Here is a 144179-nt window from a genome sequence, read left to right as displayed (position 1 = left end):
CCTGGGATTGAGCCCCGTGTCAGGCTCCCCGCTCGGTGGAACCTGCTTCTCCCTCTGCCTCTGCCATTCCCCCACTTGTGCTCTCTGGCTCTCTCTGTCAAATAAATAAATAAAATCTTTAAAATAAATAAATGAGTGCCTAATTCAGTGGTTTTTGGTATAGTCCCAGTGTTATGCAACTATCACTATCTAATTCCAGAACCTTTTCATTGGCCTCAAAAGAAACCCTGCATAATTAGCAGTCGCTCCCCATTCCCCTTTTTCTTCAGCCTCTGGCAACCACTAATCTACTTTCTGTCCCTATGGGTTTATCTATGCTGGGCATTTCCTGTAAGCGGAATCCTATAAAATGTGCTCAGAGTCTCTGACATCAGGGAAGGTCTGGGCCTTTTTTAAAGGGCTCCCCTGACTAGGCCAAGGCCAGGTAGGAAATGATCCTTTTTGACTAACTCAAAGTCAACCGATTAGGGACCTTAATTAAATCTGCAAGCTCCTGTCACCTTGGCCACATAACACAAAGTAATTAAGGAGGGCTACCCTTTATCAGCTTTACCATATTCTCTAGGCTGGAAGCAGGTCCTACCCATACTCAAGAAGTGGGGATTCTATAGAGCAGGGCTCCAGAGGGAGAAGATCATGATCTTCTAGAATTCTAGCCACTCTCTTCCTGCCAATGGTAATTCTGGCTGTGGTCAGAATCTCTATTCTTGCAAATTTACAATGTAACATGCCAGTGAGGATCGATAGGCTATTCGGAATCCCCAATTTTTATATCCTCAAGAACAGGTACTTAGTGCCTTGGACCTGAGCCAGGGAAACGTGGTTCTGATCCCGGGTTGACCACTTCGTTGCAGCAGTTTAGATGGATTCTCTCCTCCTCTGAGCTGACTTTCTCATCTGACTCGCGGGGTGGGGAATAGTCACGCGTGCCTCCCAGAGCTGCCGTGAGAATTTCAGCCGAGAGCTCTCGTAAACATGCACTACCCACCGACCTCCCACCACACTGGCACCCACACCCCACCCCCTAAGCCACGTGGTGGTCTCAGGCCACATGCCCCTCCGCCAGAGCCACACGACAGGCCTCTGCAGTCCCACTCCTTCCCTCCAAACCACCCCAGGGCCTCGGCTCTCCTGTCCCGGCCGCCCCGCTGGCCTCCCCCATCCCCAGGCAGCGGGCATGCCAACCACATGCAACTCCACCTCTGCCTTCACCCAGGCACCTGGATTTAACATATGGCTGTCTCCTAGGAAGGAGGGATTTTTTTAAAAGCAAAAAAAAAAAAAAAAAAAAAGAAAGAAAGAAAGAAAAGCATGACCTTCTGCGCAGCATACACCTGTCAAGTTGAACGTGAATCCCTACCCTCCTGACAGCCACCAGAGCAAGAACAAAGAGCTGCACTCGGTGCAACTGCAGGAATCGTTCGCCCTTATTCCCTCTGGATTTATGGTGACAGTTGGCCCAGAGTGGCGCGGAACCGGCTTTAAGGCCTGCTGGAAAAGTGTTCACGTGAGCCCATCCATCAAAACGTGGCTGGAGCAGCAGAGGAAAGCCCAGGGCCTTTGGGGGTGCTGCTGGCTTCTTCCATCACACACTGTACCACCACAGCGGCCTTCCCTGCCCCGAGTAACGACCCTCTCCCTTTCTTCTTCTTCTTTTTTAAAATTATAGTAAAATACATATAACAAAATTTACCATTTTAACCATTTTAAGTGTACAGTCCAGGGGCATTAAGTACATTCACATTGTTGTGCAACTATCATAAATATCCATCTCCGGAACCTTTTTATCTTCCCAAACTGAAACTTTATACCCATTTAAACAATAAGTCCCCCTCACTCCCTCTCTCCAATCTCCGGTACTCACTGTTCAACTTTCTGTCTATGAATCTGACTATTTGAGGTACCTCGTACAAGGGGAATTGTACAATATTTGTCCTTCTGTGTCTGCTGTGTTTCACTTAGCATAACGTCTTCCAGGTTCATTCATGTTGCAGTAGGTTCCAAATTTTTCCCTTCTTTTTTAAAGATTTATTTATTTATGATGAGAGAGAGGGAGATAGAGAGAGAGAGAGAGAGAGAGAAGCAGAGATACAGGAGGAGGAAGAGGCAGGCTCCATGCCGGGAGCCCTGTGCAGGACTCGATCCCAGGTCTCCAGGATCACACCCTGGGCCAAAGGCAGGCGCGAAACCGCTGAGCCACCCAGGGATTCCCCTTCACTTCTTTTTAAGGCTGTGTTATATTCCGTTGCATGTAGAGACCACATTTTATTGATCTATTATTATCTGTTGATTGACATCTGTGTTCCTTCTACCTTTTGGCTACTGCTGTGAACATGGTATATACCAAACCCTGGGGTGCAAATATCTGCTCAAATCTCTGCTTTCAATTCATCTGGAAATATGTGCAGAGGTGGAATTTCTGGGTTATATGGTAATTGTACGTTTAATTTTTTGAGGACCAGCCTCTGGTTTTCCATAGAGCCTGTACCGTTTTACATTCCCACCAACAATGCACAGGGGTTCCAATTTCCCCACATCTTCGCCAACACTTACTATTTCCTGGTTTTGTTTGTTCATTTTGTTTGTTGTTTTTTATCACAGCTATCCTAATGGGTATGAAGCCCTATCTCATTGTAGTTTGGATATGGGTTTGTATCACCCCTCTTGACCCAATCAAAAGCCGGTCCCTCTGCTTTCACTGAGCCACTTGTCTAGGGGCAGCATGGCCCCTGGGCTTGTCCTGGCCTGCTAGGGACCCGGACCATCCTTGAGACACCGGGTCACCGCTAGCCCAGAGAGCCTGAGCCTTTATGAGCAGCACTTCTCTCCTCTGCCAATTCACCGCAGAGACCGAGTCCCAATCTGGTCTTGGACAGCGTGGATCGGAGGCTCCTGCCAGATGTGGAAATACTGCAGCCAGCACCTCGCTGAGCCTGCCTCACTTGGAGCCAGGCATCTGTCTAGGGGTGGAGGGGTGGGCAGCAGCCAAGGTTTCAGGGCTCAGCCGCTGAGGAAACGTGAGGGCCGGCAGGCAGCTCAGTCCTGCAGAGTGATGCCCTGGGAGTGCTATTTTCATCAGGGCTGTCATTACACCATTTGGAGCTGGGACGGAGCGCTTGGATGAATTTCCCTCATGCTCTGAGCCCACAAGAATTTTTGCTGGTCAGAAGTGATACATTTATGGATCCCTGTTTGGGGACATGGAGGTTTCCAGGGTATATTTTTGGTAAATTTGATGCATCCTTGATACACAGTTACTTCGAAACAGTGATTTGTATAAGGTATACAGTGGCTATATTTTCCGAACCTGAAATCAGAAGACTAAGTCTGGCAAAAATGAGTGTATTTATAGGAATACAGCACATTTAAACTTGGAACTCTACCACAAAAATCCAGAGGTATGGACTCCTTGGAAATGCATGACGTACTAAGCTTGCAAACAGGATATGATTCAGGGTGATTGATTTCTCCATATTCACAGTCTTGATCTCAGGAAGATGCTGCTGCACAGAGCTGGAGTTGTATTTTTCAATTTGATTTCAAGGAACCAAACAATATATAAGTGTGCTCTCACTAGAAAACAATTAAAATAATGCTAATAAAGCCAGGGTCTTCTTTGGCTACTATTCCCAATGCCTGTCTCATTTCAGCAGCAGTCACTGCTGTAAGTTTGATGCATTGCCTTCTTGAGCCTTTTCTACCAATTTACAGATATATGTCTCTTTGTAAATATGGTATTTTGTATTTTAAACAAAAATTGCATCACATTTTTATATTATCTTGCAACTCAACTATTTTCACTTAATGTGTGTTAGAGATTTCTCAAAGTCTGAGCATAAAGTGCTATCTTATTATTATTATTATTATTGATTTTATGGCTGCATAGTACTCTATGACATGGAGGTGCTGTGGCTGACTTAGTCACTCCCAGTAAGTAGGCATTTATTTTATTCCCAGCTGTTCATTAGTATAAGAGATGCTGTAATGAAATATTGAATGATGTTACTTAGGACACGTGTGAAAGTGTTTCTTTAGGATGAATGTCCAACAGGGGTATTCAAAAATGTTGAAGGATTTTTCTTTTTTTTAATAAAAGGATGAAAAAATTTTTAAAGATTTTTATTTATTCATGAGAGACAGAGAGAGAGAGAGAGAGAGAGAGAGACAGAGAGAGAGAGAGAGAGAGAGAGGCAGAGACACAGGCAGAGGGAGAAGCAGGCTCCATGCAGGGAGCCCAACGTGGGACTCGATCCCAGGTCTCCAGGATCACGCCCTGGGCCAAAGGCAGATGCTCAATCACTGAGCCACCCAGGTGTCCCGATGAAGGATTTTTCTAGAAAGTCAACTTGTCTATTGGGAGTGTGTTTTACCTTGGTCCTGTCTGAAGATGAACTGTTGACACACAAGAGAGGCCCCACTGAATGGAGTACAGGTGGCAAGCCCTAATGCCCATAGGGACCAGGTATTAACTATAAATGAGGTAAGCCAGATGAGTGTGAGGCGGTCCACAGAGGTGAGGGATACGGTGAACAGCAGACCACTCTGCCCCCGTGTCTAGGGTAGCCTCTATGCAGCTCCAGCCGCTCTTGGCATATGGGAATGAAGGCTTGGTATTGACAGATATTCCATAAGAACATGGATTTTTAAAGTGTGAAATCTCTAGATTTTTAAATGTTGTTTCTGATTCCATTTATTAAAAACACTGTGAGGTCACAAAATCCCCTCAAAACCCACACCTGCCGATGAGATTCAGTGGTGTGTGGGCTGGCTGCCAGCATCTGACCTCCAGGGGAGTGAGCACCATGAGGAATGGCTACCCTGGACCCAATTTAGACCAGTGGGGTTGGAGCGCCTGGTGCAAGGGAAAAAGCAGGAGCTTTGGCACAGAGTGGCTCTCATCCAGGGATCCGGGACAGAGTGTGACAATCAGAGACTGCAAATGGGTCAGAATTTAGAAACAGCACTCAGGCGCTTCAGGAAGTTCTACTGTCTGGTCTTGGGAGGAAGCTTCCCTCTTTGAAGAGTGTGCAAAGAGAGGCTGGCTCCCCATCCCGAAGGGATATTGCCGCTGACATTTTGGTCTTAGATGGAGCTGATCAGAGGACGATTGAAGTTCTGTTCAGTCTTGAGATGACAATTTAGATATAATTTGAATCGTTACTTAATGAATACTGATCTTTGTTTAAAATGCTTCCTATTGTGTTTCTTTATACCCATGAGGTCTCTATTTTATTTGTACCATACAAGAAAGAGTTTAAGATGGTGATAACCAGCCCACCCATGTACAGTGCCCAATCACCTACAAAGCTCTTCTACATTCACTTTAAAAAAAATTTTTTTTATTTATTTATTCATGAGAGACAGAGACAGAGAGGGAGAGAGAGAGAGAGAGAGAGGCAGAGACCCAGGCAGAGGGAGAAGCAGGCTGCCTGCAGGGGGCCCGATATGGGACTCGATCCCAGGACCCTGGGATCACGCCCTAAGCCACAGGCAGTCACTCAGCCGCCGAGCCACCCAGGCGCCCCTACATTCACTTTTCCAGTGTTCCCAATGAACTCTTTTGAAAGCCTCAGAATCACCCGCCTGCATCTCTGTTGCCCTGAAACATGTGCTCCTTACGATCAGTCCACAAAACTGGGGAGCCCTCTCCGCCTACACCGGTGCCATTTCTTCCTCTGGGCCAGAGCAAAGATTCTCTCAAAACTGGTTCTCAGGTACCCTCACAGTAGAGATGGGACCATTGTGAGTTTAGTTTTTGGTTTTCAGGGAAATCCCTGCTCTGATTTTGGGAAACCGCCCCCCCTCAGGGGCCGCAGGTAGAAGCCCTCAGTTCTTCAGGAGGCTATTGGCTGCAGGTAATAGAAATCCAATCACAGAGGTTTAACCACCAAGGGGTTTCATTTTCTTAACACATCAAAAAGTCTAGAAACAACAGCCAGGGATGAGCCTGGATCCCGGGGGGCCACAGGGGCTAGATTCCTCCGTCATGGGCTCTGGCGGCCTTAGCACACAGGCCTCTTTCGCAGGCTCAGGGACAGCCGTGGTCCCTCCGGGCCTCTCTCCTGGGTTCAGGGGAGGGGGACGTGGAGGAAGGACAAAGCTAAAAACTGTCCAGTTATTAAGCCAATTATTTTTATCAGGAAAACAAACCATTGAATCCCCAGCAGCCCCACCCACTGGCCTCATGGGCCATTGCTCATAGGTGAGAACCTGGGGAGTCGAGTTTATTTTAGCCGGCACATCGCTACCCCGAATAGGGGTATGTTAGGAAGGAAATAGGGGAGCCACATGGATACTGGGTAGGCTCCTGGCAGCATCTGCCGTATTAGACTCATTATTTGATCAGATTAGGACGCATTTGTTCACAAAATATATTTTGAACTCTACCTAGAGTCCATGTCCATGTGTGTCAGCCTGAACCCCACCTCTGGGTGCACCCTGACCACAGAATCCAGAGACTAGAAAGGGCAACGGGTTAGCCCCCCCTGCCCCCCGGGGCCTCACTGCGGAGGGGGGGACGCGGGCACAGCGCAGCCGCAGGGCTTTTTCAGAGACAGTGGCAGGCGGTGACTTCAACCCTTGACTCTCATTCTGGTGCAGTGTCCTGCCCCCCACAGGGGTCCCCCCTCTGGAACAAGGTCCCTTTCCGCATTTGGGCTTTTCATTTTTCAAAAATATTTGTATTGTAACAAGGAACACAAACACAGGAAACCACACAAATCAAATTATGGTCTAATGAATTGTAATAAGGCAAACTCGGCCTGGGTCAAGGAAAGAGCTTTGTCCGGACGCCTGGGTGGCTCAGCGGTTGAGCGTCTGGCTGCCTTTGGCTCAGGGCTCAGGGCGTGATCCTGGGGTCCCGGGATCGAGTCCCACATCAGAGTCCCTGCAGGGAGCCTGCTTCTTCCTCGGCCTGTGTGTCTGCCTCTCTCTCTGTGTCTCTCATGAATAAATAAATAAAAATCTAAAAGAAAAGGAAAGAGCTTTGTCAGGACACTTCCTACCTACCCTCCTAAAAAATGTCATGCTCTGTTTATACGCCTTCCAGGTATTTATTCATTTATTTTTTTTTTAGTGTTAACAAGTGCATCCCAAGATTGCGTTTAGTCTAGATGATTTTAAAAATTTGATGTGTCTTTTCAACATGTTCTCATCTAGATGTTTCTCCTCCAGCTCCTTCATTTCATTGCAACTCATGAGTGATGAACCAGATTTTTTGACCCCTAGAGTCTCCACGGTCAGTTTTGCTGATTGCACATTCTTGGTGTAGTTCTTCATCTGTATTTCCTGGAAATTTGCAGCTGGATCCAGACACAAGATCAAGCTTAATCCTATTGGCAAGATTATCAGTGGTATTTGTTAAGACTATAGGAGGCACGCCATATCTGGTTTCTCTTTCTGTGATCTTAGCAGCCAATGATACCCGTGTTTTCTTTTCAGTTTTAAAGGAGAAGTGCAGAATCTGTGTGCCTGAAACTCTTTGATAGTTGTATATCTTCCTGTCTCCTTTCTCCAAGGAGATGCTGGGCTCCTAAACCCAGAAGTCTGAGAATATCTTTGTGCAAAAGGATGGGCTCCCATGCTTCTTCTGGAGATTATTTTTTAAAGATTTTATTTATTTATTCATGAGAGACAGAGAGACAGAGAGAGAGAGAGAGAAGCAGAGACACAGGCAGAGGCAGAAGCAGGCTCCACGCAGGGAGCCCGACCTGGGACTCGATCCTGGATCCCCAGGATCATGCCCTGGGCTGAAGGTGGCTCTAACCCACTAAGCCACCCGGGCTGCCCCTTCTGGAGATTTCTGAGGCCCCTGTGTGGGTGAAGTGGGCTTCGGATGGATGTCCACCTCTCAGTTCTAGTGAGGTCTTAGTGGGTGAATGGGGCAATCCACTGGCTTTGGTCACTGCACGTGAGGTGTCAGGAGTCATCAATGCTGGATGATGGAACACACACAGGGAAAGGGGGGGGCTGTAAACTGTGGGTGGTATCAAAGATGGATGCACCTGCTTATATGGCTGTGCCCTGACATGCCTAAGTCTTTTGACAGTGAGCACTGGTTAAAAAGGCCACTCTCACCACTGACGCCAAGGCCATTTTACCAGCAAAGCCCTCTGATAATGGGTTAAACCAGATGAAGACCAAGGGCTCGCTCCTCCCCTTGCCCTGACAGCACCCAGACATGACAGTGGTGAAACAGCACCACGCAGGTCAGGACACCGGAGTGATGACAATGGAAATGGCAGCCAGACAAGCCAGCCATATCGTCTTCCTTTCCACCGGACATACTCTTCCCTGCTGTCCCTGTGGCTGGGAAAGGAGGAGAATAAGGCCCTCCAGGGCACTGAATCAGATGGGAGGAGCAGGGAAGTAACCTGGAGAGAGAACATGCAAAGGGTCAGCTACACTGGAACTGTGAACAGTGCATAAGATGGGGTTCTTGAAGCTGGATGAATGTTGACCACCCTTCCTGCTTGTGAGAGAAGTAGCAGCTCCCCTGGAAGCCCAGTTCTGTTCTGTGGTGTTCTAGGAACCATTGCCAAAGACTCAGACCAGACCCTGTCCCTCCCTCAACCCTACCAATTATGTTTTTTTCAGCACTCAATTCCCTGTATCATATTGCTTGTTAAAAACATTTATTTAGGGATCCCTGGGTGGCACAGCAGTTTAGCGCCTGCCTTTGGCCCAGGGCGCGATCCTGGAGACCCGGGATCGAATCCCACATCGGGCTCCTGGTGCATGGAGCCTGCTTCTCCCTCAGCCTGTGTCTCTGCCTCTTTCTCTCTCTCTCTCTGTGTGTGACTATCATAAATAAATAAAATAAAATAAACCCATTTATTTATTTATTTTTGAGAGAGAGAGAGAGCACAAATGGGAGGGGCAGAAGGAGAGGAAGAGAGAATCTCAAGCAGACTCTGCACTGAGTGCATTGCCCCACGTGGAGCTAGATCTCATGACCCTAAGATCACAACCTGAGCCAAAATCAAGAGTTGGGAGCTTAACTGACTGAGCCACCCAGGTGCCCCTCATATTATTTTTTTACTTAAAATAGCTAGAGTATTTCCTTCTACAACTGAATTTGTACTGATACAACCAGATTAGATAAGATCTTATGGGTAGAACTGAGTTTATAAGCTGGGGCTACATATAATTGTTCCATCACCAATTAAGGAGTGTGAACTTTTCAAAGGATTCATAGAAAAATAAGGAAGCTCTATTTCCATTAGGAAAAAAAAAATTATCTTTCCTGGTCCTGAAACTTCACTTTGAATTGTGCGTATATTCCAAAGGAATCATAATCTCTTCAGCCAGGCACATAGGACAGAAATGTCAAATTCATTTTGTGCCTGTTGCCATTGCCCATCCTGTACTCATGACAGACATTACTAATCAATCATGTACTCTTTTTCCCCAAGGCTTGATGTGGCTTTTTCTATCTCCACACAGCACTTCAAGCAACCACTTCTAATTGATTAGACAGAGAAGCAAGGCTAATGCTGTCTGGCCATGTCTGCCCTAGAACAAAAAAACAAAAAGAGTACAAAAGTGCATATAGTTTTTGAACTAACTTCCTTCCTTCCTTCCTTCCTTCCTTCCTTCCTTCCTTCCTTCCTTCCTCTCTCTTTAAACAATTTTTAACTGAATGCCTGTTACATGCAAGGCACTGTCTTAGATGCTTTAAAGGAATATAAAACTTATTTTATCTTATTTTCAGGCTCCCCACGGAGTAGGGAGCTTGATGCAGGGATCAATCCCAGGACCCCGGGACCATGACCTGACCTGAAGGAAGACACTTAACCAATTGAGACACCCAGGCAACCTTTGTCTTATTTTTCTTAAGAAATTATCTTTAAAAAAAAAAGAAAAAAAGAAATTATCTTTAAGTAACCTCGATACCCAACATGGGGCTCAAGATTACAGTCTTGAGATCAGGAGTTGCATGCTTCACCAACTCAGCCAGCAGGAACCCCATAGAATAATACAAATATTATTTTAATATTTGGATTTAATATGGATTTTTTTTCTTTTTCTTTTTTTTTATTATTTATTTATGATAGTCACAGAGAGAGAGAGAGGCAGAGACACAGGCAGAGGGAGAAGCAGGCTCCATGCACCGGGAGCCCGACGTGGGACTCGATCCCGGGTCTCCAGGATCGCGCCCTGGGCCAAAGGCAGGCGCCAAACCGCTGCGCCACCCAGGGATCCCCTTAATATGGATTTAATATGGATTCAGTCTCAAGAAACCTCTAGACCACTGCAAGGAAGTTATGTACAGCATCGCATCACAAGGTATGTAAGGATAACGTGGTGATGCACCCAATATATTGTGAGGGATGAATGTTTCCTGCCAGGAGCTGGAGGACGGTCTTGCAGCATATTTAAGCTTTACACATGTGGCAGTACAAGGATAGAAGGAGGGGTGGAAGGGATTCTAGAGGGAAGGAACTACATGAGCAAATGCAGAGAAGTCAAAGAGAGTGTGAGCAGAACAGAGAGCAGGGTACCACCTGGCTGAGTGAACAAGAGAACGTGACGGAGAGTACCAGGAGCAGAGGTCTGCAAGGCGAGATGGCATCTGATCGCCAAGGCCTCGATGCTTCTCTCAGAAGTTAGGGCCTCACTCCCTCAGCAAGGAGAAGCCTAGGAGTGGGATTCAGGGTGTGGGAGAAGCCCCAGGTGGGACCAGGGCTTCATCAGGAATGTGGATCTTGCTGCTGGGGGACAGAGACATCAAGGTCGGAGGCCAGAAGGAGGAGAAGCCACTGGGGAGGCTGCTGCTGTGCCCCCAAGTATCAGCCAAGGTCCAACCAGGAGACAGAATCACACCTATAATTTGGAAATGGAATATAAAGAACATGTTTTTTATTGTGGTAAAATATACACAACATAAAATTTGCCAATTTAACCATGTTTAAGTGCACAGTTCCACGGCACTAAGTACATCTACACTGTTGTGCAACCATCACCACCGGCCCTCTCCAGAACTAAGTCATCCTTCCAACCCGTAACTGTCCCCATTAAATAGTCTCTGCTCTCTACTCCCCCTCTCAGCTCCTGGCAACCACTTTTTCACCTTCTGTCTCTATGGAGTTGACTACTCGAGGTATCTATATAATTATAAAGGACTTTTTAAAAAATATTTTATTTATTTATTCATGAGAGACACACAAGGAGAGGCAGAGACACAGAGGCAGAGGGAGAAGTAGGCTCCTTGTGGGGAGCCTGATGTGGGACTTGATCCCAGGACTCCGGAATCATGACCTGAGCTGAAGGCAGATGCTCAACCACTGAGCCACCCAGGTGCCCCATAAAGAACTTTTAACTTGTGAACTATGGTTAATTAGTAAAAGGAATAAAAGATGCAGAAGTAGCAAGTGCAGAGAGCCGCTACTGCCTCCGAAGCACAGTGGACAAGGAATTTCAAGACTTAGAAGGAGACCCCCCTCACTCTCCTCTCCTCCTTCCAAGGCTGAGATTCAAACCCTTTTGGAGAGCATGTGGCTCCCACAGGATTATGCAACCAACTGATGACGGAGAAACATGCCACAAGCTAGTGCAGAGGACTAGCCTTCCAGGTGGCAAAAAAAAGTTACCAGAAGGTGTAGGTAGGCTCAGATCAGACAGTAGGAGCAGCCTCTCCATGGAAGACATCGTGTATTTTCTCATACTGTTACCACCCCCACATGCACCCCAAGATTTAATTTAGTCTAGCTCATTTTCAAAACTTGATGTGATGATTTGATATACATCTATACCATGAAGGGATTACCACGTAACATTGGTTAACACATCCGGGACCTCACATAGTTACTTTTTTTTTTTTTTTTTTTAGATTCCATATATAAATGAGATCATACATTTATCTTTCTTTGTTTAATTTCACTTAGCATAACGCCCTCCAGGTCCATCCATGTTGCAAATGGTAAGATTTTCCTTCTTTTTATGACCGAATAATTTTCGTGAGTGTGTGTGTGTGTGTGTGTGTGTACACTTGTCAATGCATCCATTGACAGACACTTAGGTTGTTTCCATGTCTGGGCTATTGCAAATGCTGCCATGAACATGGGAGGGCGGTGCAGATAGCTCTTTGAGGTTCTGATTTCATTTCTTTCAGCTCTATCCATAGAAGTGGGATTACTGGATAACACAGTAGCTCTATTTTTAATTTTTTGAGGAAGCTCCATACTGTTTTCCAATTTACACTAATTTACATTCCCACCAACAGTGCACGAGAGTTCCCATCCTCCACATCCTTGCCAGCATTTATTATCTCTTGTCTTTCTGATAATAGCTACCTTAACAGGTGTAAGGCGACAACTCATTTTGGTCTTATTTGCATTTCCTGGATGGTTAGTGATGTTGAGCACCTTTTTGTGTACATGTTAATCATCTGTATATATTTTTGAAAAAAAATGTTTATTCAGGTCTTCTGCCTATTTTAATCAAGTTGTGTGTGAGTGGTTATTGTTTGCTTTGCTGTGGAGTTTGTACATTCCTTATATATTTAGGATACTCACTCCATACTAGATACATAATTTGCAAATATGTTCTTCTATTCCATAGGTTACTCTTTCATCTTGTTGATTTTTTTTTATAGTTTTTTAGTTTGATGTACTCCCACTCGTCTATTTTTGTTGCTTCTGCTTTTGGTGTGATGTCCAGAAAATCATTGGCAAGACCCATCCATGTCAAGGAACTTTTTCTGTATGTTTTCTTTCAGGACTTTCATGGTCTCAGGTCTTATCGTTAAGCCCTTAACCCATCTTGAGCTAATCTGTGTGAGTGGTATAAGAGAGAGGTCCAGTTTCATTCTTTTGCATGTGGATATCCAGTTTTCTAAATATTATTTATTAAAGACAGCATCCTTCCCCTCATTGAGTATTCTTGGCTCTCTTGTTGAATATTAGGTGCCTGTGTATGTGTGGGGATTTTTCTTGGTTCCTATTCCCTTGGTCTATGTGTCTATTTTTTATGCCACTCCATAGTATTACTGACTATAGTTTTATAGTATAGTTTGAAATCAGGAAGTGTGATGCGTCCAGCTTTGTTCTTCTTTCTCAAGATGGCTTTGGCTATTCAGGGTCTTTTGTGGTTCCATTCAAATTTTAGAATCGTTTGTTCTATTTCTGTGGAAGTGTCATTAGATTTTTTTTTTTTTTAGATTTTATTTATTTATTCATGAGAGAGAGAGAGAGAGAAAGGCAGAGACACAGTCAGAGGAAGAAGCAGGCTCCATGCAGGGGGCCCGATGTGGGACTTGATCCTGGGTCTCCAGGATCACACCCCGGGCTGAAGGTAGGCGCTAAACTGCTGAGCCACCCAGGCATCCTTGTCATTAGATTTTTGATAATGATTGAATCTATAAACTTGGGTAATATGGACTTTTTAACAACTAATTATTCCGATCCATGACTATGAAATATCTTTACATTTATATGTGTCTTCTTCAGCTTCTTTCATCAATATCAGTTCCCAGGGTGAAGACTAGATTTTAAGTAGCAAGGCTCTTAAGCACTGGTTCTCAAACTTGGCTGGAAACTAGAATCACTTGGTCAGCTATAACTTACATACATATTTAAGTCTTATCCTCAGAAATTCTGACTTCATTGGCTCAGGATAAGTCCTGAGCAGTGAGATTTCTAAAGCCTCCATGATGTAGTTCTAATGGGTGGCCAGTTGGCCCAGAGCAGAAGTTAAGTTATAGGTGGGTGGCCCCTGGGCCAACTCCAATCAGCTCATCTGTTTGGTTTGGCCCGGCCCACCTAGTATTTTAAATTTGTTCCACTGGCAACATTCAAAAATGGAAATTTCATATACATGCACAAACAAAAGCCTACAATTCCAGCTTTTCCTGAAAAATCAGAAAATCTGGTGTACTCAGTCGGATCCCTACATGGCCACGATGGACAGATGTGAGGGAGCTGCTGGCCCTGGAATGGTCCTTCAGAAGCTCAGTCTGTTCTCTCCTCACATGTCCTTACTCTGTGGACATGTAGCTGTGCTAACCCAGATTAGATTCTAGAAGTACCATGGGGCCTTCTCCCTTGGATTCTGTCTCTGGCTATGCTGCTTGGCGGGGACAGAAGCATTTCTTCCCAAAATTTGGTTTTCGATTTTCAAATTGCAAAACAGCCAGTGTGTTCTAAATCTGCGTACCATGCCCATACATCTTAATCTTCAATATGTTACATCTTGCACAGTATTGTTTTATAAGAGTTTTTTTTTAATATCCCAGGACAAATTATGATCCCTTGTTAGAAAACCATATAACCACTTGATGAATTCGATGCCTGGTTGGTTTTGCCATTTCAAATTAATGCATCTATTCCATGATTCACTTCCACGCATCAATTGTTTGTATTTGCATGCAGAATAACAATCCCTCGTGTATTCAGAGTTCTGTACAGCTTTAAAAGCACTTCCTCAGATATTCTTTCATAAGATCGTCACAGTAAGCCAAACAAAAGCAAATACATTATTCTCAGTTACTGACAAGAAAAATGAGGGTAAGTGACTTTCTCAAGTTCATCTAACCTGTTATTCAAGACTCCTGCAGTTTTACTGATTCCTACCCCTACACTTTCTACTTCCCTATGCCACCTCCAAATGCTCCTCTAGGAAGTCCCATGAGAACTGTGACCCTTCATTGCAGAACGTTAATCTGGAAAACACAAGACTTTGGAAATGCTCACTCCTGAGGTCACATCTGCTTTCTGACCTCATTCTGTTCAGATTAGATTGCTCTTGGAAAAGACTTGATTTATCAAGAAACAAAAGTTATTAAAGGATGTTTGGTACAGTGGAAAGAACATGGACTGTGGAGTCCTACAGAACTGGATTCCAGCGGTTCCTAAACTTCACTTCCATCAGCTCCGTCAAGGGGAAACTAGATGCACTCAATTGGCTGAGCATGAATTAGAATGAAGAAAAGGAGAAGCAGAACCTGAGGTGGGGGTGGGTTTGGGGGAGGCAAAGACATTAACAGACAAACAAAAAATGAAGAGGACTGTTTCATGTAAAGAAAAGGGCAGAGAGGAAAGCTTTGAAGTCTAGCTTAAGTGGATTTAGAGCGGGGAGGGCGGGTGGTGACTATTCCAAAGGAAAGCAAAGAACTGTTTTATACCATCTTTGGGACTTAGCATGTATGCACAATAGTTTGCTAGGGGCCTCTCTGGTATCAGGCTGTCCCTTCCCACCCTCCCTTTCACCAGGATAATAGTTACCTTGTTTTACTTGCTTAGCCAAATTCAGTCTCATGCTAGAAGGTTGTACAATGAAGAGGAACTGGGGGAAGGTGTATCAGATTTTGTATCCAAGAATATGTTTACTAATTATGCTTCTGGGCTTGAGAGAGGACAAAGGGATCAGTGGAACTCACCATCTCCATCCTGCTCTCTATTTTTGCTCATCATTTTTTACCTGGACCACTGCATCCATGCTAAGAGAAGTGGTCTCATCCTTGCTCACGGACTAGAATCACCTGGACAGATAAGGCAATAGATGAGGGAGGCTGGGGTCTGCCTGGGAATGTTAGGTAATGACAGTTATAGGATTTACACTTCACCGTGTAAGTAGTTTCAGGAAATTATTTTAGCACAGTAGCGCTCAACCCTTGACTTTAGAATCAACTGAGGAACGTTTTAGACTCTCCATACTGAGTCACACCCCAGACCAATTACATTAGAGTTTCTGGGGGTGAAACCCAGGCATCCCAAGTGATCCCAGTTACATCAAGGATGAAAGCTACTGCTCGTGGCTACAACATGGAGGATAGATTGGAAGAAGAGGTGCTAATGAAGAAGCAAGAGGGCAGGTTAAGAGGCTGACACAGTGATCCAGGTGAGAGATAATAAGGTGAGAGATAATATTGCCTTATCTGTCCAGGTGATTCTAGTCCGTGAGCAAGGATGAGACCACTTCTCTTAGCATGGATACAGTGGTCCAGGTAAAAAATGATGAGCAAAAATAGAGAGCAGGATGGAGATGGTGAGTTCCACTGATCCCTTTGTCTTCTCTCAAGTCCAGAAGCATAATTAGTAAACATATTCTTGGATACAAAATCAGGGCAAAAGAACTGGAAATAGGAAAAGAAGGTCATGAACTAGATTAAGGAAGGAGTTGGCTGGGATAGGCAGGACAAGGGAGGCATCAGGATGATTTACAGAGCTCTGGTTGGTTAACTGGTTGATACAGCATCATCACCAAGAAGGGGAAGGGAGAGAAGTAACAGGGAGGGGAGGAGACGTTGAATGTGGTGGGGCTGTAAGGCACTCAGGAGGAGATATTGAATGCAGAGTCTAAAGTTTATGGGCGATGCCTAAAGGAAAGAGCATATGGTCCTGCCCTGGATCGGAAGAATAGTTTGAGGACCCTCAGCATCTAAGTGGTAGTTGAAATTATAGGTGTTGATGTGATGGCCAGGGGACAAGGGGGGAACAAAGTCAAGAACATCAAAGGGGAAATAAATAATAACAAAGTAATAGTAAACAAAAGATTTAAGACTGTGGCTAAGGCTAAGGGTTCTTATCCCTCAGTATCCTAGAGAGCAAAACAGAGAAGAGAGAACAACTGGCCAGACTTGGCTCCCAGCTGAAGCTGAAATTTTGCCTAACATATCACTGAAATATTTTGAAGACCGTCATCTCTGGCCCCACCTCCCATGTGCCCCTAGCCTGAATTAGGGATGACATCTGAGTTTAAAAAAAAAAAAAAAAACCTGAACACAATATCCTGTTCACCAGGGGGGCATCAAGAATCCCTGTTCATCTCATAGATCCAAAATCAGGGAGGAAATTCAGCCTTATTCCATGGATTTGAAAATGGAGGTTCAGAGGATGGAAATGCCTTGTCAAGGTGCCACAGCAAGTTGGTGGTCGAGTCAGGGAGTGGGAACCCAGGTTGCCATGGAACCAGTCCACAGCACCCTTCATTGCAGTTTGAACCCTATGTCTCACTGGCACAAAGTCCAGCACAGCGCTCAGCATCTGCTCAGGCACTCCACACAGTAAAGGCATATCGAAGGGAAAAATGTATCAAAACTATGTGGGACCTAACAAAATGGAGATTATTAGGGAGAAGGCAAGAGGGCATCGAGGGTCATCAACTTGAAAGCATTCGTTTGGGCCCAATATTTGCCGTGAGGAAAATGAAGTCTACTGTGAAGAGTGTTTCCTCGGATCATTAATGTTGTCCGCAGGCTGGTCTAACAACCATCAATGGACTCTAAGAGATGTCATCCTGATCTGGGGTCAGCAGAATTGGCTACGTAGGAGAAAAAGCAGTGGAGGCCATGCCCGGTTCTGCCAATTTCCCGTGTCTTACCCTAATCGTGTCCCCTCTCTGGGTTGCCTGTGAAGCGATGAGGTCAGGCTAAATAATCTTCGAGATCCTTCAAAACCAATGACTTGGTTTATCCATCGCCTTTCCCCAGATCCCCATGAGATAGCTACTGTAAATTCTTTCCCAAACATGGAATAAGGACTCTTCCTTGCCCAACGCCTGGCGCTCTCCTCCAGGTGGAATTAATTAGCTATCAAGGCTTGATGTGGGGAAAAAAGAATTCCATTCTCATGTTATATTTGTTAAAAACACATTTCCATATAAGCACATCCATCTGTCTTTGTGTTTGCACTGAAAGATACTTCTGCTGACAGTTTCTTGGAGAATTCAGAGACTCAAGGCCTCTTTTTCCAGCACTCACCTCGCTAGGAAGTGAGGACTTTGAAGCTCAATTAATGGAGTAGATTTTATGGTGTTGGAGTGCTGGTATCTCCCCTCTACCTTGTAAGGTGCTTCCCCATTCTTTATGTCATTGGGCCCTCACTGCAGCCCTACGAGGTAGGTGGTGTAGACGTGTATTCTTACTATCTGATTGGTGAGGCATCTGAGGTTGAGGGACTTGGCCAAGGCCAAGATCACACAGTGGTCGCTGGCAGAGCTAGGACACCAATCAAGCTGTCCTGACCCCCACAGCCAACGCTCTTGCCATTACTCATTCATTCATTCATCCATCCTTTTGACATACACTTACTAGGCTCCTCATGTGAGCCAAAGATGGTGACAGGCCCTGGAAATGCAACGCTGAGTGAGACAAGGTCCCTCGCTTGAGAAGCTAACAGTCGAACAAGTTGGGAGGCAGGTCTCTGCAGCATGGATGGGAATACAAGCGCTGTGCTTCAGGAGGAGAGGGAAGAAGGAAACCAATTCTGCTTGGGGAAACCTTCTCAGGGAAGCAGGTGCTGGGATAGGAGTTTTCAGAGCTATGAAGAGGGGAGAGAGCACTGCCAGGAGAAGGCACAGCATGGGTAGATAAAGGCCCAGAGGCATGAATCGTAGACATGTTCAGGGGACACCACAAAGTCCAGTGTGACTCAAGACTAGGGTGCGTGTGTAGGCACTTGGGGAGATGAGCCTGAAGGCTAGAGACCTGGTGGTGAAGGCTTTCTGAGTGGAGCGGTCCTTGACCCAGTAAGTGAGGGGTCGTTGGATAGTCAGCACATGGATGTTCCAGATTTTCCTGTTTGGCTAATGCTGTATCTGCCTAATCCACAGTCACCTACACAGTCGTCTCCTCCTCCTCCTCACATATGGCTGACTTGACCCAATTATTCCAGAGCATTGTCCAATTTCAGTATAGCTCCCATAAAAGGCCAGAGAGAGAGAGGAAGAAGAAGAAGAGGAAGAAGAAGAAGAAGAAGAAGAAGAAGAAGAAGAAGAAGAAGAAGAAGAAGAAGAAGAAGAAGAAGAAGGAGAAGAAAGAGGAGGGAGAGGAGGAAGAGGAGGAGATTAGGAAGGAGGAGGAGGAGAGAAGAAAGAAGAGCGATGTTTGAGCAATGCAGACGGCCCAGCTGAGCTCTGGCCTCCCCAGAGCCCATGTGGGTTTCACATTCTCAGGAAAATATTTGCCACCCTCACTGGCAGAGGGCGAGTGGAGATTCTTCACAAACTGTTTGGGCACAGGTCTAGGCCTGAATGGGAGTGAGTCACTGGCCTTGGGTGGGGCTGGAAGGGAGCCTGGAGGCTGACGGTGGGCATGGGTGGAAGGGGAGCTAGGAGGGTACTCTCCTGGCCAGGGAGACTTTCTTGCTCCTGTGGCTCTCGCAAATCATCAGAACTCCTCGGGTTTCCTTTTGTCCCTCCCCCTCCACCCCAAAGACAAGGTTAGGAATAAGGGGGGCTGGTCAAATAAAGAGTGGAAAGAACGATTTCGGCTCTGTGTCTCCAATCCTAATGTACAGGTAGCAGCAGTGGCCTCCGCCTACAGACACAAGGTACAGTGTCTAGTATTCGCAGAGCCCCTTAGAGTTTATACTTTATCACTCAAACTGGGACCCTTGAGAGCCTTATGTTGCCAAAGAGGACAGGACGTCAGGTATAAACTGGAACTCTTCTGGATTCACTGTGATGTATGGTCAGCCTCGATATTTCCGAATCCAGTGGTTCATTAAACCCTCATGTTTTTCTTTTATGATTGAAGAGAAGCATGTGTTTCCTGGTGGCGTGCTGCCAAAGGGGTGGAAGAGGAAGCTGGGCCAGCAGAGACCAGGTGGGGTCAGCAGCATCCCTGCCCAGCTCCTCATGGGCAGAAGAGGCTGTGTTGTTAGGAGTGCAGCTGGGAAGGGAAGTCCCCTGCGTGAGTGCTTGGGACAAGGCGGGTCTTGCCTTTAGCACGTATCTATTCATTGCCTCATTTAATCCTGACATTCTGTGAGGAGATCATATTTTGCCAATGAGGAAAACAAGATTCAGAGAAATCAGGTAATTTGTCCAACATCCAGAGGTGTTAAGAGATTCGAATTCAAAGCAACACGTTTTCCATCACACTAGGGCTGCCTGGTGTGGCACATCGGTACACTTAGCATGGAGTTTCTCAAGAAGACCTGTGTCTGGTGGTGGTGGCCATCCCCCAGCATTCCTCTGTGGCTCCTTTCTTTCTTTCTTTCTTTCTTTCTTTCTTTCTTTCTTTCTTTCTTTCTTTCTTTCTTTCTTTCTTTCTTTCTTTCTTTCTTTCTTTCTTTCTTTCTTTCTCTTTCTTTCTTTCTTTCTTTCTTTCTTTCTTTTCTTTCTTTCTTTCTTTCTTTCTTTCTTTCTTTCTTTCTTTCTTTCTTTCTTTCTTTCTTTCTTTCTTTCTTCTTTCTTTCTTCCAAAAAAATATTTTATTTATTTATTCATGAGAGACACAGAGAGAGGCAGAGACATAGGCAGAGGCAGACATAGGCAGGATCTCTTTGGGGAGCCTGATGGGGACTTGATCTCAGGACCCCGGGATCATGACCTGAGCCAAGGGCAGATGCTCAACCACTGAGCCCCCCAGGCACCCCCGTGCCCTGTTTCATAGCCAATTGCAACTTCAGCAGCCACTTATCTGGATGCGCCTTGAGTCTAGCCAGCGTTGTACCCAATATGAGACACATTCGAAAGAGCCAGCAAACAAACCATCTTCACTGGACCCAGCTGCTCGGACGAGCATTTCCTGCAGACACTGAGGGAGAAGGCGAAGAAATGAGCTACAGAGATGATCTCTGGTTGGTTGCTTACGCTCCAAGACTCCCTCTGGCCCTGACAAAAGGTGCAGCTACCAATGTCAAGGGCAGAGCCCCTGGCCACTTCCTCTGCTCTTGGGATACCGTGCTTTCTCCTCATCCCATCCTGATCCCCAGTAACTCCAAGAAACCCCCTGGCAGCCCGCTCACCTCGTCTCTGCCCAAGTGACAAGGCAAGGTGCCCAGCTGCCATCACTCGCCTCTGCTCACGAGCGGCCCCTGCACACAAGGCAATGGAAGCCTGGAGAGCGAATCCTCCTTAAGCTCCTCATACATTTCCTAAGATGAGTGCGCGTGGCCGACTTACCTCATCCCGGATTGCTTGTCCAGGTGGCCGCACGATCTTGCCAAGTTTTCTCTAGAACACTGTGAGCCCTGTGCGGTTCCTGTTTGTCTGAAATCTTCCTCTCCTCTCTGGTGAGTCATTGCCTAACGTGGTCAATTCCCTCGCTACTCAAAGTGTAGACCGTAGATCATTCCGTTGTGTCGATGCCACCTGGGAGCTTGTTCGCGATGCACAATCTCAGCTCCCACTCTAGACCCACTGAGTCAGAGTCTGCATTTGCCAAGATGAAAACATCTGAAAAGAACGGCTCTTCGATGCCCGTGAGGGTTCAGTTCCAAAATTCCATCATCTCCTGAAGTCAGTTGCGTACAATGAAGGATTGAAGGTGATGGTCAAGTGCTACAGGTACTACCCAAACCCTGCAGAGCACTCCTCTCCTCAGGTTATCAAAAAGCTACTTGGGCACTGGTTCAATTAGCAAAACTGTCCTGGTTCGAGAACATTTATGGTCTGATTATAGGCCAAGGCCAAAGTACTGCTTGTGGTGGCCATGGAGCTCTACGCTGAGAACATGTCTAGGTTTGGGTTAGAGTAGAGGCTAAGTTAGGTTTCGTAGGAGCGAGCTGTGACGGAGGAGCAGTGTGTGCCGAGGACCAAGGGCTGTAGAGTGGCTGCATGTATGGCCCGTATTACCCTTCCTATCCTAGGCACTCACTCATTATAACTCTGCTCAGATCCTGGCATTTCCCAGTAATTCCTGGGAATAAGAACTGGGTGCCTCCAGACCTGACCATTTAGGATGAGCACTGACCCCAACTCCTGCTCCCTGGCGGGTGGAAACTGAGCACTCATCCTGGCCATTTTCTACCCTATAGTCAGGAAGAAAGCGCAAATGCGGTCCTGAAATGGGCTCCCCTGTTGAATCTGATCCACTTGTCTCTGTGCAGGGGCTGGTGGGACTATGGGTCTGAAACCCTCTTACCACAGGGTCTGAAACTTCATATACGTCCTGGAAACTTGTCCGAGTGACAGGAGCATTACCCCCAATACTGGTTTTGCCCCGACTCTACCATTCAAAGTTTTAGGCAACAAGTCAGCCACCCTTTTGCCTCAATCCATCCTGCTCAGTCCAGGACAGGGACCGAGTGGTATGAAAACATGTGGCTTGGAATTTCATTAGGGAAGATGACTGAGGCCATGCCAAGAGGCTAAGGGCTCAGCCTGGGATGCAAGAGAAAGCTGCCCTCGTTTCCCTCTTGGAAAGAGCCAGCCGCCCAAACTTTCTGGCCTCTGGATCAATAACTCTTTGCTTGTATTTGAAAACAAGCACCGTGGAGGTTTCAAAACCAGAAACTGAGGACACCAAGGCCTCTTCCCTGGGGCTGTCCCAAGTTCCCTGTCTTTCTACAGCTGCCTAAAAACTGGGATCCAGGGCTCCTGGGCGGCTCAGTCGGTTAAACATCTGCCTTCGGGTCAGGTCATGATCCCAGGGTCCTGGGATCGAGGCCTGCATTGGGCTCCCTGCTCACGGGGGCGTCTGCTTCTCCCTCTCCCTCTGCCTGTCACTCCCCCTGCTTATGCTCTCTCACGCTCTCTCTCAAATAAGTAAAATCTTTAAAATTAAAAAAAAAATGGGAACCAATATGTATTGCATGCTATGCAATGTCATAGACTTGGTCTCACTGACACTTTACAACAATCCCATCAGGTCAATGTCATTATCCAAATTTACAGACAAGTGAAGTGACATGTCTGAAGTCACACAGTTAGTAGGTGGCGGAACTAAAATTCAAACCCAATCCTACTGGCTCCCAAGTTGGCCTGCCTTCCATGATCATCATGTCTGCAGTGAAATCCAATGACCTCCCTGTTGCCAGAACCTCCTGTTTCCTTAGTCCTCATCTCACTCGATGTCTTAGTGACATTTAACCCAGCTGACCTGTGCCTTCCTTCTTGGAACACTTTCTTCTCTTGGCTTTTGCACACTCTTACTTGCTGACAGTCCTCCTACTTCACTGGCTGCTCCTCCTCAAGTGTCCTTTTCAGATTATCCATTTTCTATTAAATTTCTCAACTTCAAAAAACTCAAGGCTTGCTCTTTCTTTCTTTCTTTCTTTTCTTTCTTTCTTTCTTTCTTTCTTTCTTTCTTTCTTTCTTTCTTTCTTCTTTCTTCTTTCTTTCTTCTTTCTTTCTTTAAAGATTTTATCTTTGGGATCCCTGGGTGGCGCAGCGGTTTGGCGCCTGCCTTTGGCCCAGGGCGCGATCCTGGAGACCCAGGATCGAATCCCACGTCAGGCTCCCGGTGCATGGAGCCTGCTTCTCCCTCTGCCTGTGTCTCTGCCTCTCTCTCTCTCTCTCTGTGACTATCCTAAATAAATAAATAAAATATTTAAAAAAAAAAAGATTTTATCTTTAAGTAGTCTCTACACCCAATGTGGGGCTCAAACTCACACCCCTGAGATCAAGAGTCACGTGTTCCACCGACTGAGCCAGCCAGGCGCACCTCCTGGCTTTTTCTCTTTTCCATCTACACTCTGTCTTGGGTGATCCCACTTATCTCCTGAGTTAAATACCATTGGTGTATGGAGGTTTCCAAACCTGTGATGCTCACCCTGACTTCTCTCTGGAGATCCAGACTCACATAACCAACTTTGATATTTCCACTTAGATGGTTAATGAGATTATTATTTTTTTTCCTGAAAAAACAAATTCTCCCTCCGTTATCCCCATCAAAGTAAACAGTATCCAATCACCCAAGCCAAAAATCCAATTGTCTTTGACTCTTCTGTTTCTCTTGCTGTCAGCAAGTCCTGGAACCTCTACCTCCAAAAGATACCCCAACATCCATCTCTCTCCTCCACTGCCAACACCCTAATCCCTGAGAACCCCTTGCCTAGATCACTGCAGTGCCCTTCAAACTAGCCTCTCTGCTCCCAATCTCCCTGCAATCCGTGTGCCACGAAGCAGCCAGAGGATCTTTCTAAAGACATAAATCAGACCAAATCAATTTCTTATTTAAAAAACCTTTGATGGGATGAGCACTGGGTGTTATTCTATATGTTGGCAAATTGAACACCAATAAAAAATAAATTTATAAAAAAAAAAACCTTTCAGTGACTTCCCATCTTCCTTTGAATAAAATTCAAAATCCTTGCCCTCCCTCACTGATCTTACCTATCTCACCTTGCTTATACCCTCACCCACCATGCTCCAGCCACACTAGCTTTCCTTCATCCTCCACACTCACCAGTACTTTCTGTCTGAGAGCCTTTGAACATGTTGTCCACTTTCCAGAATATTCTTCTGATCTTCCCATGTTGGTGCCTTTTTGCCATCAGCTGAAAGTGTCACCTCTTCAGAGAAGCCTTCCTTGACCACCAATCCAAAGTAGCTATACCATCAGCCATTTTCACAATCCTGCATTTTAATTCTCTGAATAACATTATCTGATCTTTTTTATTCAGATATTTGTTGCTTTACTGTCTTAAATTCATTATTTTTTTGTTCAAATTTTTATTTAAATTCTAGTTAGTCACCATATAGTGTAATGGTGGAAGAAGTGGAGTAGAATTTAGTGGCTTATCACTTACATATAACACCCAGTGACATCAAAACAAGTGTCCCCCTTAGTGTCCAGCACTCAGCATATCACCCCCTCCCTCAACTCTCAGTTTGTTCTCTATTGATATGAGTCTCTTAATGGTTTGTTTCCTCCTCCTTCCCATATGCTCATCTGTTTTGTTTCTTAAATTACACAAATGAGTGAATCATATGGTATTTGTCTTTCTCTGACTGACTTATTTCGCTTAGCATAATACACCCTAGCTCCATCCACGTTGCTGCAAGTGGCAAGATTTCATTCTTTTTTGATGGTTGAATAATATTCCACTCAGTGTATGTATGTATGTAATTATATATCCATTATCCATTCATCTGTCGATGGACACTTGGGTTCTTGCCATAGTTTGGCTACTATTGATAATGCTGCTATAAATATCAGGGTGCATGCGTCCCTTCAAATCAATATTTTTGCATCCTCTGGGTAAATACCTAGTAGTGCAATTACTGGATCCTAAGATAGTTCCATTTTTAACTTCTTGAGGAACCTCTATACTATTTTCCAGAGTGCTAAGTTCCTTATTATAAATGAGGATCCAAGGCCATCCTTGCCTTGTTCACCATTGTGTATATATATATATATATATATATATATATATATATTGCCTACAATGGTGTCTAGCACATAGGAGGATGTCTGTAAATATTAAACGAATGGGGGTAGATGAATGACCAAGCAGACAAAGCACTGGTGTTTGTAATTCAGAGGGACAAAGCCACCAGACAGCTTTCGAGGAGAAGAGAGTGTGGCAAGCCTGCTCAGCGTGGCTTAGGCACATCAAAGTCGTGTTCTTTAGAGGCAAGGCCCTCGTCTGGGGGGCGTGTTTGAGAACCTCCTTCACATCTTCAAGGATAAAGTCCATAGTTGGAATTTATTTCCTTCCTTTCTTCTCTCCCTTTCTTATTAATTAGAGAATGAATTTTAAAAGCTATACATAACCCCCTCGCCTTAACAAAGAAATTCTTTTTACATATGTGTATTTCTGTCAAGTCTTTTTCCATGAAAAAACAGATAGGGTTTTCACAAAATTGCAATCATGGAAGATGAAGTATTTAGTGGATTATTTGCATTGGTTATTGTGTCATAAACATTTTCTAAGCTACTCCAGAACTGCATGGCTTTTTAAATAATATTAATAATAGTTGGCATGTACCGAGCATCCATGATGTGTCAGCTGCTACTCAAACATTATCAGGGCTTGTCTAATTTTATCTTCATAATAACCTTCTAAGATAGGTACCATAAGATAGGTACTACTAGTATTTGTTCTGCACAAGAGAAGACTGAAACACAGAGAGGATACTTTGTCAGAGGTAACACAGCCAAGAAGGGACATTCTGTTTCTGGAGACCAAACTCTTATCACTATGTTTTATTGTGTCAAGTGGGAATTACTTTATCATTCTCTGGCTATTGGATATTCTTCTGTATTTCTGGATATTTTTCTGAAAAATGGGGATAATAATTGTGCCTCCCTCTCACGGTTGTTGTTTTTAGGATGAAGTGAGTAAAATGTATAAAGTATAGGAACAGACAGTTCACAGAATTCAGGCAGTCAACAAAAGAATTAAAAGATGCTCCACTTTACCAGTAATCAGCAAAATGAATATTAGAACAGCAATGGAAAGCCAATGCCAGACATTGGCAACAATTTGGGGAAGGATGCAAATTCACACACTGCTGGCAGAAGAAATGATGACGATTTTTTGAATTGCAACTTGACGGTTGTAAGAATAAGCATAACCTTGCATCAGCATCTGGGATTTCTCTTCCAAGCATCTGACAAAATGCACGTGTGTGGGCACGATATGTATGCTCCGGGACACTCAGAATAGGATTGTTGAAAACATTTACTGTATACCCCCTAAATATCTAGCAAAAATAGGATGGTTAAGTAAACCATGGTACATCTATACAGTGTAATAGACTACCATTAAAAAAGAATTGCAAAGGGACGCCTTGGTGGCTCAGTGGTTGAGCGTCTGCCTTCAGCTCATGTCATAATCCCGGGGTCCTGGGATTGAGTCCCGCATCAGGCTCCCTGTAGGGAGCCTGCTTCTCCTTCTACCTGTATCTCTGCCTCTCTCTGTGTGTCTCTCATGAATAAACGAAATCTTAAAAAAAAAATTGCAAAGATCTACATAAACTATCATGGAAAAGACATCATTAAGTAAAAAAAAAATAATAAGACACGGAACATTATGTGCAATGTGGTCCCACTGCATTTTTTTTAATTTAAAAGTTTTATGTGAATGGATAAGCAAAGTGTAGTATAGAAATATAATGAGCTATTAAGCAATCTTTTTTTTTTTTTTTTTTTTTTTTTTTTTAAGCAATCTTAAGAAGGAGAGAAATTCTGACATATGCTAGGAAAACCTCCAGGACATTACACTAAGTGAAATAAGCCAGTCACAAAAAGACAAATACTATAGGATTCCACTTACATGATGCTATAGACCAATGTTTGTGTCTCTCCTAAATTCACATGTCAAAACCTAATCCCCGGTGTGAGGGTGTTTGGAAGTGGGTCCTTGGGGAGATGATTCGGTCATGATGGTGGAGTCCTTATGGATGGGATTAGTTCCCTTATAAAAAAAAAAGACCCCAGAGAGTTGCCTTGACCCTTCCACTGTGTGAGGGCACAGGGAGAACACAGCCATCTATGAACCAGGAAGCAGGCCCTCTCTAGATACCTAATGTGCCACCATCTTGATCTTAGGCTACCCACCACCAGAACTATGAGGAATAAATTTCTGTTGCTTATAAGCTCCCCAGTCTAAGGTGTTCCATTATATTAGCTCAAATGAATGGAGACATATGAGATATTGAAGCAGTGGAAATGGTTGAGAGTTGAGCAATGCTCACCAGGGGCTGGTGGAGAGGGGAATGGGGAGGTATGGTTTAATGGATATAAAGTTTCAATTTGCAGGATGGGAAGAGCTCTGGAGATAGATGGTGGTGCTGGTTGCACAACAACATGAATGTACCTAATGTCACTGAATTGTGCACTTAAACAGGGTTAGGATAGAAAATTTTATGTTATACATAATGAAAATTAGATATAAGATGCGTGTGTGTGTGTGTGTGTGTGTGTGTAGCCTTACACGTAAAGAGAGAAGGCTAAGAGAACGTACACAAAACTGTTGCCAGTGGTTGAGGAGAGAAGTCATGGAAGCGCAGTGTAAAGGGGGAAATTCATTTCCATTCTACTTGCTTACATTGAGAATGTACTGGAAATGGATGTTCATACAAGGATTCCTACTTGACTATGTCAAGTGATTAACTGGATTGCTTTTGTATGGCCCTCCTGCACCCTGCTTAGGAGAGGGCACAGTTCTCTCTGGAGGCCAATGTGGAGATTTACCATAAGGTTTTCCATTCCTACTGCAAGATAAATTGCTACTTTTCAAATTGTGAGCTTGCAACATGAGAAGAGGGAATTTTGAATTTGACTTGAAAAGTAGGTGGGGGGATCCCTGGGTGGCGCAGCGGTTTGGCGCCTGCCTTTGGCCCAGGGCGCGATCCTGGAGACCCGGGATCGAATCCCACATCGGGCTCCCGGTGCATGGAGCCTGCTTCTCCTTCTGCCTATGTCTCTGCCTCTCTCTCTCTCTCTCTGTGACTATCATAAATAAAAAAAAAAAATAAATAAATAAAAAATAAAAAAAAAAGAAAAGTAGGTGGGGAGGGGAGTGTGAAACATTCTTGAGGGCCACTCCTTTCTTCCTGTTCATTCCAGACCTTTCTCTGTGGGCTCCTTTATTTTGAAGGGTAGCTAGGGTGTGCTAAACTCTTGGTGGGTGGGCTGGTGATGGAACACTCCACCTGTCACATAATAACTAACGATAGATGGTTGTTGAGTGAAGGACAGAGAACAATAGGAGAAACTGAAGGAATTACTTCAAGGAAGCAGGAGCTACATGGGTGTCCTGTAATGGCAACCACACAATGCCATCCCGTGGGGATTAAAGATGGGGGCGCTATCTTGGTTGCCAGGGTGTAGCTGGGCCATTCCGTTCTGTGTCACGATGGCAGTAGACAGTGTGGATAAAGTGTCATCCCCTGTTATTCTGAGGAGGGATGTCAAGCAAGTCAGGCTGAGGGGCTCTACTCTTGGTGATGTTGGCTTCTTTGTGGTGTTTCCTGCCTGGAGGCACACAAGTGACATTAATACCAACACACAAACATCCATCCAAAGTAGTAGCGATGATTCCAATCAACTTGTTTGGGTTCTTAGAAACCTTCCCACAAGATCGGCCACATCGCCTGCAGGTCCCAGGGCAAAATGAAAATGCGAGGTCCCTTGTTCAAAAAATACGAAGCATTTCGGGGTGTCTGGGTGGCTCAGTTAGTGAAGTGGCCAACTCTTGATTTCAGCTCAGGTGGTGATCTCAGGGTCCTGGGATGGAGCCCTGCGCCAGGCTTCGTGCTCAGGGGGGAGTCAGCTTGAGAAGTCTCTTTCTCCCTCTGCCCCTCCCTCTGCTTGCACTCTGTCTCTCTCTCTCAAATAAATAAATAAATCTTTAAAAACATGGAAAAACAAACAAACAAAAAAACCAAAGCAAAACATGAAGCATTTTAAGAAGGTGACACAGAGGAATAAGCCAAGCACAGGGCCCCACTAAGCAGGAGCCCCTGTGTGACCCTTTGGCCCAGGCTGCCCTGCCGCCCACCTCAACCCGTCCACCTCAACAACACCCACCATCTTTCTCTGACTCCTCAATCTCTCATTGTCCAATTCTTCCCACATACTCCCCTTAAGCCACTCCCTCAACCCAGTGTCCCCACCTCCCCAACTTGGGTAATTCCACCGTCCTCATGTCCTCACGTGGGAGAGCTCTGACTCAGTTTTTGCATCTTGCAAACTCTGGAACCCTGTTTCACCAGTTGTTATGGGAAATGCTGCCCTACCTGTTTTCTGAATCAGTCCCGTGGATTGGGATGAGGAGGGGGTGTGGAGGTTTGGGGCCTCTCACTGCAGTTTGACCTCCGCAGCAGAGGAAGATCTCACCCATCCCTTCTGAGCTACCTGAGGCCAGCGCCCCTCACCACTGAAACCATCCGCCTTCTTCCAAAGGGAACCGTCTCGTCTCATAGAAGGAGTACATATTTTTCCTTTGAGAAAAAAAAAAAATCAACCCTTTTCCTAGAAACACCACGGCCCTGGCTTTTTTGTGCTCAAAGAAGCTTCTTTGTCCTGTGTTTACTACAGAGAGCCCCACATCAGCTGAATTCCTTTCTGACTGAACTGTCTGCAACTATTCTAAATAGTTCCCCTCTGATTCTCCATTTTTTTTTCATTTTGACAGAAAGAGGAGATTGAGTTTCTGTCATCCCAGCACATCACAACAGGCCAGAGAGAGCAAGGACGGTAAGCCTGATTCTTAGAGGTGATGGCTGCAGGGGTAGGAATGCACCTATAATACTTCTCAGAATCCTTACGTACAAGGTTGACTGATCCTGACCTGGGGATGCCATGTTACTGCCCCTTGGACTTGGTTCACATTTACTTGCCTCCTCTCTGGGGGAGCAGGGAACATCACGAGGTTCTAAACCCATGCTGGTGGAGTCGGTGGGCCCATGACGTTGCTCCAAAATCCTTTCACCCAGCTCTTCTCTCGTTGCTGATCCAGCCTCTCAAAAAGGTCTTGTCTCATCTTGCATTTCCCCAAGTCCCTCATCCTAGAGAACTCTGTCTCCTTCTGTGCCAACTTGGATACCAACGGAACACCCAACTTCTTCTCAACTCATCTCTCTATTTTCACTTATCTTCCTTATTCCCCTTTACCTGGCCTTGGAATCCCTTCCATCTTCTTCGAAACCCTGTTCCATGGACTTCATTCCTTTTCTTTCTCTGACCTCCAGCCCTTCTTCTCATGGGGGCCCCTCCCTCCAAAACCCTCTGAATATCTCGCAGCCTGAAATAACTTTCCCTTCACCCTGGCTTGCCCTCAGATGATCATCGGATCTCTTCGCAGCACATAAATTGAGCAAATATCCCTCACCCTCGGTCTCCACTTCTTCACCTCCACACATCCTCAACCCACAGCAATCTGGTTTCTTCCAGGCCTCTCCACTGAAACCACTCTGACAAAGGTCAATAACTTCCTTTTGCCAAAGCCCGTGGGTGCATTCCAGTCCTTATCTCTCGACCTCTCTGTGAGTCTCATGTTAATCACCTCCGTTCTTCACGAAGCTCACTTCTCTGGGGCTCCACACCTTTCCCTCAAGTTTCTCCTCCTACCTTCTTGGCATCTTGCTCCTTTTCCTGGTTATATCATCCTCAGTCTCAATGACAGCAGAGAGAGAATAGTAATTAGAAGTAGGACATGAAAGTTGGGGTCCCAGTGATGTTGCTTATGGGGAGCTAGATGGGATCCCACTGATTGTTAAATGAGAGCTTGGAAAACCCAAGACGGAGGTGCCTGAGGAGCTAAAGATTGTGTATCCAGGTGCTCAAGCAAGTCCTCCGGAAAATTGGCATCGTCTTTCACCTCTTCAAACTGTCCGCCAAGTTCCCAGAATCCTTCCTATCAGGGTGGAGACATCCACCAAAGAGATACATGGCTCCATGGCACACAATAAATCAAAACAGAACAACCACACCACGCTGATGAGGATCAAGGGTGAGGATTGGTTGACGTGCAGTCTGTCCCTTCATGCACTGTAGGAACATCACTCTAGAAATTCTTCTGCTCTCTGCTCGACATGATCATTCCCATCGGCATACAAAGATGTTGCTATTCCTCCTGCCTTTGAAAAAGTAGCATCATGTCATACTTGTCTTTCTATGTCTGACTTCTCTCTGACTTAACATAATGCCCTCAAGATCCATTCATGTTGTAAAAAATGACACAATATCCTTCTTTCTCATGGCTGAATAATATTCTGTTGCATGCATGTGTGTATGTGTGTGTGTGTGTGTGTGTGTGTGTGTGTGTGAGACATCCTCTTTATCCATTTATCCATTAATAGACCCTTAGGTTCTTGTAAATAATGCTGCAATGACCATGAGGGTTCAGGTAAGTTTTTGATACCCTGTTTTCATTTCCTTTTGATTCTACACCCAGCAGCGACATTGCCGGATCATATGGTGGTTCTGTTTTTAATTTCTTGAGGAACCTCCATACTGTTTTCCACAGTGGCTTCACCAGTTCATATCCCCACTGACCATAGGAGGGTTCCCTTTTTCCCCCACATCCTTGTCAATACTTATTATCTTTTACATTTTTAAAAATATTTTATTTATTTATTCATGAGAGACACACAGAGAGAGAGAGAGAGAGGCAGAGACACTGGCAGAGGGAGAAGCAGGCTCCATGCAGGGAGCTTGACGCGGAACTTGATCCCGGGTCTCCAGCATCACGCCCTGGGCTGAAGGCAAGTGCTCAACCGCTGAGCCACCCAGGTGTCCCTCTTGCATTTTTGATGACAGTCATTCTAACATGTGTGAGGTGATATGGTGGCTTTGATTTGGTACAATTTCTAGAGGAAACAAGGAACAAAGGAAAGATGCTGTAATTATTAAAGCTTAAACACTTGGAAGAGGAACCCCATTCCTTAGAAAAGGAATCTGAGCTGAAACCCAGACCTCTGAGTCATTTCTTGAGTGGGCTAGGGCCTCTATGTCTGGGGTGGCTCAGAGAGCCTTGGGCTAAGACTCTGCCGGTTACCAAAGGTAAGTTGCTTCTCAGGCTCTGCTCCGTCACTTGTAACCGAGAACTAATGATGCTGACTCCTTAGGGCTGCTGAAAGGAGAAGTCGGGCAGCATAAGCAAAGCAAGCCCTTCCCTAAAAGTGGAGGGCAACCAGCTGACCAAAGACGAATTTAGTTGTCCAAGCTATAGGAACATGACTAAATAAACAAAGAGCTTGGGGAACTTCCTCTGGGGAACCTGATCTGATGGCAAGGCATGGGGCAATCAATCTCGTGTGATGTTATGGTGGCACAGGGTGGGTTCTGGGTAACTCATCACCTGGCTCCTTTCCCTGAGAGCCAAGCCATTTGAGAAGAGTCAGCTGGGCATCAAAATGCCAGTTTTGGGCTATAAAGCTGGACTGGAGGATGTTATTTGGACCTGCTTACTCCTTCTCACCTGGGCCACCACCCAGGTGTGCCCTAACCGTGCCCTTAACTGCAACTGTAGCCACAACCCTAACCGTAACCTGTACCCACCCAGCTCGAGACAACTGTTGGCCTCAGGGCAGGGCTGGCTACGGAGCCCACGAAGGAGGGGGGAGCACATGTGTCCTGGTGGCCTCTGGAGGGACAGAGGAGCCAAGGAGGGCAGGGTGACTCCATCCCTGCCTAAGTGGGGAGGAAGGGAGGAGGAGGAGGAGAGTGAGTGGCTCTCTAGGTCAGGGGAGGGAAGGTGGCATCCTCCCTGACGACGCTCTCCCCCTCCCTCCCCTCATCACCGGGACTTTGCCAGAGCCAGTGGGGCTCCAGACCCCCAGGGGTGCAGGCCTGCAGGTGGATTCCAGGCTCGGGGCTGGTCCTGTGGGCTGAGAGAGGGTGCTCCTCCCAGGACATAGGACCAGCCGGTCTGGGAGCACGGACCCTGAGGTACCGCAGGGTGGCCGGGGGAAGTAGCCCTATGTGTGGGTGTGTGTTTGCACATGTGTGTGCAAGTGTATGTGTGTGTATGAACTAGAAGAGTCCCGTCACTAGAGCACTGTCCCGTGGCACTCATTTCTTCTTTTGTTAAAAATGTTTTCTTTTTTTTCTTTATTTTTTAAAGATCTTATCTATTTATTCATGAGAGACACAGAAAGAGAGAGAGGGGGGCAGAGACACAGGCAGAGGGAGAGGCAGGCCCCAGGCAGGGAGCCCAACAGGGGACTCGATCCTAGGTCTCCAGGATCAGGCCCTGGACCCAAGGCAGGCTGAGCCACCCGGGGATCCCCCTTTTATTTAAATTCAGTTAATTAACATATAATATATTATTGGTTTCAGGGGCACCTGGGTGGCTCAGCGGTTGAGCGTCTGCCTTGGGCTTGGGTTGTGATCCTGGAGTCCCAGGTTCGAGTCCCCTATTGGGCTTCCCACTGGGAGCCTGCTTCTCCCTCTGCCTATGTCTCTGCCTCTCTCTGTGTCTCTCATGAATAAATAAGTGAAATTTTTTAAAAAAGGAACTATTATTGGTTTCAGAGGTAGAGGTCAGTGATTCATCTGTCTTATGTAACACCCAGTGCCCCTTACATGACACTGGCGCTCATTTCTGCAGTGGGTCCTGGCTCCCCAAGGGTGACATTGAAGGGACAGCAGTCCCGCATCCTGAGGAACAGCCTGGGGATGACTATCAGCAGTGGCAATCAGAGGACACCACACCTCAACTTACGCTGAGAACTTCGAGGCAGTGCTGGGATCCAGAGAGGGGGGGCAGTGGGAGGTGGTGGTGACTGGAGTGGCACAGAGGCCACCATCAGCAGCCAGCCTTCCCCCGCCGCCAACAAGACAGATGCAGGCACAGGTGGTGGCTTTGCTCCCCGCAAGTGGCAGCAACAACACCCCAGGACTGACTGTCTCTGAGGTCAAAACCCACCCCTCTGGGCTTTCTGGGTTTACCAGAGTCGGGGCAAGTACACAAGTGGAAAAAGGCTTCTTTGTAAACAGTCTTGGGATCATTCCATTTGAACTTTAAAAGAAATCTGACCTTATTGGGAATTCCAGCTGTCTAAGTGGTACATATAAAGTTACCTAGTTTGTCTTGGTTATTTTTCACACTGAAATTTGATTCTTTCCCTGATTACATCAGTAATACATAGTGATCTTTATTTTTTTATTTATTATTGTATTTTTTAAAGATTTTATTTATTTATTCATGAGAGACAGAGAGAGAGGCAGAGACACAGGCAGAGGGAGAAGCAGGCTCCGTGCAAGGAACCTGATGTGGGACTCGATCCCAGGACTCCAGGATCACGCCCTGGACCGAAGGCAGCGCCAAACCGCTGAGCCACCCAGGGATCCCCCATAGTGATTATTTTTTAAGATTTATTTATTTATTTATGACAGGCAGAGAGAGAGAGAGAGAGAGAAAGGCAGAGACAGAAGCAGGCTCCATGCTGGGAGCCCGACGCGGGACTGGATCCCGGGACTTCAGGATCACGCCCTGGGCCAAAGGCAGGCGCTAAACCACTGCGCCACCCAGGGATCCCGTCCCCCCCCCCATGGTGATTTTTAATAATGAGAACTACAGTTGACCCTTGAACAACGCGGGTTTGAACCGCACAGGTCCACTGACACGTGGGGTTTTGGGATAAATACAATATAGTACTGTGAGTGCGTTTTCTCTTCCTTGTGAGTTTCTTAATGAGATTTTCCTCCCTCTAGCTTACTTTATTGTAATAATACAGTATATAAGACATATAATACACAAAACATGTGTTAATCAACTGTTTATATTACCGGTAAGGCTTCTGGTCAATACTAGGCTCTTAGTAGTTAGTTTTGGGGGAGTCCAAAATCCTTTTTTCTTTCCCCCATGGGAGTTATTTATTTATTTTTATTGGTGTTCAATTTGCCAACATACAGAATAACACCCAGTGCTCATCCCATCAAGTGCCCCCCTCAGTGCCCGTCACCCAGTCACCCCCACCCCCCGCCCACCTCCCTTTCCACCACCCCTTGTTCCTTTCCTAGAGTTAGGAGTCTCTCATGTTCTGTCTCCCTTTCTGATATTTCCCACTTATTTTTTCTCCTTTCCCCCTTATTCCCTGTCACTATTTTTTATATTCCCCGAATGAATGAGACCATATAATGTTTGTTCTTCTCCGATGGAGTCCAAAATCCTACGTGGATTTTGACTGTGCGGGGCTTGGTGCCTCTAACCCCTGTGTTGTTCAAAGGTCAGCTGCATTCATATAAACATCTGAACAGAAAGTGTCACCTAAAACGGTAGCGCCTAAGCTAATTTTTGCGCCTTTATGCATACGCACTTTTTTGCGCCTCTTTATGCGTTTATGGACACGCACATATGCACACCCTCCTAAGTGGGAAGGCATTATTAAGTTTCGACATCATCTACCCCTTCCCCTCCCATGCCCCCACCCCACCCGCAGCCCGCGGGCAGGCCTTGCTCACAGTCTGGTGGGCGTCCTTCCTTTTCTCTGGACCCGGACCCGCACAAGCCTGTCCTCTGTTGTGTGTAGGTGGCTGCTGTTGGTCTATGTTTTATCAAACGAGGTCCCCTGTTTGCTGGCATCTGGCTTTTCTCTGTCAGCAGCACACCTGGAAAACCCTCCGAGGTCACTGCATATTCTGCGGCCCTCACAGGAGGGTGAAACTTCTCCTCCACCCACGTTTCCCAAGGAGTCTGATCCTTGCAGGTGCAGATGCGATGGGAGTCCCCTGGGAAGGCAGTGAGGCGCCGGGGGACACGAGACCCTACTTGCCTCGGTACCTGCTAAGCATAAACTAGGAAGGCGAGGGGAAGCAAGCCTCTTTTTTTTTTTTTTTAAATTTTTATTTATTTATGATAGTCACAGAGAGAGAGAGAGGCACAGAGACACAGGCAGAGGGAGAAGCAGGCTCCATGCACCGGGAGCCCGACGTGGGATTCGATCCCGGGTCTCCAGGATCGCGCCCTGGGCCAAAGGCAGGCGCCAAACCGCTGCGCCACCCAGGGATCCCGGAAGCAAGCCTCTTAAATAATGATGATGGGGATGCTCGGCTGCTGCCGGCGATGACTGACATTTGCGTGTATTGGTTTTGACTTTCTTGCAGACTTTTTTTTTTTTTTCTAACTTACCTTTTCAATAAATAATGCCTTGCCATGGTTCAAACTCCCCAAACTTATAACAGTTACACAGGGAAAAGATTCCTTCCCACTCCCGTCAACCAGCCACCCAGCTCCCCATCCCATAGATGTACCACTCGTGGGTACTTTCTTTCTTCCTTTTTTTTTTTAAAGATTTAATTTTTATTTATTCATGAGAGACAGAGAAAGAAGAGAGACAGAGACACAGGCAGAGGGAGAAGCAGGCTCCCTGCGGGGGGGCCTGATGAGGGACTCGATCCCGGGATCATGCCCTAAGCTGAAGGCAGCTGCTCAACCCCTGAGCCACCCAGGCATCCCTAGGGGGTACTTCCTAAATTATAAATGATTTGATTTTCTTTATCCCATTTACTCATCCTACTAAAGGAAAGTAGGTAGTAGAACAGTTATCACTCTGCCACGAACGAGGAATCTGAGACTCCAAGCTTCAGACACTAAGCCCAGCGTGGATGGGGGCCCCCAGTCTCAGACCCCTGGCCCACTCGGCCGGGTTTCCTACTCACTGAAGGGGCTCACCGGGTGGCTCGATGAAAGGAAGCCAATCATAAATCCTTGTCTAGAGTGACTGCTCTCTCTCTCCCACTGATTTATCACTTTAGCAAGCCTGGATTTTTCTCCCCAGAGGCTTTTTATTTTTATTTTTTTTTCCTACCGCACAGCAGGCTGCTTCCCTGAGCAGTGGGATGTGACCTAAGCCCAGGACTGTCCCACCTACGTTCTCGCAGCATCTGGAGCTTCTAGAGAAAGCTGGTGCTTGTGCAGCTGGGCCCCTCGCACCTTGTCTCTATCTGCCTGGTGTCTGCCCTGAGGGCCTCAGGACAGAGGCCGTCTGTTCCTGCGTCTGTTTTGCTGTCTCTGCCAAGCAGCCTTTCCCAATAGCCCTTGATAATCCCCGGATCCTCAGTTGAGAAAGATCACCTGGGCTTTCCTGGGCTCCATCCACTTGATCCTCGCAACAAGCTTATGAGACAGACATGAGGAATCTGAGGCCCGGAGAGACCAAGCGACCCACCCAGGACTCCACAGCATGCAGGTGGCCCCACCAGGACTGACCCCAGAGTTTGCTCAGGCCCGTTCTCGTGCTGGGTCGACTGAGCCAGGCCACCTGCATGGACTGCCCGTGCCCTTTGCTTCTGCCTCGGGTGCTATACAGAGGTTAAGGTCGTGGGTTTGGGGATTAGCAGAGGGCTGGCTTTGACCCTTGCCAGCTCTATAATTCAGGACATGTTCCCAATTTCTTTAAACTTTAGCCAGCCTGGAAGTGGAGGCAACAAGATTCATCTCCTAAGATCCCGGAGAGAACATGAGACCGTGTACGTAGCCTACTCGTTGCAGGGCGTAGTTGGATGTGAGCAGTGGAGGTTTTCTATGATGATTTTAAAAACTGACTCATTAGCTCCAGTTCTCCTCCCTTGTGCTCGGCGGACAGAGGCCTGGACCCCACCAATCGTTGAGCACAGGGCAGTGTTTTGCCCAGAATGGTTGACTTTTGGGGGCTCAAAGAGGGACATGTTGAACAAACAAAGGAGAGGCTGCCAAGGGCAGCGAGTGTGGGGGTGCTGGCATTTTCTCACAATTATGGCTCTTGCCATGTGCTTGGACCTCACAGGTGGCTGGAGGGGGGTGCGGAGAGGGAGAGGCTTGGAGAAGTAAAGAGGAACCAGGTCCATACCACGGGGCACACATGGAGAATAAAACTAGCTCCTGGCCCAGCAGGTCCATGTTGGGGATCAAACCAGACCTCTACGTCTAAGACTATTTTAGGCAAGATGGAAAAGAACTAGAACTTGCTGGGTGCCTCCAGCCACCCCACAGCTGATTGGCAGCAAGAACAGACTTCTTGTTGGAAGAACTCATGTTTCTCTCCCCAGTTGCAAGGTTTCCTAATGGATCCCTCTGATTCCCCTAGATTTACCAGTCTACCCTTCCCCCATGCTAGGATAATTCCAGATAAAGAAGATCCATTACAAATTCGAAAGTAGGAACACTTAAGAACATTGAGTTGTAAAATCAGAAAGGTTTGCGTTTTTGAGGTGAAAGGTCACACTGAAACAACCAAAAACAAGGAAAACAAACAAAAAGCTGCCTTCGGCTTCATGTGTCTGCAACACAGCAACACAAATGCTTAAGTTTCTTCCTCAAGCCACAGGAGGGAAATTCTCTAACGTTTATACACAACAAAAGGTGACACTTAGGGGCACCTGGGTGGCTCTTGGTGGTTAAACTTCTGCACTGGGCTCAGGTCATGACCCCAGGGTGCTGGGATCAAGTCCCGCATTGGGCTCCCCGCAGGGAGGCTGCTTCTCCCTCTACCTGTGTCTCTGCCTCCCTCTTTGTGTGTCTCATGAATAAATAAGTGAAATCTTTTTTTTTTTAAAGGTGATACTTTAAAAATGACAACACAGTGCCCATCATTTCTCATCTCACGTATAGACCACATCGCCAGCACTTGCTTTGCTTAAAGTGCCACGTTCATTAGGTTATTCTCATGCAGGTCAAAATGTTCCTAAGCATAACCTAGTTTCCCCCAGGCCTTGCCGACCTGCGGGGCATCTTGGGGTTATCCTGAATGCTAATAACTCAGTTTCTTCGGTCTGTGCCTATGACAGAATAATGGTCCGGCCACAAAGGGCCACGTCCTAAACCCCAGAACCCGTGACTACGTCAGGTTACATGGCAGATGGGAATTAAGGTTGAAGATGGAATTGAGACTGCTGATCGGCTGCCCTGAACATAAGGGGGCAATCCAGGTAGGCCCGACGTGATCACCAGGGTCTTGCTAGGAGGGAGACAGGAGTGTGTTGAAGCTGAATGACACACGACAATGGAATCAGAAGCCTGAATAACGTGGCCACAAGCCAAGGGATGTGGGTGGCTTCTAGAAGATGGGAAAAAGCAAGGAAAAACAGATTCTCCTCTGTGCTCTCTAGAAAGGAACCCAGCACTGCTGACACCTTGATCTTGGCCCCATGAGACCCTCTGACCTCCAGATCTGTAGGACAACATATCTGAGTTATTTCAAGCTGTTCATTTTTTGGTGATTTGTTGCCACAGAAATGGGGAACTGAGATAATGCCCCTCCTTGCTTATGGAGGAGCCGAGCCCTTTCCACCCACTGGTGAGTCTCATGCTTATTCTGGACGGACGTCCCTGGGCTGACTCATGGAACTCACAAACACGTCTTCGGCATTCTTCCATTCCAGCTCCTGCAGTGATGTGCGATGCCCACGTTGCCTTTGGCCATGCTTTGTCCCTGTGGCAGGGGTCCCCTGGGAGCCCCCAGGACCACCCCCAGCGGATCATCACCTGCTGGGGGTCCCAAAGTGGCATTGTCCCTGCTGTCGTCCCTGCAAACCCCACCCTGCTCTACGAAGGCACTAAAAGATTGCTTCTCCCACTTCATGCTTTGCTTAGGCATCTGGTCCCAAGGGGACTGCTGCTTGGGCGCCCGTACAACACAGGCACCCTGTGTCCCATCTCCTCCAGGGGAAAGAGTGGGATCTGTCCCGTCCCTTCTCTCCCCGAGGCCCCTGCTGTGACCTGCCCGCTCCTTCAGCCACACAGCGTCATGGACGTAACCTCCCTTCCCCGCCACGTCAGTTCTCAGCAGACGTGCCAGATGCATTTTCCTCCCTGCTAGGCCACAGGGGTGCCCTTTCACGGCCATAGAAGAGCTTTAGTGTTTTACTTGCCCCACACTGCTCCCTAACCCATGTTTGTAGAATCCTGGTTTCCTCCACACTGAACTCAGCCGACCGTGGGGGTTTTAAGACCTTGGCCGGCCAGTAGGGAAGAGCCACTGTAATGCTTCACTGTGTCTGGAGAGGCAGGGATCCCATCGCCCCACTTCCCATCTGCAGCTGGGCTCGCTGAGCAGTGAGGCGTCAGCACCTTGTTCCCATGCGCCCTCTAAGGCTTTTATTTGCCAAGTAGCATTTTTAGAAGTGAGGCTGTGGCAGGAAATAAATGCCATTCCCTGCCCGACTCCCCACTCCTCACCCCATTACACCACTCCCCCCTAAGCTCCCCTGCGAAACTGTTCAACACCCACCCCCATGCCCCTCAGGAGGGGTTGGGGGTGACCCAGGCCCCATCCCAGTCCCAGGTGGCTGCTAGAGCAATCCTGGGTGCAGGGGGAGGAGGCGGAGGGGTCCCCTGCAAGCTGGGCCCGCCAATCAGACCCCCGACTCTGCAGCTGAGTCTCTTGCAGAGCTCATTTGCATAATTTGGTTCAATATTTACTGAGCCAACCTCATTTTCTGGGCCGTCTCCACGGCCGACAGCTGGGAAGGCTGCAATTACGGCATTACTGGCGCGCAGGGAAGCCGCGGCGAGTGCACACTGAGAGGCGGCTTCCAAGCACACGCAGCCCTGGGGGGCCCACCACGGTCTCCCCCATGCCCGCAGCTGGAAGTCTGCCGGGGCCCAGCTGCCAGCCAGGCTGCACCCCGACGCAGCTGACAACAGCAGCAAGGGCAGCGGTAACAGTAATCCTCATAGGCGGCTGCAGCTGGGTGCAAGGGTGCGGCCCGGGTGGGGTATCTCAGTCATCTTCAGGGCCCGGGGAGGAGAGTCAGTAAGGCCTGTTGCAGGGACGCCCAAAGGAGACTCTGATGGGCCAGAAAGAGCCTCCGCTTCAGGCCCAGCTGGATTCAGCGTGTGAGTGACGCCCCATCAAGACTCCTTTTTCTTCTGTGCTGGAGCCCTGCGCCGGGAGCTGCGGGCCAGCCGCCGAGCAGCAAGCACAGTCTGGGGCGTCTGCCACAGGCCTGGGGTCCCCGGGTTGGGCAGGCCGGGAAAGTGGCTTCTCCAGGGCCCCCCCTCCGGGAGCAGGGAAGGTGGGCGAGGACCCGAGGGCGGACAGGCACACGCCAGTCCCCATAGTCACTGACTGCCACCGGAATGCAGGGGCATTTAGAGCAGGGCCCGTTGTGGTCACTCCCCGGCACTAGGTTTGGGAGGGGAGGTTTTCAAATAAATAGGCTGATTCCTGCTTCTTGAGGAATGAAACATATTTGAGGCTTAGTTTAGACAGCCATTAAATGTGGATAAAAATAGCTATCCCAGGGGCGCCTGGGTGGCTCAGTCATTAAGCCTGCGACTCTTGATTTCAGCGCAGGTCATGGTCTCAGGGCCGTGGGATCGAGCCCCACTGGGCGTGGAGCCTGCTTACGATTCTCTCTCCCTCTGCCCCTTCCCCCACCGCCCCCTATTAAAAAAAAAAAAAAAAAAGAAAATAGCCATCCCAGTGTGGTGATGATTAAATGAGAAAATAGAAGTACACATGCCTAAAATTCCAGGTAACACCTAATAGGAGCTCCGTAAAGGACTGCAGACTCCGTGAACTCATCCTTTTTCTAGCTGTACTTGACCTTGGTAGTCGACCCAGACAGACAGTAGTTTCCTGTGGATTACTTGTGTCCCCTGATAAAGTGGTTTTTAAAAAATAATCGCAGTAACCACGTCTTTGCATGCTTGGCCATTTACATGCATCTCATTTGATCATTACAATAATGATCTCATTTGATTCTAAACATCCATATAAATTACACGATAATTAATGTTAGTTGAGGGCTTGTCCATGCCAGGCACGGCTCTAGATGCTTTGTCTTTACTGATTCCCTTCATCTTCACAAGAGCCCTAAAAAGTAGGTGTCAGTCTCCCCATGTTCCTGAAGCCCTGGGTACTGGGTGGTTAAGTCACACGACGGTGTTACTACTACTTACAGCCGATGAACAGCAGAGACTCAGTTCACCGGGCTTCGGTGCGCCCTCTTTAACCACTAAATGAGCTGCTGTTCTGGTTGGTTCCATGAGAAAGCTGGACAAGCATGGAATAATGCAGAAGTCTCACAAGTAAGTGCTAAGTGGCAGAGGTGGGACTGGAGGGCAACAGTCCGGATCTTTGTGGATTCCTTTCATTCCACAGTGGGAAGGTCATGTGCTTGGAGCACCGCAGACTTCAGTGGGCAGCTGCCCCGTGGGGCTCAGGACCCAGAGCAGACACCCGGCGGGGAGCTAGGCGCTCTGTGAGTTGGCCGAGTGGTGTGGGAGCAAGAGCAGGGGTCCCCCACTTAACTCTTGTCTTCACACCAACCCCGCAGGGCGTGAGCCTGGGTGGCAGGCACGTGAGACAGAAGGAGTGAGCGAGCTGGAGGCTGCTGGAGAGCAGAACCGCGGCCTGCAGAAGCTCGGGGTGCCCGCGACAGGCACCTGCCCCCAGGCACGGGGAGCGCACCAGGAAACGTCTGATGGCTCAAAGCAAGACAAGGACGTAACTGAGCTGGGCCCGGTGGGAGTTTCCTCCACACGCCAGCAGACAGGAGACCCAGAGAAAACAGAGCCGGGTCGCGGGCCGCAGTCTGGGGCTGCCCACACACACCTGGGGCGGTGAGCGGCACCTGCGGGCCCTACAGCCGCGGAGCCCGCGTGGGAACGGCAGGCAGTGGGGCGGGCAGGTCAAAAGTTTACACGGAAGCGTGCAAGCCTGTGGGACGCTGAATGCAAGGTGCTATCTTGGTTTGATCTCAGAACAGTAAAAGGATATCGCTGGAAAGCCACATAAAGTCTGTGGTTTAGTGAATGGCAAGATGTATACCAGTTAATTTCTCAGTTGTGACAAACGTCGTGTGAGATGTTAACATCGGGGGATACGGGGCGAAGGGTACGCAGGAGGTCTCTGCATTACCTAGTCCTGCAATTTTTAAATTCCAAAAGAATTTTATTAAACTTTTTTTTTTTTACATCTCCAGAAGGAATCTCAATGCTGTTGCATGCTATGCCACCTTGACCGAGTCATTTACACACTCCGTGCCTCAGTTTCTTCATCTGTGCTCACAAGCATGGGGGTGATAACGGCCCCAGCCTGTGACCCTGAGCCTCATCCAGCACCGTAAATACTCCATGGATGTTTTCTGTTATTATTATCAGTACGGTCTGCTCTCAAGTGTAAACTGCATTCCCGGGTTGGGGTAGATGGGGGGACGGCTCCCAGCACCCCCTTCCTAGAAGGAAGGTCATGTCCCTTGCTGATGCATGGGTCCCTTGCTGAGGTCATGTCCTCCCCGGGGAAGAGGGAGGCGGGGGGTGGTGGGGTGTAAAGATTCAGCTGCTCCAGCCAGATGGGGCACAGCTCTGCCGGGCGAGGCTGGCTCCCTGGGAAGGCCGGAGCTTTGTCAGGCCCAGGTGACTTCCCTTGCCCGGTTCCTCACAGGCATGGATCCCCATCCACGTCTTGCCCCCACCCCTCGTCCAAACCCCGTTTCATTGTTTCCTTGCCGAGAACCTAACCTGTAGCACCTGGTGCTGGGAGGGATCCGAGAAAGCAGGGGTGAGATGGGGGCTTGGGAGCTGTGCTAGCCCCTCTCAGCTGGCACGGAGGACCCCATCACTGGTGGGGTGGGGAGCACAGGCAGGCCCTAGCCCAAGGTGGCTCCCAACTGTTAAAACTTGTAGCAGCGTTGGGGTGCCTGGGCGGTGCAGTCAGTTAAAGGTCCGACTTGGTTTCAGCTCAGGTCATGATCTCAGAGTTGGCTCTGTGCTCAGTGAGGAACCTGCTCAAGGCTCTCTCCCGCTCCCTCTGCCCCTCCCCACTGCACCCTGCCCCTCTTTCTCTCTCGAATAAATAACTATATCTTAAAAAACAAAAAAACTATAGCAGTGCGGGTGGAGTGCGCTAGCAGGCAGTGAATGCATCGGGCATTTGAGGCTTGGGGGTCGGGTAGGGGGTAATAGTGGCTCCAAAGATCACAGTATTAGATGCCATGGTTAGCACTGTGGATGCCCCCCCAGAAAGACAACGAACAGCGGAGGCCTAGAAGCGGACAGTGGAAAGCCAGGAATGGGAGCCACGGGGCCTCATTAATTGTATCCAAGGAAACTTTCATCTTTCAAACAGGGAAGGGGGAATGAATTCAGGACAAGCCTGAAAGTGGCTAAACTTCAAGGACAGTTGATGTCCCAACCAGGCCAAGTCTGTTAGGCCAAGGTAAAGGCCTGGGATCCTGGCTAATAGGATCGGGCCATCTCGGGTGATGCCTCTGAACACTTCAATTCCCCAGACTCCTCTGAACCTTCTGAACCAGGAGCGTGGTCGGTCCAGCCTTCCCCTCCCCTTGAGACGATACTGAGGCCTCCACCTGCAAGGCAACACGTGCCCTCCCCACCTCTCAGGGCCCACCTCAATCTCCTTTTCCCCATTTGGTATCTCCTTTAAGAAATCCTTACCTTCCCTGAGATTAAAAGAATGTTCACATTCCTTCCCCTCCCCTCCAGTCAATACAGCTTTTATTGCCTCTTTAAGATACCACAAATAAGTCTGGAAAATCATCCGGCTGTTTCTGTAGCTAGATGACTTAGATCTTATTCATCAGTCTGCGGAACTATTCCTTCTTCGGAAACACAGATAACATCCAAAACTTTCCCGACATCCTTGTCTTTAACTGTTGTGGCTTGCTGAATCGAAGCAGCTGGGTTTGATACAAGTTCAGTGTCATTTCCTTCAAGAATTAATTCATCTTTCTGGGCTTGAGATACCGAACAAGGAACGCCTGATCTCACCTGAGCCCTGTGGATGTATTTTTCACTCAAGGAGTTTTGGATTTCAACAGGAGAGCCATTCTCCAGAATAACAGCGTTGATGGGGAAGTGAGTATACACAGGCCTCATCTTGTAATGGAAGCCCAGTGTAACCCCCCTGATCGTGTTCTGCACACAACTACTGGTAGTGCCAACGGTAGCCAGTTCTTTTCTTTTTCCCACCATTTGTCAGCTCAGAGCCTCTTCTTTTTCTTTCCAAGGAGACTGAGTTCTACATTGATGTGACTGAAGCCCCTGTGCAGGGTTCCTCTGGGGCCCTTCCCAATAACAGTGCATCCCTTCAGAATGATGTTGACATTTTCTGGAATGTCGACAGTCTGATTGCTGAGACTGGTCTTCATTCTTGCAGTAGATTTGGCAAGGCGAGCTGTTTATATTCCTTTTATTAGTTTATTTTTTTCCAGCATCCCAAATCTTTTTAATAACAAGACAGGATCTGAGGTTAGTTTTTGTAGCCACGGTGGGCCAATTGGCCTCTGGTGCACTCGGACTTCTGGCCCTTGGAGCATTCACAGGGATTGGTAGGGCTGTGTGGGGTTCACAGGGCCTGTTGAAATGCCTATACACCTCGGGGCCCTTTCAAGGATCAGAGAACAGGATGGTGCCACAGCCCTTGCAGGAGTCCAGAGCCAACTGGTTGAAGGCAAAAATCTTGCTCCTGGTCTTAGGGATGTGGCTCATGTGTAGTGCGGACACCTTTAGTTTGGGGACCTCTTGGACACACACATCATCCATTACAGTTCCTACAAGCATAGTTGTTTTATTTTCCTGGTAACAAAGCTCTATCTTCCCAATCATCTAGGAAAGGAACAGAGGCCACCAGGTAGTGCGACTCATGTACAATCCCGTCAGTACAACTCGGTTGAAGGTGGAGCTGGTTTGTCCAGCCAGAAGTCTGTACAGATTTACCAACAGCATCAGAAAGGGAGACAGAACATGAGAGACTCCTAACTCTGGGGAACGAACTAGGGGTGGTGGAAGGGGAGGAGGGCGGGGGTGGGGGTGACTGAGTGACGGGCACTGAGGGGGGCACTTGACGGGATGAGCACTGGGTGTTATTCTGTATGTTGGCAAATTGAACACCAATAAAAACTAAATTTATTATTTAAAAAAAAAAAGATTTACCAACAGCCTTAGGTAGATGTCCAGGCTCCTAAGCTTACGCCAAATCTTTCAGTCCTTGTGGGTGGTGGGTGTCCCCTCCCAAGATGGTGCCTCCTGCTCAACCAGGTCCATAAAGCCCTTTTATTAGTTTCTATAGTTTTACATTTCACATTTAGGTCTTTAGTCAACCAAAGATAACTGAGGACACACATAATAAGGTGCCTATATTTTTGTCTGGATAGAAGCCAGTTTCCCCAACATCATTTATTAAAGATTCCACCTTTGTCCATTTGTTTTTTTTTTTTAAGGATTTTATTTATTTATGAGAGACACAGAGAGAGAGGCAGAGACACAGGCAGAGGGAGAAGCAGGCTCCACGCAGGAAGCCTGATGTGGGACTCGATCCCAGGATTCCGGATCACTGTCTATGTGTTCTTTTTTTTTTTTTTTTAAAGATTTTATTTATTTATTCATGAGAGACACAGAGAGAGAGGCTGAGACACAGGCAGAAGGAGAAGCAGGCCCCATGCAAGGAGCCCGATGTGGGACCCGATCCTGGGTCCCCAGGATCACACCCTGGGCTGTAGGCGGTGCTAAACCGCTGCGCCACCGGGGCTGCCCTATCTGTTCTTGATGTCACTTCTTTCATACATCAAGCTCTCATGTGTTGTTAGAGCTGTTGCATGATGTTATGTTTTCTTCCATTTTATGCTTTGTCCCATGCCTACTTCTTTGGCTATGACTTTGTAATATGTCTTAATAGCTGGCGAGTGAGGTAAGTGTGAATGGTAATTATTATCATTACAGATGAGGACACTCAAGTTCAGACAACCTAAGTGATGTGTCCAAGATCACATGACTAATAAGTGGCCAGACCAGGATTTGAACTCATGTCTGAGTTATTTAAAAGACTGGGCTCTTCCCATTGTGCCAGGCTGTTCTCAGGGTTGTCTCTTTCCCCAGGAAGGAGAAGAGGTGGGGAGGGTACTTTGATTACATTGGCTTCATGCTTCTGGCATCCAAGGAGGTCACATTTCTTCCCAGAAGGAACTGACATTTCTTTTTGGCTCCTGCAACCAAAGGGAGAAGCCACATTCTCTGCCACTATTGCCTTTTCCTTGGGAGCACCCATTAGGGTAGAGAGAAGCAGGCTTGAACTGGGGGCCCAGAGAAACGCCCTCTAGTCAGTGGGCTTCATGCTTCCTGTACTGTGGCTGCGAGTGAGGGCTGAGAGACCACATAATTATCTTTATCTTTTTGAAAATAGATCTGACCATATCTGTCTCTCCTGCTAAAAACAAAATAAAGAAATGACACTATACACCCGCCTACAACCACCCACCAAGAAAAAACAAAACCCAAGTCTGCAATGAAGCAATCGGCTGCAGATTTTTGGTGTTTGTATTTCCTTTTAGTTGATAAATCTCTTTTTTCCTATAATAGAATCATATGCAGGAGCCCCAAATGAAAAACAATAAAGTGTGGCTTTATTAACGTGTAGCTTTTCAAGTCCAAAGTGGATATCTGCTCAGCTTCTTCCTGTGCCTGACACCTAGTAGGTGCTCAGTAAATATGTATGGATTTAATGAAATAGGCTTGGGGGCCTGTCCATGGGACCCATTTGGCATCCACAGACCTTGAGGTCAAGCATGAGCCTCCATGATGGCACTTAAAAGCCTAACTTTGGCCTTGTTCTGTCTCCTAGACCAACACCAGCTGTACTAACCAGCTCATCATTCCCAAATTTGCCCGGTCCTTTCTTTACCTGTGCCTTTGCTAAAGCTCTTCTCTCAGCCTGGAGTGCCTTTCCCTCCCACGTGTCCTGCTGTGTGGACCACCAGATCTTTGTAACTCAGCTCACATAACCCCTGCTCCGTGAAGCCTTCCTTGATTTCTTGCCAGCTACCCTGGAAGCCCCATCTTTGTGCTGGCTGTGCATCGGCTATCGTACTTGTCCTGGCCTGGTAAAGCTCTGCCCCGGAACTCCTCAGGGCAGGGCTCAGGCCCTTCGTCCCCATCCTCAGTTTAGTATTTGGTCTCTTAGGGCTCAACAACTATTATCTGAATAAATGAATGAAGAAGTGAATTGATACATGAATATGGAAACAGTAGTCAACCCGCTGGAGGCCTGTCATTGGAGGATCCAGCCCAGGACAGCCCTCCCAGAAGGACCCGCAGTGGTAAACACCCAGCAATGTGTGGCGAGCCCCAAGAAGGTGGCTCCATCACTGTTGCAGGCTGGGAGGTGTAGGAATCTATGAGGCTGGGTTCCTGACATCTGTAGCTGTGAAGTGGCAGCCAATCAAGGGTTGGTTCTTGCAGGGGTCGGGGCCTCTTCCTGCCTGAGGACTGCTGTTTTCCAGCTCCCACACTTCCCTCTCTGTTCATCCCAGATCTGGGCCTTGGAGAAATCACTCCTACCTCCATAACCTCTGAACAGTCCTGAGGGAGAGCCCCTTCCACATTCTAAGTCCTGAGTTTCCTTTGGACTCTTGTAGTTGGCTGTTCACGGGCAGCTTCTTTCATCCCAGAGAACTTGCCTGAGGCTCCTTTCCAGACAGTGATCTTTCTGGAGGTCTTGGTCCCGCCTTAGTAATCATTCTCTCTGCTGGCCCATGGTGGTGCCCAATGCTGGGCTTTGTCTGAGAGGCTCAGTGAATATTAAATACCCAGCAGATCTGTGGGAACACAGAAAGGTCACCAAAACCATCAACAAGGTCTAGCCAGCCCTGGAGCAGGACAGAGCCATGAGCTCCTCTCCAATGGGAGACATGGTAAACAGACAGTGACAGTGTGGTCAGCTATATACATGGGTGTGCTTTCAGCAAGCACCAACTTTATGCCAGACACTAAGTTATACATGGTAATGTCTTGCTCATCAGATCGTTGAGGAGCAAGTATAAAAATCCCCATTTTTTAGATGCGGAGACCAAGGCTTACAGAAGTAAAATGACTTGGTCAAAGTTTCACAGTTAGATGAGTGGCAGAGCTGCAGTCAGAAGCCACATCCCTCTGCTGTAGGAACTTTGAAAATAAAAGCCATTCCCTGGATGGTGGTTGGTTGGTTTTCGTGGGGGGAGGGAAGCACAAAGGAAGCCTTCATGGATAGGATTCTAAACCTGAGCCTTGAAATTCCTTAATAACATTGGTTCATTTATTCAACCAAAATGTATTGAGCACCTACTGACCTTCCCTGAAGGAGCATAGTTTAGTGATAGAAAAAAAAAAATCAGAAAAGGCAAAGCTTATGTCAGTGGCAAGTGTGACTGGCAAGTCTGTGGGAGGGTCTCCATTCAGCATGGGGGGAGCAGGTCATAGAGGGCTGTCTATCCAGTAGGAGGGACCACGGGAAGCTCCTACTACCGTGTCGGGGATTGTGGGAAACTCTTGGTCCAGTGTGGAGGATCATGGGAAGCTCTCCAGCCGGTGTGGGCATCCTGAGAAATTTCCTGGCACAGTGCAGTGCGTCTTGTGAGGCTTGGGGAGGAGGGGATAACTGCGCTGAGTCTAGAAGGCTGAGTGGGACAGGAAGGGGAAGAAGTGTCCAGAAAGACCCTGGAGCAGTACGTGCAAAGGTCCGGAGGCCCGGTCTTTTCCGTGGGCCCCGAGAACAGGCTGACAGCCAGCCGTCGGCGCATGTGTGTTTGTTCCAAGCCCACAGTGGGGAATTTATGAGACCTGAGTCAATTCCTGGGGTTAGTGCAAGTCCAACGTGGCTCAGAGTTGCATGATGTAGTTTGAGATTATTAGTTTCATGAAGTCATAAAGCAAGGCACACGGAAGGTTGTAAAAGCATTCCAGGCCCCAGGAAAGGAAGAACGGCCCTTTGGAAGTGTTGGCTCATTTCTTCCAGGCACCCTCCTCCGCCTGGACGCTGTGGGGGCCTCTGGTTGAAGAATCCACAGTCTCGTGAGGGCCGCTGCTGCCGTCGGAAGGCGGCTCCGGGACTGGGTCGGGGCAGACAGCGAGGAGCAGGAGCTTGGGTGATCCCTAGCCCTTGGGGGGCCGGAAGGCCCAGCTGTCTCTGTTTGCATGGGTTCTGGAGGAGAACAGGCCGATTCTTCTAGAGAGGGGCCTCTCCACCCCCACCCACTCCATGCACAGCAATACAAATCCGAAGGAGAAGAAAAGCCCAGGGCTTCAAATCCTGTGAGCTCCCCCGGGCCTCCCCCTCCAGCCTTGTCACAGGAGGGCAGAGGCCCAAGGCCGCCTCAGAAGAAAAGTGCAGTCTCCCCACCCAGCACGGGGATCGACAGAAAACTGGCACGAAGGGGGCCCTGAGCCAGGTGTGGGCCTCCGTTCTCCCTCGGCTGTGTTCTAATGAGAACTTGGCAGAGGGCTCAGGCTCTCTGAGCCGCGGCCTCCTCTCGATGAGGCTTCAGTGAGTCAAGGCAGATAAAGGCCGCTGCCCACGGGCCCGCACGTAGGTTTGGTTCCCCCCTCCGCTCCCCTGCCCAGCGTGGGCAATGCAAGTCCAGAAGGGCTGGGTTTTCTGGGTTGGCGTCGTCCTTCCGCCCTCTGGATGGCTCCCCTACAGCCTGCTTCCCCCTCCCGTAACCCTCGCTTGCGTGGCGCTCCCCACCCGGTTCCCCCACCTGAAACCCTGCATGGCTCTTCCTCACTGCAGGGGGCATGTCAGGGCAAGTGTTGGAGCGGGGGCAATTCACCTTTCCAGACTATTCTATCCGGTCCTGGCATTTGCCCCTCACTTGGGCTTTTCCTTTTCCTTTACGGTGGCAGACCAGCCCTCTCCTCCCCACCCGGCCCCACAGCCAAGCCTTCCAAGCACAATTCCTAACACTTCCCTTGTTAGCCATGGGGGCCGAGCTCCTACTGCCACTGATTAGTATGGCAAGGTGTGCTTTTGGCTTCGAGGCAATGTCCAAAAAAACCCAAATGTGCAAATAAATAATTATGCTCAGACATGCACATGCTGTGCGCTACATGATGTCCCTTGTAAGAACAAGGGACAGGCCTCTGCTGGCTCCTGAGCTTTCAGGAGAGCCTTCACAAAGCATGTAACATTGAAGTGGGTTTTAAAGGTCGAATAGGAGTTCACACGAGGAGGGAGGAATATGAGAGAACTTCTAAGCGGAGAGACTAGTGTATGTAAAGGTGGAGAGGTGTGGAAAGGCCTGGGTCACGAGGTCCTGCTGTATGTCGGGAGAGAGGGAAGGAGACAAGTTGAAGCACTGGGACAGGCAGGTCTGCACATGGTGTTGAAAGCCAAGCAGAAGAGTCTAGTGTTCGTTATCCTGAAAAGGAGGAACGGAGGGCAGTGTGCAGAGGGGCCTCAAAGAGTTTCAGGTGTCTGCTGTTCTGACCACGTACTCAGCAGTCAAGAGGCAACACTTCAGTGCCCCCGTGACCTGCCCAAGTGTTTTCTGGGTCACCTAAAGGGTCAAAAAATGGAAAAACCATCACCGGAGCAGTTCTCAAACTTTCTGGTCCTTGGAGCTCATTTCCCTCTTAATAACTGTTGAGAAGCTCAGGACTTTTTTGTTCCTGTGGGTTATGTCTATCAGTATGGACTCGATTAGAAGTTGAAGTCGAAAAATCTAAAAAAGAAAAAAGTCAAAAAATCTAAAATATATTAAGATTAAACCCACATGTCCAAATGTTTAAAAAGTCTTCATGAGAAATAATTATTTAAAAAAAATCAGTGAGAAGCGTGGTGGTGTGTTCGGTTTTTGCAAATCTCTGTTGCCCGGCTGGCTCCATAGAGGGAGGACAGCTGGATTGCCACATGTGCTCCTTCCATCTGTTGTACTATCAGGGGTCACGCAGCCTCTAGGAAACGCCACTCTGTGCCTCTGAGAGTGGGAGTGGACACAGCAGAGTCTAGGGTTACTACAAAAGTCCTTCTGACCTCCTAGACGCCCCCCTAAGTAGCCCACACGCTGCCTTTCAAGAACTGCTGGTCTAGCAGCAGCCAGGCAAATCCTCAGAGGAGCGAACAGCTGTCTGAACAGCTGGGAGAAACAAAAATGAAAACGAACCCAAAAAAACATCAGAGGAAGAACAGACTTAACTCTGTGATGCAAAGAGGAAGGGACGCAAGTGAGGCAGTGTCACCTTGGGGTGATCTGGGAGCCAGGGACATCGGCCTGCCTCCCGGCTCTGCCACTTATGGCCTGCTTGACCAGTTAGCCCATCTGTAAAATGGCAACAAGGCTAGTACAAGTAAAGCACGTGGCACAGGGCGAGATGCAGGGACTTTGTAAAAATAGCATTTGTGCAGTAGCCAGGAAACGCGTGCGAGTGTGGTGGTAGGATCAGATGTGGGCTCCAAGTGAATGGCAACCTTGAAAACTCTGGTATATTAGCACAGCTGCTCAAGGTGTGATGTGGCTGTTAAACCAGCAATCTCAACTTTAGGCTGCATTAATGGAGGCATCATGCACAGAACAAGGGAGGAGAGAGGGAGCGCTCCTCCCGCCGCCGTTCATAGTGCTCGGACCCTCCCTGAAGTACTTGGTTCATCAGGATGGGGAACAGACTTGACGTAATTCATTCCAAGCGAAGGGTTTTGTTCAGCATCTGCAAGACTTGGCCGGAGGGTGAGAGGCGATCAGGAAGAGACACAGTCACTCCTAAGGACCTGGAGGGTTGACACGTTGCCTCAGAGTGAGTCTGGCCTCTGCTGGGAAGCACAGGAGTTTGACAACCACTGGAGTGTCTGAAATCTAGGAAGTCCGGGCGGGCGGCAAGGGCCCCATCCCCAGAAGCATCAGGCACGGATGAGGCCCGGCGCAGCTCCCCGGGGGCGCCCACAGAACCCTTCCAAATCCCAGTTCCTGTGCCTCTGCCGGCTTGGAAAGAAATGTCAGAAGAAATGGAAAGAGAAGGTGGAGAAGGGTCCCCAGGGACGGCTGCGAGGAGCAGGCGCCATTCGGTCAGGCCGGAGGCTGGCTTCGCCGCCAAATTGGATCTGGAGATGTACCTGCCAATCGCTTGGCCTAGAAACCCACAGGGGAAAATTCAGCGTCGCCCGCAGACAGTCCATGGAAATTAGAGCTTTCCGCGCCCGAGATGCCCAGCGAGGGGAGGCCCAGCGGCCTGGTGTCAATACTGCGAGGACAGAACGGTCTGCGAGGACAGACGCACCCGGATGGCTCAGCCACGCGGAGTCCTGGGGGGGGGGGCACCCTTCACCCTTCTCACCGCTGCAGAAGGTACGGAGCTCCTTCCAGACGCAGGATGGGCCGTGGGCACCCACGTCAGAACGTCAGAACGCGGGCCTGGCCTGGGGAAGGACGCCCTCCCACCCTGCCTCTCCCTCGAGGCGGGCTCGGCTGGAAGGCCGAGGAAGCGGGACCGGAGGCCGAGGGGCAGGGCGGGTGTCCCACCGCTGCCGCTGCGTGGGGCGGGAAGGCGGAATCCAGGCCTCATCGGTCAGGTCCCGACCCCCAAGGCCCTCTGACCTGGCCTGGCCTGGGCCCCCGGGGGCGCAGCTGGCGTGATCTGCCCTCCCCGAAGTCTCAGATGCAGACCCACCTGGAATGAGTCGCCAGCTGCTGCCGCTCTACAACCAGTCCGCTCCCTGGATGACGTCGGGTCTTCCAGGATCTGGTGCAGAGGTCCCAGGAGGGAGGACACAAAACCAGGGCAGCCTTCAAGGTATTGTTCATTGTCCCTCAACTTCGTGGTCAGCTTCTAGAACCAAAGGGGTGGCAGAAAGGAGAGGAGAGCCTACAGCCCCTGGAGCGATGCCGGACGTCCCAACCACACATTCACGGCTCATGTGCATCTGACCTGGGCCGGGCGCGTCCTCTGGTCTCGCCCTTCACCAGATTCTGGGGATACAGAGAGGAGATGCACAGGTTTCCAGGAAGAGGGGCCTTGTAGAGTCCTCAACATAGACTGGCTGCATGGACGAGTCGGGGAAGCAGCCACGGGCCAAGTCAGAGCCACGACAGAGCAGTCCTCGGGGGCGGGGGCCGGAGGCCACGAAGAGCCCGCGTGTGGGCCGCCCCCCTCTCCACCAGCCGGCCCCTCCTGCAGGCTCCCTCAGCGCTACTAGCACCTAAACCACATTGGTCCCAAGTACAAGAACCTGGGAAAACTCACCCAGCATTTAGACCGCTGGGCTAAGAGATGGCGGGGCACCCGGACACTGGTCTGGTGGCCCAACAATGGGAACAAATAGGGCTTTTTTCTCCAGCGTGTAGAGGTGCTATTCGTGGAGCACTGAATTCAGAAGAACTTGTCTAAACACACTATCGCCTCTGTTTAAGGCTGGTGAAAAATAACACTTAAAATATTAATGTTCCAGCTGTGCAGAGACGTGACTGCACAGGCTAAGCGCTTGGCACTCACACAAGAAAGGTAGTTTGAGAGCCTAGGAGAGGAGTTACACACACGGGAGGGGACGAGTCAACGCTGAGCATAATGAGCCAAGTTTCTCACTGTCCTAGAAAGGAGAACGTGGAAAGTGAGAAGCTGGACTGCACCTAGTGTTGCACCCGAGTGAAAAGTACCAGTGTGAACTCATCGACTTTATATACAGATACAGAAATACAGAGGTCACTGTGTGCACACGGGTACTTTCTATGTGGCTGCCCAGATGACTTGGGAACAGTGAGCAATAGCAAGGAGCACACCTAGCACCAAGTTTTGCTTTCTTTCTTTTTTTAAAAGATTTATTTATTCATGAGAGAGAGAGAGAGAGAGAGGCAGACATAGGCAGAGGGAGAAGCAGGCTCCCTGTGGGGAGCCCAATATGAGACTCGATCCCAGTACCCCAGGATCATGACCTGGGCCAAAGGCAGATGCTCAACCACTGAGTCACCCAGGGGTCCCTCAAGTTTTGGTTTCTAAATACAATGTCCATGGAAGGGAACCAGAGCTCCTTGAAGAAATGGCTAAGTCCAGGTCTGGCGCATAGAAGTACAAGAGCCTGGGACACGGTACTGCACCACAAAGTGAGGAAGTACTCAAAAGAGTGGGAAGAAAACGCCAAACACAGAAAATGGCCTTCAGAATGCACAAAACAATGGCAAAACCTGGGTCAATGAGCACATCAAAACCGCAATAGTAATGGATTATATACCACTGAATAAAACTGCAATTTGAGCCCACAGCGATGCAGGTTATGAGTGGGGAAAGAGAATGCCAGAAGACAGGCTTGCTAACTAATACATGTAGAAATTATGCAATCTGAAAATCACTTGGCAACCATCTTAGTAGTCCATCAGGCAAGAAGCATCAATGGATATTAAAATTCACGGGGCAAATTTTCAAGAGAAATAGGATATTCTGTCTCAGAATTCCTTATCGCAAAACACTTACTAAATACAAAGGGGCATCGAGTAACTGTTCAGTGGAGAAGCTGGGCAGACACCACCTTCCTTGAACAGAATGAACCAGAAGTGGGACGAGCCGACACCCTGTGCCCCCTCATGAGATGCAGTGAAAAAAAGCACAGTAGCACTTCTGTAGTTCTTCCAAAATCACATTAACTGGAGTTTAGTCATGAGGAAACCACCACACATACATTAAACCGAGGGCCATTCTAGAAGACAACGGTCCCGTGGTGTAAAATGTTATGGTCATGATGACCAAGTATGGGCCGAGGAAGATATAAACGTGGATCAGGTCCCCTTTGCTATGAAGACACTTACGGACACTGAAATGGGTCCGGGAGCGGAGGTGTCCATGGGAGCACTTTGTATTGTCCCCAGGACTTTTCTGTGAGAAGTTGTTTAGGGGTGAAAAGTTATTATTGGTTTTTGCAAAAATGCAAACATAGTCTAAACATTTTAACACTAAAGATATGAAAATAATTAGTGAAAATATTGTACTTTAATTTCCTCAGAACTGGACACAAAGTAAAAATTAGTGAAGCTATTATCAAACCAACACAGGGAGGCCTAATTGACCAAAAAAGAAATTTGAACCCTGCCCCCCTGCCGCCACCACCAAAAAACCTAAAAGTTGCAAAAATCACTCCAAGGTTCCTAACGTTGTCCAAAAATATCTTCACCTCAGCTGTTCCAAGGCCACCGCCACCAGCCCCAACCATTCTCATCCGGTTTGTAGCCACTTTTGAGTAATGTTCCAAGTATTCTTCTAACTTGCTGTTGCAAATTAGAACCCAGACTGGCTTCTCTTACTGCCGAATCATCGGTTTTGAGACGACTCTGGACTTTGTCCGAGACGGAAGCCAGTTCCACAGGCAGTCACCAGGCCCGCGAGCCACTGGCTTCCATGCGGTCGGCGCATCTGGAGAGCCAGCAGGAGCCCCCCAACCTTCAGTCAGTGACAGCTGTCCCGAACGCGGGGGTGGGGGTGGGCCACGAGGCTGCTTGCTGGACGGCCGGGGTTCAGAGGAGCTTCCTCACTGCCTGAGGAGGATTATGCGCTCTCAACAGGAGTAACTCCCACCAAACCAGCTGGGAAAGGATGAGGTGCTAGGTCAAGAAAATTGGAAAATGAAGTGACACAGGAACCAGAAGTCCGTGATGGCTATTTTTCTAATCTGTGCTCCTGTAAGACAAGTGGGTGAAGAATCCAGTACTACTCAGAATGTTCTGTCAGAATTTCCAACTCAATGGCAGGGACCTCCTCATCAATCATTGCGGAATTGGCAGCACCACGCACACGAAGCCGATCTGTCACCACTGAGGTTTCTTCGGGGGTCCCAGCCTCCTCTCCACGGAGACCCTGAGGGACCACTGCTCTCCCGACCCACCCACCCCCAGGAGAGGCGGCCTTTTATAGCCAACTTGTCACCACCACTGCTGCGGTGCTTAATCCTTTTCCTAGCAAGTCCAGGCCTTCTCTCCCTGTCTTGTCACTGCCCCTCCCATCCTCCCATTCCCGAACTACCCACACTGTTCTGGAAACTAGTCCGCTACCCAAACAGGTCCAACAGTTATACTCCCCCTCTGGGGTTCCCCCCACTCTCTTCTTCCAGCTGTGGTTAAGATGCTTCTTCCAATGGTCTCAACTCTGATTCTAGAGCCCAAAGGTTCCCAGGTGCATTCATCTGACTTTGTTCTGGCCAATTCATCACTATGCCAGGTGTTCTGAAGTGTGCCTACTGCTGAATTTCATTATCCAACTGTTAAGAGCAAGGAATGGCGCAGCAACAGCAAATAATAATGTCAAAGCGGTACCTAAGACACCACATACATTAGGCTAGCACATATGCTTAATACCATTACTCTGGAAAGAGCTTGTGATGGTCTCAAGCAAACCAAATTGAAGCTAAGACCCAAAGTCAAGAGGCCAAGATGACACAAGAACAGGAAGCATCATACACTTTAATATATGACGGGTGAATCACAGTCTAAACAGCGGTGGTTTTTTCTGTAAAGGGCCAGACAGTAATTATTTGGGCTTTGTAGGCCCGTCTCATCTCCAACTATGTAACAGTGAACCTCTGTGGCACAAAAGTAGCTACAGGCAATATGTAAACAAACGAGCATGGTTTCAATAAAACTATAAACACTAAAATTTGAATAATCATCTTCAACATCATAAAATCCTTTTTTTGAAAACAACGTAAAGACCATTCCCAGCTCATGGGACTGAAGTTAGCCAGTCCCTGGCTTTGATCTTCGAAATGGATGTGGGAGGTCAACTAACATGACAGGTTGTACCCAAGCCTCATGCCTAGGGAGCTCACCAGAACCGACTTGGTCAGGAAGGATTTACACCATGAAATTGCTTAATTTTGGTCGAATATTTTGTAGTTTTATTAGGCTGGTTGCTGTACGACAAGAGCATGAGAAAAAAGGGAATTTAAAATTTCAAAAAGCCCTCATGAACACTGATCTACGGTCCAGCAAGTATTCCATCTCTGTGTTGATGTTTTGATTGAGGACACAGGAGACCCAATAAAACTGACCCAGCACCTGGCCCCCTAACATGCCCATCACTGAAGAAAACATAACTATGGGTGACACAGGCACTGTCAGCTCTCAATCTAAGATTCTATATGGCAAAGGGATCATTTTAAAAAATGAGAAGTGCAATGGTGGATGTATTGAAAATATTTTATAATTAATTCTCTAGACTCCTAGCCATGTAGTACAGGAAAAAATTATATGCTGGAAAATAATATTTTTAAACAATGTGAAGACATATTTGACTAAAGGATGGCAGTAAGAATTTAATATAAACTTAAGCTTCCTCACATTTTCCAGAGCAACTGAACAATAAAAATATTTCAAGAAACAGAATACCTCAAACGCAAAATTCCAAAGTCAAAGAGCCACTTACATTAAGAGATTTACCAAAACTGTTTGTAAATTAAAAGACAACAGCAAAAGGTCACAAAAAGCCTGTCTTTCACAGCATCTTGGCTAATTGTTTCGGCAGATAAAACAAAGTAAAGAATGGCCAAAACTTGGCCTCAACTGTCTTCTTATAATAATGATTAATCCCACTATTTGTGGTTTTATTGTCCAAGGACAAAAACTCCATGCCACCAATTTCTGCTGTCACTTTCCAGAGAAGAGGCTGCTGCTGGGGTTTGTGTGTGTGTGTGTGTGTGTGTGTGGTTATTTCTTTTTTCTTCGCTTTTTGCTTTTTTCCAGTTTTCGCTATGCTGAACAATTAGGCAGCAGAGAATGACATAAAAAAAATGAAAATATTCCATTATTCGACCAGAAATGCCCTCTTCCCAACTCATTTGCTTTGCCTTGAAAGATGAACATATTTACAAATCCTTATTTTATTCTCCTGAGACATTTTGCATGATCCATTATAAAACATACAGGTAATACAAAGTCCAAAGGTCTGCCGTGTTTAAGGAATACACACATGAAGATTAAACTCATGATAACACTGTGGGGAGAAATCATGGTCTCATTTATTTTCATGAGAGACAGGTACGAATGCATGACGTAAAAGCTTAAAAGTCATCCCCAAACTTTGCTAAGGATTATTGCCAAGAGATTACGCAGGGAGAAATCTGTGCAAATTCATTTTCTTTACTCGGTATCAGATGGTAGGAGAAAAAACTATTCCTTTAAACAGTCTTATTTATATTCAGGAAAAAAGATTTGAAAAACTCAACAAGTAGACATATTCCCCCTCTTTATGATCAAATAATAATGCCAATGAAGATTCTAATAAAAACAGTTGAAAAAAATTCAAATAAAAGCCAACACTGCTATTAAGATTTTTCTTTTAATATGCCATGAGATATTCTTGATTGTATATTTTCCAAAGTACTTTTCCAGCTGCATCTCCCAACCTTTCCAGAAGATTCCACCAGTCTTTCCAATGCAATAAAAGATGCTGGATTATACTTTTGTCCACCTTCTCTTTTTGAAAGTAATATAATCCTAATGACTTTAATGGTCATACATTCTTATCTAATAAGGAAAAACACTTACAAATATCAGAAACCCAGTTTTGAAACATTTGCATTAATTTTGAACTGAATCAGCATTTTTGTGGGTTTAAAAAAAAGGCAGCAATTTGAACTCACGACTTATTGACAAACACATTTCTGCAGAGGGAAGGGGAAGAGAGGGATAGTGAATGCTGCATTTCTCCATTGGCCCCAAAGTGCTAATTTCACAAAGGGATACATCAAAAGCAAACATGCAATGGTGGTTTTAAAACTTTTACTGCAATATAACAATGAAGTAAACAGTAATTAGACACCTACCAATTTTTTCCCAAAACAAACCAAAAAAAAAAAAATGTAAACAGGAAAATAACTCTGCCTATACTTGTACAGCTTCTTAAATCATGTTAGAAGGGTCTCACATTCGATGATCAAGAAATTTTAAAATAGCAGTAATTATTTTCATTTTAAGAAAAGGACCCCCTCCCCCCCAAGTATTTAACATGAAAGAATGGGCTTTCTTACACATTAATTCAATACGTATTTGAAGCAGCAACAATAACCATCAATAATTTGGCATTTCTGTTTACAGTTGCTCCAAAATTTTTTCAATTTCACAAAGCCATTATCCAGTGTTGCCATGAAATAGAGACTGTAAATTCTAGGTAGCAAAGATTCTTTCTGAAACCAATGTTAAGTCAAAGAAATATAAAGCAGGGCATTACACTAAATTTCTGGATCTAGTACACTAAAAAGAGTGAAACCTAGGAAAAGTTACCTACTGTTTTATAGAAGAAATAAAGACCTGCAAAAGCTGATTTTTGGTTGTATAATATTTTACACACTGTGTGGATTTGCGGCATCTGCTAATTGAAGCAGACATGCACTGTATTTATCCCTGCCCTATATCCTAGATCCCTCCCTCCCCACCCCCAACAATCTACTACCTTATACCAAGTATTGTGGATATGAGCCCAAGTCATCCCAGACAATCCAGTGAACAAAGTTAGTGTAATGCACTGGTGTGAAGTGTGAGATTAAAAAAAAAAGTCCCTTTCAATCTTCATCAAAGTTTTGCTGTAGAAGAAAATTGGCAGCCAAGTTCTCATTCTTCTCACAAGCAAAATACGCTTGTATCACAAGTCCTTCAGGAAATCCTAGTGCCTTTAACTGGAAGAAAAGAGAGAAAACACACATGGGTTCCAGCAGAACCAGTATAGGCAGATCAGCATTTGAAAACATGAAGACATGAAAAAGCTTTTGAAAACAACACATGGAACACATGCTTATTTCAGTGTGGATTCATGTCCAACCCCAAGCAACTAGATGGGACCTATTGCCTTTCCTTTATCAATGACCAACAAAACTCTGCTGCTAGTTAAAGCCATTAGACAAACAGATACTCTGCTAACACTCTGTTACAATAAAAATTAGTTGCTGACTTCAGTGGTTTAAAAATAAATGACCCTATAGAAATGTATAAATCAAACAGCTTTTAGTATGTAAGGGGGAAAGATACAGATAAGAGCAATGAAAGAGGATTGTTTAACTACTTCATCCAATCATTTGTAAAGAATGTCAGTAGGCTCAACTATCAGTCTCCATCTCCTCACCTAGAAAAATGGGTGGTCAATTATTAATAATATTACATGATGTATTTTGAGATTAAGATTAGGGTACTCTATATCTGCTTAATTTTTATAGAATTTTAAATGGTGATAACAGCTACTTAGTGGTTTTCCTAGTCTATTAAAAAAATCACTTTGATTCAAAAATGACTGCTTATTTTGAAAGTCTTTAAGCACTCAGCTATCTAATTCGTTAGGTACTATATATCTGTCAGCCAAGTATTTATGAACCCTCTGTTCAACTGTCTAAATCACCTTGTATTAGACTGTATCAAGAAATGACCTTAAAAAAAGGTCTCAATTCAGCATGATTAATATTCATCCATGAAAGGAAAAGAAAAGCTCAAAAATGATTTTGTTACCTAGGTCTGGTCCAGATTAAAGCTGGGCTAGCTGAAGTAAAAGGTAGATAGGGCACGATCCAACTACATGCTTCTACAAGATACACACTTTAGATTCAAAGACACAAATATGCTGAAAGTAAAAGGATGAAAAAAGATATATATACCACACAAACAATTACAAAAAGGAAGCTTGGAGTGGCTATATTAATATCAGACAATACACATTGTGATTAAAAACTGTTACTAAAAACAAGGACATATTCTGATGATAAACCATCAGGAAGACTTTGTTATAAAGAAATGTAACAACAGAACCCCAAAACACATGAAACAAAAACTGACGGAATTGAAGGGAGAAATAAATGGTGATTTAACAGTAGCTGGAGACTTTGATATCCCCACCTTCAATGCTGGACACAACAATCAGGCAGGAGACTGACAAGGAAATAGATTTGAACAACATTAAAACCAACTAGACCTAATAGACATTTATGGGACACTTGACAACAGATCACTCATCCTTTTCAAGTATGTATCAAATATTCTCCATAAAGACATGTTAGGTGACAGAACTAGTCTCGATACATTTAAGAGGATTAAAATTGTGCAAAATACATTTTCTGACCACAGTAAAATGAACTCTGAAATCAGTAACAGAATAAAATTTGGGAAATTCAAAATCTGTGGAAATTAACATAATCCTTAACCAATGGATGAAAGAAGCAATCACAAAGGAAATTAGAAAACATTTGAGATGAATGAAAACATCCCATGCACTAAAACTTAAAGGATGCTGCTGTACCAGTGCCTCGAGGGAAGTTTACAGCTGTAATTATCTATAGTAAGACAGATCTTAAATAGATAATCTAAGGTTCTATTTCATGAAAGTAGAAAAAAGAGAAAATGAAATCCAAAGCAAGCAGGAGAAAAAGAATAAATATTAGAGAGAAAATATGTAAAATAGAGACTAGAAAAATAGAATCAATAAAACCAGAGGTTGTTTTTTTTCTTCAGAGTAACAACATTGACAAACATTTTAGCTGAACAGGGAAAAAAAAAAAAAGAAATCCGAGGATTCAAATTACTAACATCAGAAACGTGGTGGAAACACTACTTTTTATAGAAATAACTATTTTAGGAAAATACTGTGAACAGTTGTATGCTAACAAATTAGATAATGCTGATGAAATACACAAATTCCTAGAAAGACAAAACCACCAAAACTGACTCAAGAAACAGAAAATCTGAATAGCCCTTCATAACAAATGGAGAGATTGAATTAGTAATTACAAAATTTCCCAAAAAGAAAATCCAGGCCCAGATAATTTTACTGGTGAATTCTACCGACTGTTGAATAAATTAAAACTATTCTTTATAAACTCTTCCAACCAACAGAAAAGGGGGAATGCTTCCTCATTCTTCAATGAGGCCAGTATTACTGATACCCAACCAGACAAAATCATCAAACACACAAAAAGCCACAAGCCAATATTCCTTATGAATACAGCTGCAGAAATCTTCAACAAAACACTGGCAAACCAAATCCAGCAATATATAAAAAGGACTATCCACCATAATCAAGTGGGATTTATCCTAGGAATGCAACACTGGTCCAACATACAAAAATCAATGTAATAAAGTGTTAACAAAAAAGAGAACAAAACCATACTATCATCTCACACATAAAAAGCGTCTGACAAAATCTAATACCCTTTTGTGATAAAAACACTCAATAAACTAGAACAGAAAGGAACTCCCTCAGCCTGATAAAGGGCATCTAGTAAAACTCACAGCTAACATCATACTTAAGGATGAAAGGTCTCTCAAGATTGGGGACAAGACAAAAGATGTTGACTCTCATCATTTCTACTCACCAATACCATGTATACAGAAAGCTGTAGGCAAGACAACTAGGCACGAAAGAAAGAAAAAGAGGAAGGAAAGAAAAGAAAAAAGGAAAAGAGGGAAAAATGGAATAGAAAAGAAAAGAAGAAAGAAAGAAAGGGCATCCATATTGGAAAAGAAATTAAAACTAATTGCAAATGATATTCTACAAATAGGAAATCTTAAGAAACAAATTATCAGAATTAATAAAGGAGTTCAGGAAGGTTGTAAGATAGAAGTTGTATTTCTATACAGCTAAGCAATGAACAATCCAAAACTAAAATTAAGAAAAACATTTCCATTTATAGCAGCATCAAAAAGAATGAAAATGCTGAGGAATAAATTTAACAAAAGAAGTACAAAGACTATAGAACATGTCTGAAATTACAGAAAATCTAATAAATGGAAAGGCAACTCTTGTTTATGGCTTGGTGAGAATGTTGCTAACATGGCACTACTCTCCAAACTGATCTGCAGAAAAAATACAGAGTATTAAAATCCCAATCAGTTTTTGGTTTCGCATTTCTTCTAGAAATCAGACAAGAGGATCTTAAAATTGATAGAGAAATGCAAGGAATCCAGAACAGCCAAAACAATCTTGAGAAAAGAAAACTGGAGATTTCAAAACTTACCACAAAAAAGCCACAGTAATCAAGACTGTGAGGTATTGATTGGCATAAGATAAGCATATAGATCACTGGAACAGAACTGAAAGCCCAGTGAACCCTCACAATTATGGCTATTTGATTTTCAACAAGGATGCAGGACAATTTAATGGAGAAAGAGCAGAATTTTCAGTAAACGGTGCTGGATATCCACATACAAAAAACAAGAAGCTAAACTTCTACACCTCACACTACAAACAAAAATTCACACAAGATCACATAGACCTAAATACAGGAGCTATGTAAGTCTTCAGAGAAAAAACAGGAGTCAGTCTTCTGTTCTGACCTTCCATTAGGCAACTTCTCTTAGTATGACACCAAAGGCACAAGCAACAAAGAAAAAAATCTTCTTCAAAACAGAAATCAAAAACTGATACCCCTAACCATTAAAAGAAAGTAATAATAAAAAATTTAAAAACGCTATAGAACAATTGAGGCAAGTATCATTCACTCACTTCAGTTACTTGAGGGGGGAAATATTAGCATGATATATAAAGTATCTTTGAAGAAACATGTAATTATAAACCTTGAACACTTGAAATGTTTTATCATATATATGGACAAAATATCTTTCAAATGATTTTCTAAGTATTAAAATGCTCTTTATAAGACTTCCATCTCAACACACTTGCTAAAATAAGACAGGGCAGTAACTGATTCCCTATTTACAAATATTAACAATAAAGGCCAGAGAAAAATGAACGACTTGTCTTTGTATCATGCAAACTAAGTTACTGCAGTGCCTCATGTAAACTGGTTAACCTAGTAAGGATGAAAACAGAATCATGGTATCAGGTTCTGATGTTTAACATACATATTTTTTATATATAATTCACATACATATCTATTTTACACTCTAGTGACAGCAGTAAAGTAAAATTTAAAAAAATGAATAATCTTGAGTTAGGCATTCACTTTAATATAATTTTCTTCATAAATTTTAAGACCTAGATGAAATTTTTAATTTTTAAAAATATTTATAACTATTTTATAAAGCTAGATTGGCATTCATTGCTAGTCCCTTGGCTTCACAAAGACCAAGATGTGAGAGCAGGGATGAAAAATACACGGTCTTTGCCTACTGTTAATCCTTAGAACAATGCTATATTTGGCTCTGTCCAATATAATATCACCAGTGGCAGAAATATTCTGTATCTGTGCTCCCAAGGCAGCAGCCACTAGCCCCATGTGACTAATGAGCATCTAAAATGTGGCTAGTGTGACTGAAGAACTGAATTTTCAGCTTTACTTCTACTCACCCTTTCTATAGCTTCTTTTTCCTGAGGTGTTACTTGAATGTAGTTCATATGACCACTTCCGGCTTCTGCAATTCCTCCACTGCCACCTCCACCCCCTCCTCCTTGACCACCAGCTTCTTGAACTGGTTCATTTAACATCTGAATAAAATGCTCCTGGTGCTGGCTAATTTGCTGTGGTAATTTGAAGAACAGAAAAAACAAAAAACCAATGCAATGACAAAGTATCTTCAGGAAACTAAGAATTCTAAGTACAAATATGAGAGAAAGCTAGAACTTTGCAACTGCCTTATTTTTAGAATGATTCTGCATTATTTAATCTTTGGAACAATGTGATCTCTCTTATAATATTAACGAAACTTGGTACTTCTGAGTGAGGTAAACAGCGAAGAATTAAAAGAATTCAAATTCTCTTTCAGGGTTGCCTGGGTGGTTCAGTTGGTTAAGCAGCTGCCTCTGGCTCAGGTCATAATCCCAGGGTCCTGGGATGGAGCCCCACATCAGGCTTCCCTACTCAGCAGAGGGTCTGCTTCTCCCTCTCCCTCCTCTCTCTTTTCATGCTCTCTTGCTCTCAAATAAACAAAATTTAAAAAACAAAAAATAAATTCTCTCTCATAAATGCATCCATTTCCCCAAATTAACGTTAAAAAAATTACTTGGGGCCTATAAAAAGAAACAGAACTTCTGTATCTTCCACACTAGTAGGCAGTACAAAGCTGTATAAAACTTACTTTGTAACTTGAGCATTAAATAAGCCCATGGGTATGTCTTTAAGAGGCAGTGCTGCACTGATAATAAGTTTGGGAAAAAAAGATTTTACAAACAGTTTCTATGGTAAAGAGTTTCTCAGATTCTTTAATAAAGTATTTCCCCAAGGATGTAAAGTGTTAGTAGCTGATCAATTTAAATTAACCTAACCTCCACCCCCAACACACTCTTTTTTTAAAGTACATCTAACCTATAGTATGTTCTATTGAGTGCAGCTCAGAAAAAGTTTACGGAGCTTGTGGGGGGGGAAAGGGAGTACTCATAGACTTTAAAAAATATGATATGCTTCAGAAATTCACTTTTGAAATTAACTCTAATTAAATAGTTACCTGCAGTAATTGAGGATTTTCTCGACCTATCTGTTGTAGCAATGCTGGGAGCAGGGAAGGATTCTGTTGAATAATTTGTCTCATCTGTTGAAATTGAGGCTGATTCCGTAAAAATTCAAGGGGATGTCCTAAAAAATACATAAATATTTTTAAGCAAAAGCAGCCATTACACATACAAAAGGCTGGTTCAATCAGAATTTTAGACAGCAAATGCTGTCAAGTGAAAAAGTTGTTCTCAGATGTACATAAAATAAATAATGTCAAAAATTTTTCAATTGTACCAACAAGCAAGTCTTATGGTACAGAAATTACTATTAGCATAGGCAGAGAGTATAGAATGACGTTTTCCTCAACTGTCCTGGGCACTCAATATTATCAAATAATGAGAATTTATGACCTGCATGTACTCTATCAAATAAAAAGTACTAAAATTGTTCCTAAGATAAATATATACCCAGGACTAACAAAATGAAAAAACCTGCTTATTTTATAAACAACCCAAACGCTTAAGAAAACAAAAAACAAACAAAACAACCTGAGCTTGAATTCCCAGGAAATTCTAAACCAAGTAAGTGAAAAATAATACTTAAAAATTAAAACGTTCAGGGATCCCTGGGTGGCGCAGTGGTTTAGCGCCTGCCTTTGGCCCAGGGCACGATCCTGGAGACCCGGGATCGAATCCCACATCGGGCTCCTGGTGCATGGAGCCTGCTTCTTCCTCTGCCTATGTCTCTGCCTCTCTCTCTCTCTGTGTGTGTGTGACTATCATAAATAAATAAAAATTAAAAAAAAAAAATTAAAACGTTCAGATATGTAGATAAGAAGTTTTGTTAACACAAACTTGAACAATTAGAAAAACAACTTTGAAAAAAAAAAAAAAAAGAAAAACAACTTTGGTTTTGATAATTAAACTTCAAACATTTATAACACATAAATGCTTGAGATAAATAAGATACAAGTCAAGTTGGTACTAATGTATTTACAGCTTGTTAGTCCAAAATCCCATAACAATAATAAATATTAAGGATGCCAAATAAGATACAGAACTTGCAACTTTTTGGAGGTAATGTGGTTGTCTGATTATTCTTAGGAAGTCAAAAATTGCATGTAATTATGCTTTTGAGGTTACTAATTCTAATGAGAATTCTTTATTTATTTATTTTTCCATGAGAATTCTTTAGATGTTATTTCTTAAATTACTCAAGAAAATCATTCAAATTAAAATGGCCATAGGAGTATGAGAAGTATCCTTTCTGTGACACCAGTTTTATAGATGAAGAAATTCAGACTCAGAAACTAAGTTAACACACTAAGTACAGCTAAATGGGATAGGAGCCCATATCTGAATCAAATTTGAGGCCTCGTCTTTCTGAAGAAATGAAAAGCCTGTCCTCTGGTAAACTGTACACAAAATGCTCAGGGCTTTTTGTCAACCAGAGCTGACTGTCTGAAGTAGAGCTAAGAAAAGCATCAAAGAAGGGCTTCTTCAAAATTAACAGTTTAAATTACTTTATCAATACGGCATACGGAAGGAGACTGAAGGAGAATGCAGTTAATTCCTGGGCCTACCAGGCCTACCTCTGTAGTCACCTTTAGCAATGGAAGGGTAGGTGCTGGCCAGTACAGGGAGGTAAATTCAAGCTTGGCTTTTACCTCTAGATACAAGTCTTCAAGCTTCTCAGTGTTTTATTTCTTTGGTGGTATAATAATCACTAGGATCCTATTGGCTTTGAACTTATACATATTTTATGACATTCATAGGGAAAGAGAAGAGACAAGGTGAGCAAACATTCTGGCTTCAGAATGTAACACAAAATGTGAACTGGAAAGCATTTCTTCCTTGAAATAGGCTAAACATATGCCTTTTGCCAAAATTACAATGCTAAGGCCTCAGCAAGAAGATATGTAACAGCTACTTGGGAGAATTCATTTTGGGCTCTTCTCTAACATTAATGGATAGAGACCTTGTGTGAAAAGTCCTCCAGATGCTCCAGGGACAAGCCTTACCTCAGATTAACCATATGTTAGAAACTCAGGACCGTGCCCCCTCCAACTCCCAGTAGCCCAGACTAACCTCCAGGACTCGCTGTGGTTGTTGACGCTGTTGTAGTTGCTGCAGCAGCTGCCACCGAAGATGGAGGAGCCCCAGTGCTGACTGCGGGAGGGGTGTCCACCACAGCCTGACTCTCTCTATCTCCAGGGATCCCCTACAATACAATTTCCCAGCTTTAAAATAGCTTGTCATTCAAAGTTAATTCAATACAATACAAAGTAAAAGATTTATTGATCTATTTAACGTGCTTGTCTAATTTCCAAAAGCATCAAACATGTCTGTTTCAATTAAAAGGATTAAGACTTATCTGAAAGCTGCATATATTCAAATGAGATTAGAAATGATCTGAGCATGGTATAGAAGAATATATATTGCTATAATGTAAGGCAGCACTGTCCAGAAGTTTCCATGATGAAAAAAATGTTCTCTGTGCTAAAAAAAATTTTTTTTTAAAGATTTTATCTATTCATTCATGAGAGACACAGAAAGAGAGGCCGAGGGGGAAGCAGGCTCCATGCAGGGAGCCAGATGTGGGACTCAATCCCGGGTCTCCAGGATCACACCCTGGGCTGAAGGCCGCAATAAACCACTGAGCCACCCGGGCTGCCCTAATTTTTTAATATACTTTTAATTTTATTAAATTCAAACAGCTACCTGTACTAATAGTATTTAACAGCTATTTTACTAGGCAGTGTAGATCTAAGGTATAAAGAGATTTGTAATTTAAAACATAAGTCATAAAAATGATTACATATAACAAACACATTACATCTAACATCAAAGATCATAAACTTGGCATATAATAATGTACATTTTTAAAAGGCTATTAGAATTTTACAATGTCAATACAAATCTTACTAAAATTGGGCATGTTTGTTTTTTATGCTATACATTACTTTAGTTAATTCTAAACTTTATAGAAACTTTCAGCAGCTCTGTGATAGAAAGGTTTGCATTTGTAACCCTAGCCTTAAAATTACCCAAAGAGGGGTTCCCTGGGTGGCTTAGCAGTTTAGCACCTGCCTTCGGCCCAGGGCGTGATCCTGGAGTCCTGGGATTGAGTCCTACATCAGGCTCCCTGCATGGAGGCTGCTTCTCCCTCTGCCTGTGTCTCTGCCTCTCTCTTTCCTCTGTGTCTTTCATGAATAAATAAATAAAATCTTAAAAAAAAATTACCCAAAGAAACAGGTTTTGATGCATGTGCAGTTCTGAAATGATCTCTAGGGAAAAAAGGTCTAATGGAGACAGAGACAGTGGCAACAGTGGCCAAGTGAGGAAGGAGATCTCCTCTACAGATACATGGTTCTGAGAAAGTGTCATCCAGAAAGTATCACATGTAAAAATTAAAGTTGATTATTCAAAACTTAAAAAGTACATATAAGAATTTTAAATATTTAAAAAAAAGAATCTTAAATATTTCAATATTTAGGTGATGCTTTTTCTAAGTTGGTATCATTTGTCTTCTGAAGTTATTTTTAACTTAAAACTGCACTGAAACTTTTGGAACACTATTTTGATGGATGATTTACAAGACTTTTCATATACAACATATTAAAATAAGTCTTTATGAAAGCCGCATAGATTGTGGAAGAAGAATGAAAAGGAAATATTACATGTGGGTAAGGGATGATAATGGCAAATGCTTCCATTTCTCAATAAATCAGAAGTCAGAATCATAAACAAATAAAGAATTAAGCATAACGAATCACATCCAGGGTAATGGCTGCTGGCATTAGATGTCACTCCAGGCATTAGAAACCAATGTTTGTGAAAATCTCTTGACTACTACTGACCATAAAGAAGCTAACAATTCAAATGCCAATGGAACTAGGCAAGTAACAGTGAATTAAATACACAATGTTATGTCAGGTAACAGGGAATGGATGGAAAGATAGTGAATTAAAGAGTCTATAATCTAAAACTTTTCCTTTTTTTTTTTCTTCTAAAACTTTTCTTAAACCCTTGCAAAAATCCAGAATCCAAATTGTTCAGACAAACCAGCCAACTGAATTAATTAATATCCTCAATAGTACACATCCAGGAGAGGTGCCTGGGTGGCTCAGGCAGGTTAAGCGTCTGGCCTTTGGTTCAGGTCATGATCCTGCGGTCCTGGGATCGAGCCCCACATCGGGCTCCCCATTCAAGAGGGAAGCCTGCTTCTCCTTCTCCCTCCCCCAGCTTGTGCTCTCACTCTCTCTGTCAAATAAAATAAAAATAATGTCTTTAAAAAAAGAAACTGTATATCCAGAAGTATGCTGGCCATCCATAAAGCTACTAAAAGGGTAGATTAGATTTTTCTGTCCCCACCCTCCAAACACACAAACTGTCATCCTTTGAGGATGACACGAATGGGGCAGAAGGTAGTACTCTGAGTGGACAGCCAATTTTACAACCCATTTAGCCATGTCCTTTCCTATCTAAAAAAATCACATCAAAACTATTTATTTATTTATTTATTTATTTATTTATTTATTTATTTATTTAATTTTTTTTACATCAAAATCTTTTAGGTTACATTTTACCAACACAAAATGTTAACATACTAAGAAAAATGAAAGCATTATGTAAATTACTAGCACATACTCTCATTCTCCCATGAACTGTTATTATTCCTTTAAAATCTTTGATATTTTGGTCTTAAACTAGAATAAAGTGAAATATTTCTCACCATTAAAAGATACTCCACTGCTCTGTCAGGGTTGTTGAAACTGGCTCTCAGGGCTGCAATCACTTGTTCTCGTTCATATCCCATTGACATGATCTCAGTTACCATATTCTCATAAGACTGACCTGTCACTAAAAAAAAAAAAAAAAGTGTGTGGGGAGGGAAAGAAAGGCAACATTTAATATATATTTCTCCCGTATTTCTTGAGTGTGTATGTATATACAATGCTTCTGGCACTACAGGGCAAAGGGACACAAAGACTATTAACAGTACAAACTACAACATATATAATATGGTAGGTAGAATAATACCCCCCCACCCCCAACAACCTATAAATATGTTAGGTTACAAGGCAAAGTGGAATTAAGGTTGTTAATCAGCTGACTTTAAGAGAGGGAAATTATCCTGGATTATCTGGGTGGGCCCAATGTAATCACAAGGGTCCTTAAAAAAAGAAGGAAAAAAAAGAAAGAAAAAAAAATTAAAAAAAAAAAAAAAAAAAAGAAGGAAAATAAATGGGAGGGTCCAAGAAGCAGATGTGAAAGATGCAAGGTCACAGATGCTATGCTGCTGCCTTTGATGATAGAGGAAGGGGCTATAAGGAATGTGCATAGCCTCCAGAAGAGTTGAAAGGACATAGAACAAATTCCCTCCAGAGTGTACAAAAAGGACTGCAGTCCTGGTGGTAGCCCAGTGATTTAGCTCCTTGATTTTAGTACGGTGAGTACTATGTTAGACCTCTAACCTACTGTGCCTTAAATCTGTGTTGTTTCAGACAAAGAAGTCTGTGGTAACTTACCATAGTAGCAACAGAAAACTAACGTATAAGTACAATAAAAATATCAGATACAAATGTATGACAAATACAGGACAGAATTAGCAGATCAGAGAAGACAACCTAGAGGAGACAGATGAACTACTTTTTGAAAACAAGTAGGAGGGACATTTCAAGCAATCTATTTAACTGTTAACAACTTTAGTTTTCCCTTGACACCTTTTATCATCAAAGCAGAGGTTAGAAGGAGGAAAGTCAGACTTTCACATACCATACAGAGTTGGTGTAAAGCCCCAAGCACTGTTATCCCAGGGAGTCACTTCCCACAGGCTGCCTCCAACCCAAACTCGCTCTTTGTGGAAATGTCAGACGACAGACAACAGTCTGAAAGAAAGCCAATTCTCTAAACTAAACTTATCTCACTTAAGCCATCTTTTCTTCCACTTCTGTTCTGGGTACTATTCCCTTTCTTGTCTCCTCAAAGAACCGGACCCTTTGGTTATCCTCCCTTTTATCCACCTCCCACCCTTCACTCTCCACTTCATTATCCTCATCAGCAATTAACTATATCCTAGAATGTCATCTTAAAAAACAGAAGCATAATCCTTTGGCCACGTCCCAATTCTTCTTCTAGGAATTGGTCCATTTGTCTGCTCCCTTCCCTTTCCAGCTATAGCTACCTGCACAGGCTGTGTCCATGTCTCACATTCCACCCACTCCTCAACCAATACTGATACATGACTTTGAATCTCTAAAGATTTCCCCCTCAGACGTGCCCCACCATTATGTGCCTTCTCCATTTCCATAAATGGCACCTCTATCCACCTATGCACAAGAACGAGAAACCCTGGTGACCGAAAGTTCCCTTTCCCTTCCCTTCCACACCTCATGCACCAGCATATGTGCTAGGTCCTATTCTGAATTATAGTGCAAAACTACCCAGTTCCCTCTTTCTCTACTGCCTTCACTCAAGACCAGGCCACAACAATCTCTGGTCTGGATTACACCCTGCTTCCTTTCCTGCCTCCAAGCCTATAAGCCATTCTTTAGCTGGCTGGAACAGTGAGCTTTTAAAAAGAAAACCTCATCTCATTTAGAGTTCTCAACACTCAACAATCTCCATACAGCACACTCCAACCACACTGATGTTTTTCAGGTCACTTCAGAAGTCATACCTTCTAGAAATGTCCCAGAACCTTTATACACACACATACACACACACACACACACACACACACACACACACGATTCTCTGAGGGTCAGTTCCTTTGCAGGCTCCAGTTCTCAATTTAAAATGTACTACTTTACCATCCTAAGTATGTTCTGTTTTTCTTTATGAAAGCTATTATTTCCTTAAAATCATTAATCATGATTTGCAATTTACTTGGTTTCACCCCTTTTCCTTCCTCCATCTGAACAAAAAGTTCAACTGTGCAAGGGACCCTGACATTTTCCAACACCATCTCCCTGGCACAGACGACACTCATTATCGCTGAATGTTTTTTTTCTCTGCAGAATTTTCAATAAAGGCATTTAATAGCTAAAAAGTATAATTTTAAAAAACTAAATATCACTGACCAAATGTGGTATTTGTATCTTTAGGCTATTGACTTTTCCTTTCCCCTTTCATAAAGAACTTATTTTAATTTTCTTAACTACCCATTCATCTAATTCTAGCACGAAGTCACTTAAGTGCCAATACCTTTTTAGTAATCTAGTTCCCAGATACAGAAATTAACAACATAAACAAAATTAAGAACTGTGAAGTATCTGAACTACACTATTTTGACACAGTGTTTTTCATGTCATTCTCACAGTAACTCCATGAGGCTTATTTTGAGCATGGTATATATAATAGCTGATAAGTCATAGTAGAGACTAACAGAGGCTGTCAGTGTCCAGAGCCCCCACACCTAGTCATCATGCTAAAATCATGCCTCCTAATTAATCAAGTTATAAAACTAGTCATCATCCTAAAATCATGCCTCCTAAAATTAATCAAGTTATAAAACTCAAAAAGAAATGTCTATAAGCAGTTTGATACTTTTTAGATCTTAATAATACAAGGGCAAACTACTCATAGGAAAACTAGAGGCTATGGACAACACAAGAGAGTGCTAATGAAGCTAAAGTGGAGAGGTAATGAAGAACCTATGTGTATCATTAGAGTGAGTTTTGGGCTTCTCTTCCAGGTCACAAGGAGCTGTGAAAGGAATTAACAATGACCTCAGTAGGTCTGCCTTTATACAGAGTCCACTATGACAGGGCCACTGACCAGTTACAAGAGAATAATGCAGGAGTTATCAATGAGGTAAGGATGTGAACTAAGGCAATGAAGTGGCAATGGAAACAAATATTCCAGTAACATTAGGAAGGAGGGTCATGAGACCCTGAGACCCTGGGCTCAACCAGCCATGAGAGGCAGGGAGGTCAAGGACAATGCTAAATGTTTGGTGGAGATGATGATACAAGTAATGATGAACAAAGGAGAATAATTAGATGAGGGAATAAAACAGGACTCAGTTTAGAACCTAAGGAATTTACGGAGGTTGTAGGTTTCCCAGTTGGCAATTTAAAGCACAAGCCTGCAGGTTCAGAGAGAGGTGTAGACTGGAGTTATAATTTTAGGAATCCTTACAGTATAAGAGTGAGTGGTATTTTTTATTCCCATAATTTCAACTTTGAACTATGATCTAGAGAAGATCCATATGCTTAAAGGTCAGGTAAAATAAAAAGAACTAGAAAGCCTGAAAAGGAATAGTCAAAAGGCATGGATCAAGAAAAGAGTAGTGTTGTAAGCCAAAGAAGGGAAGTTTTAAAGTAGCAGGTATCAACATAAAGACTGGGTGAATTAAAGAGTAAAGGGATCCCACAACCTATGTAGTACAGGGTGACAGAAGAGGTAAAGGTAAGACACTGCCTTCAGAGGTGTAGGCACAGTAGCAGCAGCTAAAGCTCGTGCTTTCCAACTGAGGAAGCAGCGGTGTCTGCCAGACAGTTCAGCAGCATCAGGGACAAGTGCCAGTTGGTTGCAGTTCTGTGGGTAGACAGAACCTGACTGATCTCTGTGTCATCTCTTCTAGTACTTCCAGTATCTCTTTACCAACTTCCTAGGATTAAGCCTTTCCCTATTTGAAAGTGATGTCTATTTTGCTGACTGGACACTAACTGATACTCATTTGGTAGCAGACTAGTCAGTCTCAGAAAACAGTAAATGTAAAGATGTAAATGTGGGTATGGTATATCTGGGTGACCTTAGGTTAATTACTTACAATCATTTTGCCCCTACATGCTATGGGCAACCAAGGTACCACTTTCACTGCGATGAGAGGATCATGGAGTTCAAGTCCCATTAGGTCAGAGGCCTACCCCCAGATCTTATGAAGTGCTAATGCTGTTGGAACCCTGCTGCTACAGGAACTCAGGAAAGAATCTAGAAGCCCTTATCACTGAAGCTGCTGCTCCCTATCTTCTGCCTCCCTACCATTTCTAGTAAAGTAGAACACTACAAAGCAGAGGAAAGGGGTTGCCAATAGAGCAACAATTAGCAAGCACAGTAGGAAATGTACTAGAGGTGTTACAATGGGAAAATAGGGAAAAAAACAAGACTGATTTTGGCAGGTTAAGTGTGAAGGGAGATGAAAAAGCATTATCTGAGACAGTAAAAGTTGGGGGACAGAAAAGTACATTCACTGCAAGTACAATACAAGCATCAAGATACAGATGGGACCCGACAGGGCTTCAAACTGGAATAAAGGCTGGAGATGAATAAAGATCAAATGAGAGACAGACTTAGTAACGTTTTGTACCCATTTCAAAAACATTTTGTAATAAGCCTATCCACAGTTCAAACTTTGTTAAGACCTCAGTTAAAATTCACATTTGGAAAATGGAAAATTGTCTGCTTTGACTAAAAGAATATGCTTAACCCTAGTAACACTACAATTTAAAGGATTCAATATATAAATATATTAACTTACAAAGTCTTTAGTAGCATTAACTGAGCAATTATCCAAATCATTTAGCAGCTTGATTATATGCAACCATGAGAATGAACACATTTTCATGATCTAGAAAAATGAAATTTGGAACCTCTTCCCTATTTCTTGCGTTATTTACAACGTAGATACTTACCAAGTGCACTTGTCGCATCTTCAAAAAGGTTTGACCGAGAAGAATCTCCTGATGTACTGAAAAAGTTTTTAGAGAATCGTACATCAGAAAGTATATAAAACTTGAAGTTTAGGAACTGTCCAATTTGTAAAGAGTTTGATTTTAATTAAATGTGAAAGTCTGGCTACATACAGTGTTTAAACCATCTTCTACATTAAATCCCAAAGCTTTACCCATAACATTTATGGCTTGGGAAAAATGTTCAATCTTAAAATTCATTCTATTTTGCAAATGCATCATTTTAAATGTCCAAAGATACAAAATAACAACTGAACAGAATGCTTACCACTTAAGGAACATAAAAAAGTTAACACACAACTATTTCCCCCAAAGAATTCACAACGAGGGATGCCTGGGTGGCTCAGTGGTTGAGCGTCTGCCTTCGGTTCAGGGCGTGATCTCGGAATCCCGGGATCAAGTCCCACACTGGGCTCCCTGCATGGAGCGTGCTTCTCCCTCTGCCTAGGTCTCTGCCCCTCTCTCTGTGTGTCTCTCATGAATAAATAAATAATATCTTAAAAAAAAAAAAAAAGAATTTACAATGAGAAGTTAAATAATCTGTAAGTCAAGTCACAATTATACCAAACAAGTATCCCCCACTTTTCCAAAGTATTTCTTTTATGAGAAAAGTGAAAATGGTGTTTCATTTGTTTTGCAGCAAGTCTTTATAGAGGAACACACCCTGAGAAGTGAGGTGGCCCCACCAAGTTCCTTCCCCAGGGACTATACTCAGCAAGCACCTCAGGAGCAAGCCACCATAGCTCTGAACTGTGCCTGTGAGCATCTATGCTTCATCTAAATTTAGCAAGGTGTGTCCTAAGTTATCAGAAAAGCCTGAGAGGTTATTTTATGGTTCTGGGAATGACCAAAATTTTTTCCACATAAATTTACAGCAGTTGCTTCTTAGCTTTATGTCATTTCGGCTTACAATATGTTTCACAGGAATGCTCTACTTTCAAATAGTAGAGGAAACCTATACGCAATAAATAGCCAAAGTAGAAACCACGTCAGGCTGGAAAGGCCAAGGAAATCTTTATATAACAGAATTTCAGTTAGGTCTTATAGGTAAGTTTTGAACACAGAAACTAAAAGAAGGCATTCAAGTCAAGGCAAAAAATGGAGAGGTGTGATAAAATCTAAGTTGTAACTTAAATCAGTTTAAAAGGACTAAGTTTCTGCTGGGCAACTGCAGAAGTCTGGAAACAAAGTAGACAAAAACAGGATTATGAAAGACCATGAAGAGTAGGCCAAAGAAAAGTTGAAGTTTACAAAGTAGTAAAAGTAGCAGTTAGCAGTTTAGATTAAAACATACATACAACATACACTTATACCTGTGTCCCAATTTTAAAAACAAAACACAGTAGGGGAACCTGGGTGGCTCAGTCAGTTGAGCGTGCAACTCTTGATTTTGGCTCAGGTCAAGATCTTAGGGTCGGGAGATCAAGCTCTGAGTGAGGCTCCAAGTTGAGCATGGAGCCTGCTTAAGATTCTCCCTCTCCTCTTCCTCTGTCCCCCCACCCCTCCTGTAGCATAGCAAGACCAAAGCAAGTGTCTAAATTTGAATTCATAAATTATTTTCTAAGCCTCAGTTTCTTCATCAGTACAATGAAGTCAACAAGAACAGCCATGTATCTATCCCAAAGTGTTGTACATAGGGTTATTGCTATAAAGTGTTTAGCAGAGTGCATAGCATAACATCCAATATGATCACTATGATTAAACTGATTTTTTGGAGTAATTTTTAAATTATCTTCATTAACTATGTAAGGTAACTTATATAGAAAGCAAAATTTTGAAAAGAATTATATGTAAAAAAAACTAATTCTCCTGCCCATGACCCCTGCTTAGGGAACAATCACTACTACCAGTTTCTATATAACAATGACTTGTGTCTTGCTTTTGGGTGTGTTTTATTCTTAATTATCTTACATAACTGTAACGACCTCAAATTTTCCCCACAACCACACAGTATTCCACTTAATTGGCCAAATCAAGTTCTTCATAGGGAAATTTTAGTTAGGTTTACAACTTTCAAATTCTTTCTGTAGGGATGCCTAAGTGGCTCAGCAGTTGAGCCTTCAGCTCAGGGCGTGATCCTATGGATCCTGGGGTCCGGGATTAAGTCCCTGCAGGGAGCCGGCTTCTCCTACCTAGGTCTCTGCCTCTCTCTCTGTCTCTCATGAATAAATAAATTAAATCTTAAAAAAAAAAAAAATTCTGTAATCAAATTTATTAATTGTTCCTTTTATGACTTTTTAAATTATTTTTATTTTTCCCATGTTCTCTAGTTTATGGCTTCACTTTTATGTTAAATATCTATCTAGAATTTATTTTTATGATATAAGGTATGTGATCCATCTTTTCCCCTTCTATTTGGCTAAGCATTAATCCCAACAGCATTTTCCCCACAGTGATTTGAAATTACATCTTTATCTTACACTAAGTCCCCTGGTTTGTATTCTGGTCTGTTTCTAGACTACCATCTATTTAACTGAGCAATCTTCTAGTAAGAGCCATTCTAAATTATTGCAATCATTACCCAGTATAATACATTTTACTACCTGGCAGGATTAGTCTCCTTCATTCCAGTTCTCTTACAAAACAAGTTGTGCTGTTCTGCACACTGCTTTAAAATTTCCTTCTTTACGTATCTCAGATAAGAGCGAGGTGCAGCTGAACCATAATCCTTTAATCTTGATTCTACCTCACCACTTCTCCTTCCCCACCTGCAGAGGAAACCACTTATCAGGGTGCTGTCCCTCTGCTACTATTTTTCTACACATTACTATCCATACCCAGAAAATGTATGACAATGTTTTGTGGCTTTTGTTTGGTTTATGGTTGCTGCCCATATTGTTTCATCATGTTTTTCTCACTTGATAACAAAGCCCTGAAACCACATTCACTCACTATGCATACATACTACATACTTCAGCTGGCTGATAGTACTGGATATCAGGGCTTCTCAAACTTTAGGAAGCCCGAGGATTTAGCAGGAGAGCTGGTTTCAGAGATCCACTCCTCAGTAATTCAGATTTTGGTTAGAGGTTTACTTTCAAATGAGCTCCCAGTGATGCTGATGCAGTCTACCTCCACTTGGAGCAGCACTGCTCTCTAATACGTATAAATCACAGGTCAAGTCATTCTCTCACTAATGAGGTATTTAGATTGGTTTCAATTTGTCTTTAACTACAAATAATGTAGTCAGTCTTTGTGCACATGCGCAGTTTCTCTAAGGTAGAAATAAGTAGAATTTGTATTGTAATAGGTAGTTTTCAAAGAACAAAACTGGCCTAAAGACACAAATGCCTATTAATGAAATGTCAGACCAGTGGTGATGAATAAACTTTCTGATGTCCTTCAAACTAATACCAATGTGTCTCCTGATAATCTCACTAAGTTTTGTGCTTTACAGGACACTCAATGTTTTACAACACAGAGGAAAGGACAAAGGCACATTTAAACTGCCAATTTTCTGAGTTTCTCTCATCCTTCTTTTCCCATGTTATCTTTCTCTAAGGGGATCATTTGGGGGAAGTAAGAGTAAACAGCTGATGTATAAAGCCCAACCAAGTAACTCAGGATCTTCTCTCTGGATGGTCAGTACCATCATCTACTGATTTATGCAACCTCTGTAGGACTGAAAACATAATACTGACTTTTGAGAATGGGTAAATAAAACTGTACCCCCGGGAAGAAATTTTAAAAGGAGATAATAATAAATTTGGATAGATGATACTAGCACATTAAAAATGTACTGATTAATTCTGAAATTCTCACTATGAGCTTTTCAAGAGCTGAAAACACACAAGAAAAGAAGATATACTGCACTGAATGAAGACATATTTAATTACACATGCAATGTTTAAGTGATTTGGGAAACCAATGCATTAAAAAAATTTGTTTAAGTTCCCTCCCATACACAGAACTGACCAACAACCTTCTGATAGAACAACTTAACTGGAGTCTGGGTTGTCTCTCACTAGAAAAGAGTGTTGAATGCATTTCTAAATATACATGGGAGGAGCATCAAGTTAGGCAACAGTGTCTCAGAATGCCTGAAGCAAAGCTCAGCAAGCAGGCTTAGGGGAAGTATTTTATTACCTGAACCCCCTCTTAAAGGAATCAACTTCCTGGAAAGAGGCCCTAAATGAGCAATGAATCAAACCCCTTCAAACATCATGGACTGGGTCAGACAGAGAAACATGACAAAAGGCAAAACACTAAAAAAAAAAAAAAAAAAAAAAAAAAAAAAAAGAGTAACTAAACATTTTATAATCCTTGTGTTTATCACAGTGTTCCAATTTCTGTATAGATCTCTATCCTGTCTGGTTCTGATTCCAAGGACTCTTTAACTACTGCCACTGAGGTCCCATGTTGTACCTAAGTGTCAAACTATAAACAGCTCCAGTGCCAGTGTACACTGGACTTAAAGAACCCATGTTCTCAGATAAAGAAGAAATTCCCTATATGAGTCCAATCAAGAGAACCAAAGTACTTGTGGTTATTTATTTATACTTGGGGAGAAAAAACCTTTGTCATAAACTACTCAACAATCCTGCCAACATCCCACAAGAAACTATTTCTTACTCCCCCAAATATCCCAGCACATTTTCTTTTGTTTTAAAGACCTACACAGGTAAAAAATTTCTACAGAAGCTCATAAAAATATAGATAAAACAGAGAATTCAAACAATCCACATTAACTATGCAAGATAGCTGTTACTCACTGCTGTGAACATGTGCTATTTCACATCTTTTACACTCATTATTTCATTTACTCCTTATAACAACTCTAGGAGATAGTCTTATTGTCACAAACATTTTACAGATAAGGAAAATACCCAAAGATGTCACTTTTGTAAGGTTTCTTTCTCTTTCTTTTCTTTCTTCTTTCTTCCTCTTTTTTTTTCTCTCTTTCTTTCTTCCTTTCTTTCAACATTTTATTTATTTATGAGAAACACACACACAGAGGCAGAGACATAAGCAGGCTCCTTCCAGGGAGCCTGATGCAGGACTCAATCCCGGAATACCGGGATCACGACCTGAGCCAAAGGTAGACATTCAACCACCGAGCAAGGTTAAGTGCAAATAAATATCAGATCCAAACACAATGGCATGCAGCAATTGGAAAGATTTAGTGGCACAGAAGGATGTTTACAGTATAAATGACAATGATCAGAAAAGAATATAGATCGAATATAAATAATGATTATGAAGGTCAAGTTATTTATAATATGTCCAAGTATAATAAAACATCAAGTTATTTTTATAACTTATTTTTTCTACACAAAATGAACAGAGACTCTGACTTGCTTTCCCTTCTCCCTGGAGGAAAAAATATGCAGAGTATAAAAATCTGGATTATGGAAATTTAAGCAGGCACAAGCACACTGTTTTAGTCACAGTTCAATGTTTAGAAAAAGTTTAATGTAGCAGAAACAAAGTTAGTTTGATCAAAATAATCACGAAGATAAATACATGCCTGAAGTTCGTGTCCTGAACTTGTGTTGATGCATCTTCTAGATGGCAGGTCTTACCTGTCAGTTGCTGTTGGACTTGTAGCCACAGGTGTCTCTGCTGGCTTTTCCGCAGGTTTCTCTTGTTGTGTCACACTAGTAGGTGCAGGTTCAGAAGATGTCGCTGGTGCTGGAGTGACGGATGCAGGAGAAGGAGTGGGAGCCAGAACGGGAGGGGCTGGGGCCTGAACCACAGTCGGAGCTGTAGAGGAGCTAACTGTAGTAGTGGTGGCAGGATTCGACTGCTGGGTTGTAGCTGGTGCTGGTGTTGTCACTGCTTTGGGCTAAACACATTCAAAAAGTAAAACAATGAATTATGATAAAATACAGTATTACCTGATCTCTAAGTAGATTGTATCATTATAGGAGGCCACAAACATAACACTAATAAATAATATAAACTTGTAACTTGAAAATAATTTTGTTAAGAAACAATAAATGACCAACATTAACTATATGATCACTATTTATGTCACTCTTTCAAAGCCAAAGACAGCATATGTATTAACTATCGTTCTTAATTAGCTTTGGCTAATAGTTTCAATCTTTGTTATTAAGTTAATATGAAAAAGAACTATAAGCAGTCACTATTAAGAAATATACAGACTGTGTACTGGAAATAAAAACTATATAATTACTGCCCTCCCCATTACACTTTAAGTGCCTTGGTTATAACTTTCTAGTATTTATTGTCATTCAAAAGCATCACCAAAGTAACTTTCTTGTTCGACCTATGCTAGTACAGACTGCACTGGAGAAAGACTGGCTGTGCAAGGTAGGGCAGGGGACTTTAAAAAAAAAAAATACTAGTAGTGTTCACTTCCTCCTTTCCTTATTCCCAGTCTTATGTTTAGCCCTGTAGCTTTTTTTAAACTGCCAATACAGGGATCCCTGGGTGGCGCAGCGGTTTAGCGCCTGCCTTTGGCCCAGGGCGCGATCCTGGAGACCCAGGATCGAATCCCACATCAGGCTCCCGGTGCATGGAGCCTGCTTCTCCCTCTGCCTGTGTCTCTGCCTCTCTCTCTCTCTCTCTGTGACTATCATAAATAAATAAAAAAAAAAAATTAAACTGCCAATACAATACTCTGCAAATTATTAATGTTCTAAAACTCCCATCTAGATGAAGTGAAATTTAAATGCATTACTATGCTCATTTACTATTTTCCTGAAGATTACTTGTGATCAATATAACACGGTCACATTCCATGCCCTCAAAGTCTCTGCTCTACAGTGCTATTTAAGCCTCATTCTAAATGGTACCAATCCTATCTGCTTTTTGAAGTTTTTCTGCTTACTTTTGATCTAAATAGCTTTTTCCTGTCTCTTCTTTACAACGAGGTCATTTCTCATTGCTTCCATAATGCCTAACTCTTCCCTCTTCTAATAACTGGCCATTATTAATTTGAAAATAAAGTAATGATAAATATCATTAGAATTCTATATAAATTCTGTATGAAAAGGCTCAGCTCTAAGTAGCTATACCTCAAATGCATGGATCTGAGACCTATCCTGCTTAATCATTGTGTTTTAAATAATCAAGGTTATTATAATACTAAAGGAAATAAGACCAACATACATATCCAAATATGTGGCTACCACATTTTCCATTATGTACTATGCATGATAAAACTAGATGAGACAATGGAATACTATTCAGCTCTAAAAGGACACAAATTCTGGCATGTAGCCAACATGGATGAACCTGGAAGACAGTATATTAAGGGAAATAAGCCAGTCACACAAGGGAAACACTGTATGATTCCACTTATACACGGTATGAAGTAGTTAAACTAATAGAAAGTAGGATGGTGGTTACTGGGGCTGGGAGCAGGGAAATGGGAGTTACTATTTAGTGGGTACAGAGTTCCAGAGATGGATGGTGAGGATGGTTGCACAATGTGAATGTACTTAATACCACTGAACTGTACAATTAAAAATGGTCAAACTGGTAAATTTTGTGTTACGTGTATTTTATCACAATTTAAAATACTAGATTGAGACAAAGTTTCCTCACATGATTCTTTTCTTCTATATGCAAAGTTTAACATTTAATGAGTAAGTGCCATTAAAACAAAACCACTATGGTCCTTAATGGGTTAAAAACTTCTAAATCCAACACATGTAAATTGTTCAGTTGCTTTTTTAAGGACAAAAATACACACTTGATTAAATTCACTATTATCTATTGCATATATTACCTTAAATTAAAAAAAAAAAAGAATCCTCACATTTATTCTGTCTTTGATAAACTGGTTTCCAATTAGTCATTTAAACTTATTTTCAATGTTATAAGAATCACTGTTCTCAGATTATGACAACTCAATCCTAAAAATTAATGTCACAGGTACCTATTTTAACTCTACTGAATGCTTATGTATCTTTAAAAATACAACAGAATCTCTGAAAGAACTCAAATTCATCCTTTGCTTTGAAGAAAAACTGTGACTTTTAGAAACTGTCCCCAAAATATTTCAGTCCAGTAAGTGATAAAAAATTCCCCCCCAAAAAAGAATTTCCTCAGGGGCACCTGGGTGGCTCAGGTGGTTAAGCATCCAACTCAATCTGTCATGATCTCAAGGTCCTGAGACTGAGCCCTGAGTCCAGCTCTGTCCTGGGCATGGAGACTGCTTAAGATTCTCTCTCTCCTGCCTCTCTCTTCCCCTAACCTCTCCCAAAACCAAAACCTTCCTCACAGCAATCATTCTATCATTTCTTCAGCTGCCTTTTCCTTTCTTAGCATCTAAAAATCTACCCTATCAACTAGAAAGTATCACTGAATTTAGGAGTTTATATGCTTTGTCTGCCTGAGGAGTTGGTCAGATATAGTACATAATACTGCAAGTCCCTTTAAGGCACCATTAATAAATAAGAAATATTTATTCAATTTCTAAGAACCACATTTTTAAATAATTACATAATTACCGATTTTACGACTTTGGCAAAACAAATTTTACACATTTAATCAACTGTTTTATTTTAAATTATGTTTAAGCTATAAACGTATAAAATAATTAACTTTATGGCTGACTCAAAATAGACTATTAAAATCTTTAACAGGTAAGTGCCTGCCAAATGGATATGCATAAACTGTATTCATAAAGGCTGGACTCGGGATCATGATATTAAAAAAAACAAAAACCTCACACGCATATACACAGTATAAGGCTGAAACTTACTTTTGTCACCATAACCACCACAAAGTTTTTTTCGTCAATTTTATATTCTTTTAGAGCAGTATCATCATTAAGGATTTTGCCTAGTACATTAAGAAAAAGAGAAGACATTATTTGAAGCCCCATAACCTTTGTCTTACATATATTAAAGTTAAAACAATCCCCAATGTCAATTCTATCAATTAATACTTTCCCTAAAGAAAAACAGTAACTAATCAGCCAAGATAAATATGAATGGAAATATAATCGGGTAAAAAAGTAGTAACATTTTGACTAAAAGATAGCTAACACAAACACCATATATGTTTATGACAGTCAAGTTGTTTACACAATTTGTAAGATGACAATTTCTAAAACTAAAGAATGTCACTGTAAGCAAGAAGATAGCACATTACTTTCAATACTTAATTCATACCTGCATAAATTAATTTTTGACCTGCTACAGGAAAGGCATCTTTCCCCTTTTCAGATTCAATCTTCTCTTTCAGTGCCTTCACCTATGGAAAAATAAAGATTTTTTTTCCCTAAAAAGTCTAAAACAAATGACTACCTAGAATTTGATTAAATAATGCAAAGTAAAATTTTATACGTATTATTAATAATTCTAAAGCTTATCATGTATTCACAATATTATACTAAAAAAGACTCATTCTTAATGCATTAGGTATAACAGGTATAAGCTTTGTTTTACCACCAGCCGCTACACATATAAAGATTAGAAGAGGAAGGGGAGGTGGGCGGGGGTTGGGGGTGACTGGGTGACGGGCACTGAGGGGGGCACTTGATGGGATGAACACTGGGTGTTATTCTATATGTTGACAAGTCCAACACCAATAAAAAATAAACTTATAAAAAAAGATTAGAAGAAAAAACTTTATCATTGACTTGATAAATCCATTCAAGATAAAGGTTTCAACATCAAAGTTTTGATTCTCATTATAAAGTTTATGGGTTTATTTCCCACAGAGCAAAAAAGTAAAGAAAGGCTCTCTAAAAACGTTGAAGACACAAAAGAGTCATATCTACAATAATAATAAAAGTTAAATATGAATGTTAAATGGCAAATAATTCATTTTAAAAGTCGGATACGTTTCATTACAATCACACGGGGGGCTTCATTACATCACATTACACCCACAGGGGCTTCATAAAGATCAATTAAAACCTAATTTCTGGAGATGGTGCCTGAACATCTTTTTTTTTTTTTTTAAAGAGCTTTATAGGTGGTTCCAAAGTTCAGCCTTGGCGGAGGACCACTGTATCACTTAAATGATCTTAAACAAGTAGCTTGGTTTCTCTCTCAGTATCAGTCTCATCTACAAAGTAAGAGGAATAGGAACAGATGATCTTGATGGTCTCAGATTCCTAAAATTATGTAACAATAGGCTCATTATAAGGTATTTTGAAAATGAGTCCAATCAATTTCTGAAACTAACTGATCAGAGTGGCTGAGGAGTAAAAGAGGCAAGAAGAAATAATGGAACTAGTTTCATTACTTGAAAGGCACAAGAATCAAGAGGGAAAATTCTATTCCTTCTATTTCCCAGAATACTTCTAAAAATTGTCTAAGTTGATAGTTCTGAGCTTTAGGTGAAAGACTGCCTGATAGGGATACAAAAAGAGAGTACTAGTTTCATTACTTTAAAGACACAGGAATCAAAGAGGAAAATTCCATTTCCTTCAATCTCCCAGAATTCTTCTGAAAATTGTCTAAGTTGATAGTACTGAGCTTTAGATGAAAACTGGTAAGATATAAAGAGAAGGTTCCTTTGTACAATTAAAAAGCAACAATGTATCTTCCAAAAGAAAAAAAAGACAGTAATGCTTATACAGCTTTAAGTACATTAACATACACAATTTCACATAATCTTCAAAACTCTGGGACAAATGGGGTTATCCACTCAATTTTATAGATGAGGAAGAGAGGTTTAGATCTCCTCTCCAGGTCACAGTGCTACTAAGTAGTAGCTGAAACCCAAAACAACTTTCTGATTTCAAGCTTTAAAGCAGAATATTTTGCACACACCATATAAATTACCCCTCGTTGCGCTGATCCTCCTGTAATGAGTCAACAGCATCACCACTATTCTGATGTTCCCCAAAGTAGAAATACATCACAAGTATCTAAGTCCACTATTTTCTATTGTTCTGAATTTCAAAAGTTAAATTAATACAAGTAACAACTTTTAAAAAGAAAGCACTCAGAATCTGATCTCAACATCAGTAAACTCAGGCTATAAATTCCATGGCCTTTTTCAATTTCATATACTGCTCTTTATCAGATGATAAACTGTCTGCTATGTGTGTTTCAGAATAAAGAAGTACAAGGAGGGATCCCTGGGTGGCGCAGCGCTTTGGTGCCTGCCTTTGGCCCAGGGCGCGATCCTGGAGACCCGGGATCGAATCCCACGTCAGGGCTCCCGGTGCATGGAGCCTGCTTCTCCCTCTGCCTGTGTCTTTGCCTCTCTCTCTCTCTCTCTGTGACTATCATAAATAAATAAAAATTAAAATAAAATAAAAAAAAAGTACAAGGACTTCATAACTTCCATAATGCTACAGCTGACCCTTGCTTTAAATTATATTTATGTTGACGGTTCTGATTTTACTTATACATTCAACTAGCAGTTCATGATAAAATCAGGAAATAAAAGATACTATCCAAATTTCTAAGATAAAATAACTTAAAGACTATTTAGTTGGGATGCCTGGGTGGCTCAGGGCGTGATCCCTGGGATTGAGTCCTGCATTGGGCTGCCTCCAGGCAGCCTGCTTCTTCCTCTGCCTGTCTCTGCCTCCCTTTCTGTGTCTCTCAAGAATAAAATCTTAAAACAAAACAAAACAGAACAATAAAGACTATTCCCTGCACTGCTATGGATGCTAAAGCCTGGAGCAGTGATTCTCTAAGGTAGGGTTGGGAGGCCATAAAGGCTCATAAATCTCTAGTGGGTGGTCTGCAAGGTCAAAAGACATTATTTGCCTTTTTTCCATCCTAATTTTCTCACAAATATATACCTGAGTTTTCCAAAGACTACAAAGCATGTGATACCAAAAGACTGAATACAGAAGTAGATGAGAATCGTTCTTCTATTAAGCCAAACATTAAAGAGTTTTGCTGGGGTGCCTAGCTGGTTCAGTCAGTAGAGCATGGGACTCTTGATCTCAGGGTGGGGAGTTTTTTTTCTTTTTATAATTTTTTAAAAGATTTTATTTATTTATTCATGAGAGACACACACACACACACACAGAGGCAGAGACACAGGCAGAGGGAGAAGCAGGCTCCATGCAAGGAGCCCGATGTGGGACTAGATCCTGGGTCTCCAGGATCATACCCTGGGCTGCAGGCAGCGCTAAACTGCTGCGCCACCAGGACTGCCCTCAGGGTGGGGAGTTTGAGCCCCACACTGGGCATGGAGCCTACTTAAAAAAGTTTTGCAAAACTATAAAACAATGCCTTCTTACTGCTTTTTGTTTGGGAAAATAATTTTTTATATAAATAATTATAACATTTATTGGGTTTATTATCTGTAAAAGATCATTTAAAACATTTCTCAGTTTACTTTCTAATACAGTAAACACAAGCACATAAACAAAAGCTATTTTGGAGTTCTCAATAAATTCTAAGTGTATAGGGTCTTGAAAACAAAAATTTTGAGACCTGCAATCTTCCACAGTAAATGACTTGCCCAAAAGTCAACTGAGAGATGGCAAAGCTCAGTTAGAGAACTCTGCGGTGAATAATAAATTTCCTTCCACATACTTCTTTCTTCAGAGAGGGAGAGAAGATGCAATATTTGTAGCTCTGGTGGCTTGGTTTTTTTAAAAAAAAAATTCACAAATGAATTATAGACCATATGTGTTACCATGAGTGAATTTAGTTCTCAAAAAAGTACATAATGGTATACAACACAGCAGTTGTTCAATTAATACTTGAATAAATTAATAGAGCATAGAAATATGTGAAAAAAAAACAGAAAGATAAAGAAATATATGAAGCAATAAATGAAAGAAATAAAAGAAACAGAAATCTCATTCTGGACAGGTCAGGATATATGGGCAAATAAGACAGACTTAGCTGATATGTATATACAGTTTCTATCCGATAAAAATTTTTTTTCTAGCACCGATAGAATATATAGTTTAAAAATGTAGGCCACAAAGACCTATATTTTCATATAAGCCTAAACAAATAATGGACCCACTCTCTAGTTCTATCAAAGAGGGAGGAGGGGACAAAAAAACCTTAGAAGTTATAAAAAGCAGAACAACAAACACCTCCAACCAGTTTGCTCCTAAGAAACCAAACTGGTGATTAAAGAATATTAAGAACATAACAATGAGATCTCTACAGACGTCAATACCTGTATGATTTGGCCAAAAAAGGTAATCACAGACTAATACTAAAAGTGTTTATTATTGGAGCACCCTGGTGGCTCAGTCAGTTAAGCATCTGACTCTTGATTTCAGCTCAGGTCATGAATGATCTTGAGGCCGTGAGATCAAGTCCCATGTTGGGCATGCTGGGCATGGAGCCTGCCTGGAATTTTCTCTCTCCTTCTTTCTCTGTCCTGCCACCCCCATTGTGTAGTACTCTCTCTTTAAAAAAAGTGATTATTAAACAAAGAATGAAAATTAAACAAAGGGCAGCCCCGGTGGTGCAGCGGTTTAGCGCCGCCTGCAGCCCAAGGCGTGATCCTGGAGACCCTGGATCGAGTCCCACATCAGGCTCTCTGCATGGTGCCTGCTTCTCTTCTGCCTGTGTCTCTGCCTCTCTCTTTGTGTCTCTATGAATAAATAAAATCTTTAATAAAATAAAATATATTAAAAAAAAAGAAAATTAAACAAAGAATGAAAATTAGTAAACCAAGCACGGAATTCAAATAGAAAGAAGACAAAAAAAAAAAAAAAAAAAAAAGGGAAAAATGCAAATAAGTTAAGAGAAATGGTAGAAAATAGTTCTGTGCCAACAGAAAAATGGGACAAATAACAGGGCAGCAATCCACAGGTACAGTCAATAAAAAGTTCAACCTTATTAGCAATCAAAAACACAGTTTTTAGTCAGACATGATTATGCACCGTAACACTGGAAAAGACAGCCTTAAATAATTCTTGGTGTTAGCACCAAATGTGAAGAAATACACTCTTAGAATGAGAGTATCAAATAAATGTAGTATTTAAGGGCAATACACCAAAGGTCAACATTTTTCAGGGCAGGCCATTCAATCCAGCAATACCACTCTGGGTTATGTATCAAACAAAAAAACTAAACTAGATTTTAGAACTGGGTGCACTGACCTATCCAAACCTCATTGTTCCTAACCTCAACACAATGATCTTTACGTTCAATCTATTTAAGTCATCTAACCACAATACACAGGCTGAATCCTGTCATTCTAAAACTGCCCCATCTTAGAAATTATAAGCACCAACTGCTTATTCCTACCAGCTCTCAATACTGTTCACTACACCTGGTCTTGCATCTCATTAATAAGACTTTGGTCACTAGAGCTTCTATTTTCATTTTGATCTTTATTGCCAGCTCTATTCAGCACAGACAACAATGCCATGGCTTCTATTACTTTTCTTCCTATTATCAGGCATTCTTGTCTTTTTGCTGCTCCTGCCAGGCAAAATTCCATATTTGGACATAACTGAATTTATTTCTATCAGTACTCAATATAAAATTTAGTTCAACCACTTCACTCCTACCTCACTTAGCTAACAAATTTTATCCTTAACTATCCAACCCCTGCCTATCTATTTATAGCCAGTCTTCTAAATGCTGAAGAAAATGAAAGCTACCCTAAATCTTCTGTTCTTGTGGTTCTCCTCCATTCTCCAAAAGGGAATTTCAAACCTGCACTCTTCTTTAAGTATGTTTCCCAACACTACCCTACCCCTGTCCCCTCAGATGACCATCTTCTACTTCATTCAAAACATAGATTATCAGAGAAACTCACCATCCAATTTCTACCACCAAAAGGCCATACTTTTGTTTTGCAACCAGATTCACCTAATTTCTTTCTCCCCTATTAAATGAAAAAGGTATCCCTCTCTTTCAAACCTAATTCTTTCCACCTGTCCCCTAGTTCTTCTTCCAGTGTTCTTCAGTACTTTGCTAGATTCATTGTTTCCTACCCTCCCCCGGCTATATTTTCAACCTCTTCCTCAAAGCCAGTTTATTTTCATTCACACTTATACAGACCTAATTTTCTGTTATCTTAAAAACAAAACAAAAACTTCATAAGCCCCCCATTATTTGTTAGCCCTACTCTCCTCTGCTTAGTCTCAGGCATTTTTCCCCCCCAAAATTAACTACACACACTGTAGTATTTACTCGTAACACCATACCTATTACTCAACTACACACTGCTGACAGAAGCATGGACTTTATCCTCATTCTGCTGCTTATTTTCTCCTTATCCCCATGATTCCATAAGACTGCTCTTACCAGTATCACTGAATTCAGCAAAAAAATCATTACCAGACACTTCTTAGTCCTTCTCTACCTTACTTGACTTGTCACATTAAACAGTACTGGCCAGTCTCTCCTGTTTACACAGTCTTCCTTTGATTTCCATAAGGCCATTCTCTTTTGGATTTCCTCCTGTCTCTCTGTTCATGGCTTTTTGAAATCCTCTTCCTTGGCCAGCCCTTTAAGTGCTACTCAGGGTCATGCCCAAGGATGCCTTTTGTTCTATATAAACTTCCCAGATAATCCATCTCCTCTAATTTTAATAACCATCCAGGTGTCATTTCTATCTCTAGCCCAGCTCTCTCCTTTAGTCAAGCATACCTAAATGTCTACTTGACATCTTTACTGGATATCCCACAGGCATGTCAACATAATATATTTGCTGAAAGAAGGTTTCTAGACTAGTCTAAATCTTAACCTCATCAGATTGAACATACTTTAAAACAGCTTAAAGGGATGCCTGGATGGCCCAGCAGTTGAGCTTCTTCTGCCTTTGGCTTTGGGCGTGATCCTGGGTCCTGGGATCGAGTCCCACATCGGGGTCCCTGTGAGGAGCCTGCTTCTCCCTCTATGTCTCTCATGAATAAATAAATAAATAAAATCTTAAAAAAAAAAAAACAGCTTAGAGGGAAAGGCCTTCTTTCTGGATGTTGCAAAAAAAGAAGAGGTTGTACCTATCTGCACATGGCTTCTCTTGTGAAGGTTATGACCAGCAGTGGATGCAGTTATGACTCCTTTAACTGTGCTGAACCCCCTGCCAGTGCTATTTCACTGAGTAGTGAACAGGATGGATCTAGAATTGATCACTATAGTCCCAATACATAACCAAGGCTATCCTTTCATTCTCCTAAACTTTCCTCTTGCTGTTTATTTCCCCCTAAAGAGTGAGAGATTATCATCAACCCAACCCTATCAACAACTATCAAGAAATCAAACCTTTTCCCTAGTCGCATACTTCTCTTATGAAATTGTGTGCATTTTAAAAAGAACATACTCTGTATCTAAGATTAAACATGGTTGACTTGGCTTCTTTTCTCCCCCAAAAGGGAGATAATTGCAATAATAATAGACTAAAAGTGCCAACACAAAAGCTGATCCCAGTTTTCATGGGATGAAAAACATCCCATTCCCATGAGGTACTTATCTTTTCCACATTCCTCACATCAAATCATTCATTCATCCAGTGGTTCCAACTTACCATCTAATTATTTCCTTTTAAAAAAAAAAAAAAAAAAAGGTCATTCATTCATTCATTCATGAGACACACAAAGACAGAGGCAGAGACACAGGCAGAAGGAGAAGCAGGCTCCATGCAGGGAGCCCAATGTGGGACTTGATCCCAGCACTCCGGGATCATGCCCTGAGCCGAAGGCAGATGTCTAAACCCCTGAGCCAGCCAGGGGCCCCACTTATCTAATTATTTCCTGATGTGTATATTACATTGCATCCCCTGGCACTATCACAGTTCAGGCCAATAGCCATTAAAAGTAGTCTTCTGCATTCAATAAATTTAAGTTGTACATTTCAAATATTAAAATAATGTCTTACAAATTATATCCCTATGATAGTAACACGATGTTTTCCACCTCAGTCTTCTTTTCTTTCTTTTTTAAAGATTTATTTATTTATTTATTTATGATTAGACCGAGAGAGAGAGAGAGAGAGAGGCAGAGACACAGGCAGAGGAAGAAGCAGGCTCCATGCTGGGAGTCCGACGTGGGACTCGATCCCCCCAGGATTGTGCCCTGGGCCAAAGGCAGGTGCTAAACCGCTGAGCCACCCAGGGATCCCCCCACCTCAGGCTTCTTACACAGCACTTTTGCACAAGATTTCTAGGACTACTGCTTGTTGACTAGGTTTACAGCTGAATATTCATGATAACCCAGCTTCCTCAATGTTACTCTATGTTTTCCTTATTTATGCTGTAACTTTGTTGTTCCTTATTATTGTTATAAGTCATAAAAAGAATCATGCAAGCTTTAATGGGTAGCCCTGAAATACAGAGGCCGAGTAACAGTTCATGGGTGGTATGTACTTACCACAGTATATAAAGAGCTTCATAATATGTAACTCATTTAATCTGTGCTATATATCTCTTATTTGAATCTTGGCTAGTTACTGATGTGGAAGTTGGTATTTGTGAGCATCGATGCAGGCAATTTTGAGGCAATCTGCCAGCCTTTGATCCAATAATTCTACATCTAGAAATCAATGCTAAAGATGTACCACACAAATACTTTAAAGATACATGAACAGGGGCTCGATCCCTGGGTGGCTCAGTGGTTTGGCGCCTGCCTTCGGCCCAGGGTGTGATCCTGGAGTCCGGGGATCAAGTCCCGCATCAGGGCTCCCTGCATGGAGCCTGCTTCTCCCTCTGCCTGTCTCTGTCTCTCTGTCTCTCATGAATAAATAAAAATCTTAAAAAAAAAAAGATACATGAACAAGTGTACTACATTACCTTTTAAAACACTGAAAACAACCCTAAACATTCAATGGTAAATACATTATTGTACATGCATTCATTTATATACAATGCAATACAAGAACAATCACTATACATGTAAGGTATTCACTGACTGCATGCACGTATGAATGACATATTTATAATTATCTTTAAAGGACAAAAGTTAGTTAATTTTTTAAAAAACATAATGCAGTTACATTTATGTGTTACATATAAATTAAAAAAATGTCTAGCAGCATATAGAGACCATAATAGTTATTTAAACTAGCGTAATAAAGCCGTCTGCTTTTTTATATACTTTATAGATAACAAGGCTGGATTACTTCAGTAATGTAAGGGAAAATTTATTAAAAGAAAAAAAATTCACAGCACCCCCCCGCACCCCAGCATTTCTTACTAGTATTATACAATACACTGCAATTTTGAAAAGAGTCTTCATTAAAAAAAGAAAAGTCTGGGGCGCCTGGCTGGCTCAATTGGTAGAGCATGAAACTCTTGATCTCAGGGTCTTGAGTTTGAGCCCCACACTGGGCACAGAGATTACTTAAAAAAAAGAAAAAGAGAGAGGTCTGAGGCCATAGTCTAGTACCTAGCTAAATTTTGAAAAATAAGAGCAACCCAAATTTGCAATTAACCATTAGAAAAAGGAGAGTCCCAAAGCAGAAGGATTTCATAGATTTACACTGTTGGGTAATGCTTTTTTTTGATCCCTTGGGTGGTACCATTCCATTTGAGAAAGTAGGATAGGTATCAAGGAGTATTTCCTGGATTCCTCCCTCAAAGTAGGTTCCTACTAATTCTAAAAAAAGAATGGATTATGTAGAATTAGCTGGCTCTAGTGCAACAGGAAAAATCTTCCCACTAGATCCAAGAAATAAAAGAATGTAGCAAAAGAAATTTTTTAAATCACTGAGAGTATAGTATTGTGTGAATAGACAGTAAATAAAGCCATAAGTTCTCATATTATTATTATGATCCAAAAGGCTATGATTTTAAAATATAATCTGAGGGGCCCCTGGGTGGCTCAATTAAGCATCTGCCTTAGCCTTGGGTCATGATCCCAGGGTCCTGGGATGGAGCCCTGCTCATCCCAGGAACCTGCTTCTCCCCCTTCCCATTGCCCCTCCCCACCACGCGTGCTCTCAGGCTCTCAAATAAATAAATAAATAATCTTTAGAAATAGATAATTTGAAATCCAGAATCTATTTTTTCCCAGACACTATGATCTTTTTCAACAAGATTAAAACAGACACAGACTTTGAAAACTAAGTAGAAAAAGTAGGTATCTTAAGATACCTGTAATTTTTAAAGTTTCTATATAGGCAGGGAATGGATCTAACACACTACAAAGAAGCCACCTACCTAATTCAACCAAAAGTGTGAGGAGGAGGAAAGGAGAGAGGGAGTGACACAATTTTTATACACCTGTTGAAGTACTTAGGATCTGTTCATATATATTAGCCAATTGTAGCCAATCTATCTCCTCTGCTTGAAAACGTTTACGTAATGTTTAAAGGGTTTATAAAGTTCATTGAGTTATAAAATTAGCTCTTGGAGACACTACATAAGGAATTTATCCAAACTTACAGGAACAGATGGTGTGATGTCCTTCAGCAGGATTCTCTGTGGTTATGGCAAGCTCAAATTTAGCACATTTCTTTCCAAAAGTAACAGAAATTTTATACATTACCTATCATCTCATAATTTCCAAACTAAAAAAAAGCAGAACACCACTCTTAAAAACTCTGAAACTGCTGATTTCATCAAGTTGACACAATGAGAGGATACCACATCCACACAAACGTTTTTTAGAAAAGATAGTGAAAAACATTAATCAAAATAATGAAAATTGATGAAAGCAGGATTTATTTAAAAAATGCATATTTATTTTTAATTTCACAATTCACTAAAAATTTTGAAATCCATGATCTCATTTGATTCTCACATCAACTCTACAAGGCAGGCTTATTACTACTCCTATTTTACTAAAGAGAAAATAGATTTAAGTGCTCAAGGACACAGGACAACTATAAAATGGGAAAAAACTCATGCCTAGGTTAGCAGTAGTGTAATGTATTTTAAAGAGAGCAAGATGTAAAAACAAAGAGACTCAAGAGCTACCCTTAAGTTTTGCTAAGAGCAAAATGGGAAATGAGGGAAATGCAGTAGCCATAGAGGGATATGGAGACAAGAGAGGGTTTTGTTAAGATGGAGGAAAATGAATATTCTAGAATGGAAAAATCAATTAGGCAGACGAAAGAAGAGGAAAATAGATGGAGTGAGGTCCTTCATGGACGACCAAGTATAGGATATAGAGGAAAAGTAGAGGTATCAGCCTTAGCACCACCCACAACAAAAGGAGGTAGCTCTGGTAGGACTCTGCAAAAATTCTGTCCCAAATTGTTTGTATAGTCAGTTAAATCTAAAATCTCCAAAAAATCTAAAATCTAGGGTTATCAGCTGAAAACAAGGAAATTATATAAAATCTGCCTACGACAGTATAAGAGTTAATGGGTAAAGTACACTTATCAGGCAGTACAAAGGGCCCAATTAAAGTTAATGTTCATGAATTTTAAGTGAGACAAATCAATGTGGCTTCTAGCTTCACAACTGCAAGCACAAACAAAACTGAATGTAATCACTTTTGGGGTTTTCCAAGCAGAAACAATGAAATGACAGTGGGACCATGTTGTCAAGCACGGTCATGGTTTTCTGTGTATGCCCTCAACCTCATAAAACCATCCAAACAACTATTTGAAGTTAGTACTTTCAGTGGCAGTACTCTCATTTTAAGATGAGGAAACAGGCACATAATTGGGTAACTTGTTCAAGGTCACAGAGCAAGTACTACAGCCAGGACTGAAACTCCGGCAGCCTGGCTCAAGAGACATGCTATGCTCATCCTTGCAAGAGAGTAATTATAATCACTGACCCTATTTTAGCTGGTCAAGAGTGGAGGCAGTAACATGAAGGGAGGGCCAGCAAAACGAAATATGGATCAAATGAATTATACGTCTCGTTAGAACTGGAATCAGAGGAAAGGTAAAGTAGAATACTAAAAATAGATTACTGGGAATGGGGGAATAGCTACAGTTTTTAGTAATAAGATCTAGTAACCAGTTATGGGACTGAATAATTGAGGTAGAGTAGAAGGAAAGATCACTGGGTGAGAGATTAAGGAATACAAGACCAGAGTATGACCAAGACTGTCTTTCACAGATACTGAAACTACCAAAGCCATTGACTTTGTGCTGGTGGCAAGTTAGTAATCACACTGGCATTCATTTCTTCTTTCTAAAATGAACGCTATTAACGTATTTTCCATAATTCTGGTGTAGCGTTCTTTTTAAAGCAATGTCGTTCACATGCTGTGAACCTCAGAATTGTGATCATTTTACATGGTTTTGACAGAGATAAAGGCAGCTACATCAGGAAAAATGACCATCAAGATAACTAATATATGTCCATAGTTACTATCTACACTTCCCCATCTCCCATTCATTCTTCAACCCAATCAAACATAATTTATGGCTTCACCATTCCATGGAGATTACTTGTCAGGGTCACTAATAACCTCCAAGATGCCAAAACCAAAGGGCATGTCTTTTGAATTCTCAAGCATTAGATACACTTGATCCTTTCTTTTTCTTTGAAACATTTTCTTTTCCTGGATTCTTCTCACCTCAAAGGTTCCTTGACTGACCTCTTCACTATTCAATCTCCACATCCAGGCTTCAATTCTAGGCCTCATCCTATTACCTAACAACATTCTCACCATGGTTCTTCAATTCTAATAGCACACAATTAATTACATATAGTGCATAATTTAGGGTTCAATTTTCACAAGTAATGGACACTGAAAAAAGATTGCTAGATCTCATCTGGTCCAAAGGACTGAAGTCAACCACATATGCTGCCTGTTGTCAGGGCTCTATCTCCAACCCAAACTTCTCTCTGGAATTGAGATTCGTAACAAATATCTTTGTCATCTTTACTTGAAAGTAATAGGCATCTTAAACTTAAGTCTTGAGTTCCCACTGCAACCCCAAACCTGCTCCCCTTCCCACCCTCCATGTCTCAGGAAAGATCACAAGTATTCACGCAATTTATACAAAATATAGGTTTAATCTTCAATTTCTCAATTTTCCCCACTTCACCCCTTCAAAAACCCTCAACTCTACCCTCCCAAATATATCTCAAATCCATCCACTTCTCTTCATATCTGTGCTATTTCCCTAAAGCCTTGTCTGTTTAATAAGACTACTATACAAGCCTAAGTCCCTGCTTTTGCTTTTCCTCTTGCTTATCCTACTATCCATTTTCTATACAGCAGTTAAACTAACCTTTAAGATCATAAAAGAAATTTTTCTGCTCTGCTTAAAATTCCCCAAAGGCTTCCTATTTTACCTCAAAAACCTCCTGCTTATTACAAAGTCCTATAGACTCTGGCCCCTTGCCTAACTCTGATCTATCCCCTCACTTCTCCCTCACCTACTAGATCAGCAATACAACCCTTTTTTGATTCCCAAAACAGTCTCAAAGATCTTTTCCTACAGAGATCACTCTTCCTCATCTGAGTACTTATTATTATTCAGATCTCAGTTTAAATGTCACTGTATTCAAAAAGGCCTCAATGACTAGTCAATTTAAAAGTAGCCACCTAGTCATGCACTATCACGTTACCTCACCCTATTTCAATTCTCTACATAGCTCTTAGCATTATCTGATTATTAAAATTTGTTTTTTAATTGATTTATTCCATTGTAATATATGCACTGTAACAGGACAAGATTTTTAGTAAGTACTCAACAAATACTAAATAAAGGAACCAACATTCAAATATTGAGGGATCACTAAAAGAATGTATTCAAATCATTCAAATGAGGTTTATTAAATGCCCACTATGTGCTAGGTATAGGAAAAGCAAAACTCTGGCAGAAACCATGCCAGATTTCCCAGGTACTTTCCGTGTAATGTTTTATCAATATGCCAAGAAACCTTAATTTCATCTTTGTAATGGAGTATTTTTTTTAAGAGATGTTATTAATTTATTTTAAAGAGGGAAAAACATCTCAAGGAGACTCCCCATCGAGCATAGAGCCCGACATGGGGCTCCATTTCAGACCCTGAGATCATAACCTGAGCCAAAACCAAGAGTCAGACACCTCAATGGACTGAGTCACCCAGGAGCCCCTGTGATACAATATTTTAATACATTTACTCTTAATGTTTTAATAATCTAGGAATCTTCTATAACAAAGTACTATCTCCTGCACAACTATATTAAAGCACAATAAACCACATTAGGAATAAGTGCTAATAAATGATGGCCAACAAATATATGCAGAGCAAGTACTAATAATATTTTACAGCATAATCACAAATATCATACAAATAAATCACAAACCAAAGCAATTGTTTACACATTACTGTACCGTACACTAAGTGTACTACCTATAGTAACTGAAACTACTGTATCTTTCTAATTCTTTTATCCAAAACTTCCAACATATACACACAGCTCTGATGTCACTTTATGTACTATTATAATCACATTTCAGCTTGTTCATTTAAGTCTCATCTCAAATATACTGTTTTCCCACTTATTTAAAGCACAAAACAGTGACAAGGGTTAGCATATTAAAGAATTAAATCTGAGTATCACATACTCTTCTGTGTCATCATTTTTAGTGATACAGTAAGACCTGCAATGTTTACAATCATCTCAATTTTTGTTCTTTAATCTACCTGCCCTTACTTAATTAATGGGTTGACGTAACCACAAAACAGAAAACTAATGGACTTTGGATATAAGCTTTATTTAAAGATTTTAGTTTTTAAATTTTTATTATTTTTTTTTAACTTACTTGACAAAGAGAGAGAGAGAGCGCGCGCGAGCGTGAGCACAAGCAGGAGGCAGTAGGCAGAGGGAGAGGGAGAAGCAGGCTCCCGTGGAGCAAAGAGCCTGACATGGGGCTTGATCCTAGGACTCTGGGATCATGACCTGAACCAAAGGCAGGCGCTCAATCAACTGAGCCACACAGGCGCCCTGGATATGAGCTTTAAAAAAAAACCTGTGTATCTCATTTTTATCTAAATGTCGTTCCATCACATCACCAACTTTCAGAATTTTTAGGAATTTTATACAATTAGCAGTCCATTAGACATCTCAGAACTCTTTACATAAATTAAATTCCTCCTGGTTTTTTTTTTTTTTTTTTAAGTACATTTCTTTAACATAAAACTTCACACAGGGATCCCTGGCTGGCGCAGTGGTTTGGCGCCTGCCTTTGGCCCAGGGCGCAATCCTGGAGATCCGGGATCGAATCCCACGTCGGGCTCCCGGTGCATGGAGCCTGCTTCTCCCTCTGCCTATATCTCTGCCTCTCTCTCTCTCTCTCTCTCTCTGTGACTATCATAAATAAATAAAAATTAAAAAAAAAAACACAAAAAACTTCACACAATTAAGAATATTCTCTTTAAGCAATGGTCTTCCCATCCAATCTTCTCATTTTGTTTCTATATTGTTTTAATAGTTTATATGAAAAAATACAGTACTATTGTAGTAGTAAAAAGACTTTTGCACTGGTTAACCCTAAAGACAGTGCATGGTAATGGTCAAGTAAATGATACAAAATGGCTAATAGGAGTTACGAAAATTTTGGAAGTTGAAAAAAGGGAAGAGGACTTTCAACATTCAAAAACTAAAGCAAACACAAACAATTTAAAAACAAATTCCACTGCTTTCCCCACTTTGTACATCTCCTACTTTACAGCTTTTGAGCGACTAGGTCAATAAGGCTCCCAGAAGACCTACCGCATCCCACACGTACGTGTACTCCTGCGCTGCCACTCAAAGACCACTAAACATATACATGTTAAATGAATCACTCCCAAGATTCCTCTTATCTCAGTCTTTTCTTGCTCATTCATTTTTGCTCCTGCTCATCTCAAGCTCATGAGAGTTTCTATACTGGCCACTTCAAGTTGCTTAATTTTCTTTAGTTCCTTCTAGGTAAAAATCAAACAAGGAGAAATGTTTGAGTAGCCAAAATCGAGGTCTCAGAGAGCAAAAACTATTCATTTAATGTGGATCTCCCTACAGGTCTCACTAAAATCCTATTTTCTCCCCTTTATTTTAGAAAGACCTAATGTCTTCGGTTACTTAGTTTCACAACAAATTAGAAACAAGACACCTAGATTCTTCCCATATTAATATAACTTTCATTGTTTCTTTTCTTACAGGAATTTTACCTAAAATATAAAAAATGGATATTAAAAAAAACACTGTAAACATTTCTGAAATTTAAATCTGTTAAAATGAAATCCTACGAGGGGTGCCAGGCTAGCTCAGTGGGTGGAGTGCAGGATTCTTGATCTCGGGGTTGTCAGTTCGAGATCCCCATGCTGGGTGTACACATTACTTAAAAATAAAATCTTAAAAAAAAAAAAAGGAAATCCTACAAGTCATTTTAATGTAAATGCTCCATACCTCACTGATGAAATGTTTTTATTTCTTGCTCCAGACTAACAACTTTAGTTTTTATACTTAGCTACTACAATATATTTAGACAAATAGCAACAAAAAGCTGAAAAAGCCACTCTGTAACAATGATCTTTCTGAAAACACACTTTTAGAAGTATATTTATAAATCATTTAGCTCAAGACATTCCTTGGAAATAAACTGGTAAACAGCAAATAGAATTAAGAGTATATCACAAACACAATATTGGCTCTAAGATAGTCAATGCACAACTTGCCTCAAGAGCTATACAAGTATCACAGAAGATTCAGTGGAGCTGTAGAAAGTCACTGCGTAACTTCAATAAACCCACAGGTATTTACAAAAGCCTCCTTTAGGTTTCAATAATTCTGGAGTTAATTCTGAATGTCATAAACTGGTGAGGTTCCTGTTGCATCGACATTACTGCAAAGAACCAAAGTCAGACTTTTCGTGAAAAGTTGTCTGAAAACACTAATCATGACAGCTGTGCTTTAAACTTTCATCCTTTAGCTTATTAGTACACCCTCAGCAATAAAGAAAAATTCAACATGATGTTAGTTAACATCAATCTACGGGTGTTGTCAATTCTGAGGACACTGAAAAGTTTCTCATTTATCACTACTAACTCCTGCACCTTTAAGAACTTATCATAAAGCATACTTTTACACATTCTTGCGGAAGAATTATTCCATGCCAGAGTTCCAAAAAAGATCGGGAACTACATTTTCTTAAATAACTGAAGATGCACAAAACTTCAAATTAAACGAGACAGGTAAAACCTAACACTATACCCTCACCCAAAGAGTACAGTGTTCCTTAAGGACTGATTTCATTTACTGGCCACCAATTAAATACCATTTAACCCTCCCATCTCTGAAAGGCAGGTAGGTAACAAGTTACAGAGGCACAAATGCAACTGGTCTAGTGAACACCAGGACCCTTGATCTCCACCCAAAACACAATCAACTATCTCTTCTAAAATACAGACGGGCAGAAAAGAGCTGGTTTAAACTTAACATGACAATCTTAACGGTGTACAGAACCACAACCCCAAAACAAAAGCAGATTTACACCGGCGGCCCATTGAGATTCTTGGCATGACGTCGTACTGACTTCAACACAGTGGCGTTTTTGCAGTCACAACTACACAAGAAGGCTTTAAAAGTCCACCACGTGGACTTCGGAGGTCTTCGAGGGTTTCCCTGCGGACGACAATCCAAGTTTTTATTTTCCTTTCTTTTTTTTTTTTTTTTTTTCCTCCCCTGAAATGTTACCATTCGGGGGCTGAAGAAAAAAAAAAAAAAAAAAAAAAGAGCGCAGGGTTTCCAGTACCCTACATTGACGAGACTTCTAACACGGGTAGTTATTATTACTCGGGAGTTGAGTGTGAGCCTGGCTCTGAAGGGCTCCAGCACGCGCGCGCGCGCACACACACACACACACACGTCTTCACCACCAAGGAGGCCTGGAAAAGTGTGCGATCTGCGTATGGGTGTGGGCTCGGTGGCGGGAGAACTGCGGCTCCCACGCGCGGTCCAAGAGGCTCTCTCTACGCAAATAAAAGGGTCACCGGTTGTGGGGCGCGGCGCGGCGGCGGGGGGGGGGGGGCAAAGGACCGGTTCCCCCCGCCCCTGCTCTCCACTCCCGTCCCCGCGCGGCTGACGGAACCTGGATCTTGACCTCACGGCTCATCCCGTCCGGCTGCCGCCTCCCAGACCTTCGCGCCCTAACCGCGGCCACGCAGGGCTGGGGGACGGCGCCGAGCACCGTGGGCGGCGCGGCGCGGCTCGGTCCCCGCACTCGGGCCCGGAGAGGCCGACTGCACCCCCATCCCCGAGGCGGCCCCCGCCCCCGCCCCCGCCCCCCCAGGCCCAGGCCCAGGCCCAGGCCCTCCGGGGCCCCGCGGCCGTGCGCCCCACAAAGCCGGCGGCCGACTCCGAGCCCCTCGCGCGCCCCCGCCCCGCCCCGCCCCGCCCCCGCCCGGGCCCCTGGCCGCTCGCACCGTCTCGTCGGGGTCGATGTCGATCTTGAAGGTCTGCTGCTGCAGGGTCTTGAGCGTGACCAGCATGGTGCCGGCGCGCAGCTGGGCCGCCGGGCCTGCTCGGGCGCGGGCCGCTGGGCGGGGTCTGTGGCCGGGCGGGGGCCCCGGGGTCGCTCCTCGCGCTCCCGGGAGGAAGGCGGTGGGGGTGGGGGGCGGGGGCGGGGGTGGGGAGGGGGGAGGGGGCTTGTCACCTCCGCCCCGCCGAGCGGCCTCTCCCCCGGCCCCGCGCCCGGGCCGCGCCGCTCCCTCCGCGACCGCCGCCTTCCCCGCGAGCTCGGGCCGCCGTGCTTCCTCACGCGCCGGGCGCCGGCCAGCGGGTCCGCGGGACGCACGAGCGGGCTGTGCGAGCCGAGCAGAGGGAGAATCCGCTACCTCACCACAGGCCGGCGGCCGCCATCAACGTGACTCGCCGAGACGCGCCCCCTCCCCCACCCGAAAAAAAAAATCTGGGGGCGGGGGGTGGGGGGGATGGGGGCCGGGCCGACCCAGCGCGCAGGCGCAGGGTGCGGCGAGGCGGTGCGCAGGCGCGGCGGAGAGCCCCGCCCCGGAAGTGGGGCGGGGCGGGCTGCGGCTCTGGAATGTCGGCGGCCTGGGGCCGGCCGTGCGCAGGCGCAGTCCGGGGCCGTCGCGAGGGCTCGGGGCTTCCCGGCGGCGTCTGCGCCCGGGGCGCGCTCCCTCCCGCCGCGGCGCTCCGCCTACGTCCAGGCTCCTCCCGGCTGCCGGAGTTGCGCAATCCGTAGCCGGGGAAGCGCTACGTGGAGACCGCGCTAAGTGGAAGCCCGAGTGTGGAGGTGGGGCGCTGGAGGGCGGTAGGTTGGGGCGGGGCTTAGGCGGAAGGCTCGGGGCGGCGTGGTGCCGGGGCGCTGGCCGCGCGGACGGGCCTCCGCGGTGGCGACTGTGATGCCCGGGCCCCGGGCCTGCAGACCCCCGGCGGCCGACCGCCCGGGCACCGCGGGCCTAGGGAGGAGCACGGATGCAGGAGGTCACGTTCTCGCGCTGCCCCGTGGACGGAACCGCCCGCCGGCTCCTGTCCCCCGAGAAGTAGAAGGTCACGGTTGCAGCGACTGGATGCACAGCCCCCGCCTCTCCGCGCGTCTCCTCCCGCCTGACCCGGGCGCCCGGGGCTGCAGGGGGCGCCCAGGCCCTTGCCCCCGCGCGAGGGGCCTGCCTCTGCACTCGCTGTGCCCGCTCCCGGGTCCTCCGGGCCCGCAGGCCTGGGGGCTCACTGTCTCGCCTCCTTCAGATCTTGGCTCTAAAGGGCACTTGCTCCGTGAAGTCGGCCCCGACCCTCGGCTCAATAAACCCGCAGCTTCCTCAGCTCCGTTAGCTCCGTAGCATTTACCATCTTCTAGTTACCGCATAATATGCCTATTTATTTGCCATCTCTCTTTTCTTTCTTTTTTTTTTTTTTTAAGATTTTAGTTATTTATGAGATACAGAGAGGCAGAGGGAGCAGCAGGCTCTCTGCGGGGAGCCGGGTGTGGGACTCGGTCCCAGGGCCACCCCCTCCTCTCCGGGATCACGGCCTGAGCTGAAGGCAGATGCACAACCGCTGAGCCACCCAGGGGCCCCAAATCCAGAATTTTAACCCAAAGCACAGTGACTCCAGGTGCTGGGCTGTTCTGCCTCTTACTAAGGTTCCATGTGGCACATTTGACATAAGGTGGGTCCAGTATAAAGGAACGTGACAGTTAGATCACTACCCACGTGACCAATCGCAAACTGCGGCTCTGTGCCATCACCCTGATACAGTGTCACTGCTTCGTTTCTCCCGGATTTAGGAGCTCAGATAGAATTCTTCCATGGGTCGTTCCTGACCAACTTCCCTCTCCACTAACCTGGCATTTCCCCTTTCACTGCGCCCGCATGTCCCTGTATTGTAATTGTCTAATCCTCTGTCTTCTGTATTCCTTTACGTCTACTGTTAGTCACCGCATGATCTCATCTTGTCTTTGGTTTTGAAATACCTCCAGCCTGGACCTGTCCCCTTAGCTGTAGACAGAGTTAGCCGGTTGCCTACACTGTACCTTCACTTAGAGCATATCAAGCATCTGAAGCCTGTCACAGCCCAACAGAACCATTTTTCTCCGGACCTCTCTTCCTCATGAAACCTGTCCCTCTACCATCACCACCCCTCCCTCCCCCACCTTTTAGTTCATGGCACCAACATCTACCCAGGTGTTCAGCCCAAGCATCCAGTCAGCATCCCTGGTAAATTTTTCCTTTTCGTAGTTCCTCACCTACCACATGTAACCCATTATCAAGTCCTGTCAACTTTATTCTCCAGATGATATTCCAAATTCAGCCATTTTCACCATTTCTAATTATCTAACCCTAGGCTAACTGATCCATCGGTATCCTGCACCTGCCTCCCAACTGGTGTCTCTGCTTCTTTTCTCCCAGCAGCCTCCCCAGCAGTCAGAGTAGTCTTTTACGACCTATGATGTGACCTATCATGTGACATGATAAATCATGTCACATCTATTCTTAATACCTAATTACACTTAAGAATACAGTTCAAAAAAAAAAAAGAATACAGTTCAAACTCTTTACCTGGCTTTGAAGAGGTCAAATGATCTGAGTCCTGCCAAATTCTCTGGCTTCATCTTTTTTCTTCTCTCTCCCTTTCATTCACTGTCATCCCTCTGAACCTCATTTCCTTTTTTTTTTAAGATTTTATTTATTTATTGATAAGAGACAGAGAGAGAGAGGCAGAGACATAGGGAGAGAAGCAGGCTCCGTGCAGGGAGCCCGACGTGGGACTCGATCCTAGGACTTGATCCTGGGACTCCATCCTGGGACTCCAGATCACGCCCTGGACCAAAAGCAGGTGCTTAGCCACTGAGCCACCCAGGCCGTCCTCCTCACTTCCTTTCATGCCTCAAACAGGCTAAGCTGGTTCTAACCTCTGGGACTTTGCAATTGAGGTTACATCAGCTTAAAACTCTGTCTTTCTGCATCTTTGAATAGCTAACACCTTTTCATCATTCTGATCCCAGGTCACATTTTATTCCCTTAGGACTTCTTCAACAAGTGCACTGATAATTAATATTAATTGTTTAGGTGAGGCACTATCCACTTTATGTGGATGATCTCATTTGAGTCCCCACAAAACTGTAAGATAGGTACAAGATTATCTTGGCTTAAATTTTTTCATGGATCTACTTGAAATTATTATTTTTCAACTTGTTTATGGCCTATTTCATATTACTACTCACTTCCCATGTCTGCTTTTTGGACAGAGGAACTCACTTGCATTATTCACAGCTCTTTCCCAAGCACCTCAGTCAGTGCCTGGAATGCAGGTGCTCAGTAGTTTATGTTGACCGAATCCCAACTCAGCTGTAAGCTCCATGAAGCCAGGTGTTGTGTCAATCTTGTTAAGAATGGCATCTTTAGAGGTGAATGCTCAATATATTTGGGCTGAAAAAATGGTGAAGTTACTTTAATCACAATTAATTTAGTTGAAATTTAAGCAGTTGTAAGAAACTTAATCTGAAACCGTTTTATAATTTATTATAGTTTGATTATAAATATATTAGAACTTATTAGAATTCATTTTTATTACAATATTAGATGTATTTGTTATACCTTTATTATACTTATTTGTTATAATAAACCTTTCCTGCTACAACTGCTATTATCTAGCACAAAAAAAGGGAGGTGAGAGATGCCTTTTCATATTTTAGTGTATATTTTTAAAAATACGTTTTGCTCATAGCAAAATAATCAGCATAGAAAGGGATTCATTGAAAATAAATCCCCTTGTCCCCTTCCTAGAAATAATAATTGTTTTGAATGTCTTTAGACATCTTCTAGATATATACTGGAATATATCCTCCCAGATAGTTGTGGCAACGGTAGATTTTTTTTTTTTTTAAGATTTATTTATTTATTCATGAGAGACACAGAGAGAGGCAGAGGGAGAAGCAGGCTCCCCACAGGAAGCCCGATGTGAGACTTGATCCTGGATCAGGCCCTGAGCCAAAGGCAGACGCTCAACCCCTGAGCCACCCAGGCGTCCCAAGCAACAGTAGATTTTAAATGCCAGTTGAAAGATTCACCTGACACACTTTTTAAAGTACAGTATTTAAATAAAAAGTTTTTTGTTTTCTTTTAATTTCTGAAAAAACTATATATAGATAGATATAGTCAGATATAACCAATAGCTCAGGTTGGACAGGCTATATGCCTCCTTGTTAGATGTAGTTGCCTTTACCCAGAGTCCCACAGTTTATATAACAGATGATGGGACTCCACCCCCCCCACACCCCTCCCAATACAAAGGCCACTGAGATGAGAATGCTTGTGAGCAAGGCCTTGTAGGATAGGCCTTGGGCTTCTCCAAGAGCTATTAGGCCAAGATAAAAAGATGGTGGGAGTTGTTGATTCCAAATACTTGGGAACAAGCCAGGTAATTTTTCTTGCATTTTTGGAAATCAGTCAAATGATTTCAGGGAAGAAAATGAGCAAGCCAAGATGCCGCAACTGCTGACTTAGAAAATACTAGGGCAAAAATGCCAGAATTCAAGCCATTCATTCAACAAATCATTACTGAGACTCTCCATGCCAGGAACAGTTCTGGATGCTGGGGATACAATAGGGATCAAAACAAAGTCCCTGTGGAGTTTATATTCTCGTGGGATAGTAGATAAATTGATAATGAACTAAAAAGCAAAGATATTTTTAATCTATGAGGTGATAAGTGCTTTTTTTAAAAAAAGCACATGAAGAGCATCAGCAGTGCTCAGAAAAAATAGTTGGTACAGAGAATGTGCCAGATATTCTTCATTCTTTTCCCCATCATTCTTCCCTCTTTGTTGCCCAGCAGTTGGGTGTAAGGAGGCTGACCTATGAACTACCACGACTGGCTTCCTGGGGAATCGCTGCAGGAGATGGGTGTGAGCAAAGAGAGTGAAGTTAGGAATTTATTCTTTGTGGTTGGTAGTGCTCTTGCTACAAGGTTGTACGGTGCTCCTCCAGGGGGCAGAAATATACCCAGTGGGTCACTGGGGGTGGCAGATGGGACCACTCCTGCTTTCCTGCCTTGGTTCCTGGGCCCAACTGGTCCTACTGGGAACAGAATGCCCTATAGGGTTCTCTGATTTCTTGTGTAGATTGCATCCTGGAGAATGAAATCCTCCTGCATAGTATTGCCTCTGAGATGGTACTTTAGCTGTATGATCAACCAGCCATTCATTGCTCTCTCAGTTTGGTTCTTCTGGAGAGGGTGGTATATGAGAAGATCATGCGATCACTCCCAAACCTCCAGTGTGAAGTGGGTCCTTTGACTGGATGCTATGATGGGTGGGGTTCCACGTCTGTGGATCAGGTGCTCTGTAAACTCCTGTATGGTGATCTAGGCTAAAGCTCTGCTGGCAGGAAATGTAACCTACCCCAAAAATAAATGTCCATTCTCATGAGAATAAATTGGTCCTCCAGTATGCAAATGGCCCAGTTGCAAGTCAGCTTCCCACCAAGTGACAGTTGATCCTTCAAAGAACAGTACCACACTGAGAATTCAATACTGGTCTCTCTGTCTGTCTCGGACAGTTTGGATAATCAGAGGTGATGATTGTTAGATCAGCCTTCCTGAGAGTTCATGCCAAGAGACCATGCCTAGTCTCCATCTCTGCCACCATGGTCACTCCATTCATGTGCCCATCATATTTCTACTCTTGCATCTTTAAAGTCTATTCTAAATAAAATAGCCAGATCCGTTCATTTACACTGCAAAAGCTCCCTGCCTCAATCAGTAAAATCCCATCTTTACAATGCCCTTCCTCCTGTTTATTACTTTCCTGACTTTGTTAGCTACACACTTCCTCCAGTTCACTGTGTTTCAGTTGCACTGGCCTCCTTACTGTCTGTTGAACTGGCCAGGTCCACTCTCCACCACCACTCCCCCTGCACACCCCCCCACCCCCACCCCCACCCCACCAACGATCTTTTGTCTTCCTGAAGCACTCTTCTGTAGATAGTTAAATCCTCTCCTTCACTTCCTCCATCAAATCTTTGTTTGAATTTCACCTTCTCAGTGAAACCTATACCGACTCCTTTATCATCCTCCTTAATTTCATAAAATACCCCACACTTCCCCATCTGGCAGTCTCCATGCCCCTTACCCTGCTTTCCTTCTGTCCCCTATTAAACTTACTGTTTTCTAACATGCTACTTTCTTTCTTTATCTGTTGTGTTTCATGTGTAGTATCTGTCTCCCCTGCTAGAAGACAGGGCTCTTTGTCTACTTCGCCCCCTCACATACTTTGAGCACCAGGAAAAGTGCCTGGAAACAGAAACAGAACTAAGTTCATAATGAAAGGAAAAGTGAGCCACCCATGAATAAAAGCAAACTAAAACAAGGTGATACTTTGTGTTAAAATTGACAATTAAGACTGTAACCTCCAGAAATATCCAAAAGTGTATGGGAAAGATATTTTCATAGTTTGCTAGTGAGTTTACAACCTTTTGGGAAGCCATTTAGCAATACAGCTGGTTCTTCACTTCTCAGATTTCAGTTCTATACACTACATGAATATTTCCAAAACTACTTAACTCAGCCTTACTAGCTAACTATGACTTGAAAAGTTGATTTAATGGTGTAGTCAAGCCAGCCAGTGGGGCAAAGGCCTGGCATTCACATGTTTTATGTTTAAACAGTATCATTTACACAACCCCAACATTCCTTTTTCTCATTTGAACTGATTTTCTCATTAGTTTTGCAAGACTAGAAAAACTGTTAGCAATAAATTGTGAAATAGATCTTTCGCTAAAGTTCAATATGTTTAAACAGTTTTGGTTCTTTTGTTTTCTCGTTTTTCCCAGCTCAACTTTCTGTTTCTCATTCAATAGGCTTTTTCATTTCCAGCTATAGTTGATTTTAATTCATGATTTATGTCAAGTATACCTAACTTGTCTTTGGGGCTAGAAACCATAGCTGGCTTTTTGTTGAAGTCATGTTTATTTGTTAATTAGTTTATTATCATTTATCCTGTAGTATTCATTGGAAAGCAATTATATGCCGAGCCCTACCTAGGTCAGGCTGTGTCTGCCCTCAGGAGGTTACTAGGAGAAACAAGTAACTGTGATGTCCTGGCATTGGAGCAGGCTCCAGGAAGGCAGTGAGGCTTGATTAACTCTGGGTCAGGTGGGAGCTGGACACAGGGACTCAGCATCTTTTCAACTCTATCTCTCTTCTACAGCTGGTTATCTAATCTATGTATTGGCCAAAATTCTGCAAATTGTATTAGAATGTTATCTTGTCATAAAGGAAACTGAATAAATTAATACAACTCTGAGCTTTTCTGAGGAAAATTTATTTAGAGCATTTAAAAAACATGTTTTTTAAACTTTAAGTGGAAAGTGTGGGTTCCTTTTTCTTGGACCCATGTTTATTATTTCTGGTTTTGCAATATATGCCTGCTTATGTTTTACAGACTTGTTGCATTATATATTAATTAGGAAGAGCCCCAGGACCCAAAGTGTTTGAAGTTTAGATAGTAATTGTCCCACTGATACATCTTTTCTTGTGTATTTATTGTGACATGAAATTGGTTTTATAGTTTCTACCTTACATATAACCTAGTTATATATATAATTGTATATGGACATATATGTAATTATATAAAATTAATAGAATTGACTACATGAAGATTTCATAACCTCATCATGTAAGAACAATGTAAACAGAATAACAAGCATGCAACCAACTGGAAAATATTTCCAACATGTGACAAATTTAATATCCTTAACATATAAATTACTCACAAATTGGAAAGAAAACCATTATGATCTAATTAAGCAGAAGCATAAAAGGGTTATACAGAAAATTCATGGAAAAAGTACAATTAGTAATGCTTATTATGTGCCCAGGTGTTTTATTACTTGCTTAATAGATTGACTTTTAACCCTGATGTCAATTATGAGATGTCTCTGATCAAGTTACTTAATCTTCTTGTGCTTCATTTTCCCTCTTCTATGTACATGTCTAGGAATTTTTCTGTGAAAGATGTAAAGGAAGTTGCTGAGTTGTATAAATTGTATATTTTAAATTTAATAGATCCTACCAAAATTCTATACACATTTTCATGTCAACATACATTCCTATGAACACTGTTTGAGATGACCAATTTCCCCGGCCCCAAGACAACACTTAACAGGCTCTATAATTCCTTTTTGGCCATTGTGGTGAGCAAATCACTTCTGTCTCTCAAGAATTCAACTCCTGCTGAGCATCTTTTCATGTGCTTCATGGCCATTTGTGTATCCTCTTTGGAGAAAGGTCTATTCAATTCCTTTGCCCATTTTTAAATTGGAGTATTTTTTGTTGTTGAATTCTAGGTGTTCTCTATATATTCTTTTTTTTTTAAAAAAAAGATTTTATTTACTTATTCATGAGAGACAGAGAGAGAGAGAGAGAGGCAGAGACACAGGCAGAGGGAGAAGCAGGCTTCATGCAGGGAGCCTGACATGGGACTTGATCCGGGGTCTCCAGGATCAGGCCCTGGGCTGAAGGCAGACACTAAACCACTGAGCCACCCAGGTTGCCCCTGTTCTCTCTATATATTCTGATTGTTAATCCTTTATCAGATATATAATCTTGAAATATTTTCTCCTATTCTGTGAGTTGCCTTTTAGTTATATTAATAGTATCTGTCTTAGTCTTATTTGGGCCACAATAACAAAATACTGTAAATGGGATAGTTTATAAAGAAAATAAATTTATTTCCCATAGTTCTGGAGGCTGAGGAGTCCAAGATCAAGGTACTGGAAGATTCAGTGCATGGTTAGAGCTTACTTCCTGGTTCATAGATGGCAGTCTTTTCACTGTGTCTTCACATGGTGGAAAGGATGAGAGCTCTCTCTGGAGTCCCTTATAAGGACTGTAATCTCATTCAAGAGGGCTCTTCCCTGATGCCCTAATCACCACTCAGAGGCCCCACCTCCTCATGCCATCACCTTAGGGGTTCAGATTTCCACCTGTGAGTTTTAAGGGGACACGGACATTCAGAACATGGTAGTATACTTTGATGCACAAAGCTGTTTAATCTTCATGAAGTCCAATCTATTTTTCCTTTTGTAGCCTGTGCCTTTGGTGTCGTGTCCAAGAAAGCATTGCCATATCCAATGTCCTGAAGGTTTCCCTATGTTTTCTTCCAAAAGTTTTATAGTTTTAGATCTTAAGTTTAGGTCTTTGATCCATTTTGAATCAAATTTGTATATGGTGTTATGGAGGGGCCAATTTCCTTCTTTTGCATATGGATACTAGATGTTCATTTTTATTACATTTGATAATTTTCCATTATTCCAAAACCCCTTGAAGAGCACTGACTTATAATCCTTTATATCTCTTATAGTACCATGCATTTAACATGAGCTCAGTGCACTTTAAAAAAATAAATGCCTCGTGGCTGCTGACTATTGAATTGAGAATATTACTCTGCACCTTATTTGTGGGACCAGCTCATAATAGGCATTTAAAAATGTTTATTGAATTATGGAATTGAATACATACTTATTCTAAGGGATTTCATTGTCAAAGAAAAAAATTTTTCAATTAAGTGATATTGACAGGATTGGAGAATGAGAATTTTTGTAAATGTCATATTACACAATACATATACATTAAGAGAATGATATAAATACCTCAAAATAATGTACATAGCCAGTTTCAAAGCACATACTCAACTTCTACTTTGAAGATGGTGAATTAAAACAAAGAATTTGCTATTTTGTCTCTCCTCCAAATCTTTTAGAAATAATCCAATTAAAAGAAAAGCCATAAGAACTCTGGAAAACCAAAAAGGGTGATGTAATTGTTACACAAAAATGTTCCCAGGGAGCAAGGCTTGTTGGCACCTCACATCCTTGTATAGTCACCTCCCACACTGAAGCTGGACTTTAACTAGTAGATCAGTGAGAGTGATGCTGTACCATTTGGATCTAAGCTGTTAAAAGTCCTGTCAACTTCCTCTTTCACACTTATAGGGAAGGAAAACAGCTTTTTTCCTCTATCCATCTTAAGTTCATCGGCTGGGGCCCTGCAGATTAGACTCACTAAAGACAGATTAACAGGAGAAAAATGGAAGATGTTAATTTTATTAACACCTGCATTGCTTATATACATAGGAGAACTCAGTGATGAGTAACTCAAAGAGGTGGTTAGAATTTGGGCTTATATAGCGTCTTAGCAAAACACAATAAATTCGTAGAGAAGTGACAAGATAAAGGAAAAAAGTTGTAGGCTTCTTAAGGTGGGAAGGTCAATATTTGGGGGAAACTAATGGAGTAAGGTTTGTTTGTGCAGGTCCATTTCAGTGTTGGCTTTCTGGTGTGTGTTTTTTTTTTTTTTTTTTTTTTTTTCATAGCTATAAAACTTCTCTGGGAGAGAGGAGTTATGGCGGTCCTCATTTCTCAGAAGTTCCTGCTTTTAGTCAGATAAGGGAGGCTCTGGGTAGACTTCTTTCTGCATCTGTCAACTCCCATTTGCCTCCAGCTCAAAATAATCCTTATGCCAAAGTGGCATATTTTGGGGTGGCATATTCTGGTCCCCTACACACTCTTGGAAGCTGGCAGTATGTGAAAAGGTCTTTAAGACTTTTTATGATTTTTGCCATAATAACTCTATTTCTAGGTATTATTCCTCAGGAAATATTCAGAAATATGAACTCTTCTTTACAAGTAATATTTACATATCATTGCGAATTATAATAATAAAAATTTGAAGGTGGAAGTAGCCCTACTATTGAATGCTAGAAGAATGGTTCAACAAATTATGTTGTATACATTTGGTAAAATTGCTTAGTCATTGAAAATCATGATTTTGGAGCATATTTACTGACAATGAAGTGACTCATTCATTTATTCATTCATTCTACAAATATGTGTGAATAATGTGTTCAGGCACTATTACAGATACTGGGTTTTCATAGTGAACAGAACTCTCTTATGGAACAGCTATTCCTCTGGAATAGTCATTTAGGAGAGGACAGAAAATAAATAGGCAACCAAATATGTAAGGTGGTGATAAATACTAAGAAAATCAGAGGAGAGCTACTACTGTTAAAAATGATATAATGACACAATGCTAGGAGATATTTATATTGTAGAATCCCAGTTTTAAAGAAATGAACAATCATTACTACCTCAATAAATACATGTATGTGAAGACAGAATAATGACTTGAAAAAAATTAAAATATTTACAGTGTTTAGCCCAGAATAGTAGAATAACTAGCAGTTTTTGTATATGTTCCCACTTTCCAAAATGTCAATAATGAGCATTTACTTAGGATCAGAAAACTACAACAAATCATTGAAAAATTCATAGAATTGTTTAAAATGAAAATACTAATTTACACATGTTTATTATTAAATTTAATTGCTAAAAGAACATGACATTTGCAGGACACATAAAATGTACAGCATGGAGTGGACCCTAATTTATAGTATGAACTTTGAGTGATAATAATGTGTCCGTGTTGTATCATTGAACATAACAAATGTACAACCATGCTCATAGAGGGAAAAGTGTTAGAGTGGAGGATAGGGGGTATATGGGAATTCTCTGTACTTGCTACTTAATTTTGTTGTGAATTTAAAACTGCTGTAAAAAATGAAGTTTATTTTTAAATGATTTATGAGAGAAAGAGAGAGTGCATGTGTGCACATGCATGAATTGAGAGAGGGGCAGAGGGATAGGTAGAGAGAGAAACCATGTAGACTCCCCACTGGACACAAGGCCCAATATGGGCTCTGTCTCATGACCCATGAAATCATGACCTGAACTGAAATCAGGAGTCAGATGCTTAACCAACTGAGGCGTGCATGTGCCCCCAAAATAAAGTTTATTAATTTGAAAGAGACAGACAGAGAGAGAGAGAACATAGCAGCCATAATGATGTCATGTCAGGCATAGAATTTCTTTGAAGAGGAAATTTTGGAAATTCTCTTTATCTCAGTAAATTTGGTGCAAATCACATTTCTCTTCCTCACAATTCCAGAAGCACAGTTTTTCAGTATCACATGGTAAGCACATTCATTTATAAGGGGCAAACCAATATTTACCAAGCTCATCAAACTGAGATACAAAACCACTGCCTATTTATTATTTAGAATGAGAAAGAGTGCTGTCACGCCAGCTGGGATACATGTGTTGGTATAAGCAACAATTTTTCTGTGTAGGTATGGAAAAATGCTTTATTATCAGAAGATTGGCTGGAGAACCTGCAATTAGAGGAAGTAGTAGCTACTTTTATGATTTGGTTATCAAACGAAGTGTTTCTTAAAGTGTAGGTCCATGGACTTCCTGCATCAAACTCACCAAGGGTGTTGATTAAAGGCAGATTCCTAGACACTAACCTAGATTTACCTTACCAGAATCTCTAGGTATGGACCCAGAAACTGCATTTTTTCATACAGGTTTTATTTATTTATTCATGAGAGAGAGAGAGACAGGCAGAGGGAGAAGCAGGCTCCATGCAGGGAACCCGATGTGGGACTCAATCCCGGGTCTCCAGGATCATACCCTGGGCCGAAGGCAGCGCTAAACTGCTAAGTCACCGGGGCTGCCTGAAACTGCATTTTTAACAAGCATCCAAGGTGGTATTAATGTGCATGCAAGTTTATAAACCACTGGTACTTGGATAAAAGGTAATGATGCCCTTTCTCTGCAATATGGAAGACATTGCTGATGAGAAATTAACAACTTGAGGGTGTTGATGGGACATACTTTTCTCTAAATCTACTCTGAGAACATGGCTAATTTCAAACTCTGAGCCTCTGCTTTTCTCTTAATTCCTTGACTCTGTAACTTCATTTAATTACTGTCAAGTCATCATAGAAAATCATTCCTTTTTTCTTCATATCACTGCCCAGAGTTATAATATTCTTTTTATGTATTCTGTAAGAGGGGTGATTGCATACAATGACCAGTGGCAGTTTGGTGAGTTTCGACAAAAGCGTATATCCATGTAACGAACATTCCAGTTGAAAAGTAGAGTATGCCATCTTCCTAGGAAGTTCATTCGGGTCCCTTTCCATTTTATCCCTGCCCCATCTATCCTGGCAAATCACTAGTGATTTATATCCACACAGGTCAGTTTGGCCTATTCTGAACTTCATAAAGTGATGTATTGATTTTGGGATAAAATAGTTGTTATAAAAGTTGGCACCATTTTTCCAAGTTCTTTCAAGAGAAACTGCTCTAGACAATTCTTAAGAAACTCCAACATATTTCAGTTTTCATTGGTAAAGGTGGAATACCTTAATTAAGATTTCTTTGCCTAGAGATGCATACAGGATCCTGCTGAGAACTTTACAAACTATCTTTCTGTAGGCAGTTAAGCCTTCAGTTAAAACCAGCTTTAATGTATCCAGCTTTAAAATTCTAATGGTAAAAGAGAAAATGCAATTGGAAGAAATTTTTCTGACCCAAAAGAATGGTATGCAGCTTCTGCAAGAATTTGAAGATCAACTTGTTGAAATACCATGAATAGTACTTAGTAAGAAGAAAGTTTGGAGATAGGCAGATATAAACCAGTTGATCCTCACACCGTGGACCACCACCAAGTCTGGTCCCCAATTGAGTCCAAAAGGGATCAGTAACATTTTCCCCAAACTTGGGTTTCACTATACTCTTACACACTTTTGTGTTTTCAGCCCCACACTCGCAGTCCTTATCAGAGCCTAAAGGAATATGACATCGTTTAAGAAATAGTACATCCTTGCTACCATCCATTATCATAATTCCCTCAGTCCCATAACACTTTCTCTGGTCCTTATCACTTTTGCATGCTTTGATTCTGCCAGGGTTTTAACATTTCTGCTACTATATTTGTGGTTCCATGTCCCTCATGGGTAGAATTGTCATTTACCTCCAGCCTTCTGAATGTTCATTCTCTATCCTAGCTTAAAGAGCTTTATGTCATCACTTTAATTTTTTTAAGAATCTCCACATTATCTCCCCACCTTTTATTCCTCACTGGAGCTGCCCAAGGTCATATTTCTGACACTTCCTGATTTTGTCATCTTTTGGAAACTTGTGGATTTGTGCCTATGTTAAAAAAAAATATGTTGAAGTTTAGCTTCCAAAAGTCCTCTGTACACATCTTATCCAACTCAATCTTGCCCTGCTTTGTGTATGTTTTTTTTTAAGATTTTATTTATTTATTATTTATTCATGAGAGACACAGGGAGAGAGAGAGAGAGGCAGAGGGAGAAGCAGACTCCATGCAGGGAGAGCCCAACATGAGACTCGATCCCAAGTCTCCAGAATCACACCCTGGGCTGAAGGTGGTGCTAAACCGCTGAGCCACCCGGGCTGCCCATCCTTGCCCTGCTTTGAAGATGATGTGGCCATGTTCTTCCACGTCCCCGTCCCTTCCACCCCGAAGAATGGCTTCTTCCCATTGGTTGAAATCAGAGCATAATTATTTCTATTAGTTCCTCTGCCCTGTAGGACATGAAATTGTTAGGCAAGTGAAAAACTGCTTTTATCTGAATGAAGTATCCAAATGTTATCTGCATTGTGTCTCGCTCTGCCGATTTTGTGGCTTTCCTCCATGTGGCTCAGCTCTGCTTCCATGAAAACATCGCTTCTGTTCCTCTCTTCTTTCATCTTGATCCAAGTGTTCAGAGCGTCCTCTGAATCTATTGTTATCACAGCCTACAGTGCTGTTCCATCTCCTTCCAACAGGTTTTTGTGCACTAGCACACCCTTCCATCACTGTGTTCCCATGGATCTGTTCCATCTTGCCAACTCAGTGGTATCTGTGAGGTCTTGTTTGTCACCCTGTGCTAAATATCAAAGTTGCTGTGTTGCTTATGTTCTATGCATGATATCTGGACATCTGCTGCCTACGTTTTCTTTCTGATGTTCTTCCGATTGTTTTCTTATTGAATCACTCGGCACCTCCCTCACTGTTGAAATTCTTCCCAGGCCCTCCTTAATGTCATTCATGGAAACCCATTTCAGTTTAATCTAGGTGTTTTTCTCTCCCTTCCCATCTGTTTTCCATTTACAGCCCCTTTGGCCAGAGGAGTTGGTCTCTGACTAAACACATTCTTTTCAGTCTTTGAAAAATTCTCTTCATTCCTAGTCAAATATCCGTCATTCCTACATTTGAAGCTATGGCCCTGAAATAAAAATTTGTACCAAGTGTGTACCTAGTGGTTCACTTTTCATATCATATTTTTGTTCTAAACATTTGTGCCGTTAAGTCTTTTATGTCCCAAATTTCACATCATCTTGAAATGCTCCCATACTCCATCTTGATGGCCTTTCATTTCTCTGTAACTTGGCAGGTGATACTTTTGACCAGCCTCAGCAGGCTTTGCCATGTGCTAGATTTATACTCCATGAAGATAACACCCCTTCTTCCTGCATGACTTGACTGTGTCAATTCAGACATGACCATATCCCTTAAAAGGGGATCCCCAAGTCCCAGTACTTGACTTTTTCTCCATCTCTTTACCATTTCATGTGTCTTTTTCCTTTGTAGGAAAGCATTATTAAGTGGTATAGTAGAAAGGAATTTTGCTCTGCTGCTTGTTACTTGGTAGCTAAAGAGGACAAATAAGTGAACTCTACAAGCCTCAGCTTCTTTCTCCTTCAAGTAGGGATTGAATATTGACCTTACAGAGTTATTGTGATGACTTAATAAGACACTATGTATGAAACCACTGTGTAAGGTAAAAGTAGCATAAACATAGGTTTTAAGAATAATCATTGGATTAGTTTTCCTCCACCCTGTAGAGCACATGGAGCATGCATGAGAAGTTGCTCAACATTTGCCCCAAACCCATATTAATTCATTTATTGAGTGCCTCCTGGAAGCCAGATCCTCTATAATGAGAAACAAGGCATGTACACAAAACTTGATGGTGGAGTACTTGGCCAGGAAGAAATTGAATTTGGGAACATTTCCTTCACCAGAATAATAAAATGGGCATTGTGGGAACCTGTATGCTTCCTATAATCATTTATGTCATGCCTTGTTCTTTGGATTTTAACATTTTATCAAGTGTTTCTGGGCACCCAGAGGTCATTCCAGTGGTGTGCAAGAATCTGCTTATTTGCTAGAACCCAGGGCCTCTACCTTGTGCAGGATCCACCCTAACCTGACTTCATCTGGGAATTTGCCACAGTACACCCTTCTCCATTCTAACCATGATGGGATGGCATGGTTCTCTAGCAAGTTTGTAGGACAAGTATAATAACAACTAACTATGATAATACCAATTGCAATTCACATGTATTGAATACCTATCATACGTCCATACTCTGTTAGGCTCTTTATATACATCAGTGCTTTTCAACCATTAAAAAATTATTGCTCCCGTAAGAATTACTCCTCATTCTTAGACATGTTTTTCTTAATATCCCTCATATGACATTTTAATACCACAGATACATTGTGTATTTGTTTAGGTATTGTTTGTAGGTAGGTACTTTTCTGTGATTTATATGTGAAAAGAGTGAGGTTTTTTTCACTTTCTCTCCCAAGAACCAATTTTCACCCCCTCTGAGGGTAATATTACCCCTGTTGAGAATATGTGCGTGTGTATATGTATTCCTTCCCTTCCCTCAATCATTCCCCAAGTAATGTGTAAACTGTTTGCTCAATCCCTGAACCTATTACACAACTATTGACCCCAGGGAAAGAAACCTTAATTTGGAGGTAACAACAAACATTCCATTTAAGGAAAGGCTGCATTTTCTACATAGAGCCCAGCCCCCAGGTCAAGCCTGGACAGACCCCAGCTTGATGAAGTCTTGTGGTCTCTCTCACACACTATTTTCTTTGTGACCTCCTCCCCCAGGACCTTGAATGGATGCTGGACATTCCTCATCAGAAACCTGAGGAGGATACTAAAAAGACAGCCACAATTTTCCTTCTGCTTACTGCCAAGTTTCTTGAGGGCCCAGCTGTTGGGGTAAGATTTTGTAGGATTGTGTGTGTGTGTATATATGTATATATGTATATACACACACACACACACACACACATATATGTGAGTGTATGTATATTTATATGTATATACATATATACATACACATATATGTATATGTGAGTGTATGTATATACATATACATACACACACTGCAATCTGAGGTGTCAAATGCTGTCTTAGTTTTCTGTGTCAAAGGGCTAGAAAATGTGGAAATGAGGGAAGGCAGTAGAAGGATCAGTGGAGAGAAGGAGAGAGAGAAGAGGTGGGAAGACTAGAGGGATGGGGGTGGGAGGAAGAAAGAAAAGCAAGAGAACATGTAATGGAAGGAGCAAGGGCCTTGCAATCAGACAACTAAACTGGCCACTTTGTGACCTCGGGAAAGTTATTTAAACACTCTAGGTCATTAAAGGACTTGTTCTACAGAGTCTATCTTTGTATGTATATCTGGCATACAAAGGGTGCCCAGTTGTGTCAGCATTGTTATTATCATTACATATATATATATTGATAATAAAAGGAACTGGAATCAAATAAGTTTGCAACTCAAGTTTTCTAATCTTAGAAAAGGCTTAAGTGTAGCAATACATTTGGGGCCTCAGAAGCAAAGGATAATGGCAGAGGAGGACATTTCTGGAGTTTCTAAGGGGCCCCCAAAATAGCACTCCTATTTCCTATTCAATTTTTGAACCAATTGAGATCTAAGACTAAGAAGTCACCAGTGGAGGCCAATATATGGCCCTCATTACTGATAAATGCTACTTTACATAAAGAGCTTGGCTTCTATTTTTGAGCAAGTGGAGTTCTCAACACCAAACTCTAGCATTCAGCCAATTTACTCATCAGCCTCAGGCAACGTCAGAACATGGCAGCCTTTCCCATGTATAGAAAAATGCTTCTTTCTATGGGTTCTTTTTCCCTAAGAAAAAGAACAGAAGCAAGAGTTAGTCCATGCATGACTTCTTTCTCCTTCTAAACTCACCAGTCAGGTAAATCAGTTCATCTCCTGGGGGGAGGAATGTGTAAGGAATCAGAAGAGGCCAGCTGTGTTATGCCGGTGGATGTCCTTTGACCTGGACAAGATAAAAGAAGAGGGGATTGAATGTGAGAGTCCCACCTTCTAACTGGCTCATAGTTAGTAATGCAAGGTGACAGAACTAGGAGAATTTAATCAGTCTATAGAACTGGCCCTACGTGGGAGGGAAGGGATACTCTAGTGTGCTTCAAAATGGTTAACAATTAGCTCTCTGGGAAAAAAAATCATATCCCTTTATAAATTTTACTGTTATAAAGGGTGTGTAGCACATAATTTATAAATAGTAATAAAACATACACTACTCTCTTCTAAATTCCATGTAGCCTGTTGATTCTCAGAATGTTTTCACTAATTTTTTGCTGAACTCTTACATTCATAGCCAACCTGTGGTTGCAATTTAACCATGATTTGACGAGTGGAGTAATCTCCACCATCCAGATAACAATAAATGTAAATAACTCACAAGCATAGATAATAGTTAAATGTAGTAAGATTATTAAAAACTGATGAGTTTGCGTGTTTATTACCTTTATTTTTAATGTAAATTGTTTTATACAATATAAATTTTAATAATGGCAGTGTTTAACAGTCCTAACTTGTGAAAAGCCTGAAAATTTATTAGTCAGGACACCACTAAGGGATATCCCAGAGTCTGAATTATGTTCGGCCACCCCTAGGGAGATACTGGGATACCACAGGGTGGAGCCAGGGGCAGGCTGGCTGTGGGGATTGCCAGGCAGAAAGGAAATCAGCCACCAGGGGGCAGTGTGGTTCCAGGTGGTCCCTTATGAGGGAGCGAGACCTCAGTCTGTGGTTACTGGGGAATAAGGACAAGCATCACAACTGGAGGCAGGAAGGTTGAGACTTGGGACTTCTCTCTGGGTGCTGACCAGGGGACCAATCTGGAAACCAAAACACGTGACCTGATCTGCTGCTGGAGAAGGGGGTCAGGGAAGAATCCTGCTGCCTGCACCCATCTGGCTTCAGGGCAGGGCAGAAAGGCTCACTGCAGACCCCTCTCTGGACAGAAGATGTTACTTGGGGCTCAGGAGCTTGAGCGAGATGGAACTTAGTTACCTAAAATAGGGTTCAGAGCCTGTAGTTGAGAGGGCCAGAGAGGGGAAACCAACACTAGAAGCCAAGCAGAATTTCCTAGTCAGCTAAAAAATTTGAAGCCGTGGGAGACACAAGCAGAATCATAAAAATCAGATTCCCAAACTGCGTTCTTTTCCTTCATACAGGAGTTGCAGTTGGGTTTTTAAGCGGGAGCAAGTCATGTAGCACAGCACATCCGTCAACAGAGGCTCTGATATGATAAATACTTTATATCCTAATTCCATTTCACAGGCTCACAGTCACTTTCTAGAAGCCCCATATAAGGCTTAACTGCCTCTTTTAGGAGTTTGAAAGTGTAGTTTCTTGGTGGCTTACTTTTTCCCTATTTGAAATAAATCTAGCCACCTTAACAGAGCAAACGCAAAACTTGTACCTGGAAAAAAAAAAATCTCATTTTCTTGCTGATTTAGGCAAAATTGTCTCTAGAATTTTATAATCTATCCAAATCATTTATATAAAGTTTTTTGTTTTTTTCTACACTCACCTGTTAGGAGATTACTTTCTTGTTTTGTTTATAAAGGTCTAGCTTTGTACTGAAACCTGAAAGCCCAGGATTTCAAAAGAGTCGTGTTTATCTCTTTGTTTGCTTCAGGCATGAATTGCTCCTAGCCCACAGGAGAAAAGTCAGTTCATATTGATGTGTGGGCCTTAGGTTAATAGAAGACCAACAATTTTAGTTTGAAACAATAACACCTTGCATTGTTATTTTTAACAGTTTATGAACTGTTAAATTCAGTGATATATTAGAAATAATGGGAAAACAGCAAACTGTGGGTGATTAGTATCTAGCATAAACTAGTTGAAGTTGCTAAATTATTTATTGCAAACAGTGTATTACGTCTATGTTAAAAAGCTAAGTCATGTTTCATATAGAATAAGAGAAAGATATCTAAAATAATGAATAGGATCAGTCTATGTACTATTTTATAACTTAAAATATTTTTTATGGTATATAATTTTTAAACATGTGCAGAATAGAGTATAATGAATCCTCAAACTTTGTGAATCTTGTTTCATCTATAACTTTACGGCACCATCGATAGGACAGTTAATTTCTAAATACAGAACTTAATAAATACTAATATACCATTACCACATTTAAAAAATCATTATAGTGCGACTGGGTGGCTCAGTGGTTGAGATCTGCCTTTAGCTCAGGTCATGATCCTGGGGTCCTGGGTGGAGTCCCACATAGGCTCCCCACAGGGAGCCTGCTTCTCCCTCTGCCTATGTCTCTGCCTCTCTCTGTCTCTCATGAATAAATAAAATCTTTAAAAAAATAATTATGAAAGCTCCATAGTATCATCCCATATATGTTCATTGTTTAAATGTCCTCAACTTTCATGTGTGTGTGTGCACCCACATGTGTGCACACTTGGACTTATAAAGATGATACAATATATTGCAGTTGGTTAATATGTCTCAAGTATCTTTTAATCTGTAGATTCTCCTGTCTTTTGTTTTTATAATTTATTAACGATAACATTTTTTGTTAATAAATCACAAATATTTCTCCATTATTCTTTAAGACCTCATAATATTCCATCATGTGGACATTCCATGATTTATTTTCACAAGTTTCTAGTAGGATAATTAACTGTGTCCAATATTCTCCTAACATTCAATTTATTGTGAACAACACCCTAATACATACATCTTTGGAGACTTGCTTGATTGTTTAAGAAAAATAGATAGATACAGAATTCCTGGTTGAAAGAATCAGTGTCTCTCTCTCCAGTACTTTTTCCAATGGTTTACTTCACTTCTAAAGTAAAGGTATGGGCTTGCTTTTGAATTTGATTTGAATTAAAACTCTCCAAAAATTGAGGATTCTTGTAATAAATATTGAAACCATTTCTTTCTATACTAGTAGGGTTCAGAATTTAGTAAACAATCTTTCATTATAGAAGGAGCAGGGAGAGATTTATGGCAAGATTACTATACAGGTGTTCACAGTCAAAGAGCAGGTTAGACTGGAAGGTGTCATATGTCCTCAATGACCCATCCCTCTGGCTTGATGAATCACTTTAGTTTGAACTGAATATGTCACCCTCTTTCATATGATTGATGAAAAACCCTGAGCATGTAAATAGAACGCCTTGGAAAATGTGTTCACTCCTTTGATTGGCCGTGCTCATATTGTGAGGTTACAAGAAAGTCTAGTCTCCTGGAGGGAATGTGAGTAGTTTTACTGCCACAGGATAAGATTCCATAACTTCCTTTGAAAGCTCTCAGGAATTGTGTGTGGGTTTGGATGAATGGGAGGGGGGCGGGGGTAATGATAAAACAGGATCAGCCGTGAATTGGTAGTTTTTGAAGCTAGGTGATAGGTATATGGTAATTCATTCTTCTGTTTTCCCTAATTTGGAGTATGTGTGAAAATTCATGTCCATAATAAAAATTTAGAAGATCTCCAGAGCAATATGGCCAGTCCATGGCCTGTGCCCCTGGGTGGCTCTTTGGGGCTCCAAGCACAGCCCTTGAAGCGAACATGAATAAGATTCTACAATAAATTATTGTAATGGGGTGTTTTTAAAGTAATAACAAGTCCTTGGAGAGATTTCAAATGATATTCCACGCAAGCATGTGCTACCATTCACTTTTATTTCATGCAATAAATGAATCATATAGGAATATTTTACAGGGGAAATTATTGTAGCCCCTTGTCAATGACGCTGGAGGATTCTGCTTTATATCTTCTGTCAAGGAGACCACTCTTACAGTGCAGTCTTTAAAAAAAACCTTCACAATCAGAAAATTCTACTTCCTGTATAATCTGGTTTATAAAAGGTATGAAAATACCTATGGTGGACCAAATTGGAATTCATGAGATAATACTGAATTTTTTTCTTTTAAACTTCTTTAGAAAATCAGGGATGCTCTGGGACTAACACAGTAGGCCATCACCTAGAGCAGCTAGAAAATCAGTGTCTAAAAGTTTAAGTGTAGATTAATCCCATGTTCTGATGGAATATATGTGATTTAAAGAATGCTTACATTAGTTATACAGATATTAGATTTTTAGATGCCTCCTCTTAGTAGGCTAAGGACTAGGTGTTGAGAATGCAGAGTCAGATCACTTAACCAATCTCAGTTAGTGATTCTCTGACATTCAGGGAAAAGAGGATATTTCATCTTATGAGTCAGCAACCACTAGCAAGCAGATGGCTGTTTTTTTTCCCTCCCCCACACCCTGACAAACTAGAAAGCTATAACCCTTAATGAGCATAAATTAGATCTTGATTATAAAAGACCTCATTTCATAAAATAATAAAGATTCCATCCCTTCGAGGGATTCTTCATTTTACACATAAGGAAACAAAGAGTGAATGAGGCTTATAAACTCAAGGTTAGATTGAAATCATAGTTTGTTCTGATTTGATTACATCAAATGCCAGAATCTAAAATTTGGTGGCTTCCGTCATCAAATAAGAAAACATTTTATATTCCCTGTGAAAAAATGGATTATATTGTCTGCCACCACCAACAGCTTGTTTCTAAACAAACTAAAACCAATATACACAGTATCATTGCTATTTAGAGTTTGTCGAGAATTGAGGTATAATACATTGGTGAACAGAAGCCATTCTGAGCCTGTCTACACATCTAAGAGCCCGTCTACACATCTCTTCCCAACTCCGAGTTCTGTAACATCATGTGGAGGCCTCAAAATCGCATGGTGGGAGTATTTGCACCACAGAAATTAGCACACACTGCAACCAGGACTTTTTTTTTTTTTTTTTAATTGGGAGAGCCAGTTTGCCAGTACACCACTTGATATACAAGAGATGCTTAATAGTCAAGGCTTTAATATTTATAGTTTCAGCCAACTTGCAAATGATCACGAAGGCTCATTACATCATACTAAGGCACTGATCAAGTCCAAAATCCTCAGTATGCTCTGGCCCTTGCCCATGTCTGGAGCTTCATCTTATGTCATCCTTTTACCTACTCGCTGTTCTTTAGATCCACAGACATGCCTTCATTCCTTTGAAAACTCCTTGTTCCTTCCCCACACTTGGATTTTTTACAGTTTTTTTCTATGCTACAACCCACCTGCTCCTAGTTAACACTTACTTACATGTCCTTCAGCTGAATTTCCACTTCCTCAGGCTAACATTCCTGGACTCCAAGGCTAGGTCACATACAAGAGTTAAAAGTCTTCCTCACACACTCAACCTTAGCCTTATAAGACAGATCACAATCTGTAGCTCTGTACCCATTATGATTGTTTGATTCAGGGTCACCTCCTTCCCTGGGTGGTGACTCCTGTGGGAGGTGGGGCTGTGTCTGGTTTTTCTCCATGTGCTTTCCCTACCAACTAGAAAGCATAGGGCCTTTTAAATTACGTATTTAGAAAATAGTCCAAAGATTCAGAAAAATGTGGAGGATAATGTAATAAGCATCTGTGTACTTTATCAACCAGCTTTCACCTCAGTATTTGCTAGAATTGTTTCACTTTTTATTTAAAGAACAAATACATTAGTGTTCTAAGTAAAACCCTTGTGAATTCTTCTCAATCCCATAGCCGTCTTTTTGTCCCTGGAGAAAACCCTTAACACAAAGGTGATGTATACTCCTCCATTGTTAAGAAGCCATGATTTGCCTGGGAAGGTCCATCTATGGGTATATTTAGAAGAGATATTACTCATCTTTGCCAGCATATGTGGTGGCTGGAAGTGAACAAAAGACCCTTACTAATGAGGATTTATGAATGGCATGCTTCTTAGAAAGGGAACTAATGCCCTGTTTGGGTCAGGATTTCCCAATATGTAGTGTGAATCAACCATTTTATACTGGTTTTTTTTTAAACTCTTTTATAATTTGTTTGAAGTTGTCTAAGTTCTGACATTAGCTTGATTTGTAGACACTTTAAGCTCCATTAACATAAGATGACAAAGAGGGAGTGTTGAGTTGTGGTGAAGAGCTTGAACAGCTGGGGTGAAGTTTATATTAGCTCTGGGATCTAGAGCAGAGCATCCCTGAGCAGCATCGTGGGCATCACTGGGGAACTTGTTAAAAATGCACATTCCTGGCTCGCACCCCAGATCCCCTGAAGCAGAAACTCAGGGGGGAGAGTCCAGAATCTGTTTTGATAAGCCCTCTGGTTAATTCTGGTGCCCACTACAGTTTGAGAACAACTGATCTACGGCAAGAAATTTAAGCCCTCCAAGCTTCAGTTTATTTATCTATAAAATAGAAATGATAATACTTAAGACACAGGATCTTTGTGAGAATTGAATATTAGTCAGCATTTACTGAGCACATCTCCCAGTGCCAGGCACTGTTCTTAGCATTTACCACATTTTATCTCATTTAATCCTGAAATTAACTTCATCACAAAGATGGGAAAAGTACCTAGCACATAGCTAGCACTCAATCATCGTTTCTATTATATTATTACCTTTCTGAGGTGTGAAGATGAAATGAGGTGATATAAATACTTGGCACATTTAATACATAACATATGCATAACACGTATTAACTATTTGCACATAAAGGTATTTGTCTGCAGAGTAAACATTATTCGCGTAGGCCTTTATGGGAAGTGGGATCTACTCTAACATTTTATTTTATTATTATTATTATTTTTACTCTAACATTTTAGACCAGACTAGACTGACAGAGAATCTCCCACTGGGGGGAAAAAAAAAAAAAAGACCATTACAGAAAAAATTTATAGATCACATTTCAACATTTCTTTTTGTGATTTGTCAAAAGTCAAGGAAGCCAAAGAGAGCTCTTTGAACTAATTGGGAGGGCCAAGAAGGTATTAACTACTCTCTAATTAAGCTGGTAATAGCTGCCCTCTATTGGTGAGATCAAAGGCCAGCGAAACACTGCCTTCGAGGACTTTTGAAGACAGGCTGCTCTCAATGATGACAGCCTTGAAGTTTCGGACCCTCCGAAGTAGCTCAGAGAGAGAGAGTTGCTCTGTCTGTGGGGATCTGAGAGAAAGGCAATAGGTCCAGGTGGATGAAGCACAGTTAATAGTTTGTTAACAAAGCTTTTGTTTATATTTGGGCATTTGTATTTGTTTCAGAATCTAACTCTGAATTGTGTCTTCTAAAATAAAAACGTCAAAAACATGGAAATGAAATAAAAAAGTCACTAGCTGTTGCTTTGCAGCTTTATATAAAGAATCCCTGAGTATTGGAGAAGGACTCTAGAAAAGCATGCTTGCTCTCACCTGCTGTGACTTGGAAGTCTTTCCTATTGACATTCTCTACCCCAGTGAAACTGACCTCTGCCTCTTTGGGCCCAAAACACCACTGACTTCTCTTATGACACCTATGCACATGGAAGTGCTTGGCTTTTTCTTGCTCTGGATCAGAGCTGCCAATAGAGCAAGCTACCTTTGTTGCTTAGGCTTTTTTTAAGTAGACACTAAAAACAGTGAAAAGGAACAGGTGAAATTAATTTTAATAATGTACTTTATTGAGACCAGTATATCCTGAATCTTATCACCTTAATATGTAATTGATATGTAAGTATTAATGAGGTATTTTACAGCTTTGGAAGGGTACCCATTCTTTGAAATCCAGTGTGCATTTTACACCTATAGCACATCACAATTTGGATTAGCCACATTCTGAGTGCTGGATAGCCACATGTGGCTGGGGTTTCCATTTTGGACAGTATGGGGCTAGAGCATGAGCAACTTGAAGGCAGCATCTAATCTGTCTTTGTACCCACAGTGCATTGTTCAGTGCCTGAAACAAATGTTGTTCTATGGGTAAATATGGCATGTAAAATTCTAAGTTCACGTCCAGTGATCCTTGCCTTTGTATGATCTTTTCCTCTTTGAAGGTGGGTGGAACATACGAATGTGATGAGATATCAATCTATTGATTAGGATGTGTTATATGGCAAAAGGGAAATTATTTGGGTGGGGGCTTGCTCGAATCAGGTAAGTCTTTTAAGAGAGGGAAACATTCCTGCTGGCCTGGAAGAAAGCATACAGCTATGTAGTGAACTACCAATGGAAAGGAGCAGCCTCTAAAATGGAGACAGGTCCCCAGTCAACCAACTAGAGAGAAAATAGTGACCTCAGTCCTGAAACTACGAAGAGCTGAATTCTACCAACACTTTTATTTCAGCCTTGTGAGCCCCGGAGCAGAAAACCTAGTTATGCTGTGCCCAGATTTCAGACTTACAGACCTGTGAGCTAATACAGGGGTATTGTTTTAAGCCAATTTGTTACACATCAGTAGAAAACTAATACAGAAAATAAATGTCATAATTAGCAACATTATCCAGCTGGCAGCAATGTCTCTAAACTGTAGGCATAGTCCAAGAGGAATTAGTGACCTCTGAACTTTAGACTTAAACTGGTATCACGATGACAACATATTTATTTAACCATGCCAGAGTATTGGCAATCTCAGTGTTTGAGTTAGGCTCTCTTTCCCTAGGGCTGTTTGCATCAAAGGGAAGAGCTAAGTGACAGGCAAAAAAAAAACCCAAACAAAAGACAAAGCCACTGGAAATAAATTTGATATACTTACCATGTAACAGAGTGACTGTTGATTAGAGACAAATATAAAAAGTAATGACAATAGTAAGGATAGCTCACACTTGTGGGGTTTGTACCTCTGTGCCAGGGATATCACTCACAGCCCTAAAAGGCAGATATAATCATTACCTTCCTTTTATGGATGTGGAAACCAAGCTTAAGAGGTAGGAGGAGATTCAGCGGCATAACCAGGCAATAAAGGTAATTAGGAAGGAAGAGTGGGACGCCTGTGTGGCTCAGTGGTTGAGCGTCTGCCTTTGGGTCAGGGCATGATCCCAGAGTCTCAGGGTCGAGCCCCACGTCGGGCTCCTGGCATGGAGCCTGCTTCCACTCCCTCTGCCTATGTCTCTGAGTCTCTCTCTGTGTCTCTCATGAACAAATAAATAAAATCTTAAAAAAAAAAAAAAAAAGGAAGGAAGAAGAAGGGCAGCTTGGGTGACTCAGTGGTTTAGTGCCACTTTCGGCCCAGGGCCTGATCCTGGGGACCCGGGATCGAGTCCCACGTCAGGCTCCCTGCATGGAGCCTGCTTTTCCCTCTGCCTGTGTCTCTGCCTCTCTCTCTCTCTGTATCTCTCATGAGTAAATAAATAAAATCTTTTAAAAAAAAAGTAGGAAGAGGAAGAAGAGGCATTTTTCGATGAAGTACTCTTCAGAACAGATTAGTTTGACTCTCAAATGCAGCCCTTTCTCTTGGATGACAGAGAGCTCTGTTTCCTCTCTGTTAACAGGTTCTCTTTATATCCCTTCCTTCTAATAGAGTGCATTTCCCAAGTGGTCCTCAACCTCTGCATTCTCCTTTGGGGACATTGAGTCCTGTTGCAGCTGATAATACCTCGGGTCCTGGATCTGAAAGGTACATCTTGTTGTTCCGAGCTCCAGCCCTCTAGGGACATTTCCACTCAGATGTCTCCCTGTCCTCTCAGGTTCAGCTTGTTCAAAGGGGAGTTCAGCACTATGCCCTGAAAACCAGCTCTCCTCGATACTCTACACCTACTAACAATTCCATAACCACTGGTAGTCCACCAGGCTGTAGACTCCAAAGACTCTTTAGCCCTTTCTCATTTCCATTCCCTTTAGCCAATCAACTGCTAAAAGCATCTTTCCTGAATGTTTGGTCAGCCATTCCTTCTATACTCTCCAATCTTCTGAGCCCTTTAGTCCATTGACCTTCTTTACTATCTTCCTTATCCAACTTTGATTCTGTGGTGAATCAGTTCGGCCCCTCTTGCCGGGGCCCAAATCCCCTTGCCACTGCTATTTTCATCATTCCTATTTGACACAACTTGAAGCCAACCTCCTTCTTGCTCTTTAGCTGGGAGGCTGAGTAGTACTGAAAAAAAATTGCACAAAGATAAAGTAGGAGCCACTCTTCCAGCTTTCACTGAAACCTTAAGACTGAGGATGCCAAATACTGTCACATTCCAGAGCAAATGATTGGCACCGTCCTATGCATGACTCCTAAAGAAGGTGGATGAAAACAGGTTTTATGAACTTTATCTTTTACTTACCTTGAGCTGTGAGGTTTTCCTATCTGATACTCCCTCCTACTTACCCCTCTAGCCATGTGGGAGCTTCATAGTCGCCTTTGATGGGTAGCTTTTGAACCTTGAAGGGCACAGGCAAACATTAGACTCATGCCTAGGGAAAAAAGTCCTTAATGAGAGGTTGGCTGAAATGAACTCTGTCAACACAGCAGAGGGCTACATTTAGGAAATAACCACATTCTGGCCGATGCCAGGTCAAAGCTGCATTTTTTTTCAAGGACCAAATGTGAAACCGACAGGAGGAATGTGAGTCTGCCTTGTTTAGAAAGGAATCTTGACCCAGAGGGCTTCCTGCCCGTGGCAAAAAGAGGTCAGGGGTTCCACTGGGTAGAGAAGCAGAAGGGATTTATAGATGGCTGGTTAGAGGAGAGGACTGCCTGAAACAATGGAATTCCAGAAGGAAGGATCCACCAGGAGAGCGGCTAAGGAGGCTGTGGATGCTCCCATGAGAGAAACATCAGCCAGAACCAGAGGGAAACTATACCAGCTTACATCTGTCAGTCAGATGAGGCCTTCCCTCCCCTTAACTTCCTGTTGTCTCTGCTCCCATCCTGGAGGGTCCATTGGTAGTCAGGTGATGGGGGAATGGAGTGGGGGTCCAGGAGAAGTAGCATTATTGGGGAAATAGAAATGAACACCCCATTCCCTACTGCATGGTCTTTGGGGATGAAGTGACCAGAGGACATTTTGTTATCTGAGATGATCACAGTTATATTTCATCTGAAGGATGGGGGAAGAGTAGGCCTGAAAGAGAGGATTCGAATGGGCATGTGGGGGTGAAGAATAAAATTGTTTCTCTTTATATCCTATGAGTCCAGCCTGCTCAGTGAGACCATTCAATTTGTGTAAGAGAAATACTCTCAGTCCACAGTCAAGCTTGAAGCCATGGCACTATAACATTTTTCTGGTGGATGCACTGTCCTATTCTCTGCAAAGTTACCTTATACTCCTCTACTTTCCTTGACCCCTGAACTTCACACTGGCCCCTTGCTCTCAGATGATCTTGTCTCAGTCTTTGCAGAGAAACCAGAATCTGTGTGATGGGAGGAAATGCTCTCCATTTTTTCTACATCACTAAATGGAGCTAGAACTATACTTAGAGTGTTAATTGTTAATTGACACATATGTTGTAAGTCTATAAAGGATGGTTCCATTCTTTGACAATAGTATATTCTCTTAGGCAGGTGGATATTTCCTTCATAATCTTATTCTCAATATCAATTTGCATATCATCTCATTTTCATATAATGTAAAAATAAACTTTTAGCTTAATTGAAACTTGGAAACTTTTGCCATTTATATTAAACTCTATGAGAGGATCCAAAGTTAAATTTTAATTTATTTGTATTGCATTCTACAAAATATGTCCACAAGATTACGATTTGTATGGTAAGTATTTTGCAATATTTGAAATAGGCCATTTCATGCCTTTGCCATCACCCTCAGAGAGCTTTTCCAGTCTCAATTCTCTTATTCCATCTAATTACAATTTCATTTTAAAAGCAGTTGGGAGCGTATATACCCTGAGCATTTAAAAATGTTACATTTAATGTATGTAATGAGTTTTTAATTCCAATATAACTAACAAAAATAATTGAAAAACAGAGCTGCTAATGGAAGCACGTTTCTCTATAAAAGTAATTTACATTATCTAAAGAATTCTAAGTTGGTTGTACAAAATTTAGAAAATCACAGGAAAGTATAAAGAATAGAAGAAAAATAAACTATAATCACACCACCACTCTCACACTCATTTTTGAGATCTTCCAGTCTTTTCTAGGTTTCCAACTTGACATAATAATGCACACACATTTTATTATTTATTTTATTTTGTTTTATTTTAATTCCGGTGTAGTTAACATATAGTGTTGTAGTCATTTTAGGTGTACAGTATAGTCATTCAGCAATTCTCAACATGACTCAATGCTCATCATAATAAGTGTACTCTTAATCCCCTTTACCCTATTTCCCCCACCCCCCCACCATTCCCTCCCCCATCACCTCCTCTCAGGGAACCATCTGTTTTTTCTCTGTAGTTAGTCTGTTTTTTGGTTTGTTCCATTCTTCCCCCTTTGTTTTGTTTCTTAAATTCCACTTATGAGTGAATCATATGGTATTTGTCTTTCTCTGACTGGCTTATTGCACTTAGCATTATACCCTCTAGATCCATCCATATTGTTGCAAATGGCAAGATTTCATTCTTTTTGATGGCTGAGTAGTATTCCATTGCATAGATAAACCACATATTTATCCATCCACGTGTCAACAGACACTCACATTGCTTCCATAATTGGCTATCGTGCATAATGCTGGAATAAACATATGAGAATGCCAACATATTTTAAAACCCTGCTGTTTTCCTCAGAACATTATATTGAGGCCATCCTTTTCCTGTGATATTGAATACTCTTCAGCAATCTGGTTTTGGTGACTGAATTGTATTCCATCATATTATATTCTGTTATAATTTATTATATTATTGCCACATAATATATAATCTCATCCTATTATAATTTCTTTAACAACCCCCAGCATGCTTATTTTTTAAAATAGAAAAATCTAGTATAACATTGGCTTCTGGCACTTCTTCAGTTTTGGTATTTTCATTCCACCATCAATAACTGTAACTTAGATTCTTGCCAAATTGCACACTTCCTAGTCTAGTAAACAACTGTAGTCTTGTTTTAAAGTCAGCAAAAATAAGGCCACCAAGCTCTTTAGGTTTCTGAAATTGTGGCCTCTGTTCATGGTATATCTCCCTTTCTGTTACTTCCTAATCTCTTATCCAACTCCCCGCCCTGCCCTCCACCCCCGCCATTGAATTGTTTTTACCCCTTCTTCTGTCTCTCTTCAACATGGAGTTTATTTCTATCGGAATTTTTCTTCTTATGGCTCACTGTAGAAAAAAATTAGGTATTGCACATAAGGCATGTAGGCCTTACGTTTGTATATTTACATTTGTAAATATATATTTATGTGCATATCAAGGGTGGGACCATCTGATAAGAGATTCATAATACCAGGTTCATCCTACTGATGTAAAAAAGTAGACTACTAGGGTTTGGTTTGTTTGTTTGTTTTTAATGTTTATTTATTTACTTTAGAAAGAGAGAGAGCATGAGTGGGGAGGAGCAGAGGGAAAGAGAGAATCTTAAGTAGACTCCATGCCAGTGTGGAGCACGACACAGGGCTCGATTTCATGCCCCTAGATCATGACCTAGACTGAAATCAAGAGTCATATGTTTAACTGCCTGAGCCACCCAGGGGCCCCAGAATGCTGGTTTTTAAATTTACCTACTGAGCAATGAATGGAGTTGATGTGTGGTCCGAAATGCTCTCATATAAGTAACACAAATCCTTACTGAAGGAAGACCATTAAGGAAGCCCGATCATAAGGAGACATGATATGTTTGCTTAATAAGAGTGAAATCAGAGGAAGCGTTTTGGGAACAGACATTTAGAATGTTCAGTAGAAACAGGCCAAGGCAGCCTTATATATGCATTGTTATAATTGAGGAATTGAGGTTAGATATGGGGTTAGGGTTAGTCCGAGGGACAGGAATTGTGACTGAGAAATTCATCCAGGGAATGGGTGCTGTCTTGAAGTGCCTCTTGGGTTAAATTGCTCTGCCTGCCCATGCACAGTGCACCCTGCTCTCAGAAACTTATGCATCATTCACTTGCTTCCTTCTCTGTGCTCTCTCCTTCCTCATGGTCATCCACGACTCCTGCTTTCTTGGTCTTCTGTATCTGATTGGTTTTTTGTCTTCTTTCCATACTAACTCATAGTTCTTACATCTCTGGAGTAACATGTATCCACATTCTGTCTTGAGCCTTGAGGATTCATTCATGTGGCTCCTGATGTTAATTTAACACTCTTCTTCTCTTTCCAGGCACACTGTTGGATGACATGTCCTGCCTGCCTTGTCATTGGGTGGGGCCATGTGATAAGTTCTGGCCTTTGAATTATGAGCAGGAGCAATATCTGTCACTTCTGGGCCAGAGCATTTAATTATGACTTTAAATTTATCCTCTACTTCTAATTAAATACATTCCAAATCTACTGAACTAAACTAACTTCATTGATTACCTGAGCTCAGGCCCCAGTTTCCTAGTTACCTTGCAATCAGTCAGTTGTTCTGTTTTCGAACCTACTCTGCACTTCTGCCTTTGGAGGCACCTGGCGTCCTCAATTCCCATGGCTCTGGGGATTCAGAGACATGAACTGGTTTGCTCCTGGTTGACTCCTCCTCCTCCCATTACTCACCTTTATTTCTGCTCCTTGGATTTCCAGTTCCAAAATATTGTGACTATTTATAATCTGCTGTCATTTCCTTTTTTCTATTCTTGTGGTTCATGTTTTATTTTTTTCTTTTAAGGGAAAGGAATGGCAAATTTGTGTGTGTAATCTTTCATGTTTACCAGAAATCCATTCACTTACTCTTTCTTCCATGTTTTATTACATCTCTCAGAACACTCCTGAATGTGTCTTGAACCCAACAGGGACTTGACACAAGTCAAAGCAGTTGTAATATGGTAAGATGGCTTCCCTGGCCCAAAGGGAAAAAAGAGCAGAGATTAAAATTACCCTGAATGAAAATTTCTGAAAATAGCAGATAATGCAATATTTAACTCCATTTTCTTTTCCAACGTTCATTCAAAACTTGGTGAGCACCACACTCAGATTTAGGAGCTGGGATGTGGATAAAATGATTAGAAATCTTAGAGTCTCTCCTTTTGAATTTCTTTTGTGTTTCTTCATATGCTGTATGGTAGTTCAATCACTAACGTTCAATCACTAAGTTGACCTTTGTTATAGGCTAGAGGGACGGAGAGGAGTGACTGTCTTTTTATAGAGAGAAAACAGCTGTGCCATCATCCCATTTGCCAGGGGAGAGGAAAAATTGTCAAGGGTTTCTGTTTGTCATTGGCAAGAACAGGGAGATGCTGGGACAACACACATTATTCCAGAGGTACAGACTCCTCTGTCAATTTCCAAGAATTAGCTTTATCCACAAAGACCCTGATGGAGGGTCTGAAATTCCTCTTTTGACCAGCCAAAGCATGGCCTTTTACACAGAACACTTCAGGATGCCAACAGATAGTTTCCAGAGAGGAATTGGGAATTAAGTTGAGCTCTGGTTGCGGATGATTCTTTTTCATGCCTAGCTACCCAAACAAAGAGAGTGAGCCAGAAGCCAAATCTGCAAGTGAACACACAGAATGGAATTGGTGCATGGGAATGTACAGGGCTCAGCCTGATTAAACTGCTGCCAGAGCGCCAGGGGGCGATTTCTATCCTCCTCCCCAGCTCGCATTTTGGCAGCTCTCTCTTCCCTACCCCCACCATCCCCTTCCCCATGTCCTCAGATCCATTTGCACTGTTGTTTGGAAGGGGCCCAACTCACACAGATTGGCAGCACTGTAATTGGTGTTTTACTTACCTCTGCCTCTTTTCTCTCTGCGTTTGATCATTCTGATAATGACAGCTTATTTTCTCTCTCTCTCTCTTTACCATCGGAAAACAAAAAGGAAACTCTTGAAAGAGTTGTGGAGTTATAGTTGAGTTTTCTGATGTACCGCTATGAGAAATAAAATTCATATTTTAAAATGTGTTTTCCGCTTCTGTTCCCCTCCTACTCCCCCCTCACCCAGTCTGCCCTGATGGGAAACATTCATGTTGAGAATTGATTTTCCCCTCAGAAGGTGTTGTGACTACAGTGGCAACATCCTTGAGAGTTGACATGTCAAAATGTTGATGTTCTCGTTGAAGACCTTCATCATCATCATCATCATCGTTAGTGCCTTCATTTGCTAGACTCTGTATATATGCATTTTATTTCAAGTGATATTTCTTAGGATAATATTCACAAGGGTTTAGGACTTCTAGAATGAAAAGTGTTATATAAACTGCAATGCTTACCCCTGGCAAAAGGTAATCTCCATTGCACACGCCACCTGGTTGTAACAGCTCACATTTGCACAGTGTTTCTAGTTCAGAAAGAATTGTCGTGTCTATTGTTTCGTGTAATCCCCCGATAGCACTGTGAAGAGCACATCAGAGATGTTCTGGCTCCAGGAATCATCCCACCTTGCCATGCCACCAGGCACATGTGCTTCTGTACCCTGTGTACTGCTAGCTTTTCACAGGTGTTACTGTGCAGCTCTCTAGAAACCATGTCCCAGGTGGTTTTATCTTGGAAAGGAGTCAGGTTTATAGAGGTACAAATTAGCACAAAATAATTAGAAGGATTCTTTTATTTCCTCATGTCTCCTAAGGAGGAAAACTGGGCAGGTAATTAATTACAGGATCTCTATGGCAGACTAGGGGAGAGGGGAAATCTGTGGACACTGTAAAATTAATAAAACTGATTCCATATAAATAATAGTGAAAGGGAATATAAGGGAAGGGAGAAGAAATGTGTGGGAAATATCAGAAAGGGAGACAGAACGTAAAGACTGCTAACTCTGGGAAACGAACTAGGGGTGGTAGAAGGGGAGGAGGGCGGGGGGTGGGAGTGAATGGGTGACGGGCACTGGGTGTTATTCTGTATGTTTGTAAATTGAACACCAATAAAAAATAAATTAAAAATAAATAAATAAATAAATAAAACTGATTCCATCACAACTATCTAAACATTTCAGTTAAGGATACAAATAACTAGGGTGATTGTTATAATATGAAATGAGTATGTCATGTGATTTACTGTGGGTCAGGATGCTACTTCTTATGAGTGATTATGATGCATTGGTAAGCCGTGGCAAAAAAAAATTAAAAAGCTGTATGTTTACTGGGACATAGCCTTTGAACTGGGATTTTATAAGGCAGCATTTCAAGATAGTAAATAAACAGTTCCTCTAGAAGAGCATTCTTCTAGAAGAGAAGACCAAGCAATACTGCAGTAATTGTGGGTATGGTTTGATTCCTTTGGAGGTCTTGCCTAGAAGTCTAGTTTTTGAAGGAATAACTTAAATACAGAGCTGTTGGGGTGCCTGGGTGGCTCGATTGGTTGGGCATTTGAGTCTTGATTTCAGCTCAGGTCATGATCTTGGGGCTGTGAGATGAAGCCCCAGATTCTCTCCCTCACTCTCTTTCTGCCCCCTCCCTTCCCCTCCTTTCCTCCCTTCTCTAAAATAAATACAAAACTGTTATTGAACACAACCATAGCTAGCCATATAATGGGAAAACCCTGGGTGGGGAAAAACACAGGCTTTTGAGCAGCACACTCACCTTTGACAAGCTAGAACTGAGCTTGACTTGTGGATCCTCCATGTGCTATTATGCAGTCTTGGGCAAACCTTGATTTCTGTGAGTCTCGGTGTCTTCATGTGAATATCTGTGGATTACAAATACCTCCTTCACAGCAATCCTTGTGGGGATCAAGTGAGATAAAACGTGCAGCGTGCCTGGCCTGAAGAAGCAGCTCCACAAATGGCGGCCATTCTTCCTGTGGCTTGATGTCACTCCCCTTCTCTACGGAACCTAAACACCTGAGAGTCAGAGACTCAGTTCAGCTTCTTTTTCTGTTCCCTTGAAGCCCCAAGTTACAAAGGCTCTCAGAAAGTTGGCTGCAGTTGGTCTTTATTCATCACAGCCTTGCCTCCAACTCACATCCTGATTGATAAATTGGCTCTACTGGATGAGGCTCAGAAAGGACTGTTTAAAAAGCCCTGTGTTTTGGCTGATCACACACGGCTGACACTAAGTCCAGATTCTGGTTTGTGTGAATGATTGTAAGTAGGAATCAACTTTTCATTTCTCATGCAACAAAGGAAAAAGGATTATAGCTTTATCTGTTACACACTGTAAATCACTTCGATGTCTCTCCCCTACGTGTTCTGGAATGGTATTCAAGGAACGTGGGAGCATTGAATGTATTTCCCAGAATCTGAAGTCAGAATCACACTCACCCTGCATTCCTTTGTCCTTTACACTCACCATGGGATCTCTGGTGAGAGGGGACTCATCTCTAGAGTAGAGTCAACTGGCCATCTTCCTTTTGCACATAACACATCTCCTATAAACCAACTCAGAAGAAGGAGCTCCGATAGTTTTGAGACTGAGCTAACATATTGGTTAAAAGCTTCTTGTTTTTATGGAAATCTGAGTAATTCAGCTCAGGCAAAATATAAAATGTATTGGCTCATATGACTTGGAAATTCAGGGATGCTGCTGGCTTTAGATGCCAGGTTATCAACCCTAATGGAAAAGAAGTATTCTGATTACTTTAGCAGCCAAGTCCTGGGGAGGACTCCCCTTAGACTTGCATTGCTGGACTAGGGAAAGAGTATGCACTATTGCATGTCATAGTTTATTATTCATTGCAAAAATCACAGGGTAACGAATACTGCAGTTTTGTTTTCTCTTTTTCTCTTTCTTCCTTTTCTGTGATCTGGGTGTAAATCGGTAAATATACTTAAATATATGTTTTCTATTTCTGTTTCAGCCATCATGGCTCTGCTTATATCACACGTCCGTCTTTCAGCCATTTTTTTTTTTTTTTTTTTTTTTTTTTTTTTTTAATTTTTATTTATTTATGATAGTCACAGAGAGAGAAAGAGAGAGAGGCAGAGACACAGGCAGAGGGAGAAGCAGGCTCCATGCACCGGGAGCCCGACGTGGGATTCGATCCCGGGTCTCCAGGATCGCGCCCTGGGCCAAAGGCAGGCGCCCAACCGCTGCGCCACCCAGGGATCCCCGTCTTTCAGCCATTAATCATGACCAGAGAAGTGAGCACATTGATTAGTCATTGGTCAACATGACTACTATTGCATTGGGAGGAGGGTGGCATCATTATTCATGGTTGCAATGGGACCACATGAACTGGGAAGGAAGAAGATAAACAACATACCCACTTACTACACCTAACCCTGTGTTGGATCTTTTCTGGTGAGAGCTATAATTGTGACTAAATAGATTCCCTTTGGTTCCAGTTCAGTCCCTTTCCTCTTCTGCGAGCTGGTCTGAATCTTTTCATGATTTTCTCTCAATAAAAGGCCCTTAAAAATTAAGGCCTTAAATAGTTAAGCCCTTAAAAGTTCTTGAGAAAGTACATCATTTCATTGCCTTTATAATCTTAGCAATAAGAAGGTTCGTTCCCTATATAGGCCACTGAAACAAGACAACCCCTTAGCAATAAGAAAAAGAATTTCTATTTCCATTAAGTTTGCAGAAAAAGTTTATTTATTTATTATTATTATTTATTTTTCACTCATTCATTCATTAGAGAGAGAGAGGCAGAGACATAGGCAAAGGAAGAAGTTCCCTCCCCTGCGGGGAGCCCAATGTGAGACTAAATCCCAGGACCCAGGATCATGACCTGAGCTGAAGGCAGACGCTCAACCACTGAGCCACCCAGGTGTCCCTCAGGTAAAGTTTGTAAACGTTTGGTCATCTTCAAAGATCTGGTAGACAGTGTTTTTTTTTTTTTTTTTTTTTTTTTTAATCTTTCTTGCCTTTTTCTAGTTCAGGATTCCAAATGAAGCCAATGTGAAGGATATAATATAGAGTATTAGTAAAAGAATATGAATTTCTGGGTTAACTGACCTGTGTTCAAATCCCACTTCAACCACTAGACCAGTAGTGGTTAGGGAAATGCAAATAAAAAATCTTTTTTCATTTGTTATATTGGCAAACATTTTATTTATTTTTAAATATTTTGTTTATTTATTCATTAGAGACATACAAAGAGGGAGAGGCAGAGACACAGGCAGAGGGAGAAGCAGGCTCCTCGCAGAGAGCCTGATACGGGACTCGATCCTGAGCCAAAGACAGCTGTTTAACCACTGAGCCACCCAAGTGTCCCCTGGCAATCATTTTAAATATTGATCAAGTACACTTGTTTTTTACCCCCTGCCCTACATCACTTCCTTCTTCTGTTCCATGGCAACAGTTCCACAAACATTTTGCCTCAAGCCCTATCTGAATCCATATCTACTCCTGGACTGCTTAGTTATATGAGCCATTAGGTTCCCTTTTTCCATTTAAATCATTTTGGGTAGGTTGTCTATTACTTGAAACTCTAAACTTGAAAGAAGGTAATTTCCCTTTCTTATGAGAGTATGGGGAAGGTGTCAGCCAGGCACCTGGTAACAGATGGACCTCTATCAGATCCCTTCCTGCAATACCAGGTACAGCAGTAAGGACTATAACTTTTTCCAGGAAACCCCTTGTATTAAGTCTTTTGTAGAGTCTGTGGAAGTCCACCACACTGAAAGCTGCCTGCTAAATGGGACTTCATGTAGGGCAGAGTGGATGTGAGCAGTGCAAGAGATGTACTATATCAGACACTTGGTGTGTACCACTTACATCCTCACATCTTCTCAGCCCACATTTTACTCTGGCCACTGCCATAGCAATGAGCTTTGTGCAAAAGCTCATTCTGACAGTGCCTCACTTCATCTGCATCATGTCTTCCTGCCCTGGGACTTCTCTAATGCTGTGCTGTGCGATGGCTATGGAAACCCACTCAGGCATACACAGCCTAAAAGGGCAGGGGAGTTAAAGCCCAATGGGGCATCCCTTTTCTAATGGGGGATGAGAGCTGGTGGATAAATGAGGCATGTTATCTAAGGCTCCTCAGAAGGTCTTAGTGGGTCAAGCCCTAGTTACAGCAGTGACCAATACTCCTATATTGCCATTTCTTCTTGACCTCACTTTTCTGGATCATTTCCCAAATAAACTGCTTGCACACAAGCCCTTGTCTCAGGCTCTTTTTTTTTTTTTTTTTTAAAGATTTATTTATTCATGAGAGACACAGAGAGAGAGAGAGAGAAAGAGAGAGGCAGAGACACAGGCAGAAGAGGAGCAGGCTCCATGCAGGAAGCCCGACGTGGGACTCGATCCCAGGACTCCAGGATCACTCTCCTGGGCTGAAGGCAGACACCAAACCGCTGAGCCACCCAGGGATCCCTCAGGCTGTGTCTTTGAAGGAGAATCTATAATCACTAAAATCCTAATGAGATCCCCAAATTTATTTCAAGTTTCCTCAAGTCTTGCATAAATAAGTATCATGGAGCTCAGTGTGGTAAATAACCAAATATTTTTGGCTCTGGTGCCAAACTGCATGAGCCTATGAACACTGATCTCAAATTCTTAGTCTCTGGTTTACACAGTTGATGTCCATCAACTGAAAAGTCCCTCACTGGTCATGCCTTGGTACTGTCGCTGATGCCAGGGCCTTGGGTGACAACACTTTTGTCTGTGTTCTCCAAGTGATGCCAAAAATGCAGACCCAAACTCTTCTAGCTTCCAAGTGGCTCTGCACTCCCTTGAATCTTCTCTGTGTTGGATCCATACAGCAATGAATAGAATATCCCTCTTCCCATCTGGGTTACTCTTAATTCCCCAGGTCAAGAGCACCGGGAGCAATATTTTCATGACTCTTTTTAATTCTACCTGCAGCCCAGAGAGCTCGGACCTGGTTCATGAGCTGGGCCAAAGAACGGTATACAAGGCAGATCCCAAATCCTTCATTTCTTCTTTATTTGTCTTGAACATTTTTCAGACTTTCTCCACTAGCTTCCTTCCAAATAGTTCCATAATTCAGAAAGCTCTTTCCTCAGTGGTTACTCAGTTATGGCCTGTCCTTTGTTTTATTTTCAGGAAGTTCTGAAACTCAGCATGGTCTGGGGCTCACAGGGAGTCCTGCCACTTCTACTCTCACAATATTATCCTGAGAAAATGAACTTCATAATTAAAACACTAGCGTTCAAGTGGAGTAGAATGTCAAAAAATCCCTTTTGTTATATACTGCGATTTCAAGTGGCTTATGGATTTCCAGGCCTCTCCAGCCTGATTACCAAATAAGGCCATAATTCCTTTTGAGATCTAAAGTAAAATGATCATAAGTCTCCATCCTGTGAATACCCTTCCTCTGCTGAGTCTTCCTCACCAACTGACGTATGGGAGTCGAGAACATTCCCATGCTTTCCAGATCGGTTATGCTAATCGTGTTTGTCAGCCATTCTCACCCAAAGCAACCTGTTTCTTCAGGATTCCTCATGCTCCACATCGATTTGCAAGTATGGAAGGGGGCTTGGAAACTGGATGGATTTAATCAATTTGATAATCATCGCTCTTAGGTCTTTGTAAAAAGAAGATAACACTAGTCAACCAAAGAAGTTTGAGGTGGGTAACGGTTTGCCACTCCCAAATAACCTTGCTACCATGTTATGATGAGAGCAAGTCTCAGAGCAAATTCTGCCAGACAAGCAGACACTTGCTAAACACACATTCACTAGCAAGCAGGCATAAAACAGGTCACGGCCATCTATTCTGGACACTTGATGAAGTCACAGCTTCTGTCTGGCCTTTTGGATGGTCTGATGAACACCTTGCATGAACTTCTGTTTATTGGAGACAAAAGCCAACACTGCAGAGGCAGGGTTCTGTTATTCTTTCAGTCAATATCAGACAACAAGCATATTCCACATCCATGGGCACGCACTGGGGTGCATGTTTAGCCTTTTAGCAATCAGATGTCCCTGGGGTTATAGGTTACTGGGCTGTCTGGATTCTGAGACTCTGATTGTGCAAGGGTAGAGGTATGTTAGCCAGTCTACATATTAAGAATCCTTTTTTCTTTCACATTCTTAGAAATATCTTTATTACAAGTGTTCTACTTTGAGACTTTTAAAAACTTTTCTTTAATTGAAATACATTTGGGATGCCTGGGTGGCTCAGTGGTTGAGCATCTGCCTCTGACTCAGGGTGTGATCCCAGAGTCCCAGGATTGAGTCCCATGTCGGGCTCCCTGCATGGAGCCTGTTTCTCCCTCTGCCTGTGTCTCTGCCTCTCTCTATGTCTCTCATGAATAAATAAATAAAATATTTTTTTAAAAAAAGAAATACATTTGACTTTTCATTAGTAAGAACCCATTTCTGACATTTGTAATGCTGGTCAACAAGACACCATTTTGCACAATAAAAACCCATTTTTGACATTCCACGTGCAAATTCACAAGTTTTGACTATTGATTGAGATACAGACAGCAAAATCACTGGGGGGTTGACTCACATCAGGATGCTAGCTGACCACCACAGTTACCACTAGAGCTAACACTGAAACTAACTG

At 42.6% G+C, this 144179-nt stretch overlaps 2 protein-coding genes, 1 long non-coding RNA gene and 1 pseudogene across 4 annotated transcripts; all 4 read right to left on the bottom strand.

Annotated features, from left to right (window-relative positions):
• Positions 1–44582: 44582 nt before the first annotated feature.
• On the bottom strand, positions 44583–45160 carry LOC112650574 (60S ribosomal protein L9-like). The gene is given in 2 exon segments (XM_035696815.2): positions 44583–44977; positions 44980–45160. Coding segments are annotated over 2 exon segments (576 nt in total).
• On the bottom strand, positions 45158–46055 carry LOC112649734 (ribosomal protein L18-like; annotated as a pseudogene).
• An 11115-nt stretch (positions 46056–57170) lies between these two features.
• RAD23B (RAD23 homolog B, nucleotide excision repair protein) lies at positions 57171–103091 on the bottom strand. 2 transcript variants are annotated; one of them, XM_025432073.3, is made up of 10 exons: positions 102905–103091; positions 84877–84958; positions 84465–84544; positions 81310–81572; positions 75731–75786; positions 70825–70952; positions 68178–68310; positions 66104–66231; positions 65010–65180; positions 57171–60399 (listed from the first exon to the last, which is right to left on the bottom strand). In XM_025432073.3, exons 1-10 carry the CDS (start codon positions 102968–102970, stop codon positions 60286–60288), a joined length of 1221 nt encoding a protein of 406 aa, XP_025287858.3. In that variant the 5' UTR covers positions 102971–103091; the 3' UTR covers positions 57171–60285. The 2 variants fall into 2 exon arrangements, with proteins under 2 accessions (XP_025287858.3, XP_035552707.2); XM_035696814.2 differs by lacking the exon at positions 102905–103091 and adding an exon at positions 102583–102743.
• Positions 103092–110783: 7692 nt separating this feature from the next.
• LOC112650301 (uncharacterized) lies at positions 110784–126222 on the bottom strand. The gene is made up of 3 exons (XR_003130093.3): positions 126126–126222; positions 120875–120965; positions 110784–110942 (listed from the first exon to the last, which is right to left on the bottom strand). It is a non-coding gene; the product is annotated as an uncharacterized LOC112650301 (long non-coding RNA).
• Positions 126223–144179: the final 17957 nt, after the last annotated feature.

This window comes from Canis lupus, chromosome 11 (assembly GCF_003254725.2).
Source record: "Canis lupus dingo isolate Sandy chromosome 11, ASM325472v2, whole genome shotgun sequence".
Taxonomy (NCBI): domain Eukaryota; kingdom Metazoa; phylum Chordata; class Mammalia; order Carnivora; family Canidae; genus Canis; species Canis lupus.
The sequence above is the reverse complement of the archived record's forward strand: the minus strand, read 5'-3'. Positions and strand labels throughout refer to the sequence as shown.

What these genes read in the sequence shown, in the direction of transcription:
- RAD23B (XM_025432073.3), bottom strand. Translation starts at nt 102,970, where the DNA reads ATGCTGGTCACGCTCAAGACCCTGCAGCAGCAGACCTTCAAGATCGAC. An exon ending in CAGTGGAGTATCTTTTAATG is followed by an intron (nt 68,311 to 70,824) that starts GTGAGAAATATT and finishes ATTGTATTGTAG; the next exon opens with GGGATCCCTGGAGATAGAGA. An exon ending in AAAATCCTCAATTACTGCAG is followed by an intron (nt 65,181 to 66,103) that starts GTAACTATTTAA and finishes AAATTACCACAG; the next exon opens with CAAATTAGCCAGCACCAGGA.